The sequence below is a fragment of the Phyllobates terribilis genome, unplaced genomic scaffold (genome assembly GCF_046119375.1).
Source record: "Phyllobates terribilis strain yellow unplaced genomic scaffold, ASM4611937v1 Scaffold_7__3_contigs__length_470593459, whole genome shotgun sequence".
In the NCBI taxonomy this organism is placed as follows: domain Eukaryota; kingdom Metazoa; phylum Chordata; class Amphibia; order Anura; family Dendrobatidae; genus Phyllobates; species Phyllobates terribilis.
This window is the reverse complement of record NW_027362767.1, coordinates 184,153,302-184,275,197: the sequence shown is the minus strand read 5'-3', so window position 1 is coordinate 184,275,197 and position 121,896 is coordinate 184,153,302. Positions and strand designations below refer to the sequence as shown.

Here is a 121,896-nt window from a genome sequence, read left to right as displayed (position 1 = left end):
GTTCTGTGTCTTGCTCAGTGGTGGTCGGGCTCAGCCTCTTCACCTCGGCAGTGTATCTGAGCACTGAACACCTTGGACTTCTTGCTCAGTGGTGGTCGGGCTCAGCCTCCTCACCTCGGCTGTGTCTCTGAGCACCTTGTAGTTCTGTGTCTTGCTCAGTGGTGGTTGGGCTCAGCCTCCTCACCTCGGCTGTGTCTCTGAGCACTGAGCACCTTGTAGTTCTGTGTCTTGCTCAGTGGTGGTCGGGCTCAGCCTCCTCACCTCGGCTGTGTCTCTGAGCACCTTGTAGTTCTGTGTCTTGCTCAGTGGTGGTCGGGCTCAGCCTCCTCACCTCAGCCTTGTCTCTGAGCACTGAGCACCTTGTAGTTCTGTGTCTTGCTCAGTGGTGGTCGGGCTCAGCCTCCTCACCTCGGCTGTGTCTCGGAGCGCTGAGCACCTTGTACTTCTGTGTCTTGCTCAGTGGTGGTCGGGCTCAGCCTCCTCACCTCAGCCTTGTCTCTGAGCACTGAGCACCTTGTAGTTCTGTGTCTTGCTCAGTGGTGGTCGGGCTCAGCCTCCTCACCTCGGCTGTGTCTCTGAGCACTGAGCACCTTGTACTTCTGTGTCTTGCTCAGTGGTGGTCGGGCTCAGCCTCCTCACATCGGCTGTGTCTCGGAGCACTGGGCACCTTGTAGTTCTGTGTCTTGCTCAGTGGTGGTCGGGCTCAGCCTCCTCACCTCGGCTGTGTCTCGGAGCACTGAGCACCTTGTACTTCTGTGTCTTGCTCAGTGGTGGTTGGGCTCAGCCTCCTCACCTCAGCCTTGTCTCTGAGCACTGAGCACCTTGTACTTCTGTGTCTTGCTCAGTGGTGGTCGGGCTCAGCCTCCTCACCTCGGCCATGTCTCTGAACACCTTGCACTCCTGTGTCTTGCTCAGTGGTGGTCGGGCTCAGCCTCTTCACCTCGGCGGTGTATCTGAGCACTGAACACCTTGGACTTCTTGCTCAGTGGTGGTCGGGTTCAGCCTCCTCACCTATGCCGTGTCACTGAACACATTGTACTTCTGTGACTTCACATAGGACAATCAGACTAGATCCCTGGATCAACGCCCCATCACAGAATCTACTCCCCATAACCACAAAAAATACATTTTTCAAGAAAGGCGTCCGGACGCTTGAATTTTTCTAGCGAAGCATATTTTTAGAATATCCCTTTACAGAGAGTTCTATAATCTCACTGCTCTAACAGTAAAGAATCCCCATATGAAATGAAGATGATTATGTGATTTGCTTACATTGTATGTGACTATTTATAGGGATTTTGAGAAAGGCGCATGTTTGGCAAGTGTATTATATTCACACCCACGTCACGAGGCTCTGATGACTAGTCAGGATTTAGGTCTGCTTCTACTGCAGGCTGAGCCCTATTTGTCTTTCTGACATGAAATTGTCTTTGTTATTGGATTACCCCCTCCCATTGTGGGCTAGTCCCAAACATTAACCCTAACTCTTTCTACTGTTGGGCGAAATACAATCTATCACTAAAAACGCATTTTACAATACACATTACAGCAATATGTGTGTCTTCAAGAGGGATCGTGGGCAATATGTCCATCTCCTTATAATAGTTTCTTTCTATTTTTCTTTTAATTAATATTCACCTTTTACCAGCAAAGTGCAAAAAGTGAAGTTACATTAGAGGCCTGTCTAGGAGTCGTGTTGCATTTTCCAGTCGCTGCCACTTTGTCTGAACATCTAATAATGACATGCAACACAATTGTGCACACAGAACATACAAAAGGATGTTAAATGCAAGACTGGTTATAATCAGTGATTAGCCAAAAGGTGTAATTGTAAATTTGAGAGTTGGGGACTCGGAGCTCCCATCTGAGCCCCTGTTCCCAGATTGGAAATCTAGAAAGTTTGTCTTCTGTCACAAGTCAGGACGTCATAGGCACAATGTGGCTTTTTCTACTGCGTCAAAAAGTTTTCAGGCAAGTAAAAATGTCTTGCCACAGATGGATACACAGTGGTAATTTCCCAAGTGACAAAACAACCTCAGCTGACTGAGCTGTAGTGTCAGGACTTCCTGCTGTGAAAGCTGTGACAGAAGTCACCAGGACGTCACCAAGAGGGACTGAAAAGAAGAAAGCGGCTGAGCAGCACAAGAGAATAACCATCGAGCCAATAATCCAACCACCAGGAGACAGAAGGAGAAACCAGAGAAGTAACAGCGTTTCTTTAAAAACAAGCCGCATTGTAACCGATGTAAAGACGGAATATGAGCAGAAGAGAGGAAGAAGGCAGAAGTGTGACACAGGACAGACGACGAGCAAGTGCCCCCGATCTCTGCGGGAACAGTGAGGCCAAGGTAAGCTGTGCGGCTCCCACCCGTTACAGACACCTCTACCTCTTTATACTTTGTTATTTCACATTCCTGATGGACAACAATTTTGATCTTTTTAACCTGCAGCCACTTCTGCCCTTACTGACACAGCCTTGTTTTTTATACTGACGCATTTCACTTTACACCTGATTCTGAGATAATGTGTCCTGCGTTTTTAATGCTGGCGCTAAGTTTTGGTCAAAGAAGCGAAAATGAAATAGAACTAAAAATATTAAATGTTATTAAAAGATATAAAATGAGAATTTCTCTCCTTGTAAGTCACAGAAATCAGGTAATAATTAGTGATGAGGGAGCATGCTCCGTACTGCTGGGCGCTCGCCCGAGCATCTCACTGCTCGAGATCCTCAGCGCTCGCTGAGTATTTCCGGGTTGCTCGGCGGGAGCTCGGGTCTCCTCCCTGCCTGTTTGGCGCTCTTTACATGCAGGGATTGCCTGCCACTCACTGTAATGTCGTAGCCATGTTGGTTGTGGCATTACAGTGATTGGCTGGCCGCACAGAGTCATCAGGTCTATATCAGACCTGGCGCCGCCATGCTCCTCACAGTCACTCCGGATCAGACAGTGTAGAGAGAGCTGCTGCTGTGTCAGGGAGAGATTTGCTTGTGTATTAGGTAGTGTAGGGAGAAAAACCGTACATTACACATATCCATCTCAACAAACAGTCCTTCTGAGGACTAATCCATCTGCAGAGATATCAGGCAGGCAGGGTGTATATAGGCAGGCAGGGTATATAGCAGAATGCAGTGCATATAGCACAAGAGGCTTCATTCCTATTCTGCCTTCTGCTGCTGTTAGATATTTCTATACAAAGGCCCAGGTCTCAGGGGCCAGGAATATTTTTTTTTGGATCTTAATCCTCATTATTTGCTTATAAAGCAATCCAGAGAACACCGTTTTTCTGCGCCATTTGCTTGTTGGCACTGCAGAATACAGCCAGGTCCTTTCCATATTACAGCGCTAAAAATCCAGCTATTTAAAACTGTGTTTTGTCCATCACACGGATCACATATACAGTACAGACCAAAAGTTTGGACACACCTTCTCATTTAAAGATTTTTCTGTATTTTCATGATTATGAAAATTGTACATTCACATTGAAGGCATCAAAACTATGGATTACCACATGTGGAATTATATACTTAACAAAAAAGTGTGAAACAACTGAGAATATGTCTTATATTCTAGGTTCTTCAAAGTAGCCACCTTTTGCTTTGATGACTGCTTTGCACACTCTTGGCATTCTCTTGATGAGCTTCAAGAGGTAGTCACCGGAAATGGTTTTCACTTCACAGGTGTGCCCTGTCAGGTTTAATAAGTGGGATTTCTTGCCTTATAAATGGGGTTGGAACCATCAGTTGTGTTGTGCAGAAGTCAGGTGGATACACAGCTGATAGTCCTACTGAAAAAACTGTTAGAATTTGTATTATGGCAAGAAAAAAGCAGCTAAGTAAAGAAAAATGAGTGGCCATCATTAATTTAAGAAATGAAGGTCAGTCAGTCCGAAAAACCACCACCACCCTGTCTTCCACATGGTCAACTCTCAGTAGCCATGAGTCTGGACCGCATATTCCTCACCCTGATCCTCCTTCCTCCCACCATGCCGAGTACCCAGAGACAACTGATCCCACACTTGGACACTCTGAAGAGCTGTTCACTTTTCCATTTATAGATTCGGGCCTCTCGCCCGGTCCTTTTTTAACATCAATGTAATCACATTGTTCAGCTCCTGAACCTCCTCCTCCATCTCCGAAATGACCACATCAGTCACAAGCTGACAGCACTGCCTTGGCCAAGCGGCAACAGGCTGTGCTGAAGATAACATGCCTAATGCTTAATTGACAAACCGCCCAGCGCTGTAGAGTTGTTGAAAGGTGTAACACAGCAGCCTGATCTGTGGCTCTCATCGCTGAACATACAGCCAGGGATGGTCGTGTGTGACAATGGGTGGAACCTGGTGACGGAGAAATGACAGCCGGAGTAGATACTGTTTCCCTCCATGCCAGTCCTTTCACTGAGCTAAATACAACTCTCATCAAAAAAAGCTGTGGATGGGCTCCGTACCGTACCTGGCCACATTCACCTGTCCCCGTGTTTGTGGTTCGGCAGTCCTTCCCAGTAAGTGCAGAGATGATACCGGGAGTAACAGTGGCGGCTGGGGACCGAGTATGGACACCCGGCCTCTGCCAGCATGAGGTTATGAAAAGCTTCAGCCTCCACAAGCCTAAAAGGCCACATTTCAAGTGCAAGCAGCTGTCAAAAAATTGGCAGTATAGTATTGCAGCGGGTGGGTGGGTGGCTGGCTGCATACTTGCGCTTGCATTCCCAGGAATGGGGTAGGGACAACTGAAGTCTGCACTGGGACAAGGACGTGGACGGTGATTGTTGCAAGTCTGCAACAATAGGTGCATGACGGGAGGCATCTTCGCATGCGCCAAGGATCACTTATGATGGGCACACTTTTAGGCAGTGACCTGGGAGTCAGAAATGCTTCCAGAGGTCTCCCCCATGCTGTTCCCATGTCTTTTCAGCACCTTATGCATGTGTCTAATGATATGTCACACAGAATATGGCCAGATAAGGTTGAAAAATGTTAAAATGACATTTCCCAGTGAATGCATTTGTCTTGGTTGAAAGCAATACAAAAGTGCAAAAACGCATCAAAAACGCTACGTGTGAACATAGCCCAAGGTTTGGAGGAGTATTTTTGGTTTTGGTTATTTATTTTGCCTTATATACAAGTCATTACCCTGGAAAGGATGTTCCTTAAGATATTTCCCAGGAAAATCCATTTTGGATTTGTTTTTGTATGTTTTATTGTGAGTCCATAAAAGTGGCGTAATACCTCTGACAACGTTGTTGACAGCAGTGACCTGGGAGTCAGAAATGCTTCCAGGGGTCCTCCCCATGCTGTTCTCATGTCATTTGAGCACTGTCGGCCGGCGGGGCCGCCTGAAAAATGCTTGAGTTTCCCATAGACTTACATTGGGCTCGTTGCTCGGGTTGAGCACCCGAGTATTCCAATGTGCTCGACCTGGACAACGAGCACCTGAGCAATTTAGTGCTCGCTCATCACTAGTAATAATCACTTGTCTGGCGTCATTTTGCTAACTTTCCTTTTACTTATATTTTACTGTTTAGGACTTTATAAAGCTTATTACTTTAGCAGTATTTTTTACAATTTTCATAAAAATGTCTAAAAAGAATTTTAGAGACGAATTTAGTTCTGATGGTCATGTGGCTTTCAGGGGCCTTTATATGAGAAACATTAATAAATTTGACTCATTAAAAAAAACAGCACCCTCAAGGTATTGTAAGCAACGGTTAGGACATTTGTTAGCAGTTTATCTCTTCCACGGGAATTAGAGCAAAGTGGAAGTAAACTGTAAAAGATTTAACAGTTTTTAGAAATATCCTTTATTTTTACCCAGTTTGATAGGAACACAGATCTCAGAAATAAAGGAGCACCTTGAGTATTTTAGGGTCTACTTTTTTAGGATTTTTTTTCGATACCATTATAGGTTAGTAGAGTCCTTGAGGTGCTGACACCTGCAGAAGATCCCCATTGTGGACAATGGACCTAAAATACACTTTTCTAGGGCGCGCAGAGCAGTGTGACCCAACAGCTTCTTTAGAGAATTTATTACAATTGGGCTGTCAAAATTAAGAATTCCGTTTTTTTTCAACAAAATGTTTTAGTTCAAATTTTCTCTTTTTTTTTTAATAAGAAATATATGAAAACCTTCTTTTATGTAGCGTCGGCGTCCCTGCCTCCTGTTAGGCAGGGACGCTGTTCCCCTCACCTCTCCGCTCCATGCCCGGCGTCTTCCTCCCGCTCTGCTGGCAGCGCGCGCTCCTCCCCGGTCACTGTGCTTAGGGCGCGCGCTCCCCCTCTCTTAAAGGGGCCGCGCGCGCCGTCCTAAGGAGTCCCCGGCCAATGGCCGGAGGACCTCTCCATATATAAGGCACCTCCTCCAAAATGGAGGTGCCCGAGCAATGTTGTAGCATAGTTCATCGCTCTGCTTCAGCCCTCAGGTCCCGTTTCCAGTTACCTGCCAGTTTCCTGTCTGACTCGTGTCCATCTGCTGTTATTCCTGCGGTCCGACAGTCTGCCTATCAGCCCTGCCAGTCTGTCTATGGATCCGTCTGCCCGCTCACCTGGGAGCGCTCACCTGCTACCTGCCTGCTAGCCTACCTGGAGGCTCTGCCGTCACGTGCTGTGAACACCTGCCCGTCCAGAGACTCTTACCCGCTCACCTGGGAGCGTCCACCTGTTACCTGCCTGTTAGCCTACCTGGAGGCTCTGCCGTCACTTGCTGTGACCACCCGCTTGTCCAGAGACTCTCGTCCGCTCACCTGGGAGCGTCCACCTGCTACCTGCTTGCTTGCCTACCTGGAGGCTCTGCCGTCACTTGCTGTGACCACCCGCTTGTCCAGAGACTCTCGCCCGCTCACCTGGGAGCGTCCACGCGCTACCTGCCTGCTGGCCTACCTGGAGGCTTAGCCATCACTTGCCGTGACCTCCTGCCCTCTTACCCAGAGACTGTCCCCGTCACTTGCCGTGACCTCCTGCCCTCTTACCCAGAGACTGTCCCCGTCACTAGCCGTGACTGCCTGCCTGCCTTCCCTGGGTGTCACCCGCTTCCTTACAAGGACTGCCCCTTTGTATAGTTGCTCTGTGGTTCCACCTCCCAGACCCGTTACAGTTTGCTCGGGCCATGGAACCCGGTGGCACCCAAGCTCCCTCGCTCTCGGACCTATGTCATGAACTGTCCCGGCAGAGGTCCCAACAGGAGTCCATCCTGAGTCACCTGCGGAAAGTCAACTCTCGCCTGGACACTCTGACTGCTCCACCAGCAACCACCGCTAGTGTCATGACTCGCAACCCGGCAGCGCCGCTGCCCACCAATACCATGGTATCCTGCCCCGGACCCCGGCTTTCTGCACCTCCTCGCTTCGGAGTCGATCCCGCTCAAGCTCGGGGCTTCATAAACCAGTGCACCCTGCACTTTGAACTCCTGTCCCACCAGTTTATCTCCGACCGGGCCAAAATAGCCTTCATTATGTCCCATCTCACGGGGGAGGCACTGGCTTGGCTAAATCCTCTATGGGAGAGAGGAGACCCCCTGGTGTCCGACCTGCCAGCCTTTCTCACGGCTTTCCGGAAAGTCTTTGACGAACCCGGACGGAAGACCTCATCCGCATCATCTCTGCTACGCCTCCATCAAGGAAATCTCACCGTGGGCCAATATGCCATACGGTTCCGTACCCTTGCTTCGGAGCTGGCCTGGGATAACGACGCCCTGGTGTCTGTCTTTTGGGAGGGTCTGTCCGGCCGTATTAAAGATGAACTCGCCGGTCGGGACATTCCTACCACTCTCGACGACTTAATAACTCTTGCCACCCGGATTGACATCCGGTTCCAGGAGCGCGCCAAAGAGGTCACCCGTGAGAGGAGGTTTCCACGTCTAGCCCCTACCTTTCAGAAACCCGTCTCTTCTCCCGCTACTCCCCAGGCGCACTCACCCGAACCTATGCAGGTCGACCAGACCAAGATGGTCAAAACCCGTCAAGAGTTACGCCGAGCTGAGGGGAGCTGCTTCTACTGTGGCAGTAAGGAGCACCGGATCCGTACCTGCCCGGAGAGGTCGGGAAACGCCTGTGTCTAGGATCGCTCAGAGAGGTCGTCCTAGACAAGAATAAACCCTCTCCATCTCTGCTGCTGTCGGTCTCTATCATCTGCGGGGAGAACCGTTATTTTGAACTAGCCCAACTTGACTCTGGAGCTGCCGGGAATCTCATTTCTCAGTCCCTGGTAGAAAAATACCGCATTCCCACCAAACCTCTGGCTGTACCCTTATTTGTCGCTGCCGTGGATGGGGGCCTCTTACCACGTCCCATCCAACTCATCACCGAATCCATTACTCTGCAGGTGGGAATGCTGCACTCTGAGAGCATCTTCTTTCATGTTCTGCCTGGACACTCTCACGCCCTCTTGCTAGGCCTACCTTGGCTTCACAAACATGCACCCGTGCTTGATTGGCAGACCGGAGAAGTCCTTCGCTGGGAACAGGACTGCCATAAGACTTGTTTAGTTCCCGTCCATCCTGTCCGTCCTTCTCCTATCCCAGCTAATCTACCTGGACTTCCGATTCCTTATTGGTCTTATGCGGACGTCTTTAATAAAAAGGAGGCAGAGACATTACCCCCTCATAGACCATACGACTGCCCAATCGACCTGTTACCCGGCACTACTCCTCCCCGTGGGCGTATTTACCCGTTGTCCGCTGCTGAGACCCGGTCCATGTCTGAATATATTGAGGAGAATCTGGCCCGGGGATTTATCCGGAAATCTACCTCCCCGGCGGGAGCAGGCTTCTTCTTCGTTAAAAAGAAGGACGGCTCTCTCCGTCCCTGTATAGACTATAGAGGCCTAAACCAGATCACGGTGAAGAATAAATACCCCCTTCCGCTCATTCCGGAATTATTTGACCGTCTGAGGGGGGCTAGAATCTTCACCAAGCTGGACCTCCGTGGGGCCTATAACCTGGTCCGTATCCGTCAGGGGGATGAATGGAAGACGGCATTCAACACCCGGGACGGCCACTATGAATATCTGGTAATGCCGTTTGGTCTCTGTAACGCTCCCGCCGTCTTTCAAGAGTTGGTCAATGACATCTTCCGGGACCTTCTCTACTCCTGCGTAGTGGTGTACCTGGACGACATCTTGGTCTTCTCTCCGGATCTCCAGACTCACCGGAGGGACGTTCGTCAGGTCCTGCTCAGGCTCAGGCAGAACCACCTCTACGCTAAATATGAGAAGTGCCTCTTTGAGCAGACCTCGCTTCCGTTTTTGGGCTACATAATTTCTCAGACCCTGCCTACGAATGGATCCTGAGAAACTGTCTGCCATCGAGAAGTGGCCTCGACCAGAGGGGTTGAAGGCTATTCAGCGGTTCCTGGGCTTCGCCAACTACTACCGCCTCTTCATACCGCACTTCTCTTCCCGGACTGCCCCAATCTCTGCGCTCACCCGTAAGGGCACTAATCCCAGAGAATGGCCGCCCGAAGCAGAGGAAGCCTTTCTTTCCTTAAAACAGGCTTTCTCTTCCGCCCCGGTGCTGCATCGCCCGGACGGCAACAAGCAATTTTTCCTGGAAGTTGACGCCTCCTCCTCTGGAGCCGGAGCGGTACTTACCCAAAAATCGTCTTCCGGGAGAATGGTAACTTGCGGCTTCTTCTCCAAACTCTTCTCCTCTTCTGAGCGCAACTATTCTATAGGAGACCGAGAGTTATTGGCCATTAAGCTGGCATTGGAGAAGTGGCGTTACCTGCTCGAGGGGGCTCTTCACCCGGTAATAATTTACACGGACCACAAGAACTTGGCTTACCTCCAGAGTGCCCAGGGACTTAACCCGCGCCAAGCCCGGTGGTCCTTGTTTTTTGCTCGCTTTGATTTCGTTCTTCATTTTCGCCCGGCTGACAAAAACATCAAAGCTGACTCCTTGTCCCGATCCTTCCTGGTGTCTGATCTTGATGAGGAACCTAAACACATCATCGATCCCGCCAGAGTAATGCCGGTGGCCCCCGTGAGTCTAAATAGTCTCCCTCCCAGTAAGACGTTCGTAACGGTACCTGTTCGGGAGAAGATCCTACACTGGGGTCACTCGTCTAAGCTAGCTGGCCACGCCGGTCAGAAAAAGACCCTTCAGCTTATCACCTGGCACTACTGGTGGCCTACCCTGCACAAAGACGTAATAGACTTTGTTTCTGCCTGTGTGTCCTGCGCCCGCAACAAGGTTCCGAGACACCTGCCAGCCGTCGCCTCCTTCCTCTTCCAGTACCTGCTGCCCCCTGGCAGCATATAGCTATGGACTTCATAACAGATCTCCCTGTCTCTGCCGGTTGTACGGTCATTTGGGTGGTCGCTGACCGCTTTTCCAAAATGGCTCATTTCATTCCCCTGCCAGGCCTCCCGTCTGCACCCGAGCTGGCTAAAGACTTTATCCGCCACATCTTCCGTCTTCATGGCCTGCCCCTCCACATCGTGTCGGATCGTGGGGTTCATTTCACCTCACGCTTCTGGAGAGCCACATGTAAGCTGCTAGACGTCACCGTGGACTTCTCCTCCGCTTACCACCCACAGTCCAATGGTCAAGTGGAGCGGATCAATCAGATCCTGACCAGTTACCTCCGGCACTTCGTTAATGCCCACCATTCAGACTGGGTGGATCTCCTGCCATGGGCCAAATTCTCTTACAATAATCACGAGAGCGAATCTTCCTCCAAATCCCCGTTTTTTGTAGTCTTCGGTCAGCATCCTCGGATCCCATTTCCCGTCTCCACCTCGGTGGACAATCCGGCTGCGGAATCTCTCGTTAGCAAATTTTCCTCCATTTGGGAGAGTACCCGATCCGCACTCCTACAGTCGCCCGAGCGGATGAAAAAACACGCTGACAAAAAACGCCTGGATCCTCCACAATTCCGTCCTGGAGATAAAGTCTGGCTCTCGTCCAAGTATGTCCGGCTCAAAGTTCCTTCCTACAAGTTAAGGCCTCGGTTCATCGGCCCACTGGAGGTTATCAAACAGATCAACCCGGTGGCCTATAAATTGAAACTCCCGGCCAACTTGCGGATCCCTAACTCCTTCCATGTATCTCTCCTCAAACCCGTGGTACTTAACTCTTTTTCTAAGTCTACAGGTACGCCTCCTGCTCTGGTTTCCGCTGAAAACGAGTTTGAGGTAGAGAACATTCTGGCCACCAGAAGGGTAAGAGGAAAGACCTTTTTTCTAGTAGATTGGAAGGGGTTTGGTCCTGAGGAGAGAACGTGGGAGCCCCGGGAGAACATCCATGCCCCTCTCATCCTTGGTAAATTTCTGTCTGGCCTAAAAAAGGGGGGGCCTAAATGGGGGGGTACTGTAGCGTCGGCGTCCCTGCCTCCTGTTAGGCAGGGACGCTGTTCCCCTCACCTCTCCGCTCCGTGCCCGGCGTCTTCCTCCCGCTCTGCTGGCAGCGCGCGCTCCACCCCAGCCACTGTGCTTGGGGCGCGCGCGCTCCCCCTCTCTTAAAGGGGCCGCGCGCGCTGTCCTAAGGAGTCCCCGGCCAATGGCCGGAGGACCTCTCCATATATAAGGCACCTCCTCCAAAATGGAGGTGCCCGAGCAATGTTGTAGCATAGTTCATCACTCTGCTTCAGCCCTCAGGTCCCGTTTCCAGTTACCTGCCAGTTTCCTGTCTGATACCTGCCTGACTCGTGTCCATCTGCTGTTATTCCTGCGGTCCGACAGTCTGCCAACCAGTCCTGCCAGTCTGTCTATGGATCCGTCTGCCCGCTCACCTGGGAGCGCTCACCTGCTACCTGCCTGCTAGCCTACCTGGACGCTCTGCCGTCACGTGCTGTGACCACCTGCCCGTCCAGAGACTCTTACCCGCTCATCTGGGAGCGTCCACCTGTTACCTGCCTGTTAGCCTACCTGGAGGCTTAGCCATCACTTGCCGTGACCTCCTGCCCTCTTACCCAGAGACTGTCCCCGTCACTTGCCGTGACCTCCTGCCCTCTTACCCAGAGACTGTCCCCGTCACCAGCCGTGACTGCCTGCCTGCCTTCCCTGGGTGTCACCCGCTTCCTTACAAGGACTGCCCCTTTGTATAGTTGCTCTGTGGTTCCACCTCCCAGACCCGTTACATTTTATCTTACATTTTGCTACTCAAAGTGTGAGAATAAATTTATTAGTGGTTGTAAATGGCTGAGCAGGTCTCAGAAGGCAAGAAGCGACATTAGTCTTCTGCAGAGTAGGTTTTGCTGGAATGGTTTATTTACATCATGTCACATTTGCCCCTGAGTTTCTTAAAGGGAATCTGTCAGCTGGTTTTGCTATGTAATCTGAAGACAGCATGATGTTAAAAGACAGAATTCAACAATGTGCCACTTATCCAGCTGTGTGCTGTTTACTTACAGTGATGATTTTATCACCAGGTCGTTATCATTGCTTAGACTAAGTAGCACAGGCGCTTGGAAGTCTGACTCCGCCCCTTTCTGTGATAAAGAGCTTACTGTTAATAGACAATATACATACAGAGCCTGGTGTGGGCGGGGTTAGCTGTGGTGTGGGCGGGGTCAGCTTTCTCAGCTCTGGGGCATTGCTGGATCTAACAACTCTGTATGAGAACCGCTGCACCCAGTAAACTAAGTGACACATGGTTGGATTCAGGGTCGCTGTCTCTACATTGTGCTGCTGTTAGATGCGGTAGAAAACACCTACTGACAGATTCTGTGCAGGGGATGTAGAAGAATATGACTTGCAATTTCTGCATAGCTGTCATTCCAGTGCCTTATATAATGTGCCCAGCTTCTCCTACTATGTAAAGGGGGTTGATCACTTCAACTTTTATTTTAACAAATGTGCAGGAAACATAATTTTATGGCACCAACTATAAGTATTACAAGGTTTACTGCTTCCTCATAGACTGCACAGATTTGTCCATACAATGATCGCTGATTAAGGAGCCAATGAGGAGACTGGTGGAGGAGACTGGTATACGAGACCAGTGGAGGAGACTGGTATATGAGACTAGTATACGAGACCAGTGGAGGAGACTGGTATACGAGACCAGTGGAGGAGACTGGTATACGAGACCAGTGGAGGAGACTGGTATACGAGACCAGTGGAGGAGACTGGTATACGAGGCCAGTGGAGGAGACTGGTATACGAGGCCAGTGGAGGAGACTGGTATACGAGACCAGTGGAGGAGACTGGTATACGAGACCAGTGGAGGAGACTGGTATACGAGACCAGTGGAGGAGACTGGTATACGAGACCAGTGGAGGAGACTGGTATACGAGACCGGTGGAGGAGACTGGTATACGAGACCGGTGGAGGAGACTGGTATACGAGACCGGTGGAGGAGACTGGTATACGAGACCGGTGGAGGAGACTGGTATACGAGACCGGTGGAGGAGACTGGTATACCAGGCCGGTGGAGGAGACTGGTATACCAGGCCAGTGGAGGAGACTGGTATACCAGGCCAGTGGAGGAGACTGGTATACGAGACCAGTGGAGGAGACTGGTATACGAGACCAGTGGAGGAGACTGGTATACGAGACCAGTGGAGGAGACTGGTATACGAGACCAGTGGAGGAGACTGGTATAAGTATTACAAGGTTTACTGCTTCCTCATAGACTGCACAGATTTGTCCATACAATGATCGCTGATTAAGGAGCCAGTGAGGAGACTGGTGGAGGAGACTGGTATACGAGACTGGTATACTAGACCAGTGGAGGAGACTGGTATATGAGACTGGTATACGAGACCAGTGGAGGAGACTGGTATACGAGACCAGTGGAGGAGACTGGTATACGAGACCGGTGGAGGAGACTGGTATACGAGACCGGTGGAGGAGACTGGTATACGAGACCGGTGGAGGAGACTGGTATACGAGACCGGTGGAGGAGACTGGTATACGAGACCGGTGGAGGAGACTGGTATACGAGACCGGTGGAGGAGACTGGTATACGAGACCGGTGGAGGAGACTGGTATACCAGGCCAGTGGAGGAGACTGGTATACCAGGCCAGTGGAGGAGACTGGTATACCAGGCCAGTGGAGGAGACTGGTATACCAGGCCAGTGGAGGAGACTGGTATACCAGGCCAGTGGAGGAGACTGGTATACGAGACCAGTGGAGGAGACTGGTATACCAGGCCAGTGGAGGAGACTGGTATACCAGGCCGGTGGAGGAGACTGGTATACGAGGCCGGTGGAGGAGACTGGTATACGAGGCCGGTGGAGGAGACTGGTATACGAGGCCGGTGGAGGAGACTCGTATACGAGACCGGTGGAGGAGACTGGTATACGAGACCGGTGGAGGAGACTGGTATACGAGACCGGTGGAGGAGACTGGTATACGAGACCGGTGGAGGAGACTGGTATACGAGACCGGTGGAGGAGACTGGTATACGAGACCGGTGGAGGAGACTGGTATACGAGACCGGTGGAGGAGACTGGTATACGAGACCGGTGGAGGAGACTGGTATACGAGACCGGTGGAGGAGACTGGTATACGAGACCGGTGGAGGAGACTGGTATACGAGACCGGTGGAGGAGACTGGTATACGAGACCGGTGGAGGAGACTGGTATACGAGACCGGTGGAGGAGACTGGTATACGAGACCGGTGGAGGAGACTGGTATACGAGACCGGTGGAGGAGACTGGTATACGAGACCGGTGGAGGAGACTGGTATACGAGACCGGTGGAGGAGACTGGTATACGAGACCGGTGGAGGAGACTGGTATACGAGACCGGTGGAGGAGACTGGTATACGAGACCGGTGGAGGAGACTGGTATACGAGACCGGTGGAGGAGACTGGTATACGAGACCGGTGGAGGAGACTGGTATACGAGACCGGTGGAGGAGACTGGTATACGAGACCGGTGGAGGAGACTGGTATACGAGACCGGTGGAGGAGACTGGTATACGAGACCGGTGGAGGAGACTGGTATACGAGACCGGTGGAGGAGACTGGTATACGAGACCGGTGGAGGAGACTGGTATACGAGACCGGTGGAGGAGACTGGTATACGAGACCGGTGGAGGAGACTGGTATACGAGACCGATGGAGGAGACTGGTATACGAGACCGGTGGAGGAGACTGGTATACGAGACCAATGGAGGAGACTGGTATACGAGACTGGCGTAGGAGACTGGTATACGAGACCAGTGGAGGAGACTGGTATACGAGACCAATGGAGGAGACTGGTATACGAGACCAATGGAGGAGACTGGTATACGAGACCAGTGGAGGAGACTGGTATACGAGACCAGTGGAGGAGACTGGTATACGAGACCAGTGGAGGAGACTGGTATACGAGACTGGCGTATGAGACTGGCATATGAGACTGGCATATGAGACTGGCATATGAGACTGGCGGAGGAGACCGGTGAACATATGTGGTCACAGGTTCCTCATCTACTGCCCTTTTGAGAATGGGAGAGCTGGGTATTTTCTCTGAGGAAGGCGGCACTAACAAGAGAGAAGAGGAGAACCTGTGCTACTTATATAATAGTCAGTGCCACAAAATCATGTCCCAGCACATCTGCTAAAATTAAGATAGAGTGAACAAAACCCTATAATTTTATTACGTTGTGTTACTTGGTTTTACGTAGCTTGTAAACTGTTATAAGCTGGTTGCACTTGTCCCCCAGTAAAGGTTAGAATTCTAGCCCACCCTAATCATATCACTTTTGGTGGAAAATGCCATAATTTGCCTGGACACGTCATAGACAGGCATCAAGGCAGAACTAATGATTTCTGTGCTTACGGTATTGAATCAGTTAAGTAACATGCATGCGGAGGGGATACCAGGAGGACACTATAAAACCGCAAAGCGTTTTGGATTTTCCATCTCGATACCATTAGGTTAAAATATGAAAAGGGAAATTCTGATCATTATTGACTTTTCTTACATTTGTGGTTTCCTACTTCTATACTTTTACTATCACGTTTATTTTAATTGCTTCCCCAATGCTTGAGTCAACTTTCTATTATCCAAAGCTGGAAGGCGTTGTCTACTACTCATGAAACCCCCTTTTTAAATACTATATTCCCCAGTGTAAAAGAAAAATAGCAGACACTTCCCACACCAGCGTCATTCCAGTGATGTCGGCATCGGTCTCCAGGGCTCACAAGACATCGTTCTACCACATCGTCCTTCACACTTCCTTGAAACGAACCTCAAACATCTGAAAGAAGTGTTAGAATTGCAATCCAACACTGGCCTCTGATCGGCTGCAGGGCTCACATAGCATAATAATGTCACAGGAGCGCCGGGAGGTCCGGCACTGACATCGCTGGAATGGCGCCACTGTGGGAGGGGAGTATATGTTATTTTTTTCATGTAGAAATATAGTATTTAAGAGGAAGTTTTCCAATTAGTGGACAACCCCTTTAAAGAAGAGAGAGCGCACCCTACACACATTAGACCTAATTTGGTGACTTACAGAGCACTGGCACAATAATAAGGTTGGGGCTACATGACGTCTTTAGCTGTGACACAGGTTGTGCCTCTACTTTGCTGTACACTCCGGCTACGTTGCAGCATAATGCTGGTAAATAGCAAGTCAGACACAAAGAATCCAACGTTTTGCAAATTGCCTGCCATGGTCGCAGTACCATGAGGGTCATAATCCGACCCCATTCACTTAGAATTACTCTGCAATATCGCAGCGGTATACTGCGATCTTTAGGCTGTGTGCCCACTATGCGTTTTATTCCGCTGCAGAAATGCTTAAAAAACGCATGGTAGAAGGCCTGCCATGTTCCCCAATGATAATCCGCATGTGCTGTGCGGAAATTTCCGCTGTGGATTATCATTGCAGAAAAATACGCAGCATTACCAATTATTTTGCGGAAGTGCGGCGTTTTCGCCGCCATTGACTTGCATTGGAACGCATGGAATCCACATCACTGCATCTGTACATGTGGATTCCATGTGTTTCAATGTGCGGATGGTACCCGGGTGTGGAGAAGAGGAGACTCTCCTCCGGACCCGGGTACCATAGAACCTGTAAAAAAAAGAATAAAATAAAAAATATACATTATACTTACCTTCTGATGGCCCCCGACGTCCTTGTCTCTGCTTGCCGGCAGCTTGTGGTAGATTAAAGGACCTGTGCTGACGTCATTTAGTCATGTGATGGGTCACGCGACCGCTGACGTCAGCAGGTCCTTAAATCTACCGCGAGCTGCCGGCAAACCAGGACGCATCGGATAAAGACACCGGGAGACATCAGAAGGCAAGTATAGATTTATTTTTTTATTTTTTACCATTCTTTCGGTCTCAGTATCCATACCGTTTGCATGGATTTATATTGTGTGACCAAGTTGACAAGCACTTTCCAAGTGATGCTAAAATCCAGGGCCAGCGTCAGCACCCGGGCAAGTGCCGGGGCCCTGAGCAGGCAGGGGGGCCCACTGGTGGTCGGGCACCCCGCCGGGCTATGGGCGGAGAGCGATGCCAGCGCCCGCCCTTCTGCCCCGCTTGTACAGGGCCCGGCAGCCGGATACTTACCTATCCCTGTGCCTTCGCAGATCCGCTGTCTTCCTGCTGTGCGCTCCCTGTGACTTCTCAGGTCAGAGGGTGCAGTGACGTCTTTCATCCGCGCCCTCCCCTGAGCCGTCACAGCGCAGAGCAGGAAGACGCCGGTGACGCTGGAGTCCGGACCTGAGCAGCGGCAGCAGGTGAGGAGGAGTGAGGTGAGTATTTGATTTTTTTTTTAAGTATGGAGGCATGGGGCATAATATGGGGGGTTGACATCCTACATGGGGCATAATATGGGGGTGTGACATCCTGCATGGGGCATAATATGGGTGGGGGACATCCTGCATGGGGCATTATAAAGAGAGAGGGTGACGTGACCTCTTGCATGGGGCATTATAGAGAAGGGGGGTGAAATCCAACATGGGGCATTATAAAGAGAGGGGGGTGATATCCTGCATGGGGCATTATAAGGGAGGGGTGTGTGACATCCTGCATGGGGCATTATAAAGAGTGGGGGGTGATATCCTGCATGGGGCATTATAAAGAGAGGGGGTGACATCCTGCATGGGGCATTATATGGGGGGTTGGGAAGGGACATCCTGCATGGGGCATTATATGGGGGGAAAGGGACATCCTGCATAGGGCATTATGTGGGGGGAACAGCCTGCATGGAGCATTATATGGGGACCAGTATCCTGTATGGAGCATTATATGGGGGCCAGTATTCTGTATGGAGCGTTATATGGGGGCCAGTTTCTGTATGGAGCATTATATGGGGGCAAGTATTCCATATGGAGCGTTATATGGGGGCCAGTATTCTGTATGGAGCGTTATATGGGGGCCAGTATCCTGTATGGAGCTTTATATGGGGACCAGTATTCTGTATGGAGCATTATATGGGGGCCAGTATTCTGTATGGAGCGTTATATGGGGGCCAATATCCTGTATGGAGCGTTATATGGGGGCCAGTTTCTGTATGGAGCGTTATATGGGGGCAAGTATTCCATATGGAGCGTTATATGGGGGCCAGTATTCTGTATGGAGCGTTATATGGGGGCCAGTATCCTGTATGGAGCTTTATATGGGGACCAGTATTCTGTATGGAGCATTATATGGGGGCCAGTATTCTGTATGGAGCGTTATATGGGGGCCAATATCCTGTATGGAGCGTTATATGGGGACCAGTATCCTGTATGGAGCGTTATATGGGGGCCAGTATTCTGTATGGAGCGTTATATGGGGGCCAGTATTCTGTATGGAGCGTTATATGGGGGCCAGTATTCCATATGGAGCGTTATATGGGGGCCAGTATTCTGTATGGAGCGTTATATAGGAGCCAGTTTCTGTATGGAGCGTTATATGGGGGCCAGTATTCCATATGGAGCGTTATATGGGGGCCAGTATTCTGTATGGAGCGTTATATGGGGGCCAGTATCCTGTATGGAGCGTTATATGGGGGCCAGTATTCTGTATGGAGCGTTATATGGGGGCCAGTATCCTGTATGGAGCTTTATATGGGGGCCAAGCAGTATTCTGTATGGAGCGTTATATGGGGGCCAGTATCCTGTATGGAGCATTTTATGGGGACCAGTATTCTGTATGGAGCGTTATATGGGGACCAGTATTCTGTATGGAGCGTTATATGGGGGCCAGTATTCCATATGGAGCGTTATATGGGGGCCAGTATTCTGGAAGGAGCGTTATATGGGGGCCAAGCAGTATTCTGTATGGAGCGTTATATGGGGGCCAAGCAGTATTCTGTATGGAGTGTTATATGGGGGCCAGTATCCTGTATGGAGCGTTATATGGGGGCCAGTATTCTATATGGAGCGTTATATGGGGGCCAGTATTCTGTATGGAGCGTTATATGGGGGCCAGTATTCTGTATGGAGCGTTATATGGGGGCCAGTATTCCATATGGAGCGTTATATGGGGGCCAGTATTCTGTATGGAGCGTTATATAGGAGCCAGTTTCTGTATGGAGCGTTATATGGGGGCCAGTATTCCATATGGAGCGTTATATGGGGGCCAGTATTCTGTATGGAGCGTTATATGGGGGCCAGTATCCTGTATGGAGCATTTTATGGGGACCAGTATTCTGTATGGAGCGTTATATGGGGACCAGTATTCTGTATGGAGCGTTATATGGGGACCAGTATTCTGTATGGAGAGTTATATGGGGGCCAGTATTCCATATGGAGCGTTATATGGGGGCCAGTATTCTGGAAGGAGCGTTATATGGGGGCCAAGCAGTATTCTGTATGGAGCGTTATATGGGGGCCAAGCAGTATTCTGTATGGAGTGTTATATGGGGGCCAGTATCCTGTATGGAGCGTTATATGGGGGCCAGTATTCTATATGGAGCGTTATATGGGGGCCAGTATTCTGTATGGAGCGTTATATGGGGGCCAGTATTCTGTATGGAGCGTTATATGGGGGCCAAGCAGTATTCTGTATGGAGTGTTATATGGGGGTCAGTATCCTGTATGGAGCAGTATATGGGGGCCAGTATCCTGTATGGAGTGTTATATGGGGGTCAGTATCCTGTATGGAGCAGTATATGGGGGCCAGTATTCTGTATGGAGAGTTATATGGGGGTCAGTATCCTGTATGGAGCAGTATATGGGGGCCAGTATCCTGTATGGAGCGTTATATGGGGGCCAGTATCCTGTATGGAGCAGTATATGGGGGCCAGTATCCTGTGTGGAGCGATTCGCTGGTTTCTGAGCTATTGTAGAATTTACAGTAGATATCGCTCATGTAATGTAAGATGTGAAATCTTCGGCATTGTACTATATATATATTTCTCCGCCGTATCTCTGCATCATGAATCGTGGTTTGTGATAAAGGGGCCACTGAGACTCTTTTGCCCAGGGCCCAGAAATACCTGGAGCCGACCCTGCTAAAATCGCTTGTTAACCCGCATGCGGAAATGCATGTGAAGAACGCTTCACTTCCGCTTGTCCCTGGCAGGAAAAACGCATGTACAATCCGCATGGACAATCCGCATGGACAACCGGCATGGACGATCCGCATTTACGATCCGCATGTACAATCCGCATGGACAATCCGCATGTACGATCCGCATGTCCAACCTCCATGTACGATCCGCATGTACAATCCGCATGTACAATCCGCATGTACAATCCGCATGTACAATCCGCATTTACGATTCGCATTTACGATCCGCATATACAATCCACATGTACAATCCACATGTACAATCCACATGGCTAATCCTGATGTACGATCCGCATGTACAATCCGCATGTACAATCCGCATGTAAGATCCGCATTTACGATCCGCATTTACGATCCGCATGGACAATCCGCATGGACAATCCGCATGGACAATCCTCATGGACAATCCGCATGGACGATCCGCATTTACGATCCGCATTTACAATCCGCATTTACGATCCGCATGTACAATCCGCATGGATAATCCTCATGTACAATCCGCATGTACGATCCGCATGGACAATCCGCATGGACAATCCGCATGGACGATCCGCATGTCCAACCTCCATGTACGATCCGCATGTACGATCCGCATGTACGATCCGCATGTCCAACCTCCATGTACGATCCGCATGTACAATCCGCATGTACGATCCGCATGTACAATCCGCATGGACGATCCGCATGTACGATCCGCATGTACGATCAGCATGTCCAACCTCCATGTACGATCCGCATGTACAATCCGCATGTACAATCCGCATGTACGATCCGCATGTACGATCCGCATGTACAATCCGCATGTACAATCCGCATGTACAATCCGCATGTACAATCCGCATGTACAATCCGCATGTACAATCTCCATGTACGATCCGCATGTACGATCCGCATGTACGATCCGCATGTACGATCCGCATGTACAATCCGCATGTACAATCCTCATGTACAACCTCCATGTACGATCCGCATGTACAATCCGCATGCGTTTTTTCTGCCAGGGAGATGCAGAAACGCTCAGGAAAAAATCCGGAGCATTTCTGCATCGTGGGCACATAGCCTTAGTTGTGTCGCGGCCAAAGTCTTCATCTAGCCGTAGCCTAAAAAAAGAAAAACTAATATTTTGTTCTGTTTTGGGAAACTACGCCCCTCATTTATCAAGAGGAGAACTTGCCTTCAGCAAACAAGGAAGCTCATTCATTGTGTTTTGAAAAAAAACAATTCATTCTGGATTTCAAGCTTTCTACTTATCAATGAATTGAAACTTTCATTGTATTTTTCCATCTGATCTGTGATTAGATGATCACACAGGTCTTTATTCTGTGGATGATGAGACTTGTAGTAAAGGCTCTGGCTTTCTGCACTTGCACTTAATTGGTATTAAGTAGCACAGTGCTGCCATCTACTGTCGGCCTGTCCACACTGTGAAATTAGTTGCATGATTAGGACCAACTTGCACAGTCATCTACTACTCCCCACCAAGACCACCACTCATTCTGCTTTTGTGTCCAATTTTGATTCTATATTTTGAATAAAAGCATTTATATCTATTTCCTTGTATGTTAGATGAGATTCATATAGTTTTTATGCATTTTTTGACTCTTGCTTAACTGCTTTAGTGAAACTAATGCACCATGCTTGTTTGGTAAACTGGAAAATTTTGAATGGACATTCTACTTATAATAGTTTAAAGGGAATCTGTGACTCAGTCATCTCAAACAGGGTTCTCTTGATGCTGAGAGTTATTGCACCCTGTTCAGATGATGGTCTGCAGAGGTCAGGTGGAACGACTCTGCACTCAAGTTTCAGTTTCTGGCAGGCTTGATTGAAAGGGTTAAAGATTTGCTCATTGTATTCCCTGCACCTGATACTTTGCAAGTTGCCATGCAGTTAGCTATCCCTGTGGATAGAAGGTTGAGGGCCAGACAGAATGAGGAGAAGTTTCCTGTATTGCTGGATTCTGTTTCTCACGATATTCCTGCCGACACTGGGGGCCTATGCAGGTGGGGGCAATGTCATCGCGTTCCAAGGAGAGGGACAGGAGGTTCTCTGAGGCACTTTGCTTGTATTGTGGTAAGGCTGATCATTTTTTAAAGCAATGCGAGGTTCGCTTAAGGAAAGAAAAAAAATGGTCAGTAGAAATAACACTCCCGTTCGCATTGCGTTTTTACGTTCTGCTGGAGTGTTTTTTCCTGATAATACTCCTGTCAGGGTCGTTCGATTGAGTTTCAGGTAATGGTGGATTGTGGTTCTGCACTTAATTTGATTGATCAACAATTTCTTGAAAAGTATAAGTTTGACTCTGAACCTTTGTCGTCTCCTTTTCCTGTGGTGGCGATTGATAATACTCCCCTGGAGCATGGGAGCATTCTTCGAAAAGTCACTGGGTTTCCGCTTACTATGAATATGGAACATCAGGAGCAGATTGACTTATTTGTACTTGCTAAGTTGCCTTCCCCGGTCGTCCTGGGGTTGCCCTGGTTAAAAGTGCATAATCCTTTGCTGTACTGGTCATGTGGTTCCATAAGATCCTGGGGTCAGGGGTGTTATGGTAAGTGTTGTAATGTTCACAGTGGGGCTGTTGTGAAGGGGGAGTTACCTGAACCCATTCAGGATTTTTGGAGGGTTTTTTCGGAGGTGAAGTCGAAAGCTTTACCACCTCCTAGAGATTACAATTGCGCTATTGACTTCGTCCCTGATGCTAAGCTCCCTAAGAGTCGGTTGTTTAATCTGATAATTCCCGAGAGGGAGGCTTTGAAGGAGTATCTTCAGACTAGTTTAGCTGCGGGTCACAGACCCTCTAAGTCTCCTGTGGCGGTTGGGTTCTTTTTTGCCAAAAAGAAGGATGGGGGTCTTAGGCCATGTCTGGATTTTCGGGAGATTAATAAGATCACTGTGCGCAATCCTTACCCGTTACCACTCATTCCAGATTTGTTTAACCAACTGACCAGAGCTAAATGGTTTTCTAAGATTGACCTTCGTGGGGCATAAAATTTGGTGTGGGTGAAGGACGGAGAAGAATCGAAGACAGCTTTTAACACCCCCGAAGGTCATTTTGAGTGTTTGGTGATGCGTTTTGGGCTTACTAACGCCCCTGCATTTTTTCAAAATTTCATCAATGACATTCTGAGACCCTTGATCGGTAGGAGTGTTATTGTTTATCTGGATGACATTTTCATTTATTCATCGGATCTTGAGTCTCATTGGCAGAGAGTCCGCGAAGTTCTTCAGATACTGAGAGATAACACACTCTTTACTAAATTGGAGAAGTGTCAGTTTGCTGTCCAGAAAATTAGTTTTTTGGGTTACTTTGTCTCTTGTGATAGTTTTGAGATGGACCCGGTGAAAGTTCAGGCTGTGCTGGAGTGGCTGAGGCCTGAGGGTTTGAAGTCCATACCGAGGTTTTTGGGGTTTGCCAACTATTACAGGAAATCCATAAAGAATTTCTCTGTCATCGCTAAACCCATTACTGATCTCACCAAGAAGGGTGCTAATACAGTCCAATGAGGCTATTGAAGCTTTTGAGTATCTCAAGGAGAGGTTCAGCTCTGCTCCTGTTCTTATCCAGACGAATGAGACCCAGCCATTTTTGGTTGAGGTGGATGCCTCATCTATAGGCGTAGGGGCAGTTCTGTCCCAGGAGGGTGAGGATGGGGTGCATCTCTGTGATTTCTTTTCAAAATTTTTTTCGGAGACAGAGCTCAACTATGATGTTGGGAATCGTGAGTTGTTGGCTATTAAACTCGCGTTCGAGCATTGGCGACATTTTTTGGAGGGGGCTCGACATCCTATACAGGTTTTCACTGATCATAAGAATTTGATTTATCTGGATGCAGCGAAACGTTTGAATGCCCATCAGGCTAGGTGGCCACTGTTTTTTGCCGGTTTAATTTTTCCGTAACCTTTGTCCCGGGGACAAAGAATGTTAAGGCTGACGCTTTGTCTCATAGTTTCTCCAGCGGCGAATGCTGAGACGGAGGAGTGTACTTTGCAGAGAGGGGTGGTGGTGGCCGCATTGGATTCTGAGTTGGAGAATAGCATCCTAGGAGCTCAGAGTGCGGCACCAACTAACACTCCATGTGGTAAATTGTTTGTGCCTAGAACCTTGAGGAGAGTGTTGTTTGTTGAATGTCATGAGTCTCGGTTGGCGGGTCACCCAGGGATTTCGGAAACTAAGAAGTCTATCGGTCGGAGTTTCTGGTGGCCAGGGTGGCAAAGGGAATCATCAAGTGGGTGCGTCAGTGTTCTCTGTGTGCTAGGTCGAATGCCTCTCACGCTCCGGCTGCGGGGTTGCTGTGCCCCTTGGAAGTTCCTAGTTCACCATGGACGCACCTTGCCATGGATTTTATCACCGATCTGCCTTTATCGGAGGGTTTTTCTGTCATCTGAGTTGTTGTGGACCGGTTTAGTAAAATGTGTCATCTGGTTCCATTCAACAAGTTACCTTGCGCCAAGACTGTTGCTAAGGCTTTTGTGAAGGAGATTGTCAGGCTCCATGGTGTTCCCACGGATATTGTTTCCGATAGAGGACCACAGTTTGTGGCTCGCTTTTGGAGTGCTTTTTGTGACAGATTGAAAATTCATTTGTCATTCTCATCAGGGTATCATCCAGAGTCCAATGGACAGACTGAAAGGAAGAACCAGGATGTCGAGCAGTTTTTGAGATGTTTTGTGGCAGACAATCAGGAAATGTGGTCAGAATTTCTACCACTTGCAGAGTTTGCTCTTAATAATCATACTTCTTCCTCGGCTGGTTGTTCTCCTTTTTTTTTTGTACTGGCAGGTATCCATCTTTTGGTCCATTTTCCAAAGTTGGAGCTGCTGTACCAGAGGAGGACAATTTTTCTGGTGATTTGGAGAGGGTTTGGACCACTGTATGCCTGAACCTTAAAGAGGCTAACAGGAGATCAAAAAGGTATTTTGACAAAAAAAGAAAGGAGTCCTTGTTTGCTGTTGGGGATATGGTTTGGTTGACCTCTAGGAATCTTCGTTTGAAAATTCCTTAAAAAAAAAAAAGGGGTCTAAATTTGTGGGTCTTTTCAAAGTGGTTCAGATTGTCAACTCGACAGCGGTGAGGTTGGGGATTCCCTCGTCCTGGAGGATTAATTTTGTGTTTCATGTGTCGTTACTTAAGAAGGCAGACACACCTGATAAGCAGGCGAAGCCTACTGTTCCTTCTGTTGATGAGGATGGTGAATTTTTGAGATTTCTCGCATTTTGGATTCCAGGTGGCATAGAGGAAGATTTCAGTATCTTGTGTCCTGGAGAGGCTTGGCCCCGAGGATAATTCCTGGGTGAAGGCTGAGGACATCTCGGCCTCAAGACTAATTAAGGCTTTTCACAGGAGATTTCCGGGTAAGGCTCGGCCTAGAGGATCCGGGGGATCCTCGTAAAAGGGGAGGTACTGTTAGAATCTATGTTGTTTTACTATCAGCCTTGTTGTGGTTAGCTGGCTTCCAGTCTTTTTTTCTCTGGTGCTGGGTGTCTTGGTCACGTGATCTCTTCACTCTTTATTACTCAGCACCTGTCTCCCATTCCCCGCTGGACATCAGTGTTGTTACGCTTGTGCTCTGGCTAAGTTGCCTTGTTATGTTCTTTGTGCTTTGGACAATTGATATCCTAGGACTTCTTGTTCCACCAGTTTTGTTCCCTTTAATCTTCGTTACTGCAACTAACTTTTCTGTTAGGAGATCTCCTGTTTTTGCTCTCAGTCCTTAGATCTTTTAGGGACCCTTTCCCCTTCCTTCAGGTCTTCGTTTGAGTTCAGTGCAGGAGTTTCCGTGGGGTTATTCACAAGGAATCGGGCACCCACCCCAGCGTAGGGTTTAAGCTGAGTCTCAGTGCATGGACAGCTTTTCCCCCCTATTCCTTAGTTCTTAGTTGCAGTACATAACAATTAGACTTCCCACGTTGTATTGTAAGATCAATCTTCATCATGTGATTAACAATACACATACCTTCCCACTACATGGAAGTCAGTTTTAAGTTATTCAGAATTGGCATCTAAAATCTCATTTACAAGAGCTCATAAAATAGAGGGGTATATTCTGGAGGGGTATAGTTTGGCCTAGGCTATTTTACACCCCCGGGTATAGTTTGGCCTAGGACAGTTTTTCCTCCAGGGTATACTCTGCCCTGGACCAAACTATACCTGGTATAAGGTATCTCATGGACACATAGTTGATGGGAGGTATGTGTCACAGAGATGGCTGCCCTCTGTGATGTAATTGTGGAGTATTGCTCTAGTGCATGTAAGCACTAAGAGGATTGTTTGGTGCATCTGGTCCAGGTTTTACGGGTAGCCAGAGAGATGGGCGGGTCTGGCTACCCACATACCTCATCTCTGGGTGTGGTTAACAAATTAAGATGGAGGCCATGGGTTGGCACATGGTCTCTGTGTGAGGAGGAAGAGGTCCTCCTGTGTGCTATCTGCAAACTGAGCCGGTGTACTGGATGCTATCCATCCAGTGTGACCAGGACTGGTTCTCAAGAGACTTTGCCAAAAGAACTGTTTACTTTGTTTTCCTGAACTGAAGGGTGTTTATTTTCCTTTGCTTATGGCTGATTTATGACACCGCAATAAACCAGAATGGACTTTTAAGTGGAAACTCTTCCTGTTTTGCCTAGTAGTAGAAATGCCACAATTGGTGGAGAATGCAGGCAACATTCCCAGCAAACACATGTGACTGCTACAACAAGATGTACTGCATGTCCTGGGTGAAGTCTTCCATAAGCCAGCAAGTGCTGCCAGACAAAATGGAGAACCTGCTTAAACATCTGGTGCAAGCACAGCAGGCGCAGCATCGGGAGCCGCAGCAGCAGCAACAAATGGTGCAACAGGAGATAGGTGAACAGTGAAAATTTTGGGTCCGCCCAACATAGGGACCCACAGGTAAATCTCACTAAATTAGAATATCATCAAAAAGTTAATTTATTTCAGTTCTTCAATTAAAAAAGTGAAACTCATATATTACATAGAATCATTACAAACAGAGTGATCTATTTCTAGTGTTTATTTCTGTTAATGTTGATGATTATGGCTTTACTTTTACATAGCAGGTTGCTGCTCACTGAGCCGACACTCAGTAGGATAGATGTAGGGGAGGATGGTAACATGGAGCGGCAGGACAATGAGGCAGTAAGCTGGGTGACAGAAGGCAGGGTAGAGGGAAGAGTGTCAGAGTTTGCTAAGTTAACAGATGGTTGAGTTTTCATCGAATGATAAGTTGTCTTTTCTGTAGCTGTAGAGGGATCAGCTTTATTCTCATTTGCACAAGGAAAGACTAGAAGCAATGGGATGAAACAATGGGAGGAGACACAGATTAGATATTAGAAAAAAATTTTTGACAGTTAGGGTGATCAATGAGTGGAACAGGCGGCCACGAGAGGTGGTGACTTGAGTTTTCCTTCAATGGATGTCTTCAAACAGAGGCTGGACAGACATCTGTCTGAGATGGTTTAGTGAATCCTGCTTTGAGCAGGGGGTTGGACACGAGGACCCTGGAGGTCCCCTCCAACTCTACCATTCCATGATCCTATGAGCTGTAGTAATTATATCATAGATCAGGTTGATAGATGACAGAGAGAGACCCTGCATATTGGCACCAATGACAAAGTTAGGAGGTGGAAAGTCCTTAAAGGAAATCTATCAGCAGGCTTTTATACCTCCAAACTAATGTCATCTTTGTAAAGACACTGTAATGTTGATTACGTCCATACCTTTGCTTCACAAATCCCTGTTTTAATTTTTGAGAAAACCATTGGCAAATGTTTATGCAAATGAGCAGCAATAGCAGCAGGGCTGACACTGTACGTACAGCTCTCCGGCCTCTCTCCCTATTTCCCCACCCGCCACCAGCCTTCTGTCAGTGACTGACAGGACACTCTTGTCTCCCCCACGTAAGATCTTGCACAGGCGCAGACATTCCCTGAGGTGGCGCATCCACAGTAAGGTCCTGATGACATCGCGAGTGCTGGACTTTCGATTTACTCATGCTCTGCTCCAGGGATGACAGCGTAAGAGCGAGATCACAGTCACTGACTGGGGGAAGGCAGCGGGTGGGGAAATAGGGAGGGAGGCCAGAGCACTGTAAGTGCAATGCCAACCCTACTGCTTTTGTGGTTCTTTTGTATAACAATTTGCCAATTAATTTCTCAAAAATGAAAGCAAGTATTTCTAAAACAAAAGTAAGGACATCATCAACATCACAGCGCCTTTACATCAATGACATTAGTTTTGGGTACAAAAACCCACTGACAGGTTCCCTTTAAAAATGATTACATGGATTTAGGCCATAAGTGTATATAGTGTCACACTTGGGTGTTAAGGGCCCACCAGAAATATAGATTCTGAGGACCCACTCGCCAGCTAAAATGCAAATATTTTCTGATGCTCATTCACAAAAAGGACAGCAGTTCTATTCAAGTTCCATCACAGACAACTTCTTTTGTCTCTAAGGGACAACTCTGGGAGAGCCCTTAAAATGGGGTGGTACTGTTACTCACCTGTCCCATCTCAAGAGTTGAGTGCTGCATCATGCAGTTGCTCCAGCCGGTACATTTCCTTCTGCTGTGCGTCAGGTTGCCGTGACATCCCCATGTGTTCTTATGATACTACTGTATATTGCCAGGTCACGTTAACTGGCTCAGGTGGTGGGATGCCACCCTGAGTATTCAGGTAGTTGATGTTCCTTACATGACTTTATTATAAATCAAAGTTCAACCTCTGCTAAATTTTATCTCCACTGCAACATCTTCAGTGCTCCAGCTCTTATACATCTGATATCCATTACTTCAACTCTACTATACCAACAACTGGTCTCCACCATAGCAATTTTATTGTTCCACCTCTGCTACATCTAGTCTCTACTACAACAACTTCACTGTTCCAGTTCTGCTGCATCCAATCTTTCTTTACTCCAGTTTTGCAGCTCAATTTTACTACATTTTTTCGACCTCACTACTGGAGCTCACTACATCTTCGACATTGCTGCATACCGACAATAAATGAATGGATCGATTCACAGGACTCCACTCCAGTGTACAGGTCAGTGGTTCCTGGCCGCTGGACAGAAGGCCCACAAATCTTACCTTCCGGCTTCCCGGTGTGGCTTTTGATTGTCTAGGGCTGGCGCGACATCATCTGTGCGTCATGTCGCACAGATGATATCGCACCAGCCCTGACGAATCAAATGTCGCACTGCGGATGCCGTAAAGCAAGAGATTTGTGGGCCTCCTGTCTAGCTGCCAGGAATCGCTGACCTGTACACTGGAGTGGAGTCCTGTGAATCGATCTACTCATCTCTAATACTGACTCGTCCATCCTGCTGCACCAGCACCACCTGTCCGCGCTGCTTAAGATATGTTCATCAGTATTAATGGCTAAAAGGATCCACGTTCCCAGATGAGACATAACACTCCATCAGGCATATCATAGTTAGTTAATGGCCTTATGTTAGTCAGTATTTGCGGCAGTGGTAGGCGGAATGGGAACAATGCAGTCAGCGACAGAGACACTGAAGTTCAGTGCAAATAGGGCTGCTGTTCTTTTTTATTGGCATACAAAATAAATGCAAAGCTTTTACATGCAAGCACAAAGCATACAATTATCCTTTTTTGGCTGAGAACTAAGCAACAACTTCCATGATGATATACAGTAGGTGGCCTACTATCAACCACCTCATGTGCAACCTTACACTGATGGCTGGTATTTAGTGTTCATAGTCTATAGTACAAAGGATGTTCTACTTTTATATGTACAGTGGGTGAAATAAGTATTGGACACATCACCAATTTTCCAAGTAAATATACTTCTAAAGGTGCTATTGACATGAAATTCTCACCAGATATCGGTAACAACCCATCCAATCCACACAGGCAAAGAAATCAAACCATAGATGTCCATAAATTATGTTTAATAATGACAAATGATACCGGGAAAAAGCATTGAACACATGAAGAAAGAGAGGTGCAAAAAGCCCTGGAAAGTCCTGATACCAGCTAAAATGTATCAGTAATTTGAAGGCAATCTTGCCTCTTACTAATAAATAATATCATCTGGTTCAGCTGATGGCCTATAAAAAGGTGTCTCATTACTAAGGTGTCACACAAGAAACATCTCATGATGGGTAAAACCAGTGAGCTATTTCAAGACCTTCACAACCTTAGTGTTGCAAAACATACTAGTGGCATTGGTTACAGAAGAATTTCTAAACTACTGAAGGTTCCAGTGAGCACTGTTGGGGCCATAATCCGGAAGTGGAAAGAACATCATTACACCATAAACTGGCAATGACCAGATTTCTGACAGAGGAGTGAAAAGAATTATCAGAAGATTTGTACAAGAGCCAAGGACCAACTGTGGAGAGCTAAAAAAAAGACTTAAGTATAAATTGGGAAGGGAAAAGAGGAAAAGATGTGAATGGAAAATAAAATGTAACATTTATTGAAAATTGCTATTAAAATGAATAAATTTGTGCAAAACGTGCATTAATAAATGCATGCAGGGTCACCATCTATCAAATAGTGACCCACAAAACCCGGTCCGTAGTAAGGTGGAAAAAAGTATTGATGGAAATGCCTAACCCAGTCCCTTATTAATTGGGTTATGGCTGTATATTATACACCTAAATAAACCCAATGAAAATTCATTACCAGTTATCTATCAAGCAGTTGACATAGTTTGCTCATATAAATGTGAGCTATGTTCTGCACCTGATATCCAATTCGTATAGTCTGACACTAGCTGTTGTGATGCTCAATTATGAACCATGCTTTAATGTGTATATATATATATATATATATATATATATATGTGTGCTCATGATCATATTTAAGGTGTTGAGCTCTGTAATTGCCGGTAAATGCTTTGACAGTTCACACCTTCAAACCATAAATTTATGTTAGCACAGATTTAAGAGACTGACAGATTAATAGTGTAAGGAGTGGTCTCGGGATGGTATTCCCTAGCCACACTATTTATCTTCAGTAAGGGACTGACGTGGAAAGCAGTAACATCTCAGACTCCGATACGGAGCAAACTTCCGTCGGTAATGGCAGAAATGATAGAACTGGGAGTACTAACTTGGATATGCCTTTTTTAAGCGATCGAGGACGTTGGGGCTTCAGAGGGTCGATGAAGAACAGGAACAGGAGAAAGTAACTCAGGAGGGTGATACTAATTCCTTGAGAATAAATAACCTCTCTAAACATATAGTTATCTGTTCTCAAGCTAATACCCTGAGAAAGGGCCTCAACACGTCTAAATAAATTTAATATAATTAAAGACCTGCATCTATTCGGCCGAAAACTGGTATACAAGAAACTGTTTAAGAGACAATCTGATGAGATTCCTGAAGATTTAAGAGGTTCCCTCATCTGATTTTTCAAGTCAAGAATTACATGCCTTGAATATTTTGGAAGAACTGGACACTAACACACCACATGAAGAATCTGGAATAAATTCCAGTCAAAGTCAGCCTAAATGGGAGAAGAGGAAATTGAGACCTAAATCCACGAATATGCCCTCTTCTCACACATGCCCCGCCGTTAAGGTTTTTGTGGACATGGTAACTAGGGATATATTAGCACGGCCTGAGGAAACCGCTAGATTGCCCACTGACCTGGAAGATAGACGCAATATCGAGGAGATGAAACGTTGGGATGATGTCATCTTCAAACCCAGTGATAAGGGGGGTAACATTGTTATCTGACCCAAAGATAAATACATTTTAGAGGCAAAAAAAACAATTAATGAATAAAGAATGTTATAGACCTCTATGGAGTGATCCAACAGTTCAATTCATGGATGAATATAAGAACATCTTCCAACAGGGATGGGAAAGTGGAGCAATTACAAATAAATATAATGAATGGAATTTCCTCTTAATTAAGAACCCTAGAGTGGCAACCTTCTATATGCTCCCCAAGGTCCATAAGAACCTTGAAAATCCACCGGGGAGACCCATTGTCTCTGGTATAGGAAACCTGACAGAAAGGGCCAATCAATGGCTAGATCAGGAGTTAAGGGGATATGTATACGATCTTCCCTCCTATACCAGAGACACAATGCAGGTGCTAAAGGAATTGCAAGGGTACCAACTCGAAGAACAGGAGCTGCTTGTTACCTGTAATGTAGAAAGTCTCTACACCAGCATTGACCAAGAAAAGGGTTGGAAGGCTGTGGAATTCTTTCTCCATAAAAATCAGGAATTTAATCCATTACGTAGGCAATTTGTGTTGGACCTCTTGAGGTTCATTTTGAGGCGCAACTTCTTTCTATTTGATGGCCGCATCTACCTTCAAACGCGGGGTACCGCGATGGGTGCGGCTGTAGCACCCACCTTTGCAAATCTATATCTAGGATGGTGGGAGGAAGAAGTAGTCTTTGCTGAAAATATGTCATCATATGTGAACCATATTGTAACGTGGAAAAGTTACATTGATGTTCTTATGGTGTGGCGGGGCACAGAAAAAGATCTAGTGGATTTTATTGGTATTCTCAATAATAACTGCTTCAATTTGAAACTCACACTCTCATTTCATAAAGATAAAATCTCATTCCTAGACATAATGATACAGAGGGATGCAAATAATGCGGTACAAACTGATTTATACAGAAAGGAAACATCAACCAATAGCTTTCTAGATGCCCGGAGTGCACATGCGGCTGCTACCATCCGAGCGATTCCTAAAGGGCAATTCCTACCTCTTCATCGGAATTGTTCATGCTTTGAATGCTTTAAACAAAGAGCCCGAGAACTTAAATCAAGACTCCTTGAAAGAAATTATTCAGGGAGAATAATTAAAAGGGCATATAATTATGCATTAAGGACCAACAGGGATGAACTTTTAGTCCCCAAAAATAGGAATAGAAATCAGGATGACTATGTGAGGTTTATAACAGAGTACCATGAGGATTGGCAAATTATGCTCAATGTTTTGAATAAACATTGGGATATTATCAGATCTGATGCAGATCTTATGGACTATGGACCCCTCGAGCGTCATCTGGTTATAGGAAAACCACCTCCGTCTCAAATTTGCTAGTGTCCAGCCATTTTAGACGTAGCAATACTTTGACAAAGACACGAGACCCTGGATTTTTCCTGTGTAAAATGTGCAAAGCCTGTCAGATTTTGACTACTAAAAAATCATTTGTGGATGCATTTGGGAAAATATATCAGATCTCCCAACATCTTAACTGTTCCACAAGTGGAGTGGTATATTGCCTGGAATGTACATGCGGACTGAGATATATTGGCAAAACCACCAGGGACCTCAAGATCCGTATACGGGAACATATCCAGAGCATTATTAATTATGACAAGGAAGAACGAAAATGCCAAGAACAAAATAAAATATTTACACCCACGCCAATACCAAGGCATTTTAAAAATAAGCATGAATTACGGTGGAAGGACCTCAAGGGCTGGGCAATCTGCCAACTCAAACTGGATGTTAGAGGTGGTTATCTTGACTCCATACTTTTAAAGAAGGAGAGTGAGTGGATCTTTAGGCGTAATTCGGTAAATCCACATGGGATGAATGAAAACTTCAATTTTGGTTGTTTCCTGTGAAATCTCATAACACCTGAATAAGAACAAGTACACCTAAAATCCTTTACCTTTGTGGATATCATTTCCTTCTCGAATCCCTGGAGGAATCAGGTGATAGATCTTCCACCCCTCCTCGTAATTTAATACGCTAATAGTGGGTTAATAGGATAAATGATGTGAATATTGGAGAGGGTGGACTAATCCTAATATGATTTAGCAAACCCTCTTCTTATGGATGAAATGGAATAAAATGATAGATAGATGATGAAATATTGTATAATACTGGGTCTATCATTAGGGTATAATTATGAAGAAATCCATACAGGAGAAGCTGGTTTAAGCTATTCGTAACACTTTCTTTCTCTTGATGAATTTTTCCATCTATCTATATTGAGTAGGGAAGTTTGGAATAAATTTCATATCTGACAATTGTCCATATTTGGGATATGACCATTGTAGACAATTTGATCAATATAAAATCCCTTTCTCCTTTTACATGACATGTAAGAATAAAACATGCAGTATGATGTGGAATGATTATGATGTGGCCATTATTGACATTGTATATATTCAATTGATTATGGACTGTCAGCATGTAATCAATTTATGGATAAATAACATTGGTGATATATGCTTGATGTATAGTATCTTTGATCTGATGCTATAACTAATCAGAAATGTGGTGTATAATTAATTGTTTTTATTAATGTTGACATATAATCATTCTTTGGATATATAAGACTTAGTCTGATACGTAGTATCTCTGATCTAATGCTGAAACTCATTAGAAATTGGATCTTTCTTATGGCTATAATTTGATTGTTTGACCCACTTGTCAATCTTGATGGATTGTATAAATATCCGGGACAAGGGGCCGACCTTACCCTTAGAAAAAGCCGGTATACCGGCGAAATGCGCGTCAGGGACTGAGTCACGTGTTCTGATAGTATAGGTGGATAGGGAATTTTGATTATACCAATGAATAATAGTGAATCGTATTTCAAGCAACTTTGATTTAAGGTCCTCCGGCTAGCTTGTGATCCATACAGCACACGTGCAGTGATCAGGTACTCTTACTGCTCTGTGATCTTAGCGTGGATTAGCATGCTGACCGCAGTCTTATGTGTGCGGTACCTTAGAGACTGCATTATTTAGCTTACCTACGATCATTGCAGTATGGCCTGTATGCAATGTATGTATGCTCACCACACAAGACTCCATTGCTGAACAAAAAGTATGTTCAAGCATGTTTACAGTTTGCTCTACAACATTTAGACAAGCCTGTGAAATACTGGGAGAATACAGTCTGGTCTGGTCACATGAGACCAAAATTGAACTCTATGGATGCCATAATACACACCAAGTTTGTAGGCCAAAAGGCACTGCATATCACCCCAAAACCACCATATCAGCAGTGAAGTTTAGAGGTGGGAACATCATGGTGTGGGGCTGTTTTTCAGCATGCAGCACTGGCAAACGTCATGTGATTGAAGGAAGGATGAATGGACAAACATACTGAGACATTCTTGATAAAAATCTGCTGCTATCTACAAGAATGATGAAGATGAAATGAGGATGGATATTTCAGCAAGACAGTGATTCCAAACACACATTCAAGGAAACTCTCAGTTGGCTTAAGAAAGATAAAATAAAACTGCTAGAATGGCCGAGCCGATCACCTGACCTGAATCCAATAGAAAATGTAAGTAAAGCTCAGAGTTCATAGAAGGAGCCCACTGGACCTTCAGGATGTGAAGAATGTTTGTGTAGAAAAATGGGTCAACATCACTCCCGAGCAATGCCTGCAACTAGTTTCTCCATACATTAATTAAACCAAGGAGAAAATATGGAGTAACTTAAGTAGGAGAGAGTCTTTATAAAGTACATAAATATCAAAAATACATAGTCAAGTCACAGCATTTAAACAAATAGGGATACAAGGGGTCAAGGGATAACAGCACTAAATAGCTCATGAACCCCCACACACCCGCACCATATTTAGTAAATTGCGGGGTGAGGACTCCTAAGGTAAGGTGACTATCAAAATTGGAAAAAATGGCCAGGGAACAGTCAATCACTCATTATATCCAGGACTGAGAAACGTCCATAATCTCATCTTGTACCCACAGTCCAAATGTATATGAAAAGAACCTTACCAGAGGATGGACACGAAATTAAAGTGCTGAGTGCAATAGACCCATGGAAAAAAACGTCTCAACGCACGTTTCGCCTGAGTGAAACTAATTATGTATGTTAATTAGTTTCTCCATACAGAAGGCATCTTGAAGCTTCATCACCAACAAAGACTTTTGCACGAAGTATTAAATAAATTTCAGTACGCGTGTTCAATTTTTTTTACCTGTGTCATTTCTCATTATTGTACATTCCGTAACCCCTTCACGACATATGACACATATTTACGCCATATGTCGTGTCTATGACTTTAATACGGGCACTGACCCCACGTCTTTAGCTGCACATGACTGCTGATGTAATCAGCTGTCATGCGCCTTTAATAGCCGCCGGTGTATCTGAGCTCCACACCCTCAGCTGTTAACCAGTTAAATCCCACTGTCAATTACCAACAGTGGGATTTAACAAGCGCCAGACGGAAGCGCGTCACAAATCCCGTCCATCAGCGCCTCTGTCACATGATCAGGGGGCGTGCATGAGTTATCATGACCGCCAGGGATCTGTAGAATACCCCCATGCCAGTCATTATGATACTCCTATGAATGCCGGCTCGTGGCCAGCGTTCATAGGAGATTGTCCTCAAAACCTTTTTTTCATACAAATTTCGGATTTTTTTTTCACCACTTAAATAAAAAATAAACTATACATGATTGGTATCTGCGTACTCGTACTGACCTGGGGAATCATATTACCAGGTCATTTTTACCATATACTGAACATGGAAAATAAAAAAACCAAAAAAGTGTTGTAGAATTGCACTTTTTTTTGCAATTTCACCGCACTTGGAATTTTTTTCCAATTTTCCAGTACACTATATGATAGAAATCAATGGTGCCATTCAAAGGTACAACTCGTCCCACAGAAACAAATCCCGATTTTCACGCAAGATGAGGGAAGGAACAAGTGTACAACGACGGGAAGAGGGGGAAGGGAGCCCAACAACTAGGGAAAGGGGGAGTGGAGACCCATAGGCAGATCTAATATCAACCTGACTACACTATCATCCCTAAATAGGTTCCGCACCTTTCGCTGAGCAGGAAACTTAATCCCTGAATGTCCCTAGAGCTAGGCCCTAGGTAGAGAGGAGACTGGGTTAACACTAGTCAGGCCCCATTATAACTAAAGACAACAAGCTAAACAAACAAAGGGGATACACTTGAAGACACCAGAGAGAAAACACCAACTGTCCTCCAAGGGAAGTCCAAGAAGAAACTACTAGTACTCCAGGCATGGACAGAGGAACATAGAACTGTCACTGGCGACTCTCTGGAGACACTGAGCAAGGGTGTGTCAATTAACAGCAGGAGGTGGAGGTCACTGCTGGGTCCTAAAGGGAGAAGGGGTGACTACACTACAGAGGTGAAAGGATCAAGAAGGCGTCTGCAATGCCAATTGTAGTGACCTTCTACAGCTAGATCCAGAATGACTGTCAGTCACACTTGATACACCCATGATAATCATATGGCTATAATGACAAAAAAATAAAAAAGGTATGGCTCTGAGAAAAAGGGGAGGAAAAAATGAAAAAACGGAAAATGGCCATGACGTGAAGGGGTTAATTTATGGACATCTATGGTGATTTCTTTTCCTGTGTGGATTGGATGGGTTGTTACCAACATCTGGTGAGAATTTCATGGTAATAGCACCTTTAGAAATAGATTTACTTAGAAAATTGGTGACGTGTTCAATACTTATTTCACCCGCTGTATATATACAGTATATACTGTATTTCTGTATAGTATATATAGCTATTTGCATGTGTGTGTATATATAGATCATCTTGTGCAATACATGTTAACACTATTTTAATAAATAAATAAAACCTATGGCAAGATTGTTTGCATTTTTATATATTGAAGTAAAAATAAAATGCTAACATTTGCATACTCCAAATGATGCCTCATCATTGTACAGCTTGTTCTAGAAATTGCAGACAGCTATGTAAAGGAGTATTCACGTGTTCTGGTTTTGTGGCATTCATTTTCTGTGGTTTAAAAAAAAATTTAGCTAAAAAATCTAGTTTACAATCAGCACATCCTGGTGGCCATACACAGATAGGTACCGGATGAAGTTACCGGAATAGCGCATGTAGAGCGTAGTGGTGTAATCTGTGCTATTTTATAACAGTAAATGCCCGGGTTGGTGCCGAATCAAAGTCAAAGCAAGAGTGAGAATCACCACCTGAAGAGGTGGGGACCAGCAGGACAAAATTTGAGAACCAAATGCAAATCCAAAGGGGCAAAAAGTAGTCCAGTTTCACAGCCAAGGTCAGCAAAAAACCTCCGCACCGAAATGATGATGGAGAATGAAGATCTTGATGCAGTAAATGAATATTTTATTTTGATGCGGCAAGAAAAGGTCCAGAAAATTCCTTTTTTCTCCATCATTATTTCGATGATGAGGTCTTTGCCTACATTAAGTCAGGACTACGGTCCTTACCTTAAGCACATACAGTTCTTGAGCAGTAATGCCAGTCTTTCATCCAGAAACAAGGTCATTGTCGGACATTTTAGTTTAAAATGGTCGGATATACCTCATATGCAGACTTTGGTACTCAGCCGGATGTTTGCTTCTAAAGTTACCCCTGTGTACATCTTTGTGGCGGGCAGTCATCATTGAGAAGCCACACGGCCGTGGTTGTGTGCAGAGAGCCAGGGACCACAAGCAGGAGAGAGGCACAGAAACGGGCAAGGTGAGAAATTCTAGAACAATCTCAGATATTTACTTGGAAGGTTTATTTAGATTCATGAAAAGCATATACTGTATGTTTAATGTTAGGTTTAAAAAATTATATGTATACTCTAAAAACAAATTCTTTGTCTGTTTTACAGGATAGGATGGAAAATGCGCCTATCATCCACTTTCCTATTCTATTGGTAAATGAAGATCTGGATTTTCAATCAAACTGGGACAATGGTGAGGAAACCAGTTACGATGAACAGTGTTTGGGGTAAGTTTTACAGTGAATTTTTTGACAGATTATAAAAAAACATTGCTTATTGTGGCTCTTTAGAGCATCATGGATGGAAGAATCACTCCAAGATTGCTGGCCAGATATGCAGCCATCAAGCGTCTGCTCAGCCGGAGCTGAGACAAGCAGATCACAGAGCTTTAACTTGTAATGTGTTGATTTTGTCTCCCTTTCAGAGGAAGGAAAAAAATTCCCATTCTTGCTTTCATAGAAATTGTCTAAAAGCACAACTATCCAGTAGTAATCTCTTTGCTTGATGTTAACAATATGCCTGTCAGAACAGTAACCAAACATGGAGCCTGCCATGTTCAGCAGTTGTTTCGTTCTCCATACCGCACTTGGATGGTTAAATATAGCCAGTCGTCTTTGTCATCCTCATAATCATCATCATCACAATAAGTGGCAGCCTCGTCCTCTAGCTGTACTTATAGAAACTTCTTGTCCCTCTCTACATCCGACACCTTCTCAAGCCCTTCTAGTCCTTCATCCTCCCTCACTTCCTCCTGGGTGTGACATTGTTTATGCGGGTCCCCACTAGTCCCAGGCAACGGTCAAGATGTGAAAGATATTCTTCTTTCTCCATGCTTTGTTGCATCATTGTAAGCTTTTGCCCTATTATAAGCATCAATAGAATTTATTAGTTGACACCACAGTTGTCGCTACTCTCAAATTTGGTGGCCTTTTTGAAGGTGACACACATTACTGATGAGCTGCCTCTTCCTCATCTCAAAATAACACACCCTCCTGGTGGTGAGGTACATCATGTAATGATTGGCCGCTTGTACAGATGGTCTAGAGGGTTGGAATATTGCAGATCAAGCGGTGCAGGCACTGATCCTCCTGTCTATGCAAGCCCTGGTGGGCGTTCTTAGCTACATAAGAATGAATTAAATTTCCTGATGCTCTTCTGGCCATGGGCACCACCTTTTTCTATTCTCTATGTATTTTTAAAAACATTTCAATCCCAAATTTAGGACATTATACATACCACAGAATGTGTTAGATTGCCCTACTTCTGTGCAGCCACAATGACCCTGTCGTAGTCGCTGACTACGTTGCCTATTTGGCAGTGAGACATCCAGCAGGCAATTTCCTGCTGGACCAAGAGAAGCAATTTCTCTGCTGTGTGACTTCTCTTGCCCGGGCTCATCAGGTGTAAGGTGGCATAGCAGCACTTCAGCTTACATATGTGAAAGGAGTGAGGTGGATAATGATCATCATCATCCCCCCCACTTTTCTCAGTCTGTGAAATGTCATGGACTTCTTGCTATCCCCCACAGAGAGCTCATGAATGATTACTATGACACTCACGCTAACTTGTCACAGGCTAAACTAGAATGAACAGTGGTGTGGTGTTTACCTGCTGGTAGTCTGATTTGCCACCAGTGGCATTACCAGTAGAGTTGCCGGAGACCTGTCTGACATCATTTTTGACTGTATCCACCTACTTGAGAGATGCGATGTGCAGTTACCTCTGAGGCCTGATCGCAGCAGGAAGTCCCAGCCTACAGTGAACAAGTTGAACACACTAAAGTAGAAAAAAAGATTACCGGGCATCGCTGCCCATCCTCTGGTGCTCGGGGCCTTTTTCTTTCAGCCATTCTAGATCTGGCCTTTTCATTTGTCCAAGCTGGGATTTATGGCTGTGACCAGGCCTCAGAGGTCAATGCCCGTCATATATCTGTGACGTCACCACATGAGACCTAGTTAACCGGATGTTTTGGCCTAGAGTGAACAGGCCGGGAGATGCGGTTCATGGCTGGGGAAAGAAGAGGCGGTGAGGTGAGTATACCGTAAGTTTGTTTTTTAGATCTTATATTTATTATGCTTTGGGGTCTGGAGAGACAGCACAGCACAATATGGAACAATCAATTAAGGGGAGATAAATCTAATTTCCTGGTAAAATCCGCACAATGTGGCCATTCGAATTCTGTCAAATCCGCTCATCTCTAGCTGTGAGTCGTCAGTGACATCTTCTCTATAGTCCCTCTGATTGGCTGTGCTATAGGGTGGGGTAATTGCGTGGTATTATGAGGAAGCCCACTGGACCACACGTGAGGTTATGTGATCCTTCTTCTCTGACTTATGCTACCTCTTACATGGCGGTGGGCATTTTAGGCAATTCTTTTGAAACAAATCACAAATTATTCCAATTCACAAACGTCAACATTAATATTCGTGCCAACTCTCAGTGTGCAGAGACGCTCACTCTATTCTTTTCCATAATTCATGTGTTTCTGTAAGTAAATAGCAAAACTATTTTGTCTTCTGTTTTGGGTACAGTCAGGGCTCTGTGCCGTATTTGCTTCATCATGCCCCTGTTATGGGTGAGAGACTGGATTCTGAGCGACAAACTACTGTGATTACAGAAAGTATGTCGGTGACAGCCTCTGACGAGGAAAAGCTGCAACTTTTGAACAAGAACACCGAGCTTCGTAAGCTCAATGCAGAGGTATTTCTTTATTCCTTTTATGATTAGCTTATGAATTTATGATTTTGAAAGAGCAACATATTTTTTTTTTGTGTTTTGAGATTTGGGTCAAGAACCGTTTAATAATTATTCTAATTCTATTCTCATTCATAGTTGATGAAACTGAACCAAAAATGGGATGAAATTTATCGCAACACAACAGAAAGGATGCATTATACAGCCAGGACATTGCAGGATGAAGTGCAGATCCTCAGGCAACATAGTGAGAAACTCAGCGTGAAGTTGGAGCATGAGCAGGTATAATAAATCCTATGATTGTTTGAATATGGCACACATGCACAAAAAAAGACTAATGCACAGTCATCTGTATGATCAGAAAGTAGACATGGGGCCTGATTGTCATAACTCAACTTTGGAGCTTGATCCAGTGCCCTATGGCTGTGGGTCGGTTTTCCTCTCCGTTGGACCACAGTCTGTGTTGTCTCTGTCCAACTGCTGATAATGCTCTTGTCTTTGCTTTGCTCTTTTGTTTCTGTGCAGGTGTTTTCACTTCCTCGTCTTGATTTGTCCAATCACATCTTGGGAGAGGCTATTTATACTCTCCTGGTACATGCAGTCTTTGCTGACTATATTGCAAGTTAGATGAATGTTTGAAGTCCCAGCTCCCCAGTCAAGGATTACCTTGCTGAGGTTTTCTCTATTGCTTCTCCTTTGGTTTCTTTGCTTGTTCCTCCTCCCATAACTCTTCCCATTTTGTTACATTTAGGGTTTGGAGATTTACACGTATACTGAAGGTCTTTTGAGGTTCCTTTCCTTTTCTTCCATCTTTCATGTATGATTGTGTGAACACGTCTTTAGCCCTGTGTCTCACCCTCTGTCTGTGTGCATTAAGTTCTGTTGTTGTGGTTTTGGACTACACTCAGTGTATAGTTGATGTTGCAGTTAAGGACACTCAGGGTCAGCAGACTTCTCTGCGGTCAAGCAGAGACAAATCAGGGTCAGGTTAGGGATTTGCCTAGTCTGTATTGGAACCTGTGGTGTGCAGGTTAAACATTTCCCCTGGTTTGTTTATCCAAGTGTGAGTGTTAGAGCTCAGTCATAACACTGATTCATTATTGCATTTGTTTTTGGTGTTTTTTTCCTGTTTTTCATTTGTACCTAATTCTTCTTTTAATTGGTGCTTTTTTTTAAAGTCTATTTTGTGTTCCCATTTTGTTTTTTTTCCCGCCGTTATGGGTGGAGTTTGGGGTTTCCAAAAGTTTGCAGCTTATTCAATTTTTTAAAAGTTACAAAATTTGTGACTCAAATATACAACAGATATTTAGTGCAAATTTTGCGCTATTTTAAAAGTCACAAAACTAGTCAAGCACATAAAATAAAAAACATTTTTGACTTTGCACAAAATTCATGAAGAGGGTGCACTATCGTGAAGAATTTGGAGTTCAAATGTCAACATATCATTGCAATGGCAATAGTCATCCATGTAGTATAATGCACAGCACAGTCATCCATGTAGTATAATGCACTCCCCATAGTCATCCATGTAGTATAATGCACAGCCCATAGTCATCCATGTAGTATAATGCACCCCATAGTCATCCATGTAGTATAATGCACAGCACATAGTCATCCATGTAGAATAATGCACAGCCCATAGTCATCCATGTAGTATAATGCACTCCCCATAGTCATCCATGTAGTAGTATGGCCACCGTGTACTCATTGATTTAAAAAAATAAATACACTGTGTGCAGAATTATTAGGCAAATGAGTATTTTGAACACATGATACTTTTTATACATGTCGTCCTACTCCAAGCTGCATAGGCTTGAGAGCCAACTACCAATTAAGTAAATCTGGTGATGTGCATCTCTGTAATGAGGAGGAGTGTTGACTAATGACATCAACACCCTATATAAGGTGTGCATAATTATTAGGCAACTTCCTTTCCTTTGGCAAAATGCGTCAGAAGAGAGATTTGACGGGGACAAACTTATGGTGTGACCCCCATGCTCCCCTGACCTCAACCCCATTGAGAACCTCTGGAGCATCATCAAAAGGAGTGTCTATAATGGCGGGAGGCAGTTCACATCTAAGCAACAGCTCTGGGAGGGTATTCTGTCCTCATGGAAAACAATTGAAGCAGAAACCATCCAAAACCTGACAAATTCAATGGACGAGAGAGTTCAGAAGCTCCTTTCGAACAAGGGGTCCTATGTGCAAATGTAACATCACCTAGAATAAAGTTTTGAGTAAAAACTGTTTGATTTCAGTTTCTAACAACCGGCTAATGCTTATAATTTCAAAAATGACCATTATTTTGTTCTTTATTAAAATGAAAAGGTTGAAAACTCTGCTGTGCATAATAATTTGGAACATGCATTTTGAGGGCAGTTTGAGTTTTTTATTGTTTTAAAAATATCCTGTTATCATAGGCAGTTTATACAAAAACCTTTCAGTTGTGCTCTAATAGTTATTTGACTGGAAAATTACAATGACTGCAATTCATATAGGTAATTTGGGAAAATCTGAGAAAATATTATTTGCATAATAATTTGGAACACAGTGTAATTAAATATTGATGTTGATGATTAGAATGTAAAGTCATTGATTTCCCTTTAATTGACTATTTTCTCAGAATAAGAGGGAATATTATGAGACTTCACTGGTTCAAGAGATGAAAAGAAATCAGAAGCTGCAGGAGTATGTGCGGCATATTGAAATTATGCTGCACTACAGTGCACTCTCTCAGTGCGGTGCCCATGGTGTAAGTGATATCATCTTTTAGATTAATTAAAAATAAATGGTAATTTGAGTTTAACAAAAAGAGATTTGCAGAATCCCAGTCTAGATGACACATTGTTAGTCCGCGGCAGCCGGATCAGAACACTGTACCTCATACTACTATCAGCGCTATCCCTTTCTTCTCTTCTCCTACTATCTGCGCTATCCCTTGTGCTTCTTCTCCTACTATCTGCGCTATCCCTTGTGCTTCTTCTCCTACTATCTGCGCTATCCCTTGTGCCTCTTCTCCTACTATCTGCGCTATCCCTTGTGCCTCTTCTCCTACTATCTGCGCTATCCCTTGTGCCTCTTCTCCTACTATCTGCGCTATCCCTTGTGCCTCTTCTCCTACTATCTGCGCTATCCCTTGTGCCTCTTCTCCTACTATCTGCGCTATCCCTTGTGCCTCTTCTCCTACTATCTGCGCTATCCCTTGTGCCTCTTCTCCTACTATCTGCGCTATCCCTTGGGCCTCTTCTCCTACTATCTGCGCTATCCCTTGTGCCTCTTCTCCTACTATCTGCGCTATCCCTTGGGCCTCTTCTCCTACTATCTGCGCTATCCCTTGTGCCTCTTCTCCTACTATCTGCGCTATCCCTTGTGCTTCTTCTCCTATTATCTGCGCTATCCCTTGTGCTTCTTCTCCTACAATCTGCGCTATCCCTTGTGCTTCTTCTCCTATTATCTGTGCTATCCCTTGTGCCTCTTCTCCTACTATCTGCGCTATCCCTAGTGCCTCTTCTCCTACTATCTGCGCTATCCCTTGTGCCTCTTCTCCTACTATCTGCGCTATCCCTTGGGCCTCTTCTCCTACTATCTGCGCTATCCCTTGTGCCTCTTCTCCTACTATCTGTGCTATCCCTTGTGCTTCTTCTCCTATTATCTGCGCTATCCCTTGTGCTTCTTCTCCTACAATCTGCGCTATCCCTTGTGCTTCTTCTCCTATTATCTGTGCTATCCCTTGTGCCTCTTCTCCTACTATCTGCGCTATCCCTAGTGCCTCTTCTCCTACTATCTGCGCTATCCCTTGTGCCTCTTCTCCTACTATCTGCGCTATCCCTTGGGCCTCTTCTCCTACTATCTGCGCTATCCCTTGGGCCTCTTCTCCTACTATCTGCGCTATCCCTTGTGCTTCTTCTCCTACTATCTGCGCTATCCCTTGTGCTTCTTCTCCTATTATCTGTGCTATCCCTTGTGCCTCTTCTCCTACTATCTGCGCTATCCCTTGTGCCTCTTCTCCTACTATCTGCCCTATCCCTCACGCCTCTTCTACTATCTGCGCTATCCCTTGCGCCTCTTCTACTGCTATCTGCGCTATCCCTTGTGCCTCCTCTCCTACTATCTGCGCTATCCCTTGTGCCTCCTCTCCTACTATCTGCTCTATCTCTTGCGCCTCTTCTCCTACTATCTGCGCTCCTTCTTGCACCTCTTTTCCTACTATCTGCGCTATCCCTTGCGCTTCTTCTCTTACTATCTGTGCTATCCCTTGCGCCTTTTCTCTTACTATCTGCGCTATCCCTTGCTCCTCTTCTCCTACTATCTGCGCTATCCCTTGTGCCTCTTCTCCACAGATTGTAGGAGAAGAGGCTCAAGAGATAGAGAAGATAGTAGGAGAAGAGGCAGAAGGGATAGCGCAGATAGTAGAAGAGGCGCAAGGGATAGCGCAGATAGCAGGAGAAAAGGCGCTATCCCTTGCGCCTTTTCTCCTACTATCTGCTTTATCTCTTGAGCCTCTTCTCCTACAATCTGTGCTACCCCTTGCGCTTTTTTCCTATCTGCGCTGTCCCTTGTGCCTCATCTCCTACTATCTGCTCTATCCTTTGCGCTTCTTCTCCTACTTTCTGCACTATCTCTTGCGCCTCTTCCCCTACTATCTGCGCTATCCCATGTGCCTCTTCTCCTACAATCTGCTCTATCTCTTGCACCTCTTCTACAATCTGTGCTACCCCTTGCGCTTTTTCTCCTACTATCTGTGCTATCCCTTGCGCCTCTTCTTCTATTATCTGCTCTATCTCTTGATCATCTTCTACAATCTGTGCTACCCCTTGCACTTTTTCTCCTACTCTCTGCGCTATCCCTTATGCCTCTTCTACAATCTGCTCTATCCCTTGTGCCTCTTCTCCTACTATTTGCCCTATCCCTCACGCCTCTTCTTCTACTATCTGCGCTATCCCTTGCACCTCTTCTCCTACTATCTGCGCTATCCCTTGTGCCTCCTCTCCTACTATCTGCTCTATCTCTTGCGCCTCTTCTACTATCTGCGCTCCTTCTTGCGCCTCTTTTCCTATTATCTGCGCTATCCCTTGCACTTCTTCTCTTACTATCTGCGCTATCCCTTGCACCTCTTCTCCTATCTGCGCTCCTTCTTGCGCCTCTTTTCCTACTATCTGCGCTATCCCTTGCGCTTCTTCTCCTATCTGCGCTATCCCTTGCGCTTCTTCTCTTACTATCTGCGCTATCCCTTGCGCCTCTTCTCCTACTATCTGCGCTATCCCTTGCGCCTCTTCTCCACAGATTGTAGGAGAAGAGGCTCAAGGGATAGCGCAGATAGTGGGAGAAAAGGCGCAAGGGATAGCGCAGATAGTAGGAGAAGAGGTGCAAGGGATAGCGCAGATAGTAGGAGAAAAGGCGCTATCCCTTGTGCCTTTTCTCCTACTATCTGCTGTATCTCTTGAGCCTCTTCTCCTACAAACTGTGCTATCCCTTGCGACTCTTCTCCTACTATCTTCTCTATCTCTTGCTCCTCTTCTCCCACTATCTGCGCTATTTCTTGCGCTTCTTCTCCTACTATCTGCTTTATCCCTTGTGCCTCTTATTCTAATATCTACTCTATCTCTTGTGCCTCTTCTACTATCTGCGCTTATCCCTTGCGCCTCTTCTCTTACTATCTGCGCTCTTTTGCGCTTCTTCTCCTACTATCTGCGCTATCCCTTGCACCTCTTCTCCTACTATCTGCACTATCCCTTGCGCTTCTTCTCCTACTTTCTGCAGTATCCCTTGCACCTCTTCTATTATCTGCGCTATCCCTTGCGCCTCTTCTCCTACTATCTGCACTATCCCTTGCGCTTCTTCTCCTATTTTCTGCACTATCCCTTGCACCTCTTCTATTATCTGCGCTATCCCTTGCGCTTCTTCTCCTACTTTCTGCACTATCCCTTGCGCTTCTTCTCCTACTTTCTGCACTATCCCTTGCACCTCTTCTATTATCTGCACTATCCCTTGCACCTCTTCTCCTACTGTCTGCGCTATCCCTTGTGCCTCTTCTGTTTCTAGGCTCCAAGATATCATTAAGTTGCAGCATGGCACATGCATGACATCTCGGGAGCCTATTAATTAGAAAAGGTCCCAGGGATGTCACAGGTAGTAGGAGACTCGAAGTGCTCTGGTTCACTAGTCACAGACAACCAATGTGGCTGCTGCACCAGGTTCCTGCAAATCTTTATGCTTCGCTCTAAATCTAATACAGATGAAATGAAGCATTAGATTATCATATTAAAAAGAGCCCTGGTGATTTATGATGTCACTCCTATTATATTTCCTACCAGACCAAAAAAGAGAATATCCAGTCAGATCTTCCTGCAGCCATTTTTCCTGCCGTCATGACGCAGCAGAACTATAAAGAATGTTCTGATAATTTTTCTGAAAATTGTGAGCAAGTTTCCAAAAATTGTCTGACAAGTCAAGGCCACAAACTACCGAACAAGACCCATCGCTGCCAGAAAAATAAGCAAGAAGTTAAAAGTGTGACAACCGAGCAGGACATTATTCAACTAAAGGAACAGCTGCAAACTCTGAAATGCCAGGTAATCATAACATGGCTCAATCTATTGCCTCTTTCAGTTGCGTGCACCAACATCAGAAGTGGACTCCAGTTGTGGGCTGAAATGCATTTCTGTCTGAATTTACCGCACATTGTGTTGCAGATTTTGATTAATTTTTCTATTGCACTCTGCAGTGTCCAATTCAGCTAAAGGGAACCTGTCACATGAAAACTTAGTATAAAACAGCAGATATGGGGTTAATCTGCAGGCTAGTAACACTCTGAACCTGCCCGGCACCCGTACTGACATTTCCGCTGCCAGGAGTAAATTAAATCTATTCCCCCTGCAGCATTCAGCTTTCAGTCATGAGGGCGACACTGGTTCAGTCGTTGCTTTGTGTATAGAGAGCGACAGCTGTAACTGCTCCCGGCACTGACTGACAGCCGGCACTAAGGCTGAGGCGCTATCAGTCGGGGCTGGGGGGCGGTTTAAGCTGCGGCTCTCTATACTCAGAGTAATGACTGAACCCGTGCCGGCACCGTCCCGGTCATACACACCAGTGTGCATTATCTATGTACTAGAACAGTAGTCCCCAACCTTTTTGACCTTGAAAGACACATTCACCTCTGGGAGAAGATTGTGAGCTACATCCAGCTCCTGCCACCCTCACAATAGTTGCAACAAAAGTCCCCATTACTGGTATAATGATATCCAAAGCTTTTCCACAGAAATCACCCCTAAGATCCAGGGGTTCCCACAATCCCCCCATTCATTATTCTCCCATCAAGCACTTCCACCACACTGTCAGATCCAACTTCAAGCACCTCCTGTGTCAGGTAGTATCATCCTGCCTCCAGCTTACCATACTTAAATTATCTCTGAACCCCTATCCAAATCTGCTCTTCTGTGCAGGGCTTCTCACAAAATTCACCATTTTGAGATCTGCTCTTCATACCTGTTTGCTAGACCTAGAGGTAATTCACCAAACTGGCAGACAGCTGCGAGCCACAATTCATGGGACTGCGAACCACATGTGGCTCCCGAGCTACAGGTTGGGGACCCCTACACTAGAGCATGTTAATTTCTATTCATCAGCGATTTAGAATCATAGAATGGTAGAGTTGGAGGGGACCTCCTGGGTCATCTGGTCCAACCCCCTGCTCAAAGCAGGATTCACTAAATCATCTCAGACAGATGTCTGTCCAGCCTCTGTTTGAAGACGTCCATTGAAGGGGAACTCACCACCTCTCGTGGCAGCCTGTTCCACTCATTAATCACCCTAACTGTCAAAAAGTTTTTTCTAATATCTAATCTGTGTCTCCTCCCATTTAGTTTCATCCCGTTGCTTCTAGTCTTTCCTTGTGCAAATGAGAATAAAGATGATCCTTCTACAATGTGACAGCCCTTGACATATTTGTAGACAGCTATTAAGTCTCCTCTCAGTCTTCTTTTTTGCAAGCTAAACATTCCCAAATCCTGCAACCGTTCCTCATAGGACATGGTTTGCAGACCAGTCACCATTCTGGTCGCTCTTCTCTGAACTTGCTCCAGTTTGTCTATGTCTTTTTTAAAATGTGGTGCCCAAAAATGTACACAGTATTCCAGATGAGGTCTGATCAAATAGGAGTAAAGACCGATAATGACTTCACGTGATCTAGACTGTATGCTTCTGTTAATACATCCCAGAATTGTATTTGCCTTTTTTGCTGCTGCATCACACTGTTGACTCATGTTCAGTCTATGATCTATTAGTATACCTAAGTCTTTTTCACATGTACTGTTGCTTAGCTCTATTCCTCCCATTCTGTATATGCTTTTTTCATTTTTATTGCCCAGATGTAGTACTTTGCATTTTTCCCTGTTAAAAACCATTCTGTTGTTTGCTGCCCACTGCTCCAGTTTATTTAGGTCTTTTTGAATCCTCTCTCTCTCTTCTCTAGTATTAGCTATCCCTCCTAGCTTTGTGTCATCAGCAAATTTAATCAGTTTACCCTCAATTCCTTCATCTAAATCATTGAGAAAGATGTTGAACAATACAGGTCCCAGGACGGAGCCCTGTGGTACCCCACTTGAGACATTCATCCTGCTGGATGTGAAGCCATTTACAACCACCCTTTGAGTCCGATCACTAAGCCAGTTATGAATCCACCTAACAGTTGCCTGGTCCATTGCATACTTGGTCATTTTTTCAATAAGGATGGTGTGAGATACTTTGTCAAATGCTTTGCTGAAGTCAAGATATACTATATCTACAGCATTTCCCTGATCCACCCAGTCAGTGATTCTGTCATAGAAGGAAATTAAGTTAGTCTGACATGACTTGTTAGTTACAAACCCATGCTGACTCTGGTTAATCACTTCATTCTTATCCATGTACTTACATACATGTTGTTTAATAATTTGTTCAAAGATCTTTCCTGGTATAGAAGTCACACTCACCGGCCTATAGTTCCCTGGGTCCACCTTCTTCCCCTTTTTGAAGATAGGAACAACATTTGCTCTTCTCCAGTCTTCTGGGACTTCTCCTGTTCTCCAAGAATTTTCAAAGATTATGGAGAGTGGTTCTAAAATTTCTTCTACGATCTCCTTCAGTACTCTGGGGTGTAATTCATCTGGACCTGGAGACTTGAACTCATTTATGTTAGCTAAATATTCCCTCACAATCTTTCTGTTTACAGATAACTTGGATTCCTCTATTCCTTTAAAAGGACAGTGAAGATCAGTTGATGTTACATTTTCTTTCTGAGAGAAAACAGATGCAAAATAGGAATTAAAAAGTTCGGCCTTCTCAACATCCTCTCTTACCATTTCTCCATTTTCATCCTGTAAAAATCCTATAGCATCTTTGACTTTTCTTTTACTTTTGACATACCCCCAAAATCCTTTTTTATTGCTTTTGACATCTCTTGCAAGCCTTAATTCATTGTCAGCTTTAGCTAACCTGATACGTGCCCTACAGGATCTGCAGACTGCATTATAATCTTCTTTAGATATGCCTCCCTCTTTCCATTTAATAAACATTTCTTTCTTTCTTTTTAGCATGTGTTTAAGTTCTGTGTTCATCCATCCTGGTTTCCTTAAATGCTTCCCATTCTTCCTACTTTTCAGGATTGTTAACGATTGTGCTTTGAGAATCTCATTTTTAAAAATTTCCCATCCTTCCTGGACATTTTTGTCCTTAAGGACATCCAGCCATTGGATCCCTCCTATTCTCTTTCTGAGTCTCTTAAAATCTGCCTTTCTAAAATCTAACCTTGAAGTTTGAGTCTTCACATGTCTTCCTCCTCTAGTTATCCAAAATTCTATAATAGCATGATCGCTGCCTCCTAGGGTCCCAGCCACCTTTACCTCCTCAACCATTTCCTCCCTGTTTATAAGGATTAGATCCAAAGTAGCAGATCCCCTTGTTTTCTCCCCTACCTTTTGGAAGATAAAGTTGTCAGCAAGAGAGGATAAGAATTTGCTTGACCTGTTAGTTTTACTTGAGAGAGATTCCCAACAAATGTCTGGATAGTTGAAATCTCCCATGACCACTACGTCATATTTTTTGGAGAACTTGGTCATTTGATACATAAAGAGTTCATCCATATCTTCAGCTTGCCCAGGTGGCCTGTAGTAAATGCCTACAATGGTGTCCTTTCCGTTGTTCTCTCCTTGTATTCTTACCCAAACAGTTTCCACAGAACTCCCAGTCTCTGAAGCTTCAATCTCTGTGCAGATATACGCTTTTCTAACATACAATGCAACACCTCCTCCTCGTTTATCAAGTCTGTTTCTTGCAAATAAGTTATATCCTTTTAGCCTTTTATTCCAATCATGTGTATCGTCCCACCAAGTTTCAGTGATTCCAATGACATCATATTCCTTTTCCTGCATTAGTAGTTCCAATTCTCCTTGTTTGTTGCCCATGCTTTGTGCATTTGTATAAAAACATTTTAGTTTGTGATTGGTTTCTCTTCCTCCCATATTTTTATTATTTAGATTTTTTTGTCTTTGTTCTTCTTTTCCACTTCCAGTAGCAGAGATCTCAATAGTATTTGTCAGCTGTATGGCTTTTTCTGGCCTTTTGCTTCCCTTCCCACATTGTTCTAGTTTATAGCTCTCCTGATGAGTGTAGCAAGGCGACTTCCAAATACATGTTTTCCAGTCTTCGTAAGGTGCACCCCATCTCTAGCAAGTAGTCCATCGTATAGGTAATTCATTCCGTGATCCAGAAATCCAAATCCTTGTTGACGGCACCATCGACGTAGCCAGTTGTTCACCTGTAGAATCTTATTCCACCTCATTGTTCCATGGCCATCCACTGGGAGGATGGATGAGAAGACCACCTGCGCTCCCAATTCTTTCATTTTCTTGCCTAAGTCTTCAAAGTCACTGCAGATGGTTTCCAGGTCCTTTCTTGCGGTGTCATTTGTCCCCACATGTATTAGCAGGAATGGGTAGTGATCTGTAGGTCTGAAGAGTCTTGATATCCTGTCAGACACATCTTTAATTTTTGCTCCTGGAAGACAGCACATTTCTCTTGAGGTTATGTCTGGTCTGCAGATAGCGGCCTCTGTTCCTCTTAACAGGGAATCCCCCATGACCACCACTCTCCGTTTTTTCTTCACAACATTCTTCTTTCTCCATCCAGGAGGATTCTGAGGGCTTACAAGGTTATTCATTGCTGGCAAAGTCTTATTTTGCTGTATTTCTTCATGGTTCTCCTGCGTGAGAGCCTGGTACTGGTTCCTGAGCAGTATGGGTGCTGACTGCCTCTCGATCCTCCTGCTTCTGTGGGTCACATGCTTCCATTCCTCTGTTTCGTCAGGTGCAGTTCGAATTTCTTCTCTTTCTGAATCATGAAGAGATAATTCTGCTCTGTCTAAGAACTCTTCACCTTCCTTAATGATTTTCAAGGTAGTTAACCTCTCTTCTAGATTTCGCAACTTTTCCTCCAACAGGGACACAAGCTTGCATTTCTGGCATGTGAAGTTTGGCTTTTCCACTGGCAAGTTTGTGAACATGTAGCAGGATATGCAGCTCACCAAATGGTGCATTACACCAGAAACGCGTTGATCGCCCGGTCAGTTCTGACCCCCGAATCATGGACTGTGCACCTGTATATCAGCCATACCTTGTTTTGGTTGGATTTAAACTCATTCCCTGATAAAAGATTACGCTTTATTCTGTGGAGCTGGATCCTTTCCCTATGCTAAAGCAAGAGTGCACGAAGCACCCAAAAATTGCATTTTTTTAAAAAAAAAAACTAAAGGCAATAATTAAGACACTAAAGTTATTTTTTATAATAGAGACTAACTCCCTTAGGTGACTGGATACTTAGTTTAATCTATATTTGGAGGAGGACCGAATTCCTTTAACATTGTCCATATACAGATGTACCCAGCGTTATCCAAATGGTCATCTAGTGATGCAACTCCTGTTTTGTGCTAGTTACATAGAGCGTCTCTGAAGAAGAAAAAAACAAGAGGAGGCTTTCTCCAATGTGATACCATAGATGACAATGATATATTTACTATAAGCACACCGCGATCATAGACCAACTCCACAGCTCGATCTCCGCCTCTGTAGGAGACGGTAGGACAAAGACCATATAAACCAGATCCTTATTTTAGGCACTGCCAGCTGCACTTGAGGTAGACAAATCTACTTTTATTGAAAGAACACATTGCTTTTCCATGCTAAAATGTCCTTTAGGCGCGTTACTGGGAGCCAGCCTGCATCCTGTTACCCAATCTATTACATTGCTCACAGCGACTAAGCACCCAGGTAACACTGCAGCTCGCTACCTCCTCAAGACACAAGCGGGGTCTACACAACGTAAAAGGAGTCTGTCCCACTAACACTGCACACTATATTCCTGCCGACTCCCTGACCCAGCAACTATGTAAGCCCTGCTCTCTGCTGTATATCACACGCCTGATGAAGACTTCAGGAACTGACACGCAGTGAATGTATCTCCAACTTTATTGTTTCAACCAATTAATATTTATTTATCTGAACTGCAGTTTATTTCTAACTGCAAGTAACAACCAGCAGCGTCCAGAACAGATAATTGCTTCAAATCATCTTTCTATTATTCATATCCAAAGTGTAAGATCAGCATCACATAGATAGTGTAGGAGAAGTACATTGCCTGCTTAGAGCACCACAGGGTATCAGAAGTGAAATCAGCAGCCGAACTTTACTAGTGATGTTAGTTTAGGAGCCGATCACGCCGTGTCCTGCAGCCCTCCAGGACTGAGATGTTCCTCCAACATAACTGTTCAGCTAAAGCCCCACTCCAGTGTGTTCATTTCTTACAGCGCTGCAGGGGTTGTCACTAATGTAAGTTTCCTGCCCCCAGTATTATACTCCCCTGCCGCCGTCTTCATCTGTTCTCTGTGCCACTTGTGATCTGCTGGACGCTTCAGTGTTTGCTGAGGACCGGAAGTCACAACTCAATGTAAGTCAATGAGGCCAGAACAAGGCCAGAACCAGGCTCATAGACTTACACTGAGAGCTGGTGACCATTACCTCTGACATCCGGTCAGGAGCTGTGGTCACAAGATGGGGGATCGGGAACGAAGCAGCATCGGGAAGAGCTGAAGAGGGCAGCTGGTAAGTGTAATACCAGGAGCAGGGAACTTACATTAGTATCATCACTCCATACAATATGAGGTATGAAGCTCTGACCTCCTGTCACACAATGTCCGTCTTTGTAGATACAATGAGACAGATTTATCAGTAGTCTCTTATTCTTAGACAGTGCAAACTTACAATAGACAGTCTTAAAATGTTCTAGAACTTTTAAAGTGGTTCATGCTGTTTGACATTTTAATGTAAGACATATTTAACCCCTTAAGGAACAGACCTAATTTGACCATAAAGGGGTGGACCGGAACTGACAATTATTCTCACCCTAAATCCCCATTTAATGTTATAATCTAATCTCTTTTCTAATATTCTCTAATTAAAAATTATCTATCCTTCACACACTACACTCTGTATATGCTTTATTTTTTGCATTACATTCTCTTTGGCACTTCTACGAATTGCGATGCATGCTGGGTTAGTCAAAGTGTCATCAGGGGGCACAGGCTGTGGTCACTGCTTGCAGCTCTTTTCCCCTTCCTGAAACAATGACATCTGTTGTCCATTCCGACGGATGCTGAGTTGATTCTTATGACTGTGTAATATACACAGTGACAGTGCGCTCACTCATCAGCTCTGATTAGAAGTGATGATCCAGCAAGAGAGCGCACTGTCACAGTGTGTTGTAAGAAAAATCCCCTGCATGTAGAGACTGGCCCCGCACCCACAAGTGATGAGGTGAGGTGAACAAAAATGACAATTCTGGCATAGTTTATTTTTTGCAGCATTCACAATGTGGGATAAATAATGATATCGTTTTCTTCTACTGGTTATCTTGATGTCAGCAGTGGCAGACACTGAAAGCCCCTGTGCAATAATTGTGTATGGGGCCCTGCGCCCCCCCTTTCTTAAAGAGGTCTTCCATTTTAATTTTTTTTTGTACTCATCGTCTTGTGCTAGGGAAAAAATAATACAATTAGAATTACTCATTTTCACCTGCTCTTTTGATGTGTCTCTGCTACTGCTCCGTTGATGTGTACAGGCAGCAGTGGTAATGTCACACATGACCACTTAAGCACACTTTCTGCACATCGTACAAGCAGCCCGCACACATTCTACACATCACACAGGCACAGCACACACGTTCTACACATCACACGAGCAGACCGCACACTTTCTAAACGTCACACAAGTACAGCGCACACTTTCAACACACCACCCAGGCACAGCGCACACTTTCTACACATCACACAAGCACAGCGCACACGTTCTACACATCACACCGGCTCAGCGCACACGTTCTACACATCACACAGGCTCAGCGCACACGTTCTACACATCACACCGGCACAGCACACACGTTCTACACATCACAGAGGCACAGTGCACACGTTCTACACATCACAGAAGCAGACCGCACACTTTCTACACATCACACAGGTACAGCACACACGTTCTACACATCACACGAGCAGACCGCACACGTTCTACACGTCACACAGGCACAGCGCACACGTTTTACACACCACCCAGGCACAGCGCACACATTCTACACATCACACAGGCACAGCGCACACGTTCTACACATCACACAGGCACAGCACACACGTTCTACACATCACACAGGCACAGCGCACACTTTCTACACATCACACAGGCACAGATCACACTTTCTACAGACCACACAGGCACAGCACACACTTTCTACAGACCACACAGGCACAGCACACACGTTCTACACATCACACAGGCACAGCGCACACGTTCTACACATCACACAGGCACAGCGCACACTTTCTACACATCACACAGGCACAGCGCACACTTTCTACAGACCACACAGGCACAGCACACACTTTCTACAAATCACACAAGCACAGCACAGACGTGAGAGATGTATGTACAGTTTATACTGTAAATATTCCAGTTTTTAAATGATTATGCAGATACTGGTATTTTTTGAGCCTCCTATTATTCCTTTTTCTTCCATTTTTAGTTAAAAAATGTAAATTTTTTTCATGTTTTCATTTGGAATTGAATGTGCAGCTCCCAGCGCCTCTGTGTATATGGAAATAAATGTGATTATGAGGCTTGAGCTTTTTCTCAGTCTGTCAAACTCCTCACATGCCACAGTTGCTATTGACTATGGTATGTATAGAATTAATGGAGCCACTGCAAACCCTGACACTGACATTGGCTGTGTGCTATCAGCAGGGGGTCTGCACTATAAGAGGGAATCCTGGGAACATTGTCCCTGGATGGAGAGCCATTGCCATTTCTCATCTTAATGGAAAGCTGCACATAGTAGTACATAAAAAGATAGTGAAGTGACGGAGAGCAGATCAGCCTGGTTCACACCACCTTGTATTTGGCATACTTTGTGCCAGAAATATTCACCACGATTCTATCTATTCCATGTTAGGATATATTCCTATCAGCAGCCCACACTCTTTTTCATCTAGGTCTAAAACACATCATCTACATGGTGCAGTCATGGAAGTTTTTGGTTGCAAATGAAAACAAGAACTCTCGCACATAAAGCTTAATAAATCTTTGCTGTTAATATATTCATATTGACATTTTTCTGTGTTGCAGAAATGCAGCCCTGTTTAGCTGTGGTTTATTTTTATAAAATGCCCAATCAATAGAAAGTATGACAATTTTCTTAGTTTACAAGTTTAAAATTTACAAGGTAGCTACATGTCTTACTTGCAAAAATCGTCTTGTAATCACATCATGTCCTATTTCTGCATCCTGTGTGGTGCTATGGCTCTATTCACACTATAATATATATATATTTGGAGCAGACTCTGATTTGAATAGTGCCACTGTGCCATACCCACCACAATGAATGATAAATTACATATTGTGCGTTATACTTCTTCTGTGATGCTCCTGCTCTATGTGAAAACTTTTGCAAAATTTGCTGCGCCGTTCAATACAGTGATAAAAGGTATGAAGTTGCAGAACAACGGAGGGATGAATGAACATATTTAGACCTTCGTAAGGTCCGGGGGGCTATGGCTGCAGTTGGTGTATGTCCTCAGAGCTTTCCCAGTGAATTTACTGAACATGTATGGTCACATAATGTGACGTAACACAACTTTATTCCCCACAAGTAGTAGACTGAGAAAAACTAAGCACAAAGCAACAAACACCCATACAATAGAATGCTTTTGAAGTTTTCTTTATAAACGCAACATTTCCTACAAATTCTTGTTTTTCGGGAGACCACCCGCACTAAAAACAATATATATAACAATTGTGTAGTAGTTGTGCTTCTTTGCGACGCACCGTTACCCAGAGGCTTGTAAATACTCTAACGTCACAGATTTACTAGTCAGGATCAATATTTTAATGTTTCCTTTCTGATTTAGTCAGAAATTTATGCAGCAGATTACAAGACGGAGCACGTAGATGGAGAACGCATGAAAGCCGAGAACGCAAAGCTAAAGAAGAAAGAAAAAGAAATGAAAGAGCAAATGTTGATCCTAAAAGAACAGGTAAACTGTGTAACCATTGTGAAATAACACTCGCTCCTGTGATAAAACGAGCAGGGAAATGTGTTATCTAAGAACAAATCATCTGCGAGTCTCTGCTGTACTAACTTATCATAAGTGACTTATGCTTCCATCCCCTGACCAGGAGCTGTGATATGTGCCGACCATGAACTGGAGCAACTCTACATGGTCAGACAGAGCCAGGGGCATAATGTTCATGGTTGCAGACGGTGCCCATGTGGAAAGGGGGGGGGCTGCTCCTATTTCAGCAGAAATGCATTGTGATGCAGAGACTTGCTGGGTCTCTACATGGCACTATATGCCGCAGGTCAATCAGAGGCTGGCGTGCAAGTCACTGGCTACACATGGCTGAGATGTCATGCACTGCCCATTGCTTGAAGTCAGCTGCTGGCTACAGAAGAGGATGCTGCGCTTTGTGGGAACGGAGGGAGCTGAGTGGAATTGTTTATTATTATTGTTGAGGAAAGGACGGATGCTGGAAATATTTTTGAGCTGGAGGTGGCGAGAGCTTGGATGTGGGGTTTGAAGGACAGAGCAGAGTCAAGGGTTACACCGAGGCAGCGGATTTCTGGTGCAGGGGAAAGAGTAGTGTCATTTATTGTGATAGAAAGATCAGATGGGGAAGATACGTGAGATGTAGGAAAGATGATGAGTACAGATTTGTCCACATTGAGCTTAAGGAAGCGGGAGGAGAAGGAGGAGGATATGGCTGCTAGACATGCTGGGATTCTGGACAGCAGAGAGGTGACGTCTGGGCCAGAGAGGTAGATCTGAGTGTCATCAGTGTACAGGTGATACTGGAAGCCATGGGACTTTTTTAACTGTCCCAGGCCAAGGGTATAGATGGAGAAAAGTAGGGGTCCTAGGACGAAACCTTGAGGGACTCCAACAGAGAGAGATCAGGATGAGGAAGTAGTGTGGGAGTGGGAGATGCTAAGTGTGCGGTTAGAAAGGTATGAGGAGATCCAGGACAGGGCAAGGTCTTTGAGACCAAAGGAAGAGAGAATCTGTAGTAGGAGGCAGTGGTCAACTGTGTCAAAGGTAGAGGACAGGTCTAGAAGAAGGAGTACAGAGAATTGTCTTTTAGATTTGGCTGTAAGTAAGTCATTAGTAATTTTGGTAAGGGTAGTTTCGGTGGAATGATGGGGATGGAAGCCAGATTGTTGGTTGTCAAAGAGAGACTTAGATGAGAGGAAAGTTCAGCGTGAACGTGTTGCTCAAGGAGTTTGGAGGCAAATGGGAGCAGCGATATGGGGTGATAGCTGGACAAAGCGGCTGGGTCGAGGGATGGCTTTTTGAGGATGGGCGTGATTGTGCATGTTTGAAAGCAGAGGGAAAGGTACCAGAAGTTAGTGATAGGAGGAGAGTAAGCTCTCCTTCAGTGATGTTGGAGATGGAGGTTATGAGGGAACGGCAATTATCTGGAAAACAAAGGAGTTTTTGTGGTCGGACAATGAAGGCTTGCCTTGTTTGGTCAATCTTGTTTTTGAAGTGTGCTCGAGGGGGCAGTGGAGGGCGGAGGAGGGAGTTAAAAGTGTTGAATAATTGTTTAGGGGTCTAGGATAAGGAAGATATGAGTGTTGTGAAGTAGGCCTGTTTAACAGAGGTGAGGGCTGATTTGAATGCGAGTGTTGCGTGTTTGAATGCAGTGAAGTCATCTTGCGAATGTGCTTTCTTCCAACGCCACTCCACAACCCTGGACACTTGCCAAAGTTTTTAGTGAGGTTATTGTGCCAGGGTTCTCTATTGATTCGTTGCACTCTGCCAAGCACGAGAGGGGAGACCGAGTCAATAGCTGATGCGAGAGTGGCATTGTAGAAAGCGGTGGCCCTGTCTGTGTTGTGGAGTGAAGATGGATGTCAGTGGTAGAATAGAATCAGAGAGTGTGTGAGTTCCTTAATGTGAAAGGTTTCTGCATTGCTGTGCTAGTTGTTAGATATGGGTGACAGGTGAAGAGGAGAGAGATGAGAAAGTGAGTAGATGGTGGTCAGATAAGGTAAGGGGGCAGGTTGTGAGGTTAGATAGGGAGCAGAGTCGGGTGAAGATGAGGTCCAAATGTATGTCTGTCTGTGTGGGTGGCTGAGGAGGACCACTGAGTAAGTCCAAAGGATGAAGTAAGCGACAGGAGTTTGGATGCTGCTGACTGGTGGGTGTCAGAGGGGATGCTGAAATCGCCAATGATTATGGTGGGAATGTCAGCAGAGAGAATGTGAAGTGGAGGTCACCATAACACAGCGCAGCAGGGGAGGCAGTGTCAGAGGGTGTCATTTTAATTTTTTATGCATTAAAAGAACAGCGGCAGAACGGGGGACAGATATACCAGGATTGGGAACATATTTCCCAGGATGGGCCCAGTATTTGGGACATATATACCAGGATGGGGGGCATATTCAGCAGGTTAACTAAGTATTGAACACGTCACCAATTTTCTAAGTAAATATATTTCTAAAGTTGCTATTGACATGAAACCATCACCGGATGTCAGTAGCAACCCATCCAATCCTCACAGGCAAAGAAATCACCATATATGTCCATTAATTAAGTTATCTGTAATAATGAGAAATGACACAGTGAAAAATGATTGAACACATGAAGAAAGAGGTGCAAAAAGCCCTGGAAAGTCCTGACACCAGCTGAAATCTATCAGTAATTAGTAAGCAATTCTGCCACTCAATGACAAATACTATCAGCTGGTTCAGCTGATGGCCAATAAAAAGGCATCTCATTAACCAAGGTGCCACACAAGAAATATCTAATGACGGGAAAAGCCAATGAGCTGTCTCAAGAGCTTCACAACCTTATTGTTGCAAAACATACTGATGGCATTGGTTACAGAAGAATTTCTAAACTACTGAAGGTTTCAGTGAGTACTATTGGGACCATAATCCAGAAGTGGAAAGAATATAATTTCACCATAAACTGGCCATGACCAGGTGCTCCCTGCAAGATTTCAGACAGAGGAGTGAAGCGAATTATCAGAGGAGTTGTTCAAGAGCCAAGGACCAACTGTGGAGAGATTCAGAAAGACCTGGAATCAGCTGATTCAATTGTTTCAAAGAAAACAGTAAGTAATGCTCTCAACCTGCATGACCTGTATGCACGCTCCCCACGCAACCTCCATAGACTGTATGCACGCTCACCACTCAACCTCCATGTCCTGTATGCACGCTCAGCACACAACCTTCATGGCCTGTATGCACGCTCACCATTCAACCTCCGAAACCTGTATGCACGCTCACCACGCAACCTCCATGGCCTGTATGCACGATCACTACGCAACCTCCATGGCCAGTATGCACGCTCACCACACAACCTCCATAGCCTGTATGAATGCTCACCACACAACCTCCATGGCCTGTATGGACGCAACCTCCATGGCCTGGATGCACGCTCACCACACAACCTCCACGGCCTGTATGCAAACTCACCACTCAACCTCCATGGCCTTTATGCACGCTCACCACACAATCTCCATGGCCTGTATGCATGTTCACCACGCAACCTCCACGGCCTGTATGCACGCACATCACAAAACCTCCACGGCCTCTATGCACGCACATCACGCAACCTCCACGACCTGTATGTACGCTCACCACGCAACCTCCATGGCCTGCATGCACACTCACCACGCAACCTACATGGCGTGTATGCACGCTCACCACGCAACCTCAATGGCCTGTATGCACGCTCACCACGCAACCTCCATGGCCTGTGTGCACGCTCACCACGCAACCTCCATGGCCTGTGTGCACGCTCACCACACAACCTCCATGGCCTGTATGGATGCTCACCACACAACCTCCATGGCCTGTATGCACGCTCACCACGCAACCTCCATGTCCTGTATGGATGCTCACCACACAACCTCCATGTCCTGTATGGATGCTCACCACACAACCTCCATGTCCTGTATGGATGCTCACCACACAACCTCCATGTCCTGCATGCATGCTCACCACACAACCTCCATGTCCTGCATGCATTCTCACAACACAAGACTCTATTGCTGAACAAAAAGCATGTTCAAGCACGTTTAACCCCTTCACGACCTATGACGCATAGGTACATCATAGGTCTTGTCCCGGCATTTGATGCAGGCTTCGGGTCTGGGTTGATCAGCTTTCATGTGCCCCTAACAGTCGCCGGAAGCAAGTCACAAACCCAGCCCATCGGTGCCCCGTCACATGACAGCGGGCGACGATGGGTTGGCATGACGATCAGGGATCTGCAGAAGACCCCTGTGCTTGTCCCTTCTCATCTGCTATTAACACTGGCCCATGGCCGGCGTTCATAGTAGATAAACAATCAGAAGATCGCAGCTTCAAGTCTCCTAAGGAGACTATTGAAGCAGATAAAAAGTAAAAAAAAAGTTGTTTTTTTTAAATATTAAAAAAATATAAAAGTTTAAATCGCCCCCTTTTTGCCCCATTGAAAATAAAACAAAAAAATACACATATTTTGTATCGCTGCGTTCAGAAACTCCCGATCTATCAAAATATAAAAATAATGAATCCGTTCTGTAAACGGCGTAACAAGAAAAAAAAGTCAAAACACCGGAATTACGTTTTTTTGGTCGCAACCATCAGTGCAATAAAATACAATAATAGGCGATCAAAACATTGTATCTATCCCAAAATGGTATCAATGAAAAATGTCAGCTCGGCACGCAAAGAATAAGCCCTCACCTGGCCCCAGATCCCGAAAAAAGGTAACTCTACGTGTCTCAGAAAATGGCGCCATTTTTTTTCTTACAAACTTTGGATTTTTTTTCACCACTTAAATAAAAAAGAAACTGTACATATTTGGTATCTGCAAACTCGTAATGACCTGGAGAAATTGTCAGGTCAGTTTTAGCATTTAGTGAACATGGTAAAAAAAAAAAACAATTGTGGAATTGCACTTTTTTTTGCAATTTCACCACACTTGGATTTTTTTTCCTGTTTTCCAATACACTATATAGTAAAATCAGTTGTGGCATTCAAAAGTACAACTCGTCCCACAAAAAACAAGCCCTCACATGGCAATATTGATGGAAAAAAAAAAGTTCTGGCTCTGGGAGGAAGGTGAGCAGAAAAACAAAAACGCAAAAATGGAAAATCCCAAGGTCGTGAAGGGGATAACGTTTGCTGAACAACATTTAGACAAGCCTGTGAAATACTGGGAGATTACAGTCTAATCAGATGAGACCAAAATTGAGCTCTTTGGATGCCATAATACACACCATGTTTGAAGGCCAACAGGCACTGCTTATAACCCCAAAAACACCATACCAACAGTGAGGTTTGTAGGTTGGAACATCATGGTGTAGGGCTATTTGTCAGCATACGGCACTGGCAAACTTCATTTAATTGAAGGAAGGATGAATGGATAAATGAGACATTCTTGATAATAATCTGGTGTATCTACAAGGATGTTGAAAATGAAATGAGGGTGGACATTTCAGCAAGACAATGATCCCAAACACACAGCCAAGGAAACTCTCAGATGGTGTCAGAGAAGGAAATGGCCGAGACAATCACCGGACCTGAATCCAATAGAAAATGTATGGAAGGAACTAAAGCTCGGAGTTCATAGGAGCCACAGGACCTTCAGGATGTGAAGAGTTTGTGTGGAAGAATGGACCAAAATCACACCTGAGCAATGCCTGCGACTAGTTCCTCCATACAGAAGGCATTTTGAAGCTTCATCACCAACAGTGACTTTTGTTAGAAGTATTAAATAAATTTCAGTAAGAGTGTTCATTACTTTTTCCCTGTGTCATTTCTCATTATTATACATAATTTAATTTGGGCAGTAACGGGTTGGCTGAGTTCAGTTTTATTCGGATGACAGGAAAAGGGCAGTGCTGGTAGTGTTCAATCATAAGACAAGGTCAGAAACAAGCCAGGTCAGAGCCAAATACGTCATTAGTAGATTACACAAGATTACTGTGAAGGAGCGTTTCCCGATAATCTTGCAATCTAAACACCTGATAAATGAGCAAACTACTCGTTCGTCGGGTGAAATGATCTTTTGTGCTGCAGAAAAGTTCATCATTTACACCTCATTCAACATGTAGAACCTTATTGCTTGAGTCTGGTGTAAAACTGAGGGGTCCCGTTATAAAAGCCAGGGCCATTAGAGAGTGATCGAAGCAATTACTGCCATTCAACCTACAGACAAAAGAAAAGGTTAATGCTGAGATGGTGGGAACAGGGAGGAAAAATAAGATGTGAGAGGTGCGACATCTCTGACATTGCCTTTCCCGTATTAGAAAAAAATTGTAAATACTTCAAAGAAGTAAAATAAAAAATCAGATGAATATAAGAATACCCCAATATGATGCAAATGGACACATGACCATTATACATGAACAAACAAAGAACATTCTAACTTTTCTGCTTGCACATACAATTTATTTTGTTTTGAATGCTTTCTTTTATATTCCCCATTGGTTTGTTCTTCCCACAGCTGAAGGTGTATGAAGATGATTTTCGGAAGGAGCGCTGTGATAAGCAAATCTTGCAGCGTCTTCTAAAGTGCCGCAATACGTCACGTGACCCAATACTTGTGCACCGCTGCAATAATGTGACCCACAAAGGACCATCTGAGAGCACCGGGCGACTTTCCAGAAGAGGAAGCAACAGGGAAGAGACTGCAAGGAACATGGAGGAAGCCGCTGAAAAACATCGCATGGCGTTTTAGAAACTGTTACCGCTTCTGTGAAATGCCGATCATGCAACAACCTGACTGATGACATATCTCCTATGTGACTTCTTGTAAGGAGCCTGATGTATGCTTTGTAATTAAGAAAAGAAAGTTAGTCTAATGATTATACAATACAAAATGGACAATCATTCTTCTTCCCCCAACAAAACAAGGGCAACCGATAAAACGAATAGTCAACGTATCGTCTGTTGTAGAATCTATGAGCATTTATTTCATAGTCTGCAACCGCCTATATATGATGCTCTTTATCTTGGCAACTGGGAGATGTAAATTCTCAATCTACAGGTGTATCTCACTAAATTAGAATATCATCAAAACTGAAATTCCTATATTATATAGAGTCATTACACACAGAGGGATCTATTATATAGAGTCATTACACACAGAGTGATCTATTATATAGAGTCATTACACACAGAGTGATCTATTATATAGAGTCATTACACACAGAGGGATCTATTATATAGAGTCATTACACACAGAGGGATCTATTATATAGAGTCATTATACGCAGAGGGATCTATTATATAGAGTCATTACACGCAGAGGGATCTATTATATAGAGTCATTACACACAGGGATCTATTATATAGAGTCATTACACACAGAGGGATCTATTATATAGAGTCATTACACACAGAGGGATCTATTATATAGAGTCACTACACACAGAGGGATCTATTATATAGAGTCATTACACACAGAGGGATCTATTATATACAGTCATTACACGCAGAGGGATCTATCATATAGAGTCATTACACACAGAGGGATCTATTATATAGAGTCATTACACGCAGAGGGATCTATTATATAGAGTCATTACACGCAGAGTGATCTATTATATAGAGTCATTACAGGCAGAGGGATCTATTATATAGAGTCATTACACGCAGAGTGATCTATTATATAGAGTCATTACACGCAGAGTGATCTATTATATAGAGTCATTACACACAGAGTGATCTATTATATACAGTCATTACACACAGAGGGATATATTATATAGAGTCATTTCACACAGAGTGATCTATTATATATAGTCATTACACACAGAGGAATCTATTATATAGAGTCATTACACACAGAAGGATCTATTATATAGAGTCATTACACGCAGAGGGATCTATTATATAGAGTCATTACACGCAGAGCGATCTATTATATAAAGTCATTACACGCAGAGCGATCTATGATATACAGTCATTACACGCAGAGGGATCTATTATATACAGTCATTACACGCAGAGGGATCTATTATATACCATCATTACACACAGAGGGATCTATTATCTAGAGTCATTACACACAGAGTGATCTATTATATAGAGTCATTACACGCAGAGGGATCTATTATATACCGCCATTACACACAGAGGGATCTATTATATAGAGTCATTACACCCAGAGGGATCTATTATATAGAGTCATTACACGCAGAGGGATCTATTATATACCATCATTACACACAGAGGGATCTATTATATAGAGTCATTACACACAGAGTGATCTATTATATAGAGTCATTACTCGAAGAGGGATCTATTATATAGAGTCATTACACACAGAGGGATCTATTATATAGAGTCATTACACGCAGAGGGATCTATTATATACAGTCATTACACGCAGAGGGATCTATTATATACCATCATTACACACAGAGGGATCTATTATATAGAGTCATTACACACAGAGTGATCTATTATATAGGGTCATTACACGCAGAGGGATCTATTATATAGAGTCATTACACATAGAGGGATCTATTATATAGAGTCATTACACACAGGGATCTATTATATAGAGTCATTACACACAGAGGGATCTATTATATAGAGTCATTACACACAGAGGGATCTATTATATAGAGTCATTACACGCAGAGTGATTTATTATATACAGTCATTACACACAGAGGAATATATTATATAGAGTCATTACACACAGAGTGATCTATTATATAGAGTCATTATACGCAGAGGGATTATATAGAGTCATTACACACAGAGGGATCTATTATATAGAGTCATTACACACAGGGATCTATTATATAGAGTCATTACACACAGAGGGATCTATTATATAGAGTCATTACACACAGAGGGATCTATTATATAGAGTCATTACACATAGAGGGATCTATTATATAGAGTCATTACACACAGAGGGATCTATTATATAGAGTCATTACACGCAGAGGGATCTATCATATAGAGTCATTACACGCAGAGGGATCTATTATATAGAGTCATTACACGCAGAGGGATCTATTATATAGAGTCATTACACGCAGAGGGATCTATTATATAGAGTCATTACACGCAGAGGGATCTATTATATAGAGTCATTACACGCAGAGTGATCTATTATATAGAGTCATTACACGCAGAGGGATCTATTATATAGAGTCATTACACGCAGAGTGATCTATTATATAGAGTCATTACACGCAGAGTGATCTATTATATAGAGTCATTACACGCAGAGTGATCTATTATATACAGTCATTACACACAGAGGAATATATTATATAGAGTCATTACACACAGAGTGATCTATTATATACAGTCATTACACACAGAGGGATCTATTATATAGAGTCATTACACACAGAAGGATCTATTATATAGAGTCATTACACGCAGAGGGATCTATTATATAGAGTCATTACACGCAGAGCGATCTATTATATAAAGTCATTACACGCAGAGCGATCTATGATATACAGTCATTACACGCAGAGGGATCTATTATATACAGTCATTACACGCAGAGGGATCTATTATATACCATCATTACACACAGAGGGATCTATTATCTAGAGTCATTACACACAGAGTGATCTATTATATAGAGTCATTACACGCAGAGGGATCTATTATATACCGCCATTACACACAGAGGGATCTATTATATAGAGTCATTACACCCAGAGGGATCTATTATATAGAGTCATTACACACAGAGGGATCTATTATATAGAGTCATTACACACAGAGGGATCTATTATATAGAGTCATTACACACAGAGGGATCTATTATATACAGTCATTACACACAGGGATCTATTATATAGAGTCATTACACAGAGTGATCTATTATATAGAGTCATTACACACAGAGTGATCTATTATATAGAGTCATTACACACAGAAGGATCTATTATATAGAGTCATTACACGCAGAAGGATCTATTATATAGAGTCATTACACGCAGAGCGATCTATTATATATAGTCATTACACGCAGAGGGATCTATTATATACAGTCATTACACGTAGAGGGATCTATTATATACAGTCATTACACACAGAGGGATCTATTATATAGAGTCATTACACACAGAGGGATCTATTATATAGAGTCATTACACACAGAGGGATCTATTATATAGAGTCATTACACACAGGGATCTATTATATAGAGTCATTACACACAGAGGGATCTATTATATAGAGTCATTGTATGCAGAGGGATCTATTATATAGAGTCATTACACACAGGAATCTATTATATAGAGTCATTACACACAGAAGGATCTATTATATAGAGTCATTACACACAGAGGGATCTATTATATAGAGTCATTACACACAGAGGGGTCTATTATATAGAGTCATTACACACAGAGTGATCTATTATATAGAGTCATTACACACAGAGGGATCTATTATATAGAGTCATTACACACAGGGATCTATTATATAGAGTTATTACACACAGAGGGATCTATTATATAGAGTCATTACACACAGAGGGATCTATTATATAGAGTCATTACACGCAGAGGGATCTATTATATAGAGTCATTACACGCAGAGGGATCTATTATATAGAGTCATTACACGCAGAGGGATCTATTATATAGAGTCATTACACGCAGAGGGATCTATTATATAGTCATTACACACAGAGGGATCTATTATATAGAGTCATTACACACAGGGATCTATTATATAGAGTCATTACACACAGAGGGATCTATTATATAGAGTCATTACACGCAGAGGGATCTATTATATAGAGTCATTACACGCAGAGGGATCTATTATATAGAGTCATTACACGCAAAGGGATCTATTATATACAGTCATTACACGCAGAGGGATCTATTATATACCATCATTACACACAGAGGGATCTATTATCTAGAGTCATTACACACAGAGTGATCTATTATATAGAGTCATTACACGCAGAGGGATCTATTATATACCGCCATTACACACAGAGGGATCTATTATATAGAGTCATTACACCCAGAGGGATCTATTATATAGAGTCATTACACACAGAGGGATCTATTATATAGAGTCATTACACACAGAGGGATCTATTATATACAGTCATTACACACAGGGATCTATTATATAGAGTCATTACACAGAGTGATCTATTATATAGAGTCATTACACACAGAGTGATCTATTATATAGAGTCATTACACACAGAAGGATCTATTATATAGAGTCATTACACGCAGAAGGATCTATTATATAGAGTCATTACACGCAGAGGGATCTATTATATACAGTCATTACACACAGAGCGATAAATTATATAGAGTCATTACACGCAGAGCGATCTATTATATACAGTCATTACACGCAGAGGGATCTATTATATACAGTCATTACACGCAGAGGGATCTATTATATACAGTCATTACACACAGAGGGATCTATTATATAGAGTCATTACACACAGAGGGATCTATTATATAGTCATTACACACAGAGGGATCTATTATATAGAGTCATTACACACAGGGATCTATTATATAGAGTCATTACACACAGAGGGATCTATTATATAGAGTCATTGTACGCAGAGGGATCTATTATATAGAGTCATTACACACAGGAATCTATTATATAGAGTCATTACACACAGAAGGATCTATTATATAGAGTCATTACACACAGAGGGATCTATTATATAGAGTCATTACACACAGAGGGGTCTATTATATAGAGTCATTACACACAGAGTGATCTATTATATAGAGTCATTACACACAGAGGGATCTATTATATAGAGTCATTACACACAGGGATCTATTATATAGAGTTATTACACACAGAGGGATCTATTATATAGAGTCACTACACACAGAGGGATCTATTATATAGAGTCATTACACACAGAGGGATCTATTATATAGAGTCATTACACGCAGAGGGATCTATCATATAGAGTCATTACACGCAGAGGGATCTATTATATAGAGTCATTACACGCAGAGGGATCTATTATATAGAGTCATTACACGCAGAGGGATCTATTATATAGAGTCATTACACGCAGAGGGATCTATTATATAGAGTCATTACACGCAGAGTGATCTATTATATAGAGTCATTACACGCAGAGGGATCTATTATATAGAGTCATTACACGCAGAGTGATCTATTATATAGAGTCATTACACGCAGAGTGATCTATTATATAGAGTCATTACACGCAGAGTGATCTATTATATACAGTCATTACACACAGAGGAATATATTATATAGAGTCATTACACACAGAGTGATCTATTATATACAGTCATTACACACAGAGGGATCTATTATATAGAGTCATTACACACAGAAGGATCTATTATATAGAGTCATTACACGCAGAGGGATCTATTATATAGAGTCATTACACGCAGAGCGATCTATTATATAAAGTCATTACACGCAGAGCGATCTATGATATACAGTCATTACACGCAGAGGGATCTATTATATACAGTCATTACACGCAGAGGGATCTATTATATACCATCATTACACACAGAGGGATCTATTATCTAGAGTCATTACACACAGAGTGATCTATTATATAGAGTCATTACACGCAGAGGGATCTATTATATACCGCCATTACACACAGAGGGATCTATTATATAGAGTCATTACACCCAGAGGGATCTATTATATAGAGTCATTACACACAGAGGGATCTATTATATAGAGTCATTACACACAGAGGGATCTATTATATAGAGTCATTACACACAGAGGGATCTATTATATACAGTCATTACACACAGGGATCTATTATATAGAGTCATTACACAGAGTGATCTATTATATAGAGTCATTACACACAGAGTGATCTATTATATAGAGTCATTACACACAGAAGGATCTATTATATAGAGTCATTACACGCAGAAGGATCTATTATATAGAGTCATTACACGCAGAGCGATCTATTATATATAGTCATTACACGCAGAGGGATCTATTATATACAGTCATTACACGTAGAGGGATCTATTATATACAGTCATTACACACAGAGGGATCTATTATATAGAGTCATTACACACAGAGGGATCTATTATATAGAGTCATTACACACAGAGGGATCTATTATATAGAGTCATTACACACAGGGATCTATTATATAGAGTCATTACACACAGAGGGATCTATTATATAGAGTCATTGTATGCAGAGGGATCTATTATATAGAGTCATTACACACAGGAATCTATTATATAGAGTCATTACACACAGAAGGATCTATTATATAGAGTCATTACACACAGAGGGATCTATTATATAGAGTCATTACACACAGAGGGGTCTATTATATAGAGTCATTACACACAGAGTGATCTATTATATAGAGTCATTACACACAGAGGGATCTATTATATAGAGTCATTACACACAGGGATCTATTATATAGAGTTATTACACACAGAGGGATCTATTATATAGAGTCATTACACACAGAGGGATCTATTATATAGAGTCATTACACGCAGAGGGATCTATTATATAGAGTCATTACACGCAGAGGGATCTATTATATAGAGTCATTACACGCAGAGGGATCTATTATATAGAGTCATTACACGCAGAGGGATCTATTATATAGTCATTACACACAGAGGGATCTATTATATAGAGTCATTACACACAGGGATCTATTATATAGAGTCATTACACACAGAGGGATCTATTATATAGAGTCATTACACGCAGAGGGATCTATTATATAGAGTCATTACACGCAGAGGGATCTATTATATAGAGTCATTACACGCAAAGGGATCTATTATATACAGTCATTACACGCAGAGGGATCTATTATATACCATCATTACACACAGAGGGATCTATTATCTAGAGTCATTACACACAGAGTGATCTATTATATAGAGTCATTACACGCAGAGGGATCTATTATATACCGCCATTACACACAGAGGGATCTATTATATAGAGTCATTACACCCAGAGGGATCTATTATATAGAGTCATTACACACAGAGGGATCTATTATATAGAGTCATTACACACAGAGGGATCTATTATATACAGTCATTACACACAGGGATCTATTATATAGAGTCATTACACAGAGTGATCTATTATATAGAGTCATTACACACAGAGTGATCTATTATATAGAGTCATTACACACAGAAGGATCTATTATATAGAGTCATTACACGCAGAAGGATCTATTATATAGAGTCATTACACGCAGAGGGATCTATTATATACAGTCATTACACACAGAGCGATAAATTATATAGAGTCATTACACGCAGAGCGATCTATTATATACAGTCATTACACGCAGAGGGATCTATTATATACAGTCATTACACGCAGAGGGATCTATTATATACAGTCATTACACACAGAGGGATCTATTATATAGAGTCATTACACACAGAGGGATCTATTATATAGTCATTACACACAGAGGGATCTATTATATAGAGTCATTACACACAGGGATCTATTATATAGAGTCATTACACACAGAGGGATCTATTATATAGAGTCATTGTACGCAGAGGGATCTATTATATAGAGTCATTACACACAGGAATCTATTATATAGAGTCATTACACACAGAAGGATCTATTATATAGAGTCATTACACACAGAGGGATCTATTATATAGAGTCATTACACACAGAGGGGTCTATTATATAGAGTCATTACACACAGAGTGATCTATTATATAGAGTCATTACACACAGAGGGATCTATTATATAGAGTCATTACACACAGGGATCTATTATATAGAGTTATTACACACAGAGGGATCTATTATATAGAGTCACTACACACAGAGGGATCTATTATATAGAGTCATTACACACAGAGGGATCTATTATATAGAGTCATTACACGCAGAGGGATCTATTATATAGAGTCATTACACGCAGAGGGATCTATTATATAGAGTCATTACACGCAGAGGGATCTATTATATAGAGTCATTACACGCAGAGGGATCTATTATATAGTCATTACACACAGAGGGATCTATTATATAGAGTCATTACACACAGGGATCTATTATATAGAGTCATTACACACAGAGGGATCTATTATATAGAGTCATTACACGCAGAGGGATCTATTATATAGAGTCATTACACGCAGAGGGATCTATTATATAGAGTCATTACACGCAAAGGGATCTATTATATAGAGTCATTACACACAGAGTGATCTATTATATAGAGTCATTACACACAGGGATCTATTATATAGAGTCATTACACGCAGAGTGATCTATTATATAGAGTCATTACACACAGAGTGATCTATTATATAGAGTCATTACACACAGAGTGATCTATTATATACAGTCATTACGCACAGAGGGATCTATTATATAGAGTCATCACACAGAGTGATCTATTATATACAGTCATTACACACAGAGGGATCTATTATATAGAGTCATTACACGCAGAAGGATCTATTATATAGAGTCATTACACGCAGAGGGATCTATTATATAGAGTCATTACACACAGAGCGATCTATTATATAAAGTCATTACACGCAGAGCGATTATATACAGTCATTACATGCAGAGGGATCTATTATATACAGTCATTACACGCAGAGGGATCTATTATATACCGTCATTACACACAGAGGGATCTATTATATAGAGTCATTACACACAGAGCGATCTATTATATAGAGTCATTACACGAAGAGCGATCTATTATATACAGTCATTACACACAGCGATCTATTATATAGAGTCATTACACACAGAGCGATCTATTAAATAGAGTCATTACACATAGAGGGATCTATTACATAGAGTCATTACACACAGAGGGATCTATTATATAGGGTCATTACACACAGAGGGATCTATTATATAGAGTCATTACACACAGAGGGATCTTTTATATAGAGTCTTTACACACAGAGGGATCTATTATATAGAGTCATTACACACAGGGGCATCTATTATATAGAGTCATTACACACAGAGGGATCTATTATATAGAATCATTACACACAGAGGGATCTATTATATAGAGTCATTACACACAGAGGGATCTATTATATAGAGTCATTACACAGAGGGATCTATTATATAGAGTCATTACACACAGAGGGATCTATTATATAGTCATTACACACAGAGGGATCTATTATATAGAGTCATTACGCACAGAGGGATCTATTATATAGAGTCATTACACATAGAGGGATCTATTATATAGAGTCATTACACACAGAGGGATCTATTATATAGAGTCATTACACACAGAGGGATCTATTATATAGAGTCTTTACACACAGAGGGATCTATTATATAGAGTCATTACACACAGAGGGATCTATTATATAGAGTCATTACACACAGAGGGATCTATTACATAGAGTCATTACATTCAGAGGGATCTATTATATAGAGTCATTACACACAGAGGGATCTATTATATAGAGTCACTACACACAGAGGGATCTATTATATAGAGTCATTACACACAGAGGGATCTATTATATAGAGTCGTTGCACACAGAGGGATCTATTATATAGAGTCATTACACACAGAGGGATCTATTATATAGTCATTACACACAGAGGGATCTACTATCTAGAGTCATTACACACAGAGGGATCTATTATCTAGAGTCATTACACACAGAGGGATCTATTATATAGAGGCATTACACACAGAGGGATCTATTATATAGAGTCATTACACACAGAGTGATCTATTATATAGAGTCATTACACACAGAAAGATCTATTATATAGAGTCATTACACACAGAAGGATCTATTATATAGAGTCATTACACACAAAGGGATCTATTATATAGAGTCATTACACACAGAGGGATCTATTATATAGAATCATTACACACAGAGGGATCTATTATATAGAGTCATTACACAGATGGATCTATTATATAGAGTCATTACACACAGGGATTTATTATATAGAGTCATTACACACAGAGGGATCTATTATATAGAGTCATTACACACAGAGGGATCTATTATATAGAGTCATTACACACAGAGGGATCTATTATATAGAGTCATTACACACAGAGGGATCTATTATATAGAGTCATTACACACAGAGGGATCTATTACATAGTCATTACACACAGAGGGATCTATTATATAGAGTCATTACACACAGAGGGATCTATTATATAGAGTCATTACACACAACGGGATCTATTATATAGAGTCATTACACACAGAGGGATCTATTATATAGAGTCATTACTCACAGAGGGATCTATTATATAGAGTCTTTACACACAGAGGGATCTATTATATAGAGTCATTACACACAGAGGGATCTATTATATAGAGTCATTACACACAGAGGGATCTTTTATATAGAGTCATTACGCACAGAGGAATCTATTATATACAGTCATTACACACAGAGGGATCTATTATATAGAGTCATTACACACAGAGGGATCTATTATATAGAGTCATTACACACAGAGGGATCTATTATATAGAGTCATTACACGCAGAGGGATCTATTATATAGAGTCATTACACGAAGAGCGATCTATTATATACAGTCATTACACACAGCGATCTATTATATAGAGTCATTACACACAGAGCGATCTATTATATAGAGTCATTACACACAGAGGGATCTATTACATAGAGTCATTACACACAGAGGGATCTATTACATAGGGTCATTACACACAGAGGGATCTATTATATAGAGTCATTACACACAGAGGGATCTATTATATAGAGTCTTTACACACAGAGGGATCTATTATATAGAGTCATTACACACAGGGGCATCTATTATATAGAGTCATTACACACAGAGGGATCTATTATATAGAGTCATTACACACAGAGGGATCTATTGTATAGAGTCATTACACACAGAGGGATCTATTATATAGAGTCATTACACAGAGGGATCTATTACATAGAGTCATTACACACAGAGGGATCTATTATATAGTCATTACACACAGAGGGATCTATTATATAGAGTCATTACGCACAGAGGGATCTATTATATAGAGTCATTACACATAGAGGGATCTATTATATAGAGTCATTACACACAGAGGGATCTATTATATAGAGTCATTACACACAGAGGGATCTATTATATAGAGTCTTTACACACAGAGGGATCTATTATATAGAGTCATTACACGCAGAAGGATCTATTATATAGAGTCATTACACGCAGAGGGATCTATTATATACAGTCATTACACACAGAGCGATAAATTATATAGAGTCATTACACGCAGAGCGATCTATTATATACAGTCATTACACGCAGAGGGATCTATTATATACAGTCATTACACGCAGAGGGATCTATTATATACAGTCATTACACACAGAGGGATCTATTATATAGAGTCATTGTACGCAGAGGGATCTATTATATAGAGTCATTACACACAGGAATCTATTATATAGAGTCATTACACACAGAAGGATCTATTATATAGAGTCATTACACACAGAGTGATCTATTATATAGAGTCATTACACGCAGAAGGATCTATTATATAGAGTCATTACACGCAGAAGGATCTATTATATAGAGTCATTACACGCAGAGGGATCTATTATATACAGTCATTACACACAGAGCGATAAATTATATAGAGTCATTACACGCAGAGCGATCTATTATATACAGTCATTACACGCAGAGGGATCTATTATATACAGTCATTACACGCAGAGGGATCTATTATATACAGTCATTACACACAGAGGGATCTATTATATAGAGTCATTGTACGCAGAGGGATCTATTATATAGAGTCATTACACACAGGAATCTATTATATAGAGTCATTACACACAGAAGGATCTATTATATAGAGTCATTACACACAGAGGGATCTATTATATAGAGTCATTACACACAGAGGGGTCTATTATATAGAGTCATTACACACAGAGTGATCTATTATATAGAGTCATTACACACAGAGGGATCTATTATATAGAGTCATTACACACAGGGATCTATTTTATAGAGTTATTACATGCAGAGGGATCTATTATATAGAGTCATTACACGCAGAGGGATCTATTATATAGTCATTACACACAGAGGGATCTATTATATAGAGTCATTACACACAGGGATCTATTATATAGAGTCATTACACACAGAGGGATCTATTATATAGAGTCATTACACGCAGAGGGATCTATTATATAGAGTCATCACACGCAGAGGGATCTATTATATAGAGTCATTACACGCAAAGGGATCTATTATATAGAGTCACTACACACAGAGTGATCTATTATATAGAGTCATTACACACAGAGGGATCTATTATATAGAGTCATTACACGCAGAGTGATCTATTATATAGTCATTACACACAGGGGCATCTATTATATAGAGTCATTACACACAGAGGGATCTATTATATAGAGTCATTACACACAGAGGGATCTATTATATAGAGTCATTACACACAGAGGGATCTATTATATAGAGTCATTACACAGAGGGATCTATTATATAGAGTCATTACACACAGAGGGATCTATTATATAGTCATTACACACAGAGGGATCTATTATATAGAGTCATTACGCACAGAGGGATCTATTATATAGAGTCATTACACATAGAGGGATCTATTATATAGAGTCATTACACACAGAGGGATCTATTATATAGAGTCATTACACACAGAGGGATCTATTATATAGAGTCATTGTACGCAGAGGGATCTATTATATAGAGTCATTACACACAGGAATCTATTATATAGAGTCATTACACACAGAAGGATCTATTATATAGAGTCATTACACACAGAGGGATCTATTATATAGAGTCATTACACACAGAGGGGTCTATTATATAGAGTCATTACACACAGAGTGATCTATTATATAGAGTCATTACACACAGAGGGATCTATTATATAGAGTCATTACACACAGGGATCTATTTTATAGAGTTATTACATGCAGAGGGATCTATTATATAGAGTCATTACACGCAGAGGGATCTATTATATAGTCATTACACACAGAGGGATCTATTATATAGAGTCATTACACACAGGGATCTATTATATAGAGTCATTACACACAGAGGGATCTATTATATAGAGTCATTACACGCAGAGGGATCTATTATATAGAGTCATCACACGCAGAGGGATCTATTATATAGAGTCATTACACGCAAAGGGATCTATTATATAGAGTCACTACACACAGAGTGATCTATTATATAGAGTCATTACACACAGAGGGATCTATTATATAGAGTCATTACACGCAGAGTGATCTATTATATAGTCATTACACACAGGGGCATCTATTATATAGAGTCATTACACACAGAGGGATCTATTATATAGAGTCATTACACACAGAGGGATCTATTATATAGAGTCATTACACACAGAGGGATCTATTATATAGAGTCATTACACAGAGGGATCTATTATATAGAGTCATTACACACAGAGGGATCTATTATATAGTCATTACACACAGAGGGATCTATTATATAGAGTCATTACGCACAGAGGGATCTATTATATAGAGTCATTACACATAGAGGGATCTATTATATAGAGTCATTACACACAGAGGGATCTATTATATAGAGTCATTACACACAGAGGGATCTATTATATAGAGTCTTTACACACAGAGGAATCTATTATATAGAGTCATTACACACAGAGGGATCTATTATATAGAGTCATTACACACAGAGGGATCTATTACATAGAGTCATTACATACAGAGGGATCTATTATATAGAGTCATTACACACAGAGGGATCTATTATATAGAGTCACTACACACAGAGGGATCTATTATATAGAGTCATTACACACAGAGGGATCTATTATATAGAGTTGTTGCACACAGAGGGATCTATTATATAGAGTCATTACACACAGAGGGATCTATTATATAGTCATTACACACAGAGGGATCTATTATCTAGAGTCATTACACACAGAGGGATCTATTATCTAGAGTCATTACACACAGAGGGATCTATTATATAGAGTCATTACACACAGAGTGATCTATTATATAGAGTCATTACACACAGAAGGATCTATTATATAGAGTCATTACACACAGAAGGATCTATTATATAGAGTCATTACACACAAAGGGATCTATTATATAGAGTCATTACACACAGAGGGATCTATTATATAGAATCATTACACACAGAGGGATCTATTATATAGAGTCATTACACAGATGGATCTATTATATAGAGTCATTACACACAGGGATTTATTATATAGAGTCATTACACACAGAGGGATCTATTATATAGAGTCATTACACACAGAGGGATCTATTATATAGAGTCATTACACACAGAGGGATCTATTATATAGAGTCATTACACACAGAGGGATCTATTATATAGAGTCATTACACACAGAGGGATCTATTACATAGTCATTACACACAGAGGGATCTATTATATAGAGTCATTACACACAGAGGGATCTATTATATAGAGTCATTACACACAACGGGATCTATTATATAGAGTCATTACACACAGAGGGATCTATTATATAGAGTCATTACACACAGAGTGATCTATTATATAGAGTCATTACACACAGAAGGATCTATTATATAGAGTCATTACACACAAAGGGATCTATTATATAGAGTCATTACACACAGAGGGATCTATTATATAGAATCATTACACACAGAGGGATCTATTATATAGAGTCATTACACAGATGGATCTATTATATAGAGTCATTACACACAGGGATTTATTATATAGAGTCATTACACACAGAGGGATCTATTATATAGAGTCATTACACACAGAGGGATCTATTATATAGAGTCATTACACACAGAGGGATCTATTATATAGAGTCATTACACACAGAGGGATCTATTATATAGAGTCATTACACACAGAGGGATCTATTACATAGTCATTACACACAGAGGGATCTATTATATAGAGTCATTCCACACAGAGGGATCTATTATATAGAGTCATTACACACAACGGGATCTATTATATAGAGTCATTACACACAGAGGGATCTATTATATAGAGTCATTACACACAGAGTGATCTATTATATAGAGTCATTACACAAAGATGGATCTATTATATAGAGTCATTACACACAGAGGGATCTATTATATAGAGTCATTACACACAGAGGGATCTATTATATAGAGTCATTACTCACAGAGGGATCTATTATATAGAGTCTTTACACACAGAGGGATCTATTATATAGAGTCATTACACACAGAGGGATCTATTATATAGAGTCATTACACACAGAGGGATCTATTATATAGAGTCATTACACACAGAGGGATCTATTATATAGAGTCACTACACACAGAGGGATCTATTATATAGAGTCATTACACACAGAGGGATCTATTATATAGAGTCGTTGCACACAGAGGGATCTATTATATAGAGTTACTACACACAGAGGGATCTATTATATAGTCATTACACACAGAGGGATCTATTATCTAGAGTCATTACACACAGAGGGATCTATTATCTAGAGTCATTACACACAGAGGGATCTATTATATAGAGTCATTACACACAGAGGGATCTATTATATAGAGTCATTACACACAGAGTGATCTATTATATAGAGTCATTACACACAGAAGGATCTATTATATAGAGTCATTACACACAGAAGGATCTATTATATAGAGTCATTACACACAAAGGGATCTATTATATAGAGTCATTACACACAGAGGGATCTATTATATAGAATCATTACACACAGAGGGATCTATTATATAGAGTCATTACACAGATCGATCTATTATATAGAGTCATTACACACAGGGATTTATTATATAGAGTCATTACACACAGAGGGATCTATTATATAGAGTCATTACACACAGAGGGATCTATTATATAGAGTCATTACACACAGAGGGATCTATTATATAGAGTCATTACACACAGAGGGATCTATTATATAGAGTCATTACACACAGAGGGATCTATTACATCGTCATTACACACAGAGGGATCTATTATATAGAGTCATTACACACAGAGGTATCTATTATATAGAGTCATTACACACAACGGGATCTATTATATAGAGTCATTACACACAGAGGGATCTAATATATAGAGTCATTACACACAGAGTGATCTATTATATAGAGTCATTACACACAGAGTGATCTATTATATACAGTCATTACGCACAGAGGGATCTATTATATAGAGTCATCACACAGAGTGATCTATTATATACAGTCATTACACACAGAGGGATCTATTATATAGAGTCATTACACGCAGAAGGATCTATTATATAGAGTCATTACACGCAGAGGGATCTATTATATAGAGTCATTACACACAGAGCGATCTATTATATAAAGTCATTACACGCAGAGCGATTATATACAGTCATTACATGCAGAGGGATCTATTATATACAGTCATTACACGCAGAGGGATCTATTATATACCGTCATTACACACAGAGGGATCTATTATATAGAGTCATTACACACAGAGCGATCTATTATATAGAGTCATTACACGAAGAGCGATCTATTATATACAGTCATTACACACAGCGATCTATTATATAGAGTCATTACACACAGAGCGATCTATTAAATAGAGTCATTACACATAGAGGGATCTATTACATAGAGTCATTACACACAGAGGGATCTATTATATAGGGTCATTACACACAGAGGGATCTATTATATAGAGTCATTACACACAGAGGGATCTTTTATATAGAGTCTTTACACACAGAGGGATCTATTATATAGAGTCATTACACACAGGGGCATCTATTATATAGAGTCATTACACACAGAGGGATCTATTATATAGAATCATTACACACAGAGGGATCTATTATATAGAGTCATTACACACAGAGGGATCTATTATATAGAGTCATTACACAGAGGGATCTATTATATAGAGTCATTACACACAGAGGGATCTATTATATAGTCATTACACACAGAGGGATCTATTATATAGAGTCATTACGCACAGAGGGATCTATTATATAGAGTCATTACACATAGAGGGATCTATTATATAGAGTCATTACACACAGAGGGATCTATTATATAGAGTCATTACACACAGAGGGATCTATTATATAGAGTCTTTACACACAGAGGGATCTATTATATAGAGTCATTACACACAGAGGGATCTATTATATAGAGTCATTACACACAGAGGGATCTATTACATAGAGTCATTACATTCAGAGGGATCTATTATATAGAGTCATTACACACAGAGGGATCTATTATATAGAGTCACTACACACAGAGGGATCTATTATATAGAGTCATTACACACAGAGGGATCTATTATATAGAGTCGTTGCACACAGAGGGATCTATTATATAGAGTCATTACACACAGAGGGATCTATTATATAGTCATTACACACAGAGGGATCTACTATCTAGAGTCATTACACACAGAGGGATCTATTATCTAGAGTCATTACACACAGAGGGATCTATTATATAGAGGCATTACACACAGAGGGATCTATTATATAGAGTCATTACACACAGAGTGATCTATTATATAGAGTCATTACACACAGAAAGATCTATTATATAGAGTCATTACACACAGAAGGATCTATTATATAGAGTCATTACACACAAAGGGATCTATTATATAGAGTCATTACACACAGAGGGATCTATTATATAGAATCATTACACACAGAGGGATCTATTATATAGAGTCATTACACAGATGGATCTATTATATAGAGTCATTACACACAGGGATTTATTATATAGAGTCATTACACACAGAGGGATCTATTATATAGAGTCATTACACACAGAGGGATCTATTATATAGAGTCATTACACACAGAGGGATCTATTATATAGAGTCATTACACACAGAGGGATCTATTATATAGAGTCATTACACACAGAGGGATCTATTACATAGTCATTACACACAGAGGGATCTATTATATAGAGTCATTACACACAGAGGGATCTATTATATAGAGTCATTACACACAACGGGATCTATTATATAGAGTCATTACACACAGAGGGATCTATTATATAGAGTCATTACTCACAGAGGGATCTATTATATAGAGTCTTTACACACAGAGGGATCTATTATATAGAGTCATTACACACAGAGGGATCTATTATATAGAGTCATTACACACAGAGGGATCTTTTATATAGAGTCATTACGCACAGAGGAATCTATTATATACAGTCATTACACACAGAGGGATCTATTATATAGAGTCATTACACACAGAGGGATCTATTATATAGAGTCATTACACACAGAGGGATCTATTATATAGAGTCATTACACGCAGAGGGATCTATTATATAGAGTCATTACACGAAGAGCGATCTATTATATACAGTCATTACACACAGCGATCTATTATATAGAGTCATTACACACAGAGCGATCTATTATATAGAGTCATTACACACAGAGGGATCTATTACATAGAGTCATTACACACAGAGGGATCTATTACATAGGGTCATTACACACAGAGGGATCTATTATATAGAGTCATTACACACAGAGGGATCTATTATATAGAGTCTTTACACACAGAGGGATCTATTATATAGAGTCATTACACACAGGGGCATCTATTATATAGAGTCATTACACACAGAGGGATCTATTATATAGAGTCATTACACACAGAGGGATCTATTGTATAGAGTCATTACACACAGAGGGATCTATTATATAGAGTCATTACACAGAGGGATCTATTACATAGAGTCATTACACACAGAGGGATCTATTATATAGTCATTACACACAGAGGGATCTATTATATAGAGTCATTACGCACAGAGGGATCTATTATATAGAGTCATTACACATAGAGGGATCTATTATATAGAGTCATTACACACAGAGGGATCTATTATATAGAGTCATTACACACAGAGGGATCTATTATATAGAGTCTTTACACACAGAGGGATCTATTATATAGAGTCATTACACGCAGAAGGATCTATTATATAGAGTCATTACACGCAGAGGGATCTATTATATACAGTCATTACACACAGAGCGATAAATTATATAGAGTCATTACACGCAGAGCGATCTATTATATACAGTCATTACACGCAGAGGGATCTATTATATACAGTCATTACACGCAGAGGGATCTATTATATACAGTCATTACACACAGAGGGATCTATTATATAGAGTCATTGTACGCAGAGGGATCTATTATATAGAGTCATTACACACAGGAATCTATTATATAGAGTCATTACACACAGAAGGATCTATTATATAGAGTCATTACACACAGAGTGATCTATTATATAGAGTCATTACACGCAGAAGGATCTATTATATAGAGTCATTACACGCAGAAGGATCTATTATATAGAGTCATTACACGCAGAGGGATCTATTATATACAGTCATTACACACAGAGCGATAAATTATATAGAGTCATTACACGCAGAGCGATCTATTATATACAGTCATTACACGCAGAGGGATCTATTATATACAGTCATTACACGCAGAGGGATCTATTATATACAGTCATTACACACAGAGGGATCTATTATATAGAGTCATTGTACGCAGAGGGATCTATTATATAGAGTCATTACACACAGGAATCTATTATATAGAGTCATTACACACAGAAGGATCTATTATATAGAGTCATTACACACAGAGGGATCTATTATATAGAGTCATTACACACAGAGGGGTCTATTATATAGAGTCATTACACACAGAGTGATCTATTATATAGAGTCATTACACACAGAGGGATCTATTATATAGAGTCATTACACACAGGGATCTATTTTATAGAGTTATTACATGCAGAGGGATCTATTATATAGAGTCATTACACGCAGAGGGATCTATTATATAGTCATTACACACAGAGGGATCTATTATATAGAGTCATTACACACAGGGATCTATTATATAGAGTCATTACACACAGAGGGATCTATTATATAGAGTCATTACACGCAGAGGGATCTATTATATAGAGTCATCACACGCAGAGGGATCTATTATATAGAGTCATTACACGCAAAGGGATCTATTATATAGAGTCACTACACACAGAGTGATCTATTATATAGAGTCATTACACACAGAGGGATCTATTATATAGAGTCATTACACGCAGAGTGATCTATTATATAGTCATTACACACAGGGGCATCTATTATATAGAGTCATTACACACAGAGGGATCTATTATATAGAGTCATTACACACAGAGGGATCTATTATATAGAGTCATTACACACAGAGGGATCTATTATATAGAGTCATTACACAGAGGGATCTATTATATAGAGTCATTACACACAGAGGGATCTATTATATAGTCATTACACACAGAGGGATCTATTATATAGAGTCATTACGCACAGAGGGATCTATTATATAGAGTCATTACACATAGAGGGATCTATTATATAGAGTCATTACACACAGAGGGATCTATTATATAGAGTCATTACACACAGAGGGATCTATTATATAGAGTCATTGTACGCAGAGGGATCTATTATATAGAGTCATTACACACAGGAATCTATTATATAGAGTCATTACACACAGAAGGATCTATTATATAGAGTCATTACACACAGAGGGATCTATTATATAGAGTCATTACACACAGAGGGGTCTATTATATAGAGTCATTACACACAGAGTGATCTATTATATAGAGTCATTACACACAGAGGGATCTATTATATAGAGTCATTACACACAGGGATCTATTTTATAGAGTTATTACATGCAGAGGGATCTATTATATAGAGTCATTACACGCAGAGGGATCTATTATATAGTCATTACACACAGAGGGATCTATTATATAGAGTCATTACACACAGGGATCTATTATATAGAGTCATTACACACAGAGGGATCTATTATATAGAGTCATTACACGCAGAGGGATCTATTATATAGAGTCATCACACGCAGAGGGATCTATTATATAGAGTCATTACACGCAAAGGGATCTATTATATAGAGTCACTACACACAGAGTGATCTATTATATAGAGTCATTACACACAGAGGGATCTATTATATAGAGTCATTACACGCAGAGTGATCTATTATATAGTCATTACACACAGGGGCATCTATTATATAGAGTCATTACACACAGAGGGATCTATTATATAGAGTCATTACACACAGAGGGATCTATTATATAGAGTCATTACACACAGAGGGATCTATTATATAGAGTCATTACACAGAGGGATCTATTATATAGAGTCATTACACACAGAGGGATCTATTATATAGTCATTACACACAGAGGGATCTATTATATAGAGTCATTACGCACAGAGGGATCTATTATATAGAGTCATTACACATAGAGGGATCTATTATATAGAGTCATTACACACAGAGGGATCTATTATATAGAGTCATTACACACAGAGGGATCTATTATATAGAGTCTTTACACACAGAGGAATCTATTATATAGAGTCATTACACACAGAGGGATCTATTATATAGAGTCATTACACACAGAGGGATCTATTACATAGAGTCATTACATACAGAGGGATCTATTATATAGAGTCATTACACACAGAGGGATCTATTATATAGAGTCACTACACACAGAGGGATCTATTATATAGAGTCATTACACACAGAGGGATCTATTATATAGAGTTGTTGCACACAGAGGGATCTATTATATAGAGTCATTACACACAGAGGGATCTATTATATAGTCATTACACACAGAGGGATCTATTATCTAGAGTCATTACACACAGAGGGATCTATTATCTAGAGTCATTACACACAGAGGGATCTATTATATAGAGTCATTACACACAGAGTGATCTATTATATAGAGTCATTACACACAGAAGGATCTATTATATAGAGTCATTACACACAGAAGGATCTATTATATAGAGTCATTACACACAAAGGGATCTATTATATAGAGTCATTACACACAGAGGGATCTATTATATAGAATCATTACACACAGAGGGATCTATTATATAGAGTCATTACACAGATGGATCTATTATATAGAGTCATTACACACAGGGATTTATTATATAGAGTCATTACACACAGAGGGATCTATTATATAGAGTCATTACACACAGAGGGATCTATTATATAGAGTCATTACACACAGAGGGATCTATTATATAGAGTCATTACACACAGAGGGATCTATTATATAGAGTCATTACACACAGAGGGATCTATTACATAGTCATTACACACAGAGGGATCTATTATATAGAGTCATTACACACAGAGGGATCTATTATATAGAGTCATTACACACAACGGGATCTATTATATAGAGTCATTACACACAGAGGGATCTATTATATAGAGTCATTACACACAGAGTGATCTATTATATAGAGTCATTACACACAGAAGGATCTATTATATAGAGTCATTACACACAAAGGGATCTATTATATAGAGTCATTACACACAGAGGGATCTATTATATAGAATCATTACACACAGAGGGATCTATTATATAGAGTCATTACACAGATGGATCTATTATATAGAGTCATTACACACAGGGATTTATTATATAGAGTCATTACACACAGAGGGATCTATTATATAGAGTCATTACACACAGAGGGATCTATTATATAGAGTCATTACACACAGAGGGATCTATTATATAGAGTCATTACACACAGAGGGATCTATTATATAGAGTCATTACACACAGAGGGATCTATTACATAGTCATTACACACAGAGGGATCTATTATATAGAGTCATTCCACACAGAGGGATCTATTATATAGAGTCATTACACACAACGGGATCTATTATATAGAGTCATTACACACAGAGGGATCTATTATATAGAGTCATTACACACAGAGTGATCTATTATATAGAGTCATTACACAAAGATGGATCTATTATATAGAGTCATTACACACAGAGGGATCTATTATATAGAGTCATTACACACAGAGGGATCTATTATATAGAGTCATTACTCACAGAGGGATCTATTATATAGAGTCTTTACACACAGAGGGATCTATTATATAGAGTCATTACACACAGAGGGATCTATTATATAGAGTCATTACACACAGAGGGATCTATTATATAGAGTCATTACACACAGAGGGATCTATTATATAGAGTCACTACACACAGAGGGATCTATTATATAGAGTCATTACACACAGAGGGATCTATTATATAGAGTCGTTGCACACAGAGGGATCTATTATATAGAGTTACTACACACAGAGGGATCTATTATATAGTCATTACACACAGAGGGATCTATTATCTAGAGTCATTACACACAGAGGGATCTATTATCTAGAGTCATTACACACAGAGGGATCTATTATATAGAGTCATTACACACAGAGGGATCTATTATATAGAGTCATTACACACAGAGTGATCTATTATATAGAGTCATTACACACAGAAGGATCTATTATATAGAGTCATTACACACAGAAGGATCTATTATATAGAGTCATTACACACAAAGGGATCTATTATATAGAGTCATTACACACAGAGGGATCTATTATATAGAATCATTACACACAGAGGGATCTATTATATAGAGTCATTACACAGATCGATCTATTATATAGAGTCATTACACACAGGGATTTATTATATAGAGTCATTACACACAGAGGGATCTATTATATAGAGTCATTACACACAGAGGGATCTATTATATAGAGTCATTACACACAGAGGGATCTATTATATAGAGTCATTACACACAGAGGGATCTATTATATAGAGTCATTACACACAGAGGGATCTATTACATCGTCATTACACACAGAGGGATCTATTATATAGAGTCATTACACACAGAGGTATCTATTATATAGAGTCATTACACACAACGGGATCTATTATATAGAGTCATTACACACAGAGGGATCTAATATATAGAGTCATTACACACAGAGTGATCTATTATATAGAGTCATTACACACAGGGATCTATTTTATAGAGTTATTACATGCAGAGGGATCTATTATATAGAGTCATTACACGCAGAGGGATCTATTATATAGTCATTACACACAGAGGGATCTATTATATAGAGTCATTACACACAGGGATCTATTATATAGAGTCATTACACACAGAGGGATCTATTATATAGAGTCATTACACGCAGAGGGATCTATTATATAGAGTCATCACACGCAGAGGGATCTATTATATAGAGTCATTACACGCAAAGGGATCTATTATATAGAGTCACTACACACAGAGTGATCTATTATATAGAGTCATTACACACAGAGGGATCTATTATATAGAGTCATTACACGCAGAGTGATCTATTATATAGTCATTACACACAGGGGCATCTATTATATAGAGTCATTACACACAGAGGGATCTATTATATAGAGTCATTACACACAGAGGGATCTATTATATAGAGTCATTACACACAGAGGGATCTATTATATAGAGTCATTACACAGAGGGATCTATTATATAGAGTCATTACACACAGAGGGATCTATTATATAGTCATTACACACAGAGGGATCTATTATATAGAGTCATTACGCACAGAGGGATCTATTATATAGAGTCATTACACATAGAGGGATCTATTATATAGAGTCATTACACACAGAGGGATCTATTATATAGAGTCATTACACACAGAGGGATCTATTATATAGAGTCATTGTACGCAGAGGGATCTATTATATAGAGTCATTACACACAGGAATCTATTATATAGAGTCATTACACACAGAAGGATCTATTATATAGAGTCATTACACACAGAGGGATCTATTATATAGAGTCATTACACACAGAGGGGTCTATTATATAGAGTCATTACACACAGAGTGATCTATTATATAGAGTCATTACACACAGAGGGATCTATTATATAGAGTCATTACACACAGGGATCTATTTTATAGAGTTATTACATGCAGAGGGATCTATTATATAGAGTCATTACACGCAGAGGGATCTATTATATAGTCATTACACACAGAGGGATCTATTATATAGAGTCATTACACACAGGGATCTATTATATAGAGTCATTACACACAGAGGGATCTATTATATAGAGTCATTACACGCAGAGGGATCTATTATATAGAGTCATCACACGCAGAGGGATCTATTATATAGAGTCATTACACGCAAAGGGATCTATTATATAGAGTCACTACACACAGAGTGATCTATTATATAGAGTCATTACACACAGAGGGATCTATTATATAGAGTCATTACACGCAGAGTGATCTATTATATAGTCATTACACACAGGGGCATCTATTATATAGAGTCATTACACACAGAGGGATCTATTATATAGAGTCATTACACACAGAGGGATCTATTATATAGAGTCATTACACACAGAGGGATCTATTATATAGAGTCATTACACAGAGGGATCTATTATATAGAGTCATTACACACAGAGGGATCTATTATATAGTCATTACACACAGAGGGATCTATTATATAGAGTCATTACGCACAGAGGGATCTATTATATAGAGTCATTACACATAGAGGGATCTATTATATAGAGTCATTACACACAGAGGGATCTATTATATAGAGTCATTACACACAGAGGGATCTATTATATAGAGTCTTTACACACAGAGGAATCTATTATATAGAGTCATTACACACAGAGGGATCTATTATATAGAGTCATTACACACAGAGGGATCTATTACATAGAGTCATTACATACAGAGGGATCTATTATATAGAGTCATTACACACAGAGGGATCTATTATATAGAGTCACTACACACAGAGGGATCTATTATATAGAGTCATTACACACAGAGGGATCTATTATATAGAGTTGTTGCACACAGAGGGATCTATTATATAGAGTCATTACACACAGAGGGATCTATTATATAGTCATTACACACAGAGGGATCTATTATCTAGAGTCATTACACACAGAGGGATCTATTATCTAGAGTCATTACACACAGAGGGATCTATTATATAGAGTCATTACACACAGAGTGATCTATTATATAGAGTCATTACACACAGAAGGATCTATTATATAGAGTCATTACACACAGAAGGATCTATTATATAGAGTCATTACACACAAAGGGATCTATTATATAGAGTCATTACACACAGAGGGATCTATTATATAGAATCATTACACACAGAGGGATCTATTATATAGAGTCATTACACAGATGGATCTATTATATAGAGTCATTACACACAGGGATTTATTATATAGAGTCATTACACACAGAGGGATCTATTATATAGAGTCATTACACACAGAGGGATCTATTATATAGAGTCATTACACACAGAGGGATCTATTATATAGAGTCATTACACACAGAGGGATCTATTATATAGAGTCATTACACACAGAGGGATCTATTACATAGTCATTACACACAGAGGGATCTATTATATAGAGTCATTACACACAGAGGGATCTATTATATAGAGTCATTACACACAACGGGATCTATTATATAGAGTCATTACACACAGAGGGATCTATTATATAGAGTCATTACACACAGAGTGATCTATTATATAGAGTCATTACACACAGAAGGATCTATTATATAGAGTCATTACACACAAAGGGATCTATTATATAGAGTCATTACACACAGAGGGATCTATTATATAGAATCATTACACACAGAGGGATCTATTATATAGAGTCATTACACAGATGGATCTATTATATAGAGTCATTACACACAGGGATTTATTATATAGAGTCATTACACACAGAGGGATCTATTATATAGAGTCATTACACACAGAGGGATCTATTATATAGAGTCATTACACACAGAGGGATCTATTATATAGAGTCATTACACACAGAGGGATCTATTATATAGAGTCATTACACACAGAGGGATCTATTACATAGTCATTACACACAGAGGGATCTATTATATAGAGTCATTCCACACAGAGGGATCTATTATATAGAGTCATTACACACAACGGGATCTATTATATAGAGTCATTACACACAGAGGGATCTATTATATAGAGTCATTACACACAGAGTGATCTATTATATAGAGTCATTACACAAAGATGGATCTATTATATAGAGTCATTACACACAGAGGGATCTATTATATAGAGTCATTACACACAGAGGGATCTATTATATAGAGTCATTACTCACAGAGGGATCTATTATATAGAGTCTTTACACACAGAGGGATCTATTATATAGAGTCATTACACACAGAGGGATCTATTATATAGAGTCATTACACACAGAGGGATCTATTATATAGAGTCATTACACACAGAGGGATCTATTATATAGAGTCACTACACACAGAGGGATCTATTATATAGAGTCATTACACACAGAGGGATCTATTATATAGAGTCGTTGCACACAGAGGGATCTATTATATAGAGTTACTACACACAGAGGGATCTATTATATAGTCATTACACACAGAGGGATCTATTATCTAGAGTCATTACACACAGAGGGATCTATTATCTAGAGTCATTACACACAGAGGGATCTATTATATAGAGTCATTACACACAGAGGGATCTATTATATAGAGTCATTACACACAGAGTGATCTATTATATAGAGTCATTACACACAGAAGGATCTATTATATAGAGTCATTACACACAGAAGGATCTATTATATAGAGTCATTACACACAAAGGGATCTATTATATAGAGTCATTACACACAGAGGGATCTATTATATAGAATCATTACACACAGAGGGATCTATTATATAGAGTCATTACACAGATCGATCTATTATATAGAGTCATTACACACAGGGATTTATTATATAGAGTCATTACACACAGAGGGATCTATTATATAGAGTCATTACACACAGAGGGATCTATTATATAGAGTCATTACACACAGAGGGATCTATTATATAGAGTCATTACACACAGAGGGATCTATTATATAGAGTCATTACACACAGAGGGATCTATTACATCGTCATTACACACAGAGGGATCTATTATATAGAGTCATTACACACAGAGGTATCTATTATATAGAGTCATTACACACAACGGGATCTATTATATAGAGTCATTACACACAGAGGGATCTAATATATAGAGTCATTACACACAGAGTGATCTATTATATAGAGTCATTACACACAGAGGGATCTATTATATAGAGTCATTACACCCAGAGGGATCTATTATATAGAGTCATTACACGCAGAGGGATCTATTATATACCATCATTACACACAGAGGGATCTATTATATACAGTCATTACACACAGAGTGATCTATTATATAGAGTCATTACACACAGAGGGATCTATTATATAGAGTCATTACACACAACGGGATCTATTATATAGAGTCATTACACACAGAGGGATCTATTATATAGAGTCATTACACACAGAGTGATCTATTATATAGAGTCATTACACACAGAAGGATCTATTATATAGAGTCATTACACACAAAGGGATCTATTATATAGAGTCATTACACACAGAGGGATCTATTATATAGAATCATTACACACAGAGGGATCTATTATATAGAGTCATTACACAGATGGATCTATTATATAGAGTCATTACACACAGGGATTTATTATATAGAGTCATTACACACAGAGGGATCTATTATATAGAGTCATTACACACAGAGGGATCTATTATATAGAGTCATTACACACAGAGGGATCTATTATATAGAGTCATTACACACAGAGGGATCTATTATATAGAGTCATTACACACAGAGGGATCTATTACATAGTCATTACACACAGAGGGATCTATTATATAGAGTCATTCCACACAGAGGGATCTATTATATAGAGTCATTACACACAACGGGATCTATTATATAGAGTCATTACACACAGAGGGATCTATTATATAGAGTCATTACACACAGAGTGATCTATTATATAGAGTCATTACACAAAGATGGATCTATTATATAGAGTCATTACACACAGAGGGATCTATTATATAGAGTCATTACACACAGAGGGATCTATTATATAGAGTCATTACTCACAGAGGGATCTATTATATAGAGTCTTTACACACAGAGGGATCTATTATATAGAGTCATTACACACAGAGGGATCTATTATATAGAGTCATTACGCACAGAGGAATCTATTATATAGAGTCAATACACACAGAGGGATCTATTACATAGAGTCATTACATACAGAGGGATCTATTATATAGAGTCATTACACACAGAGGGATCTATTATATAGAGTCACTACACACAGAGGGATCTATTATATAGAGTCATTACACACAGAGGGATCTATTATATAGAGTCGTTGCACACAGAGGGATCTATTATATAGAGTTACTACACACAGAGGGATCTATTATATAGTCATTACACACAGAGGGATCTATTATCTAGAGTCATTACACACAGAGGGATCTATTATCTAGAGTCATTACACACAGAGGGATCTATTATATAGAGTCATTACACACAGAGGGATCTATTATATAGAGTCATTACACACAGAGTGATCTATTATATAGAGTCATTACACACAGAAGGATCTATTATATAGAGTCATTACACACAGAAGGATCTATTATATAGAGTCATTACACACAAAGGGATCTATTATATAGAGTCATTACACACAGAGGGATCTATTATATAGAATCATTACACACAGAGGGATCTATTATATAGAGTCATTACACAGATCGATCTATTATATAGAGTCATTACACACAGGGATTTATTATATAGAGTCATTACACACAGAGGGATCTATTATATAGAGTCATTACACACAGAGGGATCTATTATATAGAGTCATTACACACAGAGGGATCTATTATATAGAGTCATTACACACAGAGGGATCTATTATATAGAGTCATTACACACAGAGGGATCTATTACATAGTCATTACACACAGAGGGATCTATTATATAGAGTCATTACACACAGAGGTATCTATTATATAGAGTCATTACACACAACGGGATCTATTATATAGAGTCATTACACACAGAGGGATCTAATATATAGAGTCATTACACACAGAGTGATCTATTATATAGAGTCATTACACACAGAGGGATCTATTATATAGAGTCATTACACCCAGAGGGATCTATTATATAGAGTCATTACACGCAGAGGGATCTATTATATACCATCATTACACACAGAGGGATCTATTATATACAGTCATTACACACAGAGTGATCTATTATATAGAGTCATTACACGCAGAGGGATCTATTATATAGAGTCATTACACACAGAGGGATCTATTATATGGAGTAATTACACGCAGAGGGATCTATTATATACAGTCATTACACGCAGAGGAATCTATTATATACCATCATTACACACAGAGGGATCTATTATATAGAGTCATTACACACAGAGTGATCTATTATATAGAGTCATTACACGCAGAGGGATCTATTATATAGAGTCATTACACACAGAGGGATCTATTATATAGAGTCATTATACGCAGAGGGATTATATAGAGTCATTACACACAGAGGGATCTATTATATAGAGTCATTACACACAGGGATCTATTATATAGAGTCATTACACAGAGGGATCTATTATATAGAGTCATTACACACAGAGGGATCTATTATATAGAGTCATTACACACAGAGGGATCTATTATATAGAGTCATTACACACAGAGGGATCTATTATATACAGTCATTACACGCAGAGGGATCTATCATATAGAGTCATTACACGCAGAGGGATCTATTATATAGAGTCATTACACGCAGAGTGATCTATTATATAGAGTCATTACACGCAGAGGGATCTATTATATAGAGTCATTACATGCAGAAGGATCTATTATATAGAGTCATTACACGCAGAGGGATCTATTATATAGAGTCATTACACACAGAGCGATCTATTATATAAAGTCATTACACGCAGAGCGATTATATACAGTCATTACACGCAGAGGGATCTATTATATACAGTCATTACACGCAGAGGGATCTATTATATACCGTCATTACACACAGAGGGATCTATTATATAGAGTCATTACACACAGAGCGATCTATTATATAGAGTCATTACACAGAGTGATCTATTATATAGAGTCATTACACACAGAGTGATCTATTATATAGAGTCATTACACGCAGAAGGATCTATTATATAGAGTCATTACACGCAGAAGGATCTGTTATATAGAGTCATTACATGCAGAGGGATCTATTATATACAGTCATTACACACAGAGTGATAAATTATATAGAGTCATTACACGCAGAGCGATCTATTATATACAGTCATTACACACAGAGTGATAAATTATATAGAGTCATTACACGCAGAGGGATCTATTATATACAGTCATTACACACAGAGGGATCTATTATATAGAGTCATTGTACGCAGAGGGATCTATTATATAGAGTCATTACACACAGGAATCTATTATATAGAGTCATTACACACAGAAGGATCTATTATATAGAGTCATTACACACAGAGGGATCTATTATATAGAGTCATTACACACAGAGGGGTCTATTATATAGAGTCATTACACACAGAGTGATCTATTATATAGAGTCATTACACACAGAGGGATCTATTATATAGAGTCATTACACACAGGGATCTATTATATAGAGTTATTACACACAGAGGGATCTATTATATAGAGTCATTACACACAGAGGGATCTATTATATAGAGTCATTACACACAGAGGGATCTATTATATAGAGTCATTACACGCAGAGGGATCTATTATATAGAGTCATTACACGCAGAGGGATCTATTATATAGAGTCATTACACGCAGAGGGATCTATTATATAGAGTCATTACACGCAGAGGGATCTATTATATAGTCATTACACACAGAGGGATCTATTATATAGAGTCATTACACACAGGGATCTATTATATAGAGTCATTACACACAGAGGGATCTATTATATAGAGTCATTACACACAGAGGGATCTATTATATAGAGTCATCACACGCAGAGGGATCTATTATATAGAGTCATTACACGCAAAGGGATCTATTATATAGAGTCACTACACACAGAGTGATCTATTATATAGAGTCATTACACACAGAGGGATCTATTATATAGAGTCATTACACGCAGAGTGATCTATTATATAGAGTCATTACACACAGAGTGATCTATTATATAGAGTCATTACACACAGAGTGATCTATTATATACAGTCATTACACACAGGGATCTATTATATAGAGTTATTACACACAGAGGGATCTATTATATAGAGTCATTACACACAGAGGGATCTATTATATAGAGTCATTACACGCAGAGGGATCTATTATATAGAGTCATTACACGCAGAGGGATCTATTATATAGTCATTACACACAGAGGGATCTATTATATAGAGTCATTACACACAGGGATCTATTATATAGAGTCATTACACACAGAGGGATCTATTATATAGAGTCATTACACGCAGAGGGATCTATTATATAGAGTCATCACACGCAGAGGGATCTATTATATAGAGTCATTACACGCAAAGGGATCTATTATATAGAGTCACTACACACAGAGTGATCTATTATATAGAGTCATTACACACAGAGGGATCTATTATATAGAGTCATTACACGCAGAGTGATCTATTATATAGAGTCATTACACACAGAGTGATCTATTATATAGAGTCATTACACACAGAGTGATCTATTATATACAGTCATTACACACAGAGGGATCTATTATATAGAGTCATCACACAGAGTGATCTATTATATACAGTCATTACACACAGAGGGATCTATTATATAGAGTCATTACATGCAGAAGGATCTATTATATAGAGTCATTACACGCAGAGGGATCTATTATATAGAGTCATTACACACAGAGCGATCTATTATATAAAGTCATTACACGCAGAGCGATTATATACAGTCATTACACGCAGAGGGATCTATTATATACAGTCATTACACGCAGAGGGATCTATTATATACCGTCATTACACACAGAGGGATCTATTATATAGAGTCATTACACACAGAGCGATCTATTATATAGAGTCATTACACGCAGAGCGATCTATTATATACAGTCATTACACACAGCGATCTATTATATAGAGTCATTACACACAGAGCGGTCTATTATATAGAGTCATTACACACAGATGGATTTATTACATAGAGTCATTACACACAGAGGGATCTATTATATAGAGTCATTACACACACAGGGATCTATTATATAGAATCATTACACACAGAGGGATCTATTATATAGAGTCTTTACACACAGAGGGATCTATTATATAGTCATTACACACAGGGGCATCTATTATATAGAGTCATTACACACAGAGGGATCTATTATATAGAGTCATTACACACAGAGGGATCTATTATATAGAGTCATTACACACAGAGGGATCTATTATATAGAGTCATTACACAGAGGGATCTATTATATAGAGTCATTACACACAGAGGGATCTATTATATAGTCATTACACACAGAGGGATCTATTATATAGAGTCATTACGCACAGAGGGATCTATTATATAGAGTCATTACACATAGAGGGATCTATTATATAGAGTCATTACACACAGAGGGATCTATTATATAGAGTCATTACACACAGAGGGATCTATTATATAGAGTCTTTACACACAGAGGGATCTATTATATAGAGTCATTACACAGAGGGATCTATTATATAGAGTCATTACACACAGAGGGATCTATTATATAGAATCATTACACACAGAGGGATCTATTATATAGAGTCATTACACACAGAGGGATCTATTATATAGAGTCATTACACAGAGGGATCTATTATATAGAGTCATTACACACAGAGGGATCTATTATATAGTCATTACACACAGAGGGATCTATTATATAGAGTCATTACGCACAGAGGGATCTATTATATAGAGTCATTACACATAGAGGGATCTATTATATAGAGTCATTACACACAGAGGGATCTATTATATAGAGTCATTACACACAGAGGGATCTATTATATAGAGTCTTTACACACAGAGGGATCTATTATATAGAGTCATTACACACAGAGGGATCTATTATATAGAGTCATTACACACAGAGGGATCTATTACATAGAGTCATTACATTCAGAGGGATCTATTATATAGAGTCATTACACACAGAGGGATCTATTATATAGAGTCACTACACACAGAGGGATCTATTATATAGAGTCATTACACACAGAGGGATCTATTATATAGAGTCGTTGCACACAGAGGGATCTATTATATAGAGTCATTACACACAGAGGGATCTATTATATAGTCATTACACACAGAGGGATCTACTATCTAGAGTCATTACACACAGAGGGATCTATTATCTAGAGTCATTACACACAGAGGGATCTATTATATAGAGGCATTACACACAGAGGGATCTATTATATAGAGTCATTACACACAGAGTGATCTATTATATAGAGTCATTACACACAGAAAGATCTATTATATAGAGTCATTACACACAGAAGGATCTATTATATAGAGTCATTACACACAAAGGGATCTATTATATAGAGTCATTACACACAGAGGGATCTATTATATAGAATCATTACACACAGAGGGATCTATTATATAGAGTCATTACACAGATGGATCTATTATATAGAGTCATTACACACAGGGATTTATTATATAGAGTCATTACACACAGAGGGATCTATTATATAGAGTCATTACACACAGAGGGATCTATTATATAGAGTCATTACACACAGAGGGATCTATTATATAGAGTCATTACACACAGAGGGATCTATTATATAGAGTCATTACACACAGAGGGATCTATTACATAGTCATTACACACAGAGGGATCTATTATATAGAGTCATTACACACAGAGGGATCTATTATATAGAGTCATTACACACAACGGGATCTATTATATAGAGTCATTACACACAGAGGGATCTATTATATAGAGTCATTACTCACAGAGGGATCTATTATATAGAGTCTTTACACACAGAGGGATCTATTATATAGAGTCATTACACACAGAGGGATCTATTATATAGAGTCATTACACACAGAGGGATCTTTTATATAGAGTCATTACGCACAGAGGAATCTATTATATACAGTCATTACACACAGAGGGATCTATTATATAGAGTCATTACACACAGAGGGATCTATTATATAGAGTCATTACACACAGAGGGATCTATTATATAGAGTCATTACACGCAGAGGGATCTATTATATAGAGTCATTACACGAAGAGCGATCTATTATATACAGTCATTACACACAGCGATCTATTATATAGAGTCATTACACACAGAGCGATCTATTATATAGAGTCATTACACACAGAGGGATCTATTACATAGAGTCATTACACACAGAGGGATCTATTACATAGGGTCATTACACACAGAGGGATCTATTATATAGAGTCATTACACACAGAGGGATCTATTATATAGAGTCTTTACACACAGAGGGATCTATTATATAGAGTCATTACACACAGGGGCATCTATTATATAGAGTCATTACACACAGAGGGATCTATTATATAGAGTCATTACACACAGAGGGATCTATTGTATAGAGTCATTACACACAGAGGGATCTATTATATAGAGTCATTACACAGAGGGATCTATTACATAGAGTCATTACACACAGAGGGATCTATTATATAGTCATTACACACAGAGGGATCTATTATATAGAGTCATTACGCACAGAGGGATCTATTATATAGAGTCATTACACATAGAGGGATCTATTATATAGAGTCATTACACACAGAGGGATCTATTATATAGAGTCATTACACACAGAGGGATCTATTATATAGAGTCTTTACACACAGAGGGATCTATTATATAGAGTCATTACACGCAGAAGGATCTATTATATAGAGTCATTACACGCAGAGGGATCTATTATATACAGTCATTACACACAGAGCGATAAATTATATAGAGTCATTACACGCAGAGCGATCTATTATATACAGTCATTACACGCAGAGGGATCTATTATATACAGTCATTACACGCAGAGGGATCTATTATATACAGTCATTACACACAGAGGGATCTATTATATAGAGTCATTGTACGCAGAGGGATCTATTATATAGAGTCATTACACACAGGAATCTATTATATAGAGTCATTACACACAGAAGGATCTATTATATAGAGTCATTACACACAGAGTGATCTATTATATAGAGTCATTACACGCAGAAGGATCTATTATATAGAGTCATTACACGCAGAAGGATCTATTATATAGAGTCATTACACGCAGAGGGATCTATTATATACAGTCATTACACACAGAGCGATAAATTATATAGAGTCATTACACGCAGAGCGATCTATTATATACAGTCATTACACGCAGAGGGATCTATTATATACAGTCATTACACGCAGAGGGATCTATTATATACAGTCATTACACACAGAGGGATCTATTATATAGAGTCATTGTACGCAGAGGGATCTATTATATAGAGTCATTACACACAGGAATCTATTATATAGAGTCATTACACACAGAAGGATCTATTATATAGAGTCATTACACACAGAGGGATCTATTATATAGAGTCATTACACACAGAGGGGTCTATTATATAGAGTCATTACACACAGAGTGATCTATTATATAGAGTCATTACACACAGAGGGATCTATTATATAGAGTCATTACACACAGGGATCTATTTTATAGAGTTATTACATGCAGAGGGATCTATTATATAGAGTCATTACACGCAGAGGGATCTATTATATAGTCATTACACACAGAGGGATCTATTATATAGAGTCATTACACACAGGGATCTATTATATAGAGTCATTACACACAGAGGGATCTATTATATAGAGTCATTACACGCAGAGGGATCTATTATATAGAGTCATCACACGCAGAGGGATCTATTATATAGAGTCATTACACGCAAAGGGATCTATTATATAGAGTCACTACACACAGAGTGATCTATTATATAGAGTCATTACACACAGAGGGATCTATTATATAGAGTCATTACACGCAGAGTGATCTATTATATAGTCATTACACACAGGGGCATCTATTATATAGAGTCATTACACACAGAGGGATCTATTATATAGAGTCATTACACACAGAGGGATCTATTATATAGAGTCATTACACACAGAGGGATCTATTATATAGAGTCATTACACAGAGGGATCTATTATATAGAGTCATTACACACAGAGGGATCTATTATATAGTCATTACACACAGAGGGATCTATTATATAGAGTCATTACGCACAGAGGGATCTATTATATAGAGTCATTACACATAGAGGGATCTATTATATAGAGTCATTACACACAGAGGGATCTATTATATAGAGTCATTACACACAGAGGGATCTATTATATAGAGTTATTGTACGCAGAGGGATCTATTATATAGAGTCATTACACACAGGAATCTATTATATAGAGTCATTACACACAGAAGGATCTATTATATAGAGTCATTACACACAGAGGGATCTATTATATAGAGTCATTACACACAGAGGGGTCTATTATATAGAGTCATTACACACAGAGTGATCTATTATATAGAGTCATTACACACAGAGGGATCTATTATATAGAGTCATTACACACAGGGATCTATTTTATAGAGTTATTACATGCAGAGGGATCTATTATATAGAGTCATTACACGCAGAGGGATCTATTATATAGTCATTACACACAGAGGGATCTATTATATAGAGTCATTACACACAGGGATCTATTATATAGAGTCATTACACACAGAGGGATCTATTATATAGAGTCATTACACGCAGAGGGATCTATTATATAGAGTCATCACACGCAGAGGGATCTATTATATAGAGTCATTACACGCAAAGGGATCTATTATATAGAGTCACTACACACAGAGTGATCTATTATATAGAGTCATTACACACAGAGGGATCTATTATATAGAGTCATTACACGCAGAGTGATCTATTATATAGTCATTACACACAGGGGCATCTATTATATAGAGTCATTACACACAGAGGGATCTATTATATAGAGTCATTACACACAGAGGGATCTATTATATAGAGTCATTACACACAGAGGGATCTATTATATAGAGTCATTACACAGAGGGATCTATTATATAGAGTCATTACACACAGAGGGATCTATTATATAGTCATTACACACAGAGGGATCTATTATATAGAGTCATTACGCACAGAGGGATCTATTATATAGAGTCATTACACATAGAGGGATCTATTATATAGAGTCATTACACACAGAGGGATCTATTATATAGAGTCATTACACACAGAGGGATCTATTATATAGAGTCTTTACACACAGAGGAATCTATTATATAGAGTCATTACACACAGAGGGATCTATTATATAGAGTCATTACACACAGAGGGATCTATTACATAGAGTCATTACATACAGAGGGATCTATTATATAGAGTCATTACACACAGAGGGATCTATTATATAGAGTCACTACACACAGAGGGATCTATTATATAGAGTCATTACACACAGAGGGATCTATTATATAGAGTTGTTGCACACAGAGGGATCTATTATATAGAGTCATTACACACAGAGGGATCTATTATATAGTCATTACACACAGAGGGATCTATTATCTAGAGTCATTACACACAGAGGGATCTATTATCTAGAGTCATTACACACAGAGGGATCTATTATATAGAGTCATTACACACAGAGTGATCTATTATATAGAGTCATTACACACAGAAGGATCTATTATATAGAGTCATTACACACAGAAGGATCTATTATATAGAGTCATTACACACAAAGGGATCTATTATATAGAGTCATTACACACAGAGGGATCTATTATATAGAATCATTACACACAGAGGGATCTATTATATAGAGTCATTACACAGATGGATCTATTATATAGAGTCATTACACACAGGGATTTATTATATAGAGTCATTACACACAGAGGGATCTATTATATAGAGTCATTACACACAGAGGGATCTATTATATAGAGTCATTACACACAGAGGGATCTATTATATAGAGTCATTACACACAGAGGGATCTATTATATAGAGTCATTACACACAGAGGGATCTATTACATAGTCATTACACACAGAGGGATCTATTATATAGAGTCATTACACACAGAGGGATCTATTATATAGAGTCATTACACACAACGGGATCTATTATATAGAGTCATTACACACAGAGGGATCTATTATATAGAGTCATTACACACAGAGTGATCTATTATATAGAGTCATTACACACAGAAGGATCTATTATATAGAGTCATTACACACAAAGGGATCTATTATATAGAGTCATTACACACAGAGGGATCTATTATATAGAATCATTACACACAGAGGGATCTATTATATAGAGTCATTACACAGATGGATCTATTATATAGAGTCATTACACACAGGGATTTATTATATAGAGTCATTACACACAGAGGGATCTATTATATAGAGTCATTACACACAGAGGGATCTATTATATAGAGTCATTACACACAGAGGGATCTATTATATAGAGTCATTACACACAGAGGGATCTATTATATAGAGTCATTACACACAGAGGGATCTATTACATAGTCATTACACACAGAGGGATCTATTATATAGAGTCATTCCACACAGAGGGATCTATTATATAGAGTCATTACACACAACGGGATCTATTATATAGAGTCATTACACACAGAGGGATCTATTATATAGAGTCATTACACACAGAGTGATCTATTATATAGAGTCATTACACAAAGATGGATCTATTATATAGAGTCATTACACACAGAGGGATCTATTATATAGAGTCATTACACACAGAGGGATCTATTATATAGAGTCATTACTCACAGAGGGATCTATTATATAGAGTCTTTACACACAGAGGGATCTATTATATAGAGTCATTACTCACAGAGGGATCTATTATATAGAGTCTTTACACACAGAGGGATCTATTATATAGAGTCATTACACACAGAGGGATCTATTATATAGAGTCGTTGCACACAGAGGGATCTATTATATAGAGTCATTACACACAGAGGGATCTATTATATAGTCATTACACACAGAGGGATCTACTATCTAGAGTCATTACACACAGAGGGATCTATTATCTAGAGTCATTACACACAGAGGGATCTATTATATAGAGGCATTACACACAGAGGGATCTATTATATAGAGTCATTACACACAGAGTGATCTATTATATAGAGTCATTACACACAGAAAGATCTATTATATAGAGTCATTACACACAGAAGGATCTATTATATAGAGTCATTACACACAAAGGGATCTATTATATAGAGTCATTACACACAGAGGGATCTATTATATAGAATCATTACACACAGAGGGATCTATTATATAGAGTCATTACACAGATGGATCTATTATATAGAGTCATTACACACAGGGATTTATTATATAGAGTCATTACACACAGAGGGATCTATTATATAGAGTCATTACACACAGAGGGATCTATTATATAGAGTCATTACACACAGAGGGATCTATTATATAGAGTCATTACACACAGAGGGATCTATTATATAGAGTCATTACACACAGAGGGATCTATTACATAGTCATTACACACAGAGGGATCTATTATATAGAGTCATTACACACAGAGGGATCTATTATATAGAGTCATTACACACAACGGGATCTATTATATAGAGTCATTACACACAGAGGGATCTATTATATAGAGTCATTACTCACAGAGGGATCTATTATATAGAGTCTTTACACACAGAGGGATCTATTATATAGAGTCATTACACACAGAGGGATCTATTATATAGAGTCATTACACACAGAGGGATCTTTTATATAGAGTCATTACGCACAGAGGAATCTATTATATACAGTCATTACACACAGAGGGATCTATTATATAGAGTCATTACACACAGAGGGATCTATTATATAGAGTCATTACACACAGAGGGATCTATTATATAGAGTCATTACACGCAGAGGGATCTATTATATAGAGTCATTACACGAAGAGCGATCTATTATATACAGTCATTACACACAGCGATCTATTATATAGAGTCATTACACACAGAGCGATCTATTATATAGAGTCATTACACACAGAGGGATCTATTACATAGAGTCATTACACACAGAGGGATCTATTACATAGGGTCATTACACACAGAGGGATCTATTATATAGAGTCATTACACACAGAGGGATCTATTATATAGAGTCTTTACACACAGAGGGATCTATTATATAGAGTCATTACACACAGGGGCATCTATTATATAGAGTCATTACACACAGAGGGATCTATTATATAGAGTCATTACACACAGAGGGATCTATTGTATAGAGTCATTACACACAGAGGGATCTATTATATAGAGTCATTACACAGAGGGATCTATTACATAGAGTCATTACACACAGAGGGATCTATTATATAGTCATTACACACAGAGGGATCTATTATATAGAGTCATTACGCACAGAGGGATCTATTATATAGAGTCATTACACATAGAGGGATCTATTATATAGAGTCATTACACACAGAGGGATCTATTATATAGAGTCATTACACACAGAGGGATCTATTATATAGAGTCTTTACACACAGAGGGATCTATTATATAGAGTCATTACACGCAGAAGGATCTATTATATAGAGTCATTACACGCAGAGGGATCTATTATATACAGTCATTACACACAGAGCGATAAATTATATAGAGTCATTACACGCAGAGCGATCTATTATATACAGTCATTACACGCAGAGGGATCTATTATATACAGTCATTACACGCAGAGGGATCTATTATATACAGTCATTACACACAGAGGGATCTATTATATAGAGTCATTGTACGCAGAGGGATCTATTATATAGAGTCATTACACACAGGAATCTATTATATAGAGTCATTACACACAGAAGGATCTATTATATAGAGTCATTACACACAGAGTGATCTATTATATAGAGTCATTACACGCAGAAGGATCTATTATATAGAGTCATTACACGCAGAAGGATCTATTATATAGAGTCATTACACGCAGAGGGATCTATTATATACAGTCATTACACACAGAGCGATAAATTATATAGAGTCATTACACGCAGAGCGATCTATTATATACAGTCATTACACGCAGAGGGATCTATTATATACAGTCATTACACGCAGAGGGATCTATTATATACAGTCATTACACACAGAGGGATCTATTATATAGAGTCATTGTACGCAGAGGGATCTATTATATAGAGTCATTACACACAGGAATCTATTATATAGAGTCATTACACACAGAAGGATCTATTATATAGAGTCATTACACACAGAGGGATCTATTATATAGAGTCATTACACACAGAGGGGTCTATTATATAGAGTCATTACACACAGAGTGATCTATTATATAGAGTCATTACACACAGAGGGATCTATTATATAGAGTCATTACACACAGGGATCTATTTTATAGAGTTATTACATGCAGAGGGATCTATTATATAGAGTCATTACACGCAGAGGGATCTATTATATAGTCATTACACACAGAGGGATCTATTATATAGAGTCATTACACACAGGGATCTATTATATAGAGTCATTACACACAGAGGGATCTATTATATAGAGTCATTACACGCAGAGGGATCTATTATATAGAGTCATCACACGCAGAGGGATCTATTATATAGAGTCATTACACGCAAAGGGATCTATTATATAGAGTCACTACACACAGAGTGATCTATTATATAGAGTCATTACACACAGAGGGATCTATTATATAGAGTCATTACACGCAGAGTGATCTATTATATAGTCATTACACACAGGGGCATCTATTATATAGAGTCATTACACACAGAGGGATCTATTATATAGAGTCATTACACACAGAGGGATCTATTATATAGAGTCATTACACACAGAGGGATCTATTATATAGAGTCATTACACAGAGGGATCTATTATATAGAGTCATTACACACAGAGGGATCTATTATATAGTCATTACACACAGAGGGATCTATTATATAGAGTCATTACGCACAGAGGGATCTATTATATAGAGTCATTACACATAGAGGGATCTATTATATAGAGTCATTACACACAGAGGGATCTATTATATAGAGTCATTACACACAGAGGGATCTATTATATAGAGTCATTGTACGCAGAGGGATCTATTATATAGAGTCATTACACACAGGAATCTATTATATAGAGTCATTACACACAGAAGGATCTATTATATAGAGTCATTACACACAGAGGGATCTATTATATAGAGTCATTACACACAGAGGGGTCTATTATATAGTCATTACACACAGAGTGATCTATTATATAGAGTCATTACACACAGAGGGATCTATTATATAGAGTCATTACACACAGGGATCTATTTTATAGAGTTATTACATGCAGAGGGATCTATTATATAGAGTCATTACACGCAGAGGGATCTATTATATAGTCATTACACACAGAGGGATCTATTATATAGAGTCATTACACACAGGGATCTATTATATAGAGTCATTACACACAGAGGGATCTATTATATAGAGTCATTACACGCAGAGGGATCTATTATATAGAGTCATCACACGCAGAGGGATCTATTATATAGAGTCATTACACGCAAAGGGATCTATTATATAGAGTCACTACACACAGAGTGATCTATTATATAGAGTCATTACACACAGAGGGATCTATTATATAGAGTCATTACACGCAGAGTGATCTATTATATAGTCATTACACACAGGGGCATCTATTATATAGAGTCATTACACACAGAGGGATCTATTATATAGAGTCATTACACACAGAGGGATCTATTATATAGAGTCATTACACACAGAGGGATCTATTATATAGAGTCATTACACAGAGGGATCTATTATATAGAGTCATTACACACAGAGGGATCTATTATATAGTCATTACACACAGAGGGATCTATTATATAGAGTCATTACGCACAGAGGGATCTATTATATAGAGTCATTACACATAGAGGGATCTATTATATAGAGTCATTACACACAGAGGGATCTATTATATAGAGTCATTACACACAGAGGGATCTATTATATAGAGTCTTTACACACAGAGGAATCTATTATATAGAGTCATTACACACAGAGGGATCTATTATATAGAGTCATTACACACAGAGGGATCTATTACATAGAGTCATTACATACAGAGGGATCTATTATATAGAGTCATTACACACAGAGGGATCTATTATATAGAGTCACTACACACAGAGGGATCTATTATATAGAGTCATTACACACAGAGGGATCTATTATATAGAGTTGTTGCACACAGAGGGATCTATTATATAGAGTCATTACACACAGAGGGATCTATTATATAGTCATTACACACAGAGGGATCTATTATCTAGAGTCATTACACACAGAGGGATCTATTATCTAGAGTCATTACACACAGAGGGATCTATTATATAGAGTCATTACACACAGAGTGATCTATTATATAGAGTCATTACACACAGAAGGATCTATTATATAGAGTCATTACACACAGAAGGATCTATTATATAGAGTCATTACACACAAAGGGATCTATTATATAGAGTCATTACACACAGAGGGATCTATTATATAGAATCATTACACACAGAGGGATCTATTATATAGAGTCATTACACAGATGGATCTATTATATAGAGTCATTACACACAGGGATTTATTATATAGAGTCATTACACACAGAGGGATCTATTATATAGAGTCATTACACACAGAGGGATCTATTATATAGAGTCATTACACACAGAGGGATCTATTATATAGAGTCATTACACACAGAGGGATCTATTATATAGAGTCATTACACACAGAGGGATCTATTACATAGTCATTACACACAGAGGGATCTATTATATAGAGTCATTACACACAGAGGGATCTATTATATAGAGTCATTACACACAACGGGATCTATTATATAGAGTCATTACACACAGAGGGATCTATTATATAGAGTCATTACACACAGAGTGATCTATTATATAGAGTCATTACACACAGAAGGATCTATTATATAGAGTCATTACACACAAAGGGATCTATTATATAGAGTCATTACACACAGAGGGATCTATTATATAGAATCATTACACACAGAGGGATCTATTATATAGAGTCATTACACAGATGGATCTATTATATAGAGTCATTACACACAGGGATTTATTATATAGAGTCATTACACACAGAGGGATCTATTATATAGAGTCATTACACACAGAGGGATCTATTATATAGAGTCATTACACACAGAGGGATCTATTATATAGAGTCATTACACACAGAGGGATCTATTATATAGAGTCATTACACACAGAGGGATCTATTACATAGTCATTACACACAGAGGGATCTATTATATAGAGTCATTCCACACAGAGGGATCTATTATATAGAGTCATTACACACAACGGGATCTATTATATAGAGTCATTACACACAGAGGGATCTATTATATAGAGTCATTACACACAGAGTGATCTATTATATAGAGTCATTACACAAAGATGGATCTATTATATAGAGTCATTACACACAGAGGGATCTATTATATAGAGTCATTACACACAGAGGGATCTATTATATAGAGTCATTACTCACAGAGGGATCTATTATATAGAGTCTTTACACACAGAGGGATCTATTATATAGAGTCATTACACACAGAGGGATCTATTATATAGAGTCATTACACACAGAGGGATCTATTATATAGAGTCATTACACACAGAGGGATCTATTATATAGAGTCACTACACACAGAGGGATCTATTATATAGAGTCATTACACACAGAGGGATCTATTATATAGAGTCGTTGCACACAGAGGGATCTATTATATAGAGTTACTACACACAGAGGGATCTATTATATAGTCATTACACACAGAGGGATCTATTATCTAGAGTCATTACACACAGAGGGATCTATTATCTAGAGTCATTACACACAGAGGGATCTATTATATAGAGTCATTACACACAGAGGGATCTATTATATAGAGTCATTACACACAGAGTGATCTATTATATAGAGTCATTACACACAGAAGGATCTATTATATAGAGTCATTACACACAGAAGGATCTATTATATAGAGTCATTACACACAAAGGGATCTATTATATAGAGTCATTACACACAGAGGGATCTATTATATAGAATCATTACACACAGAGGGATCTATTATATAGAGTCATTACACAGATCGATCTATTATATAGAGTCATTACACACAGGGATTTATTATATAGAGTCATTACACACAGAGGGATCTATTATATAGAGTCATTACACACAGAGGGATCTATTATATAGAGTCATTACACACAGAGGGATCTATTATATAGAGTCATTACACACAGAGGGATCTATTATATAGAGTCATTACACACAGAGGGATCTATTACATCGTCATTACACACAGAGGGATCTATTATATAGAGTCATTACACACAGAGGTATCTATTATATAGAGTCATTACACACAACGGGATCTATTATATAGAGTCATTACACACAGAGGGATCTAATATATAGAGTCATTACACACAGAGTGATCTATTATATAGAGTCATTACACACAGAGGGATCTATTATATAGAGTCATTACACCCAGAGGGATCTATTATATAGAGTCATTACACGCAGAGGGATCTATTATATACCATCATTACACACAGAGGGATCTATTATATACAGTCATTACACACAGAGTGATCTATTATATAGAGTCATTACACACAGAGGGATCTATTATATAGAGTCATTACACACAACGGGATCTATTATATAGAGTCATTACACACAGAGGGATCTATTATATAGAGTCATTACACACAGAGTGATCTATTATATAGAGTCATTACACACAGAAGGATCTATTATATAGAGTCATTACACACAAAGGGATCTATTATATAGAGTCATTACACACAGAGGGATCTATTATATAGAATCATTACACACAGAGGGATCTATTATATAGAGTCATTACACAGATGGATCTATTATATAGAGTCATTACACACAGGGATTTATTATATAGAGTCATTACACACAGAGGGATCTATTATATAGAGTCATTACACACAGAGGGATCTATTATATAGAGTCATTACACACAGAGGGATCTATTATATAGAGTCATTACACACAGAGGGATCTATTATATAGAGTCATTACACACAGAGGGATCTATTACATAGTCATTACACACAGAGGGATCTATTATATAGAGTCATTCCACACAGAGGGATCTATTATATAGAGTCATTACACACAACGGGATCTATTATATAGAGTCATTACACACAGAGGGATCTATTATATAGAGTCATTACACACAGAGTGATCTATTATATAGAGTCATTACACAAAGATGGATCTATTATATAGAGTCATTACACACAGAGGGATCTATTATATAGAGTCATTACACACAGAGGGATCTATTATATAGAGTCATTACTCACAGAGGGATCTATTATATAGAGTCTTTACACACAGAGGGATCTATTATATAGAGTCATTACACACAGAGGGATCTATTATATAGAGTCATTACGCACAGAGGAATCTATTATATAGAGTCAATACACACAGAGGGATCTATTACATAGAGTCATTACATACAGAGGGATCTATTATATAGAGTCATTACACACAGAGGGATCTATTATATAGAGTCACTACACACAGAGGGATCTATTATATAGAGTCATTACACACAGAGGGATCTATTATATAGAGTCGTTGCACACAGAGGGATCTATTATATAGAGTTACTACACACAGAGGGATCTATTATATAGTCATTACACACAGAGGGATCTATTATCTAGAGTCATTACACACAGAGGGATCTATTATCTAGAGTCATTACACACAGAGGGATCTATTATATAGAGTCATTACACACAGAGGGATCTATTATATAGAGTCATTACACACAGAGTGATCTATTATATAGAGTCATTACACACAGAAGGATCTATTATATAGAGTCATTACACACAGAAGGATCTATTATATAGAGTCATTACACACAAAGGGATCTATTATATAGAGTCATTACACACAGAGGGATCTATTATATAGAATCATTACACACAGAGGGATCTATTATATAGAGTCATTACACAGATCGATCTATTATATAGAGTCATTACACACAGGGATTTATTATATAGAGTCATTACACACAGAGGGATCTATTATATAGAGTCATTACACACAGAGGGATCTATTATATAGAGTCATTACACACAGAGGGATCTATTATATAGAGTCATTACACACAGAGGGATCTATTATATAGAGTCATTACACACAGAGGGATCTATTACATAGTCATTACACACAGAGGGATCTATTATATAGAGTCATTACACACAGAGGTATCTATTATATAGAGTCATTACACACAACGGGATCTATTATATAGAGTCATTACACACAGAGGGATCTAATATATAGAGTCATTACACACAGAGTGATCTATTATATAGAGTCATTACACACAGAGGGATCTATTATATAGAGTCATTACACCCAGAGGGATCTATTATATAGAGTCATTACACGCAGAGGGATCTATTATATACCATCATTACACACAGAGGGATCTATTATATACAGTCATTACACACAGAGTGATCTATTATATAGAGTCATTACACGCAGAGGGATCTATTATATAGAGTCATTACACACAGAGGGATCTATTATATGGAGTAATTACACGCAGAGGGATCTATTATATACAGTCATTACACGCAGAGGAATCTATTATATACCATCATTACACACAGAGGGATCTATTATATAGAGTCATTACACACAGAGTGATCTATTATATAGAGTCATTACACGCAGAGGGATCTATTATATAGAGTCATTACACACAGAGGGATCTATTATATAGAGTCATTATACGCAGAGGGATTATATAGAGTCATTACACACAGAGGGATCTATTATATAGAGTCATTACACACAGGGATCTATTATATAGAGTCATTACACAGAGGGATCTATTATATAGAGTCATTACACACAGAGGGATCTATTATATAGAGTCATTACACACAGAGGGATCTATTATATAGAGTCATTACACACAGAGGGATCTATTATATACAGTCATTACACGCAGAGGGATCTATCATATAGAGTCATTACACGCAGAGGGATCTATTATATAGAGTCATTACACGCAGAGTGATCTATTATATAGAGTCATTACACGCAGAGGGATCTATTATATAGAGTCATTACATGCAGAAGGATCTATTATATAGAGTCATTACACGCAGAGGGATCTATTATATAGAGTCATTACACACAGAGCGATCTATTATATAAAGTCATTACACGCAGAGCGATTATATACAGTCATTACACGCAGAGGGATCTATTATATACAGTCATTACACGCAGAGGGATCTATTATATACCGTCATTACACACAGAGGGATCTATTATATAGAGTCATTACACACAGAGCGATCTATTATATAGAGTCATTACACAGAGTGATCTATTATATAGAGTCATTACACACAGAGTGATCTATTATATAGAGTCATTACACGCAGAAGGATCTATTATATAGAGTCATTACACGCAGAAGGATCTGTTATATAGAGTCATTACATGCAGAGGGATCTATTATATACAGTCATTACACACAGAGTGATAAATTATATAGAGTCATTACACGCAGAGCGATCTATTATATACAGTCATTACACACAGAGTGATAAATTATATAGAGTCATTACACGCAGAGGGATCTATTATATACAGTCATTACACACAGAGGGATCTATTATATAGAGTCATTGTACGCAGAGGGATCTATTATATAGAGTCATTACACACAGGAATCTATTATATAGAGTCATTACACACAGAAGGATCTATTATATAGAGTCATTACACACAGAGGGATCTATTATATAGAGTCATTACACACAGAGGGGTCTATTATATAGAGTCATTACACACAGAGTGATCTATTATATAGAGTCATTACACACAGAGGGATCTATTATATAGAGTCATTACACACAGGGATCTATTATATAGAGTTATTACACACAGAGGGATCTATTATATAGAGTCATTACACACAGAGGGATCTATTATATAGAGTCATTACACACAGAGGGATCTATTATATAGAGTCATTACACGCAGAGGGATCTATTATATAGAGTCATTACACGCAGAGGGATCTATTATATAGAGTCATTACACGCAGAGGGATCTATTATATAGAGTCATTACACGCAGAGGGATCTATTATATAGTCATTACACACAGAGGGATCTATTATATAGAGTCATTACACACAGGGATCTATTATATAGAGTCATTACACACAGAGGGATCTATTATATAGAGTCATTACACACAGAGGGATCTATTATATAGAGTCATCACACGCAGAGGGATCTATTATATAGAGTCATTACACGCAAAGGGATCTATTATATAGAGTCACTACACACAGAGTGATCTATTATATAGAGTCATTACACACAGAGGGATCTATTATATAGAGTCATTACACGCAGAGTGATCTATTATATAGAGTCATTACACACAGAGTGATCTATTATATAGAGTCATTACACACAGAGTGATCTATTATATACAGTCATTACACACAGAGGGATCTATTATATAGAGTCATCACACAGAGTGATCTATTATATACAGTCATTACACACAGAGGGATCTATTATATAGAGTCATTACATGCAGAAGGATCTATTATATAGAGTCATTACACGCAGAGGGATCTATTATATAGAGTCATTACACACAGAGCGATCTATTATATAAAGTCATTACACGCAGAGCGATTAAATACAGTCATTACACGCAGAGGGATCTATTATATACAGTCATTACACGCAGAGGGATCTATTATATACCGTCATTACACACAGAGGGATCTATTATATAGAGTCATTACACACAGAGCGATCTATTATATAGAGTCATTAAACGCAGAGCGATCTATTATATACAGTCATTACACACAGCGATCTATTATATAGAGTCATTACACACAGAAGGATCTATTATATAGAGTCATTACACGCAGAGGGATCTATTATATAGAGTCATTACACGCAGAGCGATCTATTATATAAAGTCATTACACGCAGAGCGATCTATGATATACAGTCATTACACGCAGAGGGATCTATTATATACAGTCATTACACGCAGAGGGATCTATTATATACTATCATTACACACAGAGGGATCTATTATCTAGAGTCATTACACACAGAGTGATCTATTATATAGAGTCATTACACGCAGAGGGATCTATTATATACCGCCATTACACACAGAGGGATCTATTATATAGAGTCATTACACCCAGAGGGATCTATTATATAGAGTCATTACACACAGAGGGATCTATTATATAGAGTCATTACACACAGAGGGATCTATTATATACAGTCATTACACACAGAGGGATCTATTATATACAGTCATTACACAGAGTGATCTATTATATAGAGTCATTACACACAGAGTGATCTATTATATAGAGTCATTACACGCAGAAGGATCTATTATATAGAGTCATTACACGCAGAAGGATCTGTTATATAGAGTCATTACATGCAGAGGGATCTATTATATACAGTCATTACACACAGAGTGATAAATTATATAGAGTCATTACACGCAGAGGGATCTATTATATACAGTCATTACACGCAGAGGGATCTATTATATACAGTCATTACACGCAGAGGGATCTATTATATACAGTCATTACACACAGAGGGATCTATTATATAGAGTCATTGTACGCAGAGGGATCTATTATATAGAGTCATTACACACAGGAATCTATTATATAGAGTCATTACACACAGAAGGATCTATTATATAGAGTCATTACACACAGAGGGATCTATTATATAGAGTCATTACACACAGAGGGGTCTATTATATAGAGTCATTACACACAGAGTGATCTATTATATAGAGTCATTACACACAGAGGGATCTATTATATAGAGTCATTACACACAGGGATCTATTATATAGAGTTATTACACACAGAGGGATCTATTATATAGAGTCATTACACACAGAGGGATCTATTATATAGAGTCATTACACGCAGAGGGATCTATTATATAGAGTCATTACACGCAGAGGGATCTATTATATAGTCATTACACACAGAGGGATCTATTATATAGAGTCATTGTACGCAGAGGGATCTATTATATAGAGTCATTACACACAGGAATCTATTATATAGAGTCATTACACACAGAAGGATCTATTATATAGAGTCATTACACACAGAGGGATCTATTATATAGAGTCATTACACACAGAGGGGTCTATTATATAGAGTCATTACACACAGAGTGATCTATTATATAGAGTCATTACACACAGAGGGATCTATTATATAGAGTCATTACACACAGGGATCTATTATATAGAGTTATTACACACAGAGGGATCTATTATATAGAGTCATTACACACAGAGGGATCTATTATATAGAGTCATTACACGCAGAGGGATCTATTATATAGAGTCATTACACGCAGAGGGATCTATTATATAGTCATTACACACAGAGGGATCTATTATATAGAGTCATTACACACAGGGATCTATTATATAGAGTCATTACACACAGAGGGATCTATTATATAGAGTCATTACACGCAGAGGGATCTATTATATAGAGTCATCACACGCAGAGGGATCTATTATATAGAGTCATTACACGCAAAGGGATCTATTATATAGAGTCACTACACACAGAGTGATCTATTATATAGAGTCATTACACACAGAGGGATCTATTATATAGAGTCATTACACGCAGAGTGATCTATTATATAGAGTCATTACACACAGAGTGATCTATTATATAGAGTCATTACACACAGAGTGATCTATTATATACAGTCATTACACACAGAGGGATCTATTATATAGAGTCATCACACAGAGTGATCTATTATATACAGTCATTACACACAGAGGGATCTATTATATAGAGTCATTACATGCAGAAGGATCTATTATATAGAGTCATTACACGCAGAGGGATCTATTATATAGAGTCATTACACACAGAGCGATCTATTATATAAAGTCATTACACGCAGAGCGATTATATACAGTCATTACACGCAGAGGGATCTATTATATACAGTCATTACACGCAGAGGGATCTATTATATACCGTCATTACACACAGAGGGATCTATTATATAGAGTCATTACACACAGAGCGATCTATTATATAGAGTCATTACACGCAGAGCGATCTATTATATACAGTCATTACACACAGCGATCTATTATATAGAGTCATTACACACAGAGCGGTCTATTATATAGAGTCATTACACACAGATGGATTTATTACATAGAGTCATTACACACAGAGGGATCTATTATATAGAGTCATTACACACACAGGGATCTATTATATAGAATCATTACACACAGAGGGATCTATTATATAGAGTCTTTACACACAGAGGGATCTATTATATAGTCATTACACACAGGGGCATCTATTATATAGAGTCATTACACACAGAGGGATCTATTATATAGAGTCATTACACACAGAGGGATCTATTATATAGAGTCATTACACACAGAGGGATCTATTATATAGAGTCATTACACAGAGGGATCTATTATATAGAGTCATTACACACAGAGGGATCTATTATATAGTCATTACACACAGAGGGATCTATTATATAGAGTCATTACGCACAGAGGGATCTATTATATAGAGTCATTACACATAGAGGGATCTATTATATAGAGTCATTACACACAGAGGGATCTATTATATAGAGTCATTACACACAGAGGGATCTATTATATAGAGTCTTTACACACAGAGGGATCTATTATATAGAGTCATTACACACAGAGGGATCTATTATATAGAGTCATTACACACAGAGGGATCTATTACATAGAGTCATTACATACAGAGGGATCTATTATATAGAGTCATTACACACAGAGGGATCTATTATATAGAGTCACTACACACAGAGGGATCTATTATATAGAGTCATTGCACACAGAGGGATCTATTATATAGAGTCGTTGCACACAGAGGGATCTATTATATAGAGTCATTACACACAGAGGGATCTATTATATAGTCATTACACACAGAGGGATCTATTATCTAGAGTCATTACACACAGAGGGATCTATTATCTAGAGTCATTACACACAGAGGGATCTATTATATAGAGTCATTACACACAGAGGGATCTATTATATAGAGTCATTACACACAGAGTGATCTATTATATAGAGTCATTACACACAGAAGGATCTATTATATAGAGTCATTACACACAGAAGGATCTATTATATAGAGTCATTACACACAAAGGGATCTATTATATAGAGTCATTACACACAGAGGGATCTATTATATAGAATCATTACACACAGAGGGATCTATTATATAGAGTCATTACACAGATGGATCTATTATATAGAGTCATTACACACAGGGATTTATTATATAGAGTCATTACACACAGAGGGATCTATTATATAGAGTCATTACACACAGAGGGATCTGTCATGAAAACAACACCCACTCTTGGGTCAGACCTTGCAGCTCTCTGGCGCCCCCTTATCCTGCTGGTCAAACACGGTATTGACCGAGGATAAGCACGGGTGCAGCTGCTCTAATTTATGTCGACTATTGTGGCACGTGATGTGACAGGACGTATATATACCACCAGTTCCTTCCAGGAACGTATATATACCTCCGACCAGCCACCCTCAAACCACAATATCACATAAATACTGGTATACTGCCACCACCGATCGCTTAACAGGTGGATCGGGTACCTGGTAGGTAACGTGAATTAGCGGGTGAGGAACGTGTTTGCTCGACATAGGACAAGAAGAAAGAAACTGGTAAATAATTAATGATTTACTCCCAAAAGGTGGGCAGTGTTTACAAAATATATACAAGATATTATAAAGGAGACAATTTACATGTATGCATAAACAGTTATTAAAATAAAAGGGATAAGTAATAGCAAAACCTGCTTCATAAGGTGATGGTCTCAGATTCTGTGGGGGGGACGGCTCCCCGGAAATTAGAGGTGATTCTTCTTACGCCGCGTGATGTGCGTGCGTTCGACGTCCCTGAGAAGAATGACCTGAAAATGGCCGATTTGCTTTTTAGTAAGCAGCCAAAACTCTGGGGAACACCCCTTATTTACCTTACAAGGGGGGCTCGGCTTTGCGAGCCCACCCAGCTGCAGAAGACCTAAAAGATCCTTCAGATTCCATATCTTGGTGTGGGGGGGTCCCACATCCAAGAGGGAGACATCATCTTGACAGTCACCAATATTCATGAAGATAGATATTAAATATGAAACCTCTATGACGCTCAGAAGCTCAGAATCCATTATCTCAGTTCCCGGTCATTCCTCAGTTATGCAAGTTATACTATTGTAATGGGAAAAAGGTGAGCATTCAAAAAACGTGGTTCCGATGTTTCTGTCAGACCTGTGCGTGATTAAAATTGGCATAAAACGTTTGTACAATTAAACAATGGGATTTTTTGGAGGGATTTTCCGGTTTGTTCCAGTGCTTGCCCTGGACTGAGGTTTTATGGCGGGTCATAAAAATTCCTGGTTTGGGGAAAAGCAAAAGTGAGTTCTATGTCTTCACTTACAAACAGATAGGGGGTGGTTTTTTTTTTTCTTTTTTAAAACATCTCTCATTTTTTAAAACTCGGGCAAAAATACCTTTTGCCTGACACCTCCCCCTTTTTGACTGCGCTATGGAGGTAGGACCTTCTGGTACTCCTCCAAGCGTATGTCTGGAGGCTCCCCTCGCCGGGACAACCCATCGGCATTGCCATGCTCGCTGCCCCTGCGGTGTTGAACGGTAAAGTCGTACTGCTGGAGGGTGAGGCTCCAGCGTAACAACCTTCCGTTGGCACCTGACATGGTGTGCAGCCAACTCAGGGGGTTGTGGTCAGTCACGACAGTGAAGGGGCGCCCGTACAAGTAAGGCTGTAAGCGGTTGAGGGCCCATACAATGGCCAGGCACTCCTTCTCTATGGTGGAATAGGCCACTTCCCTCGGCAGCAGTTTCCGGCTTAGGTACAACACGGGGTGTTCTTGGTTCCCCGAGTCGACCTGGCTGAGTACAGCACCGAGGCCAAATTCACTGGCGTCGGTCTGTACTAAGAGTGGCCGTGTGCCGTCGACCGCCTTTAGTACAGGAG

At 40.3% G+C, this 121,896-nt stretch overlaps 1 protein-coding gene across 1 annotated transcript; it reads left to right on the top strand.

Moving 5' to 3' along the window:
• Window positions 1–2,037: 2,037 nt before the first annotated feature.
• Window positions 2,038–64,858, top strand: LOC141155461 (uncharacterized). The gene is made up of 8 exons (XM_073642327.1): window positions 2,038–2,348; window positions 38,965–39,083; window positions 41,388–41,556; window positions 41,689–41,832; window positions 44,174–44,302; window positions 47,865–48,122; window positions 58,031–58,156; window positions 64,625–64,858. Exons 1-8 carry the CDS (start codon window positions 2,259–2,261, stop codon window positions 64,856–64,858), a joined length of 1,269 nt encoding a protein of 422 aa, XP_073498428.1. The 5' UTR covers window positions 2,038–2,258.
• The last annotated feature ends 57,038 nt before the right edge of the window (window positions 64,859–121,896 follow it).

What these genes read in the sequence shown, in the direction of transcription:
- LOC141155461 (XM_073642327.1), top strand. Translation starts at nt 2,259, where the DNA reads ATGAGCAGAAGAGAGGAAGAAGGCAGAAGTGTGACACAGGACAGACGA. An exon ending in TACGATGAACAGTGTTTGGG is followed by an intron (nt 39,084 to 41,387) that starts GTAAGTTTTACA and finishes TTTTGGGTACAG; the next exon opens with TCAGGGCTCTGTGCCGTATT. An exon ending in CTCAGTGCGGTGCCCATGGT is followed by an intron (nt 44,303 to 47,864) that starts GTAAGTGATATC and finishes ATTTCCTACCAG; the next exon opens with ACCAAAAAAGAGAATATCCA.